Genomic DNA, 144,179 nt, shown 5'->3' with positions numbered 1-144,179 from the left:
GATTCTAGTTCTGTCTGTCTCTTCCTGGTTATGGATTCTAGTTCTGTCTGTCTCTTCCTGGTTATGGATTCTAGTTCTGTCTGTCTCTTCCTGGTTATGGATTCTAGTTCTGTCTGTCTCTTCCTGGTTATGGATTCTAGTTCTGTCTGTCTCTTCCTGGTTATGGATTCTAGTTCTGTCTGTCTCTTCCTGGTTATGGATTCTAGTTCTGTCTGTCTCTTCCTGGTTATGGATTCTAGTTCTGTCTGTCTCTTCCTGGTTATGGATTCTAGTTCTGTCTGTCTCTTCCTGGTTATGGATTCTAGTTCTGTCTGTCTCTTCCTGGTTATGGATTCTAGTTCTGTCTGTCTCTTCCTGGTTATGGATTCTAGTTCTGTCTGTCTCTTCCTGGTTAGGTTAGGGATTCTAGTTCTGTCTCTTCCTGGTTAGGGATTCTAGTTCTGTCTGTCTCTTCCTGGTTATGGATTCTAGTTCTGTCTGTCTCTTCCTGGTTATGGATTCTAGTTCTGTCTGTCTCTTCCTGGTTATGGATTCTAGTTCTGTCTGTCTCTTCCTGGTTAGGGATTCTAGTTCTGTCTGTCTCTTCCTGGTTATGGATTCTAGTTCTGTCTGTCTCTTCCTGGTTATGGATTCTAGTTCTGTCTGTCTCTTCCTGGTTATGGATTCTAGTTCTGTCTCGGTTTGAAGAATTATGCCGTCAGTTATTGAAAAAAGAAAGAGAAAGCATGTCTTGTGTTTAAAATGTAAGAGTCTGGTCTGATTAATTTATATCAGGGCAAGCCGTAGATATACATAACAGAGTTCTGCAAACTATCCTCCATTTTAGCTCCAAATTTCCAATCCCAATCTCTATGGATAACTCTATTTCTGGGTAAATCTTTGAGTCTTTTTGGTTTTGCCCTCTCCCACGCCCTGAGTTTATTTGCACAGTGACAGTGGACCAGGCCAGTCCCGTCTTAGAGATGAAGTGCAGTGAGGAAAAAAATAATGTCGAAAAATTTGTCCAAGTCAACGTGGATTTCCTTGTTGTTATTACTGTCATTGTCCAATTTGTGCTTCACTACAAAGTCTGAGATTTGGATTGAATCCAAGATGGTGTGCTGTATGTTGCTTCTAGCCTGTGTGGTTGTCAGATGTGTTTCAGCTTTTGCCCACTTTAGTAAGTAAACTGCTTTTGTTGACTCAAACATTGGTTGGTTGTAGTGACAGTGCCATTGTGTCAATAACGAGGAAAGCCAAAATGACAAAGGTTGGGCCTTTTGGCAATTTGAAGAGATCATAAAAAAAATTTTCTAGGACTCTTCTGTTGACGATGTATAAAATGTATGTTGGTCTGATGTGTATGAGGAAGGGAATCCTGGTGTGTATGAGGAAGGGAATCCAGGTGTGTATGAGGAAGGGAATCCAGGTGTGTATGAGGAAGGGAATCCAGGTGTGTATGAGGAAGGGGATCCAGGTGTGTATGAGGAAGGGAATCCAGGTGTGTATGAGGAAGGGAATCCAGGTGTGTATGAGGAAGGGGATCCAGGTGTGTATGAGGAAGGGGATCCAGGTGTGTATGAGGAAGGGAATCCAGGTGTGTATGAGGAAGGGAATCCAGGTGTGTATGAGGAAGGGAATCCAGGTGTGTATGAGGAAGGGAATCCAGGTGTGTATGAGGAAGGGGAGGTGAATGAGGAAGGGGATCCAGGTGTGTATGAGGAGGGAATCCAGGTGGGAATGTATGTAGGAGGAAGGGGATCCAGGTGTGTATGAGGAAGGGAATCCAGGTGTGTATGAGAAGGGAATCCAGGTGTGTATGAGGAAGGGAATCCAGGTGTGCATGAGGAAGGAATCCAGGTGTGTGTATGAGGAAGGGAATCCAGGTGTGTATGAGGTGTGTATGAGGAAGGGAATCCAGGTGTGTATGAGGAAGGGAATCCAGGTGTGTGAGGAAGGGAATCCAGGTGTGGAGGAAGGGAATCCAGGTGTGTATGAGGAAGGGGATCCAGGTGTGTATGAGGAAGGGAATCCAGGTGTGTATGAGGAAGGGGATCCAGGTGTGTATGAGGAAGGGAATCCAGGTGTGTATGAGGAAGGGAATCCAGGTGTGTATGAGGAAGGGAATCGAGATGCAGTACTGGAAGTATTTGTAGAAATATTCCTGCCAGTTGTTGCCCAGCACCTGTTAGTATATATAACTGTAAGAACTGTTAGGGCTCCTGGATTGATGATGAATTTAAGAATTGTTTGGTTCAAAGACACAATGAAAAAGAGGTGACATACAAGTCAGGCTGCTCAGCTGATTGGTTGACATTCTGTAACTTGAGACTTTTTGTGACTAAACTTAACAAAAATCAATAAATAAAAATGATATTTCCAAACCAAGATAAATGACATAAAACACAATGGAAAAGGCTTTGGAGCACCTTAAATTATATCATGGGCCCAATTCAACCCAATTCATTTCCATCGTTCATTGAAGTTTATGGATAATTTATAACAAAACCTTTTGATATTAACCAATCATTTCAATGAGTATTTCACTAGTAAAGTGGAAAAACTCAGAGGTGAAATTAAAACATTGAACAAGTGAACCATTATATGTTTATATAAAATATCTAATAATGAAAAAGGTGTTGCTGTTTTCAATTTGGTCAAGTTAGTGTTGGAGAGGTGGAGAAACCATTGTTATCTATCAATAATGATAAGCCTATAGGTACAGACAACCATGATGGGGAACTATAGAGAATACTAGCAGACTGTATTACCACCAGATATATACAGCCATGATGGGAACCTATAGAGAATGGTAGCAGACTGTATTACCACCAGATATATACAGCCATGATGGGAACCTATAGAGAATGGTAGCAGACTGTATTACCACCAGATATAGACAGCCATTATGGGAACCTATAGAGAATACTAGCAGACTGTATTACCACCAGATATATACAGCCATGATGGGAACCTATAGAGAATGGTAGCAGACTGTATTACCACCAGATATAGACAGCCATTATGGGAACCTATAGAGAATGGTAGCAGACTGTATTACCACCAGGTATAGACAACCATGATGGGTAAACTATAGAGAATGGTAGCAGACTGTATTACCACCAGATATAGACAACCTATATGGGTAAACTATAGAGAACGGTAGCAGACTGTATTACCACCAGGTATAGACAACCTAGATGGTAAACTATAGAGAACGGTAGCAGACTGTATTACCACCAGGTACAGACAACCTAGATGGTAAACTATAGAGAATGGTAGCAGACTGTATTACCACCAGGTACAGACAACCTAGATGGTAAACTATAGAGAACGGTAGCAGACTGTATTACCACCAGGTATAGACAACCTAGATGGGTAAACTATAGAGAACGGTAGCAGACTGTATTACCACCAGGTATAGACAACCTAGATGGGTAAACTATAGAGAACGGTAGCAGACTGTATTACCACCAGGTATAGACAACCTAGATGGGTAAACTATAGAGAATACTAGCAGACTGTATTACCACCAGGTATAGACAACCTAGATGGTAAACTATAGAGAATGGTAGCAGACTGTATTACCACCAGGTACAGACAACCTAGATGGTAAACTATAGAGAACGGTAGCAGACTGTATCGCCACCCCTATTTGCTCTGTCTTTAACCAAAGCCTAAAGGAGTGGGTGTGTCCACAGGCGTGGAAGGAAGTTAAACCAATTCCACTGCCTAAAAATAGTAAAGCACCCTTTGCTGGCTCTAACAACCGACCAATCAGTTTGCTGCCTGTTCTTATTAAACTGATGAAGGCAATTGTGTTTGACCAAATACAATGCAATTTTTCAGAGAACAAGTTAACTCCTGACTTTCAGCATGCCTATAGAGAAGGGCACTCAACTTGTACGGCACTGACTCAGATGACTGATGATTGGTTAAAAGAAATGGATAGCAAGATAATAGTCGGAGCTGAAATGTTAGATTTCATTGTATCCTTTGATGTTTATTGAAGAAACTCACTCGCTATGTTTTTACATCACCTGCCATTGGACTGGGTTAGAATGTTGGATAAAAACATTCCACTGGGTTAGAATGTTGGATAAAAACATTCCATTGGGTTAGAATGTTGGATAAATAACATTCCATTGGGTTAGAATGTTGGATAAATAACATTCCATTGGGTTGGAATGTTATTTATCCAATAGGACCCAGAGAGTGTTCTTCAATGGAAGCTTCTCTAACATCAGATATGTACAGTGCGGTGTCCCTCAGGGCAGTTGACTTGGGCCCTTCCTCTTCTCTATTATTACAAATGAGTTGCCACGGGTCTTACACAAAGCTACAATGACTAATGCTGATGATTCCACAGTCTACATGTCAGCACCCAAAGCCAGTGAGCTCACTGAAATTCTAGTTACAGTTAGTATCAGAATGGGTCGTTAATAAGGAACTGGGTTTTAATAAATATAGAACTAAAAGCATTGTGTTTGGTTCAAAAACATTCTCTAAGACCTAAACCTAAACTGGAATTGTACATAAAGGGTGAGGAAGACGTGGATGTCGATTAAGGCAGCCCCCTGCACCTATCTGATTCAGAGGGGGTTGGGTTAAATGAGGAAGACGTGGATGTGGATTAAGGCAGCCCCCTGCACCACTCTGACTCAGAGGGGTTGGGTTAAATGAGGAAGACGTGGATGTGGATTAAGGCAGCCCCCCTGCACCTCTCTGATTCAGAGGGGTTGGGTTAAATGAGGAAGACGTGGATGTGGATTAAGGCAGCCCCCCTGCACCTCTCTGATTCAGAGGGGTTGGGTTAAATGAGGAAGACGTGGATGTGGATTAAGGCAGCCCCCCTGCACCTCTCTGATTCAGAGGGGTTGGGTTAAATGCGGAAGACACATTTCAGTTTAATACATTCAGTTGGACAACTGACTAGGTATCCCCCCTTTTCCCCATTGAGCAAGTTGAGGAAGCTAAACTCTTAGCTTGTTATAAAAACTCCTATGTTTGTTATAAAAACATGTTCAGTATTTTTGACACAAAGATCAACTGAACTAGTTGTTCAGGCTCTGATCTTGTCTGACCTTGATAACCGTCCGCCAATATGGTCAAGTGTATCAAAGAAAGACCAAGCAAAAGCTGTAGCTCAAAACAGAGCATCACCTTTAAAGGCCCATGTACAACTAACATCAACATCAACTAACATCAACTTTCCTGGTTGAGGATTAACGAGAAATTAACTACTTTTCTTCTAGTTTTTATGAGAAAAAAAATTACTGTGATGAAAACTGCAGATTGTCTGCATCATCAAATAACATTCAGCTCAGACACCCCATACATACCCAACAAGACATGCCACCAGGGGTCTCTTCAGACACCCTATACATACCCAACAAGACATGCCACCAGGGGTCTCTTCAGACACCCCATACATACCCAACAAGACATGCCACCAGGGGTCTCTTCAGACACCCTATACATACCCAACAAGACATGCCACCAGGGGTCTCTTCAGACACCCCATACATACCCAACAAGACATGCCACCAGGGGTCTCTTCAGACACCCTATACATACCCAACAAGACATGCCACCAGGGGTCTCTTCAGACACCCCATACATACCCAACAAGACATGCCACTAGGGGTCTCTTCAGACACCCCATACATACCCAACAAGACATGCCACCAGGGGTCTCTTCAGACACCCCATACATACCCAACAAGACATGCCACCAGGGGTCTCTTCAGACACCCTATACATACCCAACAAGACATGCCACCAGGGGTCTCTTCAGACACCCCATACATACCCAACAAGACATGCCACCAGGGGTCTCTTCAGACACCCTATACATACCCAACAAGACATGCCACCAGGGGTCTCTTCAGACACCCCATACATACCCAACAAGACATGCCACCAGGGTCTCTTCAGACACCCTATACATACCCAACAAGACATGCCACCAGGGGTCTCTTCAGACACCCCATACATACCCAACAAGACATGCCACCAGGGGTCTCCTCAGACACCCCATACATACCCAACAAGACATGCCACCAGGGGTCTCTTCAGACACCCCATACATACCCAACAAGACATGCCACCAGGGGTCTCTTCAGACACCCCATACATACCCAACAAGACATGCCACTAGGGGTCTCTTCAGACACCCCATACATACCCAACAAGACATGCCACCAGGGGTCTCTTCAGACACCCCATACATACCCAACAAGACATGCCACCAGGGGTCTCTTCAGACACCCTATACATACCCAACAAGACATGCTACCAGGGGTCTCTTCAGACACCCCATACATACCCAACAAGACATGCCACCAGGGGTCTCCTCAGACACCCCATACATACCCAACAAGACATGCCACCAGGGGTCTCTTCAGACACCCCATACATACCCAACAAGACATGCCACCAGGGGTCTCTTCAGACACCCCATACATACCCAACAAGACATGCCACTAGGGGTCTCTTCAGACACCCCATACATACCCAACAAGACATGCCAGCAGGGGTCTCTTCAGACACCCCATACATACCCAACAAGACATGCCACCAGGGGTCTCTTCAGACACCCCATACATACCCAACAAGACATGCCACCAGGGGTCTCTTCAGACACCCCATACATACCCAACAAGACATGCCACCAGGGGTCTCTTCAGACACCCCATACATACCCAACAAGACATGCTACTAGGGGTCTCTTCAGACACCCCATACATACCCAACAAGACATGCCAGCAGGGGTCTCTTCAGACACCCCATACATACCCAACAAGACATGCCACCAGGGGTCTCTTCAGACACCCCATACATACCCAACAAGACATGCCACCAGGGGTCTCTTCAGACACCCCATACATACCCAACAAGACATGCCACCAGGGGTCTCTTCAGACACCCCATACATACCCAACAAGACATGCCAGCAGGGGTCTCTTCAGACACCCCATACATACCCAACAAGACATGCCAGCAGGGGTCTCTTCAGACACCCCATACATACCCAACAAGACATGCCACCAGGGGTCTCTTCAGACACCCCATACATACCCAACAAGACATGCCACCAGGGGTCTCTTCAGACACCCCATACATACCCAACAAGACATGCCACCAGGGGTCTCTTCAGACACCCCATACATACCCAACAAGACATGCCACTAGGGGTCTCTTCAGACACCCCATACATACCCAACAAGACATGCCACCAGGGGTCTCTTCAGACACCCCATACATACCCAACAAGACATGCCACCAGGGGTCTCTTCAGACACCCCATACATACCCAACAAGACATGCCACCAGGGGTCTCTTCAGACACCCCATACATACCCAACAAGACATGCCACCAGGGGTCTCTTCAGACACCCCATACATACCCAACAAGACATGCCACCATGTCCCAAAGTCCAAAAGGAATTCACAGCAACTCACAGTATTATTAAACAGAGACACGATCACATAGAACTCCCTTCCATCTTCTGTTAGGCAGCAAACAGCAGAATGACCTTTAAACACTGATTAAACAACAACTCATAGAACAGACTGTGAGGACACAGACACACACACTCTAATACACACAGACACACACACTCTAATACACACAGACACACACACACTAATACACACAGACACACACACTCTAATACACACACACACACACTCTAATACACACAGACACACACACACTAATACACACAGACACACACACTCTAATACACACAGACACACACACTCTAATACACACAGACACACACACTAATACACACAGACACACACACTCTAATACACTTTAATACACACAGACACACACACACTCTAATACACACAGACACACACACACTAATAGACACAGACACACACACACTAATAGACACAGACACACACACACTAATACACACAGACACACACACACTAATAGACACAGACACACACACACTAATACACACAGACACACACACTCTAATACACACACACACACTCTAATACACACAGACACACACACTCTAATACACACAGACACACACACTCTAATACACACACACACTCTAATACACACAGACACACACACACACTAATACACACAGACACACACACACACACACTCTAATACACACACACACTAATACACACAGACACACACACACTCTAATACACACATATACACACACAGACACACAGACACACACACACTCTAATACACATAGACACACACACACACACTCTAATACACACAGACACACACACACTCTAATACACACACACACACACCCACTCTAATACACACAGACACACACACACACTCTAATACACACAGACACACACACACACTCTAATACACACAGACACACACACACACTCTAACACACACACACACTCTAACACACACACACCCTAACACACACACACACTACATGTATTTACATGCGTCTCGATGCACTGAATTGCACAAGCTTGTGAGAGGTAGAGGTAGAGGTAGCTTTTTGAGAACCAGAACCAGGTTCTTTTGCTTTATGGTCCACAAAAAAAGCTACATCTCCACGTAAATTTGCTGTAATGTAAAGGTTGCCATAACATCGCTGTAATGTAAAGGTTGCCATGACATCGCTGTAATGTAAAGGTTGCCATAACATTGCTGTAATGTAAAGGTTGCCATGACATCGCTGTAGTGTAAAGGTTGCCATGACATCGCTGTAATGTAAAGGTTGCCATGACATCGCTGTAATGTAAAGGTTGCCATAACATCGCTGTAATGTAAAGGTTGCCATGACATCGCTGTAATGTAAAGGTTGCCATGACATCGCTGTAGTGTAAAGGTTGCCGTAACATCGCTGTAATGTAAAGGTTGCCATAACATCGCTGTAGTGTAAAGGTTGCCATGACATCGCTGTAATGTAAAGGTTGCCGTAACATCGCTGTAATGTAAAGGTTGCCATAACATCGCAACACTAACATTTCTGCAACGTTTAGGCAACATTTGCTTACAGATAGTCTACCTTCAAAGCCCCACACAGCTCTTTGTAGGTTGGCAATCTGCCAGACTTGAAAGAATGATGCATTACTACAAACGTTGAGGAAATAATCTTTCCATAACTTAAATGTAACATTTGAATAGTTCTGCTGACACAACGTTAGGCTCTTTATCCTGTCTGTGTAGACAGGAGATGTCAGACTTAACGTTATCAGAGGTAATGCAAAGTGGATGTAAGACAGTACAAACAAGGCTACTTTACCAGGAGTCGGCAACAGACGGCCCGCGGGCCAAAACCGGTCGGCAACAGACGGCGGCCCACGGGCCAAAACCGGTCGGCAACAGACGGCCCGCGGGCAAAAACCGGTCGGCAACAGACGGCGGCCCACGGGCCAAAACCGGTCGGCAACAGACGGCGGGGCCAAAACCGTCGGCAACAGACGGCCAAAACCGGTCGAAGGAGATTGTAAAATCACCAGAAATTCAGCCCCAGTAAATCTGTTCCCAAGTTTTCCCACGAATAAATAAAGAGACGTAGGTAATGGTGCCTCGGTAAAGTCAAGGTTTGAAATGATTGTATTTGAAAAATACAATCTCTTTTTGAGCTTAGCTGTGGTCAATTTGCAGATGATTAGAATTATGTTCTGGCCCCCGGACCACAAAAATCATTTTGTGGCTGAGTCTAGTTGCCGTACAGTATGGCTTTCAGAGGTAAAGGTTGATTATGATATATGCATTTAAATAGTATATATATATATATATATATATATAATGACGATTAGCAGATCATATTGATTTCATCCTAATTATAATCATTATTAATTTGAAAAGTACATTTTTCTGTCTTTTGTGCTACCGTTGAATTAATTGAATGAACTGAATATAAAATAATAAAATGTAGACCCGTTATCTATGAGTACTCAGTGTTGTTCTGTACATCTATTTCCTGTCTTGTAATTACAGCACAGGTGTGTTGAGGTAGCATAGTTCTGCTTTGAATAACTTTGAATAATCCGAGATTCAAATGTTTGATGCAAATGGGTTTGGAGAACACAGCCTTATTCTAAAATGGATTAAATAGTTGTTTTCCCCTCATCAATCTACACACAATACGCCATAATGACATCACAATACGCCATAATGACATCACAATACCCCATAATGACATCACAATACCCCATAATGACAAATAAAAAAATATCAAAAAATTCTGCAGCACTCCACCAATCAGGCCTTTATGGTAGAGTGGCCAGACGGAAGCCACTCCTCAGTAAAAGGCACATGACAGTCCGCTTGGAGTTTGCCAAACAGAACCTAAAGACTCTCAGACCATGAGAAACAAGATTCTCTGGTCTGATGAAACCAAGAATGAATGCCAAGCGTCACATCTGAAGGAAACCTGGCACCATCCCTACAGTGAAGCATGGTGGTGGCAGCATCATGCTGTGGGGGTGCTTTTCAGCGGCAGGGACTGGGAGACTAGTCAGGATCGAGGGAAAGATGAACAGAGTAAAGTACAGGGAGATCCTTGATGAAAACCTAAGGCAGAGCAATTAAGGCTTCAGACCAGGGTGAAGGTTCACCTTCCAACAGGACAACGACCCTAAGCACACAGCCAAGATAACGCCGGAGTGGCTTCGGGACAAGTCGTCGAATGTCCGTGAGTAACCCACCCAGAGCCCAGACTTGAACCCGATCGAACATCTCTGGAGAGACCTGAAAATAGCTGTGCATTGACACTGCCCATCCAACCTGACAGAGCTTGAGAGGATCTGCAGAGAAGAATGTGAGAAATTCCCCAAATACAGGTGTGCCAAGCTTTGTAGCGTCATACCCAAGAAGACTTCATGCTGTAAACGCTGCAGAAGGTGCTTCAGCAATGTACTGAGTAAAGGGTCTGAATACTTATATACATGTCATATTCCAGGTTTTTAGCTTTTATAAATTAGCTAAAATGTCTAAAACAAAACGTTTTTTCTTTGTCATAATGGGGTATTGTGATGTCATAATGGGCTATTGTGTGTAGATTGATGAGGCAAAAAACTGTAACTGTAACGTTGGAAAAGTAAAGGGGTCTGAATAGTTTGGAAAGGCTCTGAATGCTGCTGCTATTCTATAGACAGAGTGTGTCAAGCTGTCCTGTGTGTGTTTCAGTGTTTTCTGCTGTGTCAGTGCTGTGTGGAGGAGCATGAGCAGCTGGCAATTACATGGTTATGTCTCTCTCACTCACTCACATTGAATTCTCCACCCCCACACAGACTCTTTCCATTCCTCTCTCCCCTCCCTCCATTCCTCTCTTTCTCCCTCCCTCCCTCCCTCCCTCCGTCTCTCTATATGCCCTGTAACGCCCAGCGTTCAATAGATCACTGAAATAGGAGATGGGTAGACAAAGAGGAGCGATGGAGGAGAGAGAGAGGTACAACAGAGGAGAGTTGGCAGCAGTTCAAGCTCTCTTTGTATGCCCTCCCTCTCCCTCTCTCTCTCCCCCTCCCTCCTCCTCCCTCCCTCCCTCCCTCCCTCCCTCCCTCCCCTCCCTCCCCTTCCCTCCCTCACTCCCTCCCTCTCCCTCCCTCTCTCCCTCTCTCCCTCCCTCCCTCCCACAGTGTCACCTTCCCTCCCTCCACCAGTGAGGTACTGTGAGAGAGTGAGAATGAGGAGAAGGAGAGATGAGAGAGAGAGACAGAGGCAGATGGTCTAAAAGCAGCAGAGTTTGAAATACAGGATGAGAGAGAACGTAATACCTCAATAGACCACCGGGGGGCGACACACACCGTCTCTGAGCCATGTGTCCCCATGACTACACATCTTTGTCCTGAAGGTGACCACAGGTTACTTATCAAGGCCATTATGTAACACTTTATAACACGTGATGATTCTGATGAACAGAGTTTAACATTGATACAGACCATTACATAGGAAGGAATAGATCCCAAATAGGACACTGCTGTTTCCCTCGTTGATAATATACAGTTGATATTAATTATAAAAGTCAATATAAAATTCGATGTTCCAAAATAACCATAACAAAATAAAAGGCCATTTCAAATCAGTTCCTTTGTTATTTTGAGGTGGTGAAAATTCAATATCATACATGAACCTCATTAGGTGTGATTGCTTAACCACAAACTACCAGCAGGTGCAGCCATTGATTTGTAAATAGCCGAGTATGTCCCATTGAGACCAGATGGGGAAAGTGGAGATACCTAGTCAGTTGTCCAACTGAATGTATTCAACTGAAACGTGTCTTCCGGGTGGCAGAAAGACAGATTTTTTTTTTACCTCAGAGATTCGATCCAGCAACCTTTCAGTTAGTGACCCAACGCTCTAACCACAAGGCTACCTGCCGCCCCTACACTCTAACCACTAGGCTACCTGCCGCCCCTCCACTCTAACCACTAGGCTACCTGCCGCCCCTCCACTCTAACCACTAGGCTACCTGTCGCCCCTCCACTCTAACCACTAGGCTACCTGCCGCCCCTCCACTCTAACCACTAGGCTACCTGCCGCCCCTACACTCTAACCACTAGGCTACCTGCCTCCCCTACACTCTAACCACTAGGCTACCTGCCGTCCCTCCACTCTAACCACTAGGCTACCTGCCGCCCCTCCACTCTAACCACTAGGCTACCTGATGGTGAAAGTACTGCTGCTGATGAGGCTACCTGCCACCCCTCCTCTCTAACCACTAGGCTACCTGCCGCCCCTCCACTCTAACCACTAGGCTACCTGATGGTGAAAGTACTGCTGCTGATGAGGCTACCTGCCACCCCTCCTCTCTAACCACGAGGCTACCTGCCGCCCCTCCACTCTAACCACTAGGCTACCTGATGGTGAAAGTACTGCTGCTGATGAGGCTACCTGCCGCCCCTCCACTCTAACCACTAGGCTACCTGTCGCCCCTCCACTCTAACCACTAGGCTACCTGATGGTGAAAGTACTGCTGCTGATGAGGCTACCTGCCACCCCTCCTCTCTAACCACTAGGCTACCTGCCGCCCCTCCACTCTAACCACTAGGCTACCTGTCCCCCTCCACTCTAACCACTAGGCTACCTGCTGCCCCCCTCCACTCTAACCACTGAGGCTACCTGTCGCCCCTCCACTCTAACCACTAGGCTACCTGCCGCCCCTCCACTCTAACCACTAGGCTACCTGACACTCTAACCACTAGGCTGACTCTAACCACTAGTACTGCCACCCTCCACTGAACCACTAGGCTACCTGCCGCCCCTACACTCTAACCACTAGGCTACCTGCCGCCCCTACACTCTAACCACTAGGCTACCTGCCGTCCCTCCACTCTAACCACTAGGCTACCTGCCGTCCCTCCACTCTAACCTCTAGGCTACCTGCCGCCCCTCCACTCTAACCACTAGGCTACCTGATGGTGAAAGTACTGCTGCTGATGAGGCTACCTGCCACCCCTCCTCTCTAACCACTAGGCTACCTGCCGCCCCTCCACTCTAACCACTAGGCTACCTGATGGTGAAAGTACTGCTGCTGATGAGGCTACCTGCCACCCCTCCTCTCTAACCACTAGGCTACCTGCCGCCCCTCCACTCTAACCACTAGGCTACCTGATGGTGAAAGTACTGCTGCTGATGAGGCTACCTGCCGCCCCTCCACTCTAACCACTAGGCTACCTGCCGCCCCTCCACTCTAACCACTAGGCTACCTGCCGCCCCTCCACTCTAACCACTAGGCTACCTGATGGTGAAAGTACTGCTGCTGATGAGGCTACCTGCCACCCCTCCCCTCTAACCACTAGGCTACCTGTCGCCCCTCCACTCTAACCACTAGGCTACCTGTCGCCCCTCCTCTCTAACCACTAGGCTACCTGTCGCCCCTCCACTCTAACCACTAGGCTACCTGCCGCCCCTCCACTCTAACCACTAGGCTACCTGATGGTGAAAGTACTGCTGCTGATGAGGTCGTTTACCGATGTTTTAGTTTAAGAAAATTCAACTTGACGTAACACACAAAATAATCTAATCTTTTGCGATATACATCCTTTATTCACAGAAGTATCACAATTTACATACAAATACAAAGAAGTATATCTGAGTGTATAAAAATACGAAATAGCAATACGACAACATAAAAAGAGCCCCTAATCTTACGGAAACCATCTTTGGTCTTTGGTCCTCATTTTGAATCATTTTGAATCATCGCTCGTTTAGAATTAGTTTTCATATTTGAACAGTTGTTGCAGGTTGGTAGTGGTACAGTAGGAGGAATGGCAAGTTTTCCAACTCTGTGATTGGTGGACTGGGCTGTAAGATCAGCATGATTGGCGGGCGAGATTGGCCAGTGCTTTGGCGTGGACCGCCTTGTACAGGAGAGCGAAGCTGGAGGGGTTGAGAAGGCCACGCCCCTGCACATCCACCTTGCCCATCAGCACGTAGTTCGCTCCTGAATGAATGAATGAATCAATTAATGAATGAATGGATGGATGAATGAATCAATTAATAAATTAATGAATTGATCGATAGATGAATGAATTAAGGAATTAATAAATTAATGGGATGGATGGATAGATGAATGAATTAACAAATTAATGAATTATCCAATTTACTAATCAGTCAATTAGTGGTTTCACAAACTTGGTCCTCGGTCCCCCCCCCCCCGAACTACACAGCTTATTCAAATAAACAACTGATCATCAAGCTGATTATTTGAATCAGCCGTGTCGTGCGGACAGAAACCAGAAGGTGCACCCAGGTGGGGCCCCGGGACCGAGTTTGAGAAACCCTGAATTAGTCCATCCATACAAACCAGACAGTTACAGGAAGAGGCTAATGTTCTACTCAGTTGTGCGTGTGTGTGTGTGTGTGTGTGTGTGTGTGTGTGTGCGTGCGTGCGTGCGTGCGTGCGTGCGTGTGTGTGCCAGATGAACACTGAGTGTACAAAACATTATGAACACCTGCTCTTTCCATGACAGACTAACCAGGTGAAAACTATGATCCCTTATTGATGTCACTTGTTAAATCCACTTCAATCAGTGTAGATGAAGGAGAGGAGACGGGTTAAAGAAGGATGTTAAAGCCTTGAAGGATTGTGATGTGTGCCATTCAAAGGGTGAACGGGACTAAATATTTAAGTGCCTTTGAACGGGGTATGGTAGTAGGTGCCAGGCGCACTGGTTTGTGTCAAGAACTGCAAAGCTGCTGGGTTTTTCCACTCTCAACAGTTTGAGTGTGTATCAAGAATGGTCCACCACCCAAAGGACACCCAGCCAACTTGACACAACTGTGGGAAGCATTGGAGTCAACATGAGCCAGCATCCCTGTGGAACGCTTTCGACACCTTGTAGAGTCCATGCCCTGATGAACTGAGGCTGTTCTGGGGGCAAAAATGATGGGGGGGGTGCAACTCAATGTTAGGAAGGTGTTCCTAATGTTTGGTATAGTCAGTGTATGTGAGACGGCACATACCTTTGCGTAGGCTGGGGCAATTCCTGCAGTTGGAGGTGAGTTTGACAGACATGGCTGGCCCTGATTTGGTGATGGCCATGCGGCCACTCTTATAGGACTTGATGAGAGACACATCCACAGTCACACTGCCCCTAGGGCCTGGGACCAAGGATGTCACCTTCCCTGTGATCACTGGGAGTTGGGAGAGAGGATAGGAGAGGGGGGGGTTGATGGAGTAAGATACCGAGTGGGAGGGGTTGAAACAGGATACCAGGATTCTATTTCTGTGGTTTGTAGTTTCTGACTCACTCATCCCACTTCCTTCTCTGTGAGGGATTAAGATATTATTGTCATATCGAGGCTTGTGACAAACATTTTCCAATGGCTATTATTTGGTGTTTGTTTGTTAAAATCTGAGAATGGCAGGGAGAGAGAGAGAGAGACAGGGAGGGAGGGAGAGAGAGAGAGAGAGACAGGGAGGGAGAGAGAGCGAGACAGGGAGGGAGAGAGAGAGACAGGGAGGGAGAGACAGGGAGAGAGAGAGAGAGAGGGAGAGAGAGAGAGAGAGAGAGGTTTCCCCACAGGACCTTGTTATGAGTGATTTAGAATAATTGTTCTAAGTGCTGTGTCTTCTTCCTGTCTACCATTAAACTGTGCCCATGCAGGTCACCTACCAATCTACTAGCACAAATACTGTAGCTATGACAACCAATATAACAACTTAAAACCATGCCAACGAATGAGGGAGAGAGAGAGAGAGAGACAGAGAGAGAGAGAGAGAGACAGACAGGAAGACAGGGAGAGAGAGAGACACACAGAAAGAGAGAGAGAGAGACAGGGAGAGAGAGAGAGAGAGAGAGAGAGAGAGAGAGGGAGAGAGAGGGAGAGAGAGACAGGGAGAGAGAGGGGGAGAGAGACAGGGAGAGAGAGAAACAGGGAGAGAGAGAGAGACAGGGAGAGAGAGAGAGAGAGAGAGAGAGACAGGGAGACAGGAAGACCCAAAGAGATAAGAAGAGGAGTAGAGAGTGTGACTCACCGAAATCATTAGGGCAGAAGTTGGATTGAAGTGTTCCTGTCCTCTTACAAGCCACGGTACACAGCTGATTCATCGGTAGGGCTAGAAAATACACACACACCACCACGCATGCACACACACACACACACACACACACACACACACTGTTATTTCTAAACAAAATGTCTGAAAAGCAGCAGTAACAATCACAGTGTAGTATCAAACGGTTGTTCCCTCATCAGACTGTAACTCACGTTTCTTGCTCACGGCAGGTTTCTTAGTCACAGTCTTCGGTCCATGCTTAGCTGTGGTTTTAGGCTTAGTCCCTGGTTCAGGTGTGGGCTTGGCTCCAGGCTTAGAGAAAGGTTTCTTAGTTGGTTTCACTGTTTTGGCCCCTGGTTTTGGTGTGGGCTTGGATTTCACCTTGGTACCAGGTTTAAGGATTGGTTTAGCCTTGGTACCAGGTTTAGGGGTTGGTTTAGCCTTGGTACCAGGTTTAGGGGTTGGTTTAGCCTTGGTACCAGGTTTAGGGGTTGGTTTAGCCTTGGTACCAGGCTTAGGAGTTGGTTTAGCCTTGGTACCAGGTTTAGGTATGGGTCTGACTCCAGGCTTGGCTGTAGGCTTACGTGGTGGAGGCTTCACTGGTATCCTCACTGGTATCCTCACCCCCGGTCTGGTGGCTGGTTTTGGGGTGGGCTTGGCCCTGATGGCTGGCTTGGGTTTAGGAGTGTTCCGGGCTGGTTTGGTCGGCTTGGAGGTAGGTTTCTGGGGTATTGCGGCGACCCGAGACCCATGGATACTGTCTTCCCCGGAGGAGGGCGTCCGGGACCCCCGGGGCACGCTGGAGTAGTGGGCCATGAAGCCGTTGGAGGTCACACTGAGGTCAGACACAAACTGCACCAGGAGCTCGTTCCCTTTGGTCACTAGGGTCCTGTATGAGGGGTGGAGGGAATGGAGGAGAGGAGAGGAGAAAGAGAGAGAGGAGAGGAAGAGGATGAGAGAGGAGAGGAAGAGAGATGGGGGGAAGTGGAGGGGAAAGAGAGAGGGACAAGAGAGAGGAGAGGAAGAGGAGGGGAGAGAGGAGAGGAAGAGGAGTGGAAAGAAAGGAGAGGAAGAAGATGGGAAAGAGAGAGGAGGGGAAGAGAAGCGAGGAAGAGGAGGGGAAAGAGAAAGGAGAGGAAGAGAAGGGGCAGAGAGAGGAGAGGAAGATGAGGGGAGGAGAGAAAGAGGAAGAGAGAGGAGGAAGAGGAGTGCAAAGAGAGAGGAGGAATAGGAGGGGAAAGAGAGAGGAGGAAGAGGAGGGAAAGCGATAGGAGAGGAAGAGAGAGGAGGGGAAAGAGAGAGGAAGAAGAGGAGGGTATGAGAGAGAGGAGGAAGAGGAAGGCAAATATGAGGGGAAAGAGAGAGGAGAGGAAAGAGAGATGAAGAAGAGGAGGGGAAAGAAAGGAGGAAGAGGAGGGGAAAGAGAAGCGAGGAAGAGGAAGGGAAAGAGGAGAGGAAGAGGAGGGGAAAGAGAGAAGAGAGGAAAGAGAGAGGAAGAAGAGAAGAAAGAGAGAGGAGAGGAAGAGCAGGGGAAAGAGAGAGGAGAGGAAGAGGGGAAAGAGAGGAATAAGAGGAGGGGAAATAGAGGAGGAAGAGGAGGGGAAAGAGAGAGGAGAGGAAGAGGGGAAAGAGAGAGGAAGAAGAGGAGGGGAAAGATAGGAGGAAGAGAGAGGAGGGGAAAGAGAGAGGAAGAAGAGGAGGGGAAAGAGAGGAGGAAGAGAGAGGAGGGGAAAGAGAGGAGAGGAAGAAGAGGGGAAATAGAGAGGAGGGGAAGAGAGAGGCGAGGAAGAGGAGGGGAAAGAGAAAGGAGAGGAAGAGAAGGGGCAGAGAGAGGAGAGGAACATGAGGGGAGGAGAGAAAGAGGAAGAGGGGAAGAGAGGAGGAAGAGGAGTGGAAAGAGAGAGGAGGAAGAGGAGGGTATGAGAGAGAGGAGGAAGAGGAAGGCAAATATGAGGGGAAAGAGAGAGGAGGGTATGAGAGAGAGGAGGAAGAGGAAGGCAAATATGAGGGGAAAGAGAGAGGAGAGGAAAGAGAGAGGAAGAAGAGGAGGGGAAAGAGAGGAGGAAGAGGAGGGGAAAGAGAAGCGAGGAAGAGGAAGGCAAAGAGGAGAGGAAGAGAAGGGGAAAGAGAGAAGAGAGGAAAGAGAGAGGAGGGGAATGAGAGAGGAAGAAGAGGAGGGGATGAGAGAGGAGGAAGAGGAGAGGAAAGAGAGAGGAGAGGAAGAGCAGGGGAAAGAGAGAGGAGAGGAAGAGGAGGAAACGAAGAGGGGAAAGAGAGGAATAAGAGGAGGGGAAATAGAGGAGGAAGAGGAGGGGAAAGAGAGAGGAGAGGAAGAGGAGGAGTAGAAGAGGGGAAAGAGAGAGGAAGAAAAGGAGGGGAAAGAGAGGAGGAAGAGAGAGGAGGGGAAAGAAAGAGGAAGAAGAGGAGGGGAAAGAGAGAGGAAGAGGAGGGGAAAGAGAGAGAGGAGGAAGAGGAAGTCAAAGAGAGAAGAGAGGAAGAGGAGGGGAAGAGGGAAGAGTCAATAGCGACGGGAATGAGAGTGACGAGAGAGAGCCGTGGTAGATTTTGAAAAATCCTTTTGATAGTAGTGAAAAGTTTTACAAATCTAAGTGAAAATGTGACAACATTTGATAAACATTTCAGTAACATCGTAAGAACATTTTCTGACCCTGGTACCCTGTCACCACAGTACTTCCCGATGCGACGTGAGTCGTCCCTCTCACCCCCATTAAAGAATGCCACGTAGTCATAGCGACAGTACGTATCAGCCTCTATATCCAACTTCACAAACTTGATCTCGATCACCTAGGAAACATAACCAGTCACAATGTCAGAACAGACTTTCATAAGATGACAGAAACACATTCATAACCCAAACCATGTTGGTCACACCATTCAAACCATGTTGGTCACACCATTCAAACCATGTTGGTCACACCATTCAAACCATGTTGGTCACACCATTCAAACCATGTTGGTCACACCATTCAAACCATGTTGGTCACACCATTCAAACCATGTTGGTCACACCATTCAAACCAATGAGTGTTGGAACTTCAAAGCCATTTATCTCAGAATGATCTTTTGACAGATATGAGCTCAGAACTCTACATTCTTGCACTGTAATGTAGAGTGAAGGGAGCTGGTCGGCGCTGACATTTAGAATACAGAGGGGCATTTACTCTGTCTGTCTCTGTCTCTCTCTCTCTCTCTCTCTCTGTCTCTCTCTCTGTCTCTCTCTGTCTCTCTCTCTCTCTCTCTCTCTCTCTCTCTCTCTCTCTCTCTCTCTGTCTCTCTCTCTCTCTCTCTCTCTCTGTCTCTCTCTCTCTCTCTCTCTCTCTCTCTCTCTCGGCAAACATGTACACGCCCTTCTCCTTCAATGAAGCCTTTCATTTGCACACGTCACAGGACCGCAGTCAGGAGGCACACACACACACACACACACACACACATATCTACTCCCATAACTTAAGCTTCCAGAGCAGTCTCTAACGATGGCCGTTAAGTGCAACTTTTCAGAACCTCAAATAAAGTGAAAAGATATGCTGTTGATGCTGTGTTGTGATTGGTGGAGGTGTGCTGCAGATGCTGTGTTGTGATTGGTGGAGGTGTGCTGCTGATGCTGTGTTGTGATTGGTGGAGGTGTGCTGCTGATGCTGTGTTGTGATTGGTGGAGGTGTGCTGCTGATGCTGTGTTGTGATTGGTGGAGGTGTGCTGCTGATGCTGTGTTGTGATTGGTGGAGGTGTGCTGCTGATGCTGTGTTGTGATTGGTGGAGGTGTGCTGCTGATGCTGTGTTGTGATTGGTGGAGGTGTGCTGCTGATGCTGTGTTGTGATTGGTGGAGGTGTGCTGCTGATGCTGTGTTGTGATTGGTGGAGGTGTGCTGCTGATGCTGTGTTGTGATTGGTGGAGGTGTGCTGCTGATGCTGTGTTGTGATTGGTGGAGGTGTGCTGTTGATGCTGTGTTGTGATTGGTGGAGGTGTGCTGCTGATGTTGTGATTGGTGGAGGTGTGCTGCTGATGCTGTATTGTGAATGGTGGAGGTGTGCTGCTGATGCTGTGTCGGGATTGGTTGAGGCCTGACATTGCTGGGCTCCACGGAGATGTGCCAGGAGCAGCTGATGCCTGCTGGGTAATCTGAGTTGGGCCAGTTGGGTGTCTTGACTGAACCCTGAGCCTTCGTTAGTCTACCACCACAGAACTGATTCTCTGAGGAGAGACAGACAGAGTGACAGAGGCAGAGAGAGAGAACACTTTAAATAGAGACAGGCTGAAGTACGGTATCACTAATCACATCTCACTGTCTATGAGTCCATAGTATCAATAATCACCCCTCACTGTCTATGAGTCCATAGTATCAATAATCACATCTCACTGTCTATGAGTCCATAGTATCAATAATCACCCCTCACTGTCTATGAGTCCATAGTATCAATAATCACATCTCACTGTCTATGAGTCCATAGTATCAATAATCACCCCTCACCCTCCACGTGCGGTTTCCCTCCATAGTATAAATAATCACCCCTCACCCTCCACGTGCGGTTTCCCTCCATAGTATCAATAATCACCCCTCACCCTCCACGTGCGGTTTCCCTCCATAGTATCAATAATCACCCCTCACCCTCCACGTGCGGTTTCCCTCCTTGGTAGTGAGCCGCGAACCCCCGTCCTCCTGTACTACTGTCAGACACCATCTCCAGCATCATGGTGTTGGAGGTAGAGATGAGAGCCCCGGGCCGGAACGTCCCGCAGAACCTGCCCAGCTTCTGCATGGTGTGGGAGTGGCCGTTGTACACGTCCAGGTAGTCATAGCGACAGGTGGGGTCGGCCTCCAGGTCAAACATGCGGAAGGAAAGCATGACAACGTGGCCCTCGGGGACCTGGGTATTATGGGATGTAGACGTGAGGGGGCTAAAAGTCAGGGGTTATGTTATACCATTTAACTGGGGTTTGAGTTTATTTTATTTTTACAGAGACAGTGCACATTAACAACGTTTCAGTAAAAGTGTCGGTTTTAGCCAGTCGGCTAATTTACAACCTCAGTCCCTGGGCAGGTTATTAAAAACTATTACAATATAGACAATCAATGAGCAGTGAGCACAAGCAGAACAACATAGGACAAGCAAGACGTAGCATACAGACAGAGCAACATAGGACAAACAAGACGTAGCATACAGACAGAGCAACATAGGACAAACAAGACATAGCATACAGACAGAGCAACATAGGACAAACAAGACATAGCATACAGACAGAGCAACATAGGACAAACAAGACGTAGCATACAGACAGAGCAACATAGGACAAGCAAGACGTAGCATACAGACAGAGCAACATAGGACAAACAAGACGTAGCATACACACAGAGCAACATAGGACAAACAAGACGTAGCATACAGACAGAGCAACATAGGACAAACAAGACATAGCATACAGACAGAGCAACATAGGACAAACAAGACGTAGCATACAGACAGAGCAACATAGGACAAGCAAGACGTAGCATACAGACAGAGCAACATAGGACAAACAAGACATAGCATACAGACAGAGCAACATAGGACAAACAAGACATAGCATACAGACAGAGCAACATAGGACAAACAAGACGTAGCATACAGACAGAGCAACATAGGACAAGCAAGACGTAGCATACAGACAGAGCAACATAGGACAAGCAACATAGGACAAACAAGACGTAGCATACAGACAGAGCAACATAGGACAAACAAGACATAGCATACAGACAGAGCAACATAGGACAAACAAGACGTAGCATACAGACAGAGCAACATAGGACAAACAAGACGTAGCATACAGACAGAGCAACATAGGACAAACAAGACGTAGCATACAGACAGAGCAACATAGGACAAACAAGACATAGCATACAGACAGAGCAACATAGGACAAACAAGACGTAGCATACAGACAGAGCAACATAGGACAAACAAGACGTAGCATACAGACAGAGCAACATAGGACAAACAAGACGTAGCATACAAACAGAGCAACATAGGACAAACAAGACGTAGCATACAGACAGAGCAACATAGGACAAACAAGACGTAGCATACAGACAGAGCAACATAGGACAAACAAGACGTAGCATACAGACAGAGCAACATAGGACAAGCAAGACGTAGCATACAGACAGAGCAACATAGGACAAGCAACATAGGACAAACAAGACGTAGCATACAGACAGAGCAACATAGGACAAACAAGACGTAGCATACAGACAGAGCAACATAGGACAAGCAAGACGTAGCATACAGACAGAGCAACATAGGACAAGCAACATAGGACAAACAAGACGTAGCATACAGACAGAGCAACATAGGACAAACAAGACGTAGCATACAGACAGAGCAACATAGGACAAACAAGACGTAGCATACAGACAGAGCAACATAGGACAAGCAAGACATAGCATACAGACAGAGCAACATAGGACAAACAAGACGTAGCATACAGACAGAGCAACATAGGACAAGCAAGACATAGCATACAGACAGAGCAACATAGGACAAACAAGACGTAGCATACAGACAGAGCAACATAAAACAAAAAGCAACAAGACAAAATCCATAAAAGCAACAAAGTGTTTCCACACCTCACAAGCTGCAGACAACAGACAACATGGAATGCGAAAATTCACAACTAGGGATTATGTTCACAAATCTGATTGACCTTTAGCCATGTCTTCATGTTTTTTGTGAATGTGTGATAGGTGGTGCAGTTATGTGTGTCTGATGGCAGTGTATTCCAGACATGGGAAGCTCTCACAGAGAAAGTGGATTTACTAAAGGTGATTTTCCTTAAGGGAACTATACAGTCACCTCTCATGGCAGACCTTGAGGATCTGCTGTCATATGTTTGGGTTTTCTGTTTAACAGAAGTACTGAGTGGAGGGGGAGGAGCCAGGCCATTTAGGATCTTGAATACAAGACATGCGTCGGTGTATTGCACAAGATTTTCCCAACACAGGAGCTCATGCTTTCTGAGGATGTAACAGTGATGATGGCTATTGAGCTTCCTATCAAGCACTTTGAGAGCCTGTTTGTAGACAGACTGAATAGGTTTTAATGTTGTACAGCAAGCTTGGGCCCAACTAGTCAAGCAGTATGTTAAGTGGGGGAGTATCATAGATTTGAAGTACAGTTTTGCTACCTCTGTAGTCAAACAATTTAGTATAAATCAGAAATTAGCTATGTTGAATTTGGTTATTTGAGTTACCTTTTTCACCTTCTTTTTAAAAGAGAGGTTGGAATCAAGTATGATGCCAAGGTACTTAAAATCAGATACCAACTGGAGCTTCTCCCCTGACACATATACGTCTGGCTCAGTAGCATCAGTTTGCCTCTTTGTGAAGAACATAAAGACTGTTCTTTCACATTGGGATGCACACATGAGTCACTGAGCCACTATGTAACCTGGACCATTACAGTAGTGAGTTCTTGTGCAGCTTGTTGTTTGCTCTTTGCATGCACATATATCACTGTATCATCTGCATACATTTGAACTTCAGACCCAGTACAGACAGAAGGCAGAACATTAATGTGCAGGCTGAACAGGAGGGGCCCCAGTATTGACCCTTGGGGCACGCCTACATCATAGCTAAGATTGGGCGACAGCTCATTGCTCACTCTGACACACTGAGTTCTGCCTTCAAGGTATGATTTCATCCATCTAAAGGCATCGGGGGAAAAGTTGAACTTGGACAATTTTGTGATGAGAATCTCATGGTTAACAGTATCAAAAGCCTTCTTTAGGTCCAGAAACACAGCCCCAACAATGCCCCCTTTGTCCACATTTTCCAGAAGAAAGCAGTTTGGTCGTTTCTGTGGAGTGTTTCGCCCTGAAGCCAAACTGCATGGAGTGTAATGTGAAGGGGCTGTTGTTGAGGTGGGCAATCAGTTGTTCTGCTACACACTTTTCAACAACCTTTGACACCACAGGTAGTATACTAATGGGCCTGTAGTTACTCACGTCAGCAGGGTCACACGATTTAAAGATGGCCGTTACTATGGCTGACTTACATACCCTTGGAAACACCCCGAGACCAATAGATGTGTTGGTGACCTTAGTAATGGGACCAATGAGTGACTCCAATAGATGTGTTGGTGACCTTTAGTAATGGGGCCAATGATTGACTCCAATAGATGTGTTGGTGACCTTAGTAATGGGGCCAATGAGTGACTCCAATAGATGTGTTGGTGACTTTAGTAATGGTGCCAATGAGTGACTCCAATAGATGTGTTGGTGACCTTAGTAATGGGGCCAATGAGTGACTCCAATAGATGTGTTGGTGACCTTAGTAATGGGGCCAATTAGTGACTCTTTCCAATGAGTCCAGCCCAAACACATCTTTGGCTTGAAAGTTCTTTAGTGAGCTAATCACCTTGTTCACCTTTGACTCAGAAACCTCCCTTATGATGAAGACAGGTTGAGCATCATTTACTAGCACTGAGCCCAAGAAACCAGTGTCAGTACCCTGACAGAGTCAATAAAGTAGGAATTGAAGGCTGTTGCTATTTCAACTGCATCCTCTGTTAGATTGTTATTCACCATGATTTCTCGTCTTTTTGCAGTGTTACTATGGTCTTTCCCTGTTAACTTTTTTACATTCTCCCAGGTCAAGTTAGAATTTCTCTTTGCTTCACCAGTTACGTTAATAAAAACGTTTGCCTAGGCCTGTCTGATTTCTTTCATCACCTTATTTCTCAACATGGTAAACCTATATCTGTCATGCTCTAATTTGGACTTTAAGGCTGTTTTTAGAGCATAATCCCGTTCTTTCATCAGTTTCCAGATTTCTCCATTTAGGAAGAGTGCTCTTTAGGCCAGGTTTGGATCGGATTTTCTTTAGGAATGCTGTTTATTGTAGTCTGGATTGTGGATAGAAAAACCTGACTATCAGCTTCCACGTCTGTATAGGACAAGAGATCATTCCAGTTAATTCCCTTAATTGCGTTTTCAAAATAATTTAATTCACTCTTAGGTATTCTTAGTTGATCCGGCTTTCTAACAGTAGAGAAGTTAAACCGGTTCAGTAGAGAGGTTAAACCGGTTCAGTAGAGAAGTTAAACCTGTTCGGTAGAGAAGTTAAACCTGTTCAGTAGAGAAGTTAAACCTGTTCAGTAGAGAGGTTAAACCTGTTCAGTAGAGAGGTTAAACCTGTTCGGTAGAGAAGTTAAACCTGTTCAGTAGAGAAGTTAAACCTGTTCGGTAGAGAGGTTAAACCTGTTCAGTAGAGAAGTTAAACCTGTTCAGTAGATAAGTTAAACCTGTTCAGTAGAGAGGTTAAACCTGTTCAGTAGAGGTTAAACCTGTTCAGTAGAGAGGTTAAACCTGTTCAGTCTAGAGGTTAAACCTGTTCAGTAGAGAAGTTAAACCTGTTCAGTAGAGAGGTTAAACCTGTTAGAGAAGTTAAACCGGTTCAGTAGAGAGGTTAAACCGGTTCAGTAGAGAAGTTAAACCGGTTCAGTAGAGAAGTTAAACCTGTTCAGTAGAGAAGTTAAACCTGTTCAGTAGAGAGGTTAAACCTGTTCAGTAGAGAAGTTAAACCTGTTCAGTAGAGAAGTTAAACCTGTTCAGTCTAGAGGTTAAACCTGTTCAGTAGAGAAGTTAAACCTGTTCAGTAGAGAGGTTAAACCTGTTCAGTAGAGAAGTTAAACCTCTTCTGTCTAGAGGTTAAACCTGTTCAGTCTAGAGGTTAAACCTGTTCAGTAGAGAAGTTAAACCGGTTCAGTAGAGAGGTTAAACCTGTTCAGTAGAGAAGTTAAACCTGTTCAGTAGAGAAGTTAAACCTGTTCAGTAGAGAGGTTAAACCTGTTAGAGAAGTTAAACCGGTTCAGTAGAGAGGTTAAACCGGTTCAGTAGAGAAGTTAAACCTGTTCAGTAGAGAAGTTAAACCTGTTCAGTCTAGAGGTTAAACCTGTTCAGTAGAGAAGTTAAACCTGTTCAGTAGAGAGGTTAAACCTGTTCAGTCTAGAGGTTAAACCTGTTCAGTAGAGAAGTTAAACCTGTTCAGTAGAGAGGTTAAACCTGTTAGAGAAGTTAAACCGGTTCAGTAGAGAGGTTAAACCGGTTCAGTAGAGAAGTTAAACCTGTTCAGTAGAGAAGTTAAACCTGTTCAGTCTAGAGGTTAAACCTGTTCAGTAGAGAAGTTAAACCTGTTCAGTAGAGAGGTTAAACCTGTTCAGTCTAGAGGTTAAACCTATTCAGTAGAGAAGTTAAACCTGTTCAGTAGAGAGGTTAAACCTGTTAGAGAAGTTAAACCGGTTCAGTAGAGAGGTTAAACCGGTTCAGTAGAGAAGTTAAACCTGTTCAGTAGAGAAGTTAAACCTGTTCAGTAGAGAGGTTAAACCTGTTCAGTAGAGAAGTTAAACCTCTTCTGTCTAGAGGTTAAACCTGTTCAGTCTAGAGGTTAACCCTGTTCAGTAGAGAAGTTAAACCGGTTCAGTAGAGAGGTTAAACCTGTTCAGTAGAGAAGTTAAACCTGTTCAGTAGAGAAGTTAAACCTGTTCAGTAGAGAAGTTAAACCGGTTCAGTAGAGAGGTTAAACCGGTTCAGTAGAGAAGTTAAACCTGTTCAGTAGAGAAGTTAAACCTGTTCAGTCTAGAGGTTAAACCTGTTCAGTAGAGAAGTTAAACCTGTTCAGTAGAGAGGTTAAACCTGTTCAGTAGAGAAGTTAAACCTGTTCAGTAGAGAAGTTAAACCTGTTCAGTAGAGAGGTTAAACCTGTTCAGTAGAGAAGTTAAACCTGTTCAGTAGAGAGGTTAAACCTGTTCAGTAGAGAAGTTAAACCTGTTCGGTAGAGAAGTTAAACCTGTTCAGTAGAGAAGTTAAACCTGTTCAGTCTAGAGGTTAAACCTGTTCAGTCTAGAGGTTAAACCTGTTCAGTAGAGAAGTTAAACCTGTTCAGTAGAGAGGTTAAACCTGTTCAGTAGAGAAGTTAAACCTGTTCAGTAGAGAAGTTAAACCTGTTCAGTAGAGAGGTTAAACCTGTTCAGTAGAGAAGTTAAACCTGTTCAGTAGAGAGGTTAAACCTGTTCAGTAGAGAAACCTGTTCGGTTAAACCTGTTCAGGTAGAGAAAGTTAAACCTGTTCAGTAGAGAAGTTAAACCTGTTCAGTAGAGAAGTTAAACCTGTTCGGTAGAGAAGTTAAACCTGTTCAGTAGAGAGGTTAAACCTGTTCAGTAGAGAAGTTAAACCTGTTCAGTAGAGAAGTTAAACCTGTTCGGTAGAGAAGTTAAACCTGTTCAGTAGAGAAGTTAAACCTGTTCAGTAGAGGTTAAACCTGTTCAGTAGAGAGGTTAAACCTGTTCAGTCTAGAGGTTGAACCTGTTCAGTAGAGAGGTTAAACCTGTTCAGTAGAGAAGTTAAACCTGCTCTTAGACAGCTTTCTGGCTATAAGTGTCAGATTATGATCAGATAGCCCAGTAACCATATTGAATGATTTAGTCACTCTCTCTGGTTTATTACTGAACATCAAATCAATCAGTGTTTTAGAGCAACAAGTCACCCTGGTTGGCCCTTTAACTAGCTGTGTAAGGTCAAAGGTATTAGTGATCCGATTGAATGTTTTCCTACAAGACTTGTCTTCATAATTCATGTTGAAATCTCCCATTAAGATGAACTCTTTCCCAAAATCACCTTCCCTAAGCATGTTATTAAACTGATCAAAAAACACACTTTTGGTGGAAGGTGGTCTGTACATTCCAATAAGGGTAAAAATAAATTTGGGGAGACAGTGTAACGTTCAGGCCAATACATTCTAGTTCATTATCACATGACCACTCAATGTGTTTGCATCGGATATGTTCTTTAATGTAAATCATCACACCCCCTCCCTCCTCTTCCTCCAATCCCGTCTCTCCTGAAAACATTGTAGCCAATCACAATCAAAGCAGCAGATAGAGAGTTTTTATGGAGCCGTGTCTCTGAGAGGCAGAGGAAGTCAAGGTTGGAGTCTGTGAGTAGATGTTGAATTTGATCACTTTTTGGAATGACACTATAAATGTTCAAGTGCCCCTCCCACCCCCACCCCCCACATACAGATGGTTAGCAGATGTTATTGGTCACATACACAGGGTTAGCAGATGTTATTGGTCACATACACATGGTTAGCAGATGTTATTGGTCACATACAGATGGTTAGCAGATGTTATTGGTCACATACACATGGTTAGCATATGTTATTGATCACATACAGATGGTTAGCAGATGTTATTGGTCACATACAGATGGCTAGCAGCTGTTATTGGTCACATACAGATGGTTAGCAGATGTTATTGGTCACATACAGATGGCTAGCAGCTGTTATTGGTCACATACAGATGGTTAGCAGATGTTATCGGTCACATACAGATGGTTAGCAGATGTTATCGGTCACATACAGATGGTTAGCAGATGTTATTGGTCACATACACATGTTTAGCAGATGTTATTGGTCACATACAGATGGTTAGCAGATGTTATTGGTCACATACAGATGGTTAGCAGATGTTATTGGTCACATACAGATGGTTAGCAGATGTTATTGGTCACATACACATGGTTAGCATATGTTAATGATCACATACAGATGGTTAGCAGATGTTATTGGTCACATACAGATGGCTAGCAGCTGTTATTGGTCACATACAGATGGTTAGCAGATGTTATCGGTCACATACAGATGGTTAGCAGATGTTATCGGTCACATACAGATGGTTAGCAGATGTTATTGGTCACATACACATGTTTAGCAGATGTTATTGGTCACATACAGATGGTTAGCAGATGTTATTGGTCACATACAGATGGTTAGCAGATGTTATTGGTCACATACAGATGGTTAGCAGATGTTATTGGTCACATACAGATGGTTAGCAGATGTTATTGGTCACATACAGATGGTTAGCAGATGTTATTGGTCACATACAGATGGTTAGCAGATGTTATTGGTCACATACAAATGGTTAGCAGATGTTATTGGTCACATACACATGGTTAGCAGATGTTATTGGTCACATACAGATGGTTAGCAGATGTTATTGGTCACATACACATGGTTAGCAGATGTTATTGGTCATATACAGATGGTTAGCAGATGTTATTGGTCACAAACAGATGGTTAGCAGATGTTATTGGTCACATACAAATGGTTAGCAGATGTTATTGGTCACATACACATGTTTAGCAGATGTTATTGGTCACATGGTTAGCAGATGTTATTGGTCACATACAGATGGTTAGCAGATGTTATTGGTCACATACAGATGGTTAGCAGATGTTATTGGTCACATACAGATGGTTAGCAGATGTTATTGGTCACGTATAGATGTTAATGCGAGTGTAGCGAAGTGCTTGTGCTTCTAGTTACGACCAATTTCACAACAACTACCTTATATACACAAGTCTAAAGGAATGAATACGAATATGTACATGTAAATACACGGAAGAGCGTTGGACAGGCGGCATAGGCAAGATGTCGGGCTGCATCCTGTCGGGCTGCATCCTGTCGGGCTGTATCACTGCCTGATACGGCAACTGCTCCGCCCACAACCGTAAGGCTCTCCAGAGGGTAGTGAGGTCTGCACAACGCATCACCAGGGGCAAACTACCTGCCCTCCAGGACACCTACACCACCCGATGTCACAGGTAGGCCAAAAAGATCATCAAGGACAACAACCACCCGAGCCACTGCCTGTTCACCCCGCTATCATCCAGAAGACGAGGTCAGTACAGGTGCATCAAAGCTGGGACCGAGAGACTGAAAAACAGCTTCTATCTCAAGGCCATCAGACTGTTAAACAGCCACCACTAACATTGAGTGGCTGCTGCCAACACACAGACTCAACTCCAGCCACTTTAATAATGGGAATAGATGGAAATTGATGAAAAATATATCACTAGCCACTTTAAACAATGCTACTTAATATAATGTTTACATACCCTACATTACTCATCTCATATGTATATACTGTACTCTATACCATCTACTGCATCTTGCCTATGCCGCTCTGTACCATCACTCATTCATATATCTTTATGTACATATTCTTTATCCCTTTACACTGTGATTTGTCTTCCAACAAGACAATGATCCAAAACATAAATCAAAATCTACAATGGAATGGTTCAAAAATAAACATATCCAGGTGTTAGAATGGCCAAGTCAAAGTCCAGACCTGAATCCAACCGAGAATCTGTGGAAAGAACTGAAAACTGCTGTTCACAAATGCTCTCCATCCAACCTCACTGAGCTCGAGCTGTTTTGCAAGGAGGAATGGGAAAAAATTTCAGTCTCTCGATGTGCAAAACTGATAGAGACATACCCCAAGCGACTTACAGCTGTAATCGCAGCAAAAGGTGGCGCTACAAAGTATTAACTTAAGGGGGCTGAATAATTTTGCACGCCCAATTTTTCAGTTTTTGATTTGTTAAAAAAGTTTGAAATATCCAATAAATGTCGTTCCACTTCATGATTGTGTCCCACTTGTTGTTGATTCTTCACAAAAAAATACAGTTTTATATCTTTATGTTTGAAGCCTGAAATGTGGCAAAAGGTCGCAAAGTTCAAGGGGGCCGAATACTTTCGCAAGGCACTGTATTCTGTTGGGTGCCTACAGTGATGTACCAGGTGTTGTGGTATATATTCTGTTGGGTACTTACAGTGATGTACCAGGTGTTGTGGTGTTATATTCTGTTGGGTGCCTACAGTGATGTACCAGGTGTTGTGGTATATATTCTGTTGGGTACTTACAGTGATGTACCAGGTGTTGTGGTATATATTCTGTTGGGTACCTACAGTGATGTACCAGGTGTTGTGGTGTTATACTCTGTTGGGTACCTACAGTGATGTACCAGGTGTTGTAGTATATACTCTGTTGGGTACCTACAGTGATGTACCAGGTGTTGTGGTATATATTCTGTTGGGTACCTACAGTAATGTACCAGGTGTTGTAGTATATACTCTGTTGGGTACCTACAGTAATGTACCAGGTGCTGTGGTATATATTCTGTTGGGTACTTACAGTGATGTACCAGGTGTTGTGGTGTTATACTCTGTTGGATACCTACAGTAATGTACCAGGTGTTGTGGTATATATTCTGTTGGGTACCTACAGTGATGTACCAGGTGCTGTGGTATATATTCTGTTGGGTACCTACAGTGATGTACCAGGTGTTGTGGTATATATTCTGTTGGGTGCCTACAGTGATGTACCAGGTGTTGTGGTATATATTCTGTTGGGTGCCTACAGTGATGTACCAGGTGTTGTAGTATATATTCTGTTGGGTACTTACAGTGATGTACCAGGTGTTGTGGTATATATTCTGTTGGGTACCTACAGTGATGTACCAGGTGTTGTGGTATATACTCTGTTGGGTACCTACAGTGATGTACCAGGTGCTGTGGTATATATTCTGTTGGGTACCTACAGTGATGTACCAGGTGTTGTGGTATATATTCTGTTGGGTGCCTACAGTGATGTACCAGGTGTTGTGGTATATATTCTGTTGGGTGCCTACAGTGATGTACCAGGTGTTGTGGTATATATTCTGTTGGGTGCCTACAGTGATGTACCAGGTGTTGTGGTGTTATACTCTGTTGGGTGCCTACAGTGATGTACCAGGTGTTGTGGTATATATTCTGTTGGGTGCCTACAGTGATGTACCAGGTGTTGTGGTATATATTCTGTTGGGTACTTACAGTGATGTACCAGGTGCATTTGCTGTTGGGTTTGTAGTGGCTGGGGAAACCTTCACTGCCCACGAAGCCTGATTCAGTCACCAAGTGACCTCCACAGTGGAAGATAGGCCTGAGAGAGAGGGAGCAAGAGGGAGAGAGGGAGGGAGGGAGGGAGAGGGAGAGAGAGAGGGAGCAGGAGGGAGGGAGGGAGGGAGGGAGGGGGAGAGAGAGAGGGAGCAGGAGGGAGGGAGGGAGGGAGGGAGGGAGGGAGGGAGGGAGAGAGAGAGAGAGAGAGAGAGAGAGATAGAGAGGGGGGAGAGAGAGAGAGGAGCAAGAGGGAGGGAGGGAGGGAGGGAGGGAGGGAGGGAGGGAGAGAGAGAGGGGAGCAGGAGGGAGGGAGGGAGGGAGGGAGAGAGAGAGAGGGAGCAAGAGGGAGGGAGGGAGGGGGGAGGGAGGGAGGGAGGGAGGGAGGGAGGGAGGGAGAGAGAGGGAGCAGGAGGGAGGGAGGGAGGGAGGGAGAGAGAAAGAGAGAGAGGGAGAGAGAGAGAGGGGGGGAGCAGGAGAGAGAGAGAGAGAGAAGGAGAGAGAGAGAGAGCAGGAGAGATCGTGGGAGGAGACAGAGAGAGACGTTAAATTCTACAACCACCTAAAAGGAAGTGATTCCCAAACCATCCATAACAAAGCCATCACCTACAGAGAGATGAAACTGGAGAAGAGTCCCCTAAGCAAGCTGGTCCTGGGGCTCTGTTCACAAACACAAACACACCCCACAGAGCCTCAGGACAGCAACACAATTGACTGACCCAAACTTAAGGAAAGTTTTGACAATGTACAGACTCAGTGAGCATAGCCTTGCTATTGAGAAAGGCCGCCGTAGGCAGACCTGGCTCTCAAGAGAAGACAGGTCTATGTGCTCACTACCCACAAAATGAGGTGGAAACTGAGCTGCACTTCCTAACCTCCTGTCCAACGTATGACCATATTAGAGACATATTTCCCTCAGATTACACAGATCCACAAAGAATTCGAAAACAAACACATTTTTGATAAACTCCCATATCTACTGGGTGAAATTCCACAGTGTGCCATCACAGCAGCAAGATGTGTGACCTGTAGCCACAAGAAGAGGGCAACCAGTGAAGAACACACACCATTGTAAAAACAACCCATATTTATGTTTATTTATTTTCCCTTTTTGTACTTTAACTATTTGCACATAATTTAACATTTGAAACGTCTTTATTCTTTTGGAACTTTTGTGAGTGTAATGTTTAGAGTACATTTTTTAAAATTGATTATTTAACTTTTGTTTATTATATATTTGACTTGAATTGAATTTGAGATCCATTATATTATTTCTCTTTTCTGTGAGTAAAAATGAACCGATCCATATGGCATGTTTTTACCATTTTAGAGAAAACGATTTCAGAAGTCACTACTAATACTACTAATACTACTACTAAGGTAACTCCTTTCAGCATCAACATTCTGGGGCCAGAACCCCTCTCTAAACACACTGAAACCCCCGGCAACACAGACCCACTCTGTTCTCAGACGCTGGGAAGGGCCTGTGAACCCACATAGGGGAGTGTTTTTATAATGGTAGGCCCAAACCTGAGCAGTAAAGACTGATAATATGTATGTTGGAGCATAGTCAAGCATAGGGCGGCAGGGTAGCCTAGTGGTTAGAGGGGAGGGGTGGCAGGTAGCCTAGTGGTTAGAGGGGAGGGGCGGCAGGGTAGCCTAGTGGTTAGAGCGTTGGACTAGTAACCGAATCCCCGAGCTGACAAGGTACAAATCTGTCGTTCTGCCCCTGAACAGGCAGTTAACCCACTGTTCCTAGGCCGTCATTGAAAATAAGAATTTGTTCTTAACTGACTTGCCTGGTTAAATAAAGGTTAAAAAATAAACACACACGTATACGCAAGTTTTGAGTTTTGTTATTTGTATGTATGGTATACATCATCCAGCAAAATGCTAACTTGCAGGTTCCTTCTCAACAATATAACAACAATAATAAATAATAAAATATCAGAATACCAACATAAAGTAAATGGCTCAGTGGAATAGAAGAAACATTTTAGCATCAGTATAATACAGGAAGTGACAATTTATCGTGTAATATTTAAACGTGTACTGGGGAAGGAGGATGGGGGACAGTGTATAAACTGAGCAGTATAATAAGAGTCTGGTACAAGCAGTTGTGACGTGTGTGTGTGTGTGTGTGTGTGTGTGTGTGTGTGTGTGTGTGTGTGTGTGTGTGTGTGTGTGTGTGTGTGTGTGTGTGTGTGTGTGTGTGTGTGTGTGTGTGTGTGTGTGTGTGTGTGTGTGAGTGAGTGAGTGAGTGAGTGAGAGAGAGAGAGATGTGGCACCGTTTTAACACGAGAGTGTGTGTTGACCAGCTGGCGGACAGCGTCAACCTGTCCCAGGTTGTAGTCCCCACCTGCTTCAAGGAGATCGCCGTCATCCCAGTGCCCATGAAAAACAAGATGACCTCCGTCGTGTTCATCATGAAGCGCTTCGAGAGGCTGGACAAGACCCACATCAAGGCCAGACACACTGGACCCACTACAATTAGTCTACAGATCCACCGAAGATGCCATTTCCATCGCTATTCACACGGCTGCTACACATCTGGACAAGAGGAACACCTATGTGAGAATGCTGTTCATTGACTACAGTTCAGCAATCAACACTATTGTTCCCTCCAAGCTCGTCACCAAGCTCAGAGCCCTGCGTCTGGACACCAAGCTCAGAGCCCTGGGTCTGGACACCAAGCTCAGAGCCCTGGGTCTGGACACCAAGCTCAGAGCCCTGGGTCTGGACACCAAGCTCAGAGCCCTGCGTCTGGACACCAAGCTCAGAGCCCTGAGCCTGGACACCAAGCTCAGAGCCCTGGGTCTGGACACCAAGCTCAGAGCCTTGGGTCTGGACACCAAGCTCAGAGCCCTGCGTCTGGACACCAAGCTCAGAGCCCTGGGTCTGGACACCAAGCTCAGAGCCCTGGGTCTGGACACCAAGCTCAGAGCCTTGGGTCTGGACACCAAGCTCAGAGCCCTGGGTCTGGACACCAAGCTCAGAGCCCTGCGTCTGGACACTAAGCTCAGAGCCCTGCGTATGGACACCAAGCTCAGAGCCCTGCGTATGGACACCAAGCTCAGAGCCCTGGGTCTGGACACCAAGCTCAGAGCCCTGGGTCTGGACACCAAGCTCAGAGCCCTGCGTCTGGACACCAAGCTCAGAGCCCTGCGTTTGGACACCACGCTCAGAGCCCTGCGTCTGGACACCACGCTCAGAGCCCTGCGTCTGGACACCACGCTCAGAGCCCTGCGTCTGGACACCACGCTCTGCAACTGGACTTCCTGGACTTCCAGACGGGTAGACCGCAGGCTGTGAGGATTGGCAACAACACCTCCTCCACACTGACTCTCAACACAAACACAGGAGCCCCCCCCAGGGATGTTTCCTCAGCCCTCTGCTGTAGTCCTTGTTTACCCACGACTGTGTGGCTTTTTGCATGACACCAACCCTATCATCTAGTTTGCTGAGGACACCACGGTTTGTTAGGCCTGATAACAGACAACGACAAGTCAGCATATAGGGAGGGGGGTTCAGTTCCTCTGAGTCCATGGACCGACAACACCACCCACTGTTGTCAAGAGGGCGCAACAGCACTTCCTGCCATGAGCTGTCCTCTTCCTTACCGTCGGGTCGAAGGTCGGATGCCAACAGGCTCAGAGACCGTTTCTATCTACAAGCCATCAGACTGGTGAACACTTGAACTGGACTGGACTCTCTGCACCTTAGCACACACACACACACACACACACACACACACACACACACACACACACACACACACACACACACACACACACACACACACACACACACACACAGAGGTATATTTTACAGCAAGCCCTCAGGCTTATTCTACATTAATATTTAATTCAAACAACTTGAATGCATCTGATCTGTTGTAAAAGACATCAGTGTGTTCCAACATACTGTGCTGTTTACACAAAATCATATCCCAGTCAACACTTCTTTTTATTTTATCCCAACCCCCAGAGCTTCAGTTTATAGTTCAGAAATGTTGTGTTTCCCTCCCTGACCCGCGTCCCTCCTCCAACCAGGTTCCACTTCCAGAGGCAGGCTCTGACAGGGCTGCTTTGTGTTCAAAGCCACACTGAGTGGTCCAATGTCCTAAATATCTCAAGTGGTCAGGTCACTCCCTTCTGCCGTGCCAAGCTAAATAAAACAGTCCACAAGCATCTGTTTGTCAAACCTGCGCTAACGTTCCACTGCTCTGTATCTCGTGTGGTGGTTTTAGTGAAGTGGGTAGCGAGAAGCGGCCGTCACAAATTCGGCGGAGAGTCAAAGTTCTGATGATAAAGATCCAAAATCCCATAGTTCCGTCTGGACCATTGAGGCTGAAAGGGATCGGATGAAAAGTGGTGCACTAGGAAGCAGGGGGGCCACAGACACACAGCAGAGACTAGCCAGTCTCTATATGAACCTCACCTCCTCCTGTGGGTCCTGCCGAACCGCCAACATGCTATTTCTAACTACACTAAGGGAAAGAATCGAGTTTTAGGGGAAAACAACTGTGCAGAGAGACAGGAAAAGATGGAAACAGTGCAGAGAGACAGGAACAGATTAAAACAGGGCAGAGAGACAGGAACAGATTAAAACTGTGCAGAGAGACAGGGACAGATTAAAACAGGGCAGAGAGACAGGAACAGATTAAAACTGTGCAGAGAGACAGGAACAGATTAAAACTGTGCAGAGAGACAGGAACAGATTAAAACTGTGCAGAGAGACAGGGACAGAATAAAACTGTGCAGAGAGACAGGAACAGATTAAAACAGTGCAGAGAGACAGGAACAGATTAAAACAGTGCAGAGAGACAGGAACAGATTAAAACTGTGCAGAGAGACAGGAACAGATTAAAACTGTGCAGAGAGACAGGAACAGATGGAAACAGTGCAGAGAGACAGGAACAAATGAAAAATGCAAATGTTTACAGACAAACAGGCAAGCCAACTGGTTACTGTGTTCAAATCTACCCGTGTTAATATGCACACACATGAAACGTTGACACAAACACACACATGCACACTGGGTACACACTGACCAAAGACACGTTGACACTAACACACACACATTCTTTAAACACACAAATGCACCCTCAAGGGAACGCACACACCTTTTTTTTTTACTCACCTTGTAAAGTTAGTGGTCTGGCTTTGAGCCTGGGTCCATCCCAGTGTCATCGACAGGAGGACGGACACACTCCACACACACACCCTGCCCTGCATCCTGCTCTGATGCCCACCCAGACCAAGAGAGAGGGAACAGACCAGAGAGAGAGGGCGAGTAGAGGAAGACAGAAAGGAGGGAGAGAGGGAGGGAGAGGCAGAGTAGAGGAGTGGAGAAAGAGAGGAGGATGTAGAAAGGGGAGAGAGAGAGGGATACAGGAGGAATGGGTACGGGGAGGGGAGGAACGAGGGGAGGAACGAGAGGAGGAACGAGAGGGGCGAGAGAAGGAGAGTTTAGTATGTCCCAGATGGGGATGCCATGTTTTATTTGGTCGTGTGGCTGGGGTGTCATGTGAACATATGACGTATTGTATTGTTGGAAAACAGGTAGCTACACAAATGAAATATATTGGAATATAAGGTGTGTGTCACAGACAGAATTCCAGTGTTACTGTAGATGTATATATCAAATTACTGCTTCACTACTGCCACAGCACACAATCCTGAACAACTAACTCTAACCTTAACTCTAGCTCTAGCTCTAACCTTAACTCCAACTCTAGCTCTAACCTTAACTCTAACTCTAGCTCTAGCTCTAACCTTAACTCTAACTCAAACCTTAACTCTAACTCTAGCTCTAACTAACTCTAGCTCTAACCTTAACTCTAACTCTAGCTCTAACTCTAGCTCTAGCCTTAACTCTAGCTCTAGCTCTAACCTTAATTATAGCTCTAACTCTAACCTTAACTCTAGCTCTAACTCTAATTCTAACCTTAGCTCTAGCTCTAACTCTAACCTTAACTCTAGCTCTAACTCTAATTCTAACCTTAGCTCTAGCTCTAACTGTAACTGTAACTCTAGCTCTAATTCTAACCTAACTCTAGCTAACTCTAACTCTAGCTCTAGCTCTACTAACCTAACTCTAACTCTAGCTCTAACTAACCTTAACTCTAGCTCTAGCTCTAACTAACCTTAACTCTAACTCTAAAACCTTAACTCTAACTCTAGCTCTAACTAACTCTCTAGCTCTAACTCTAACTAACTCTAACTCTAGCTCTAACTCCTTAACTCTAGCTCTAGCCTTAACTAGCCTAGCTCTAGCTCTAACCTAACTCTAATTCTAACCTAACTCTAACTGTAACTCTAACTCTTAGCTCTAAACTCTAATAACTCTAACTGTAACCTTAACTCTAGCTCTAACTTAACTCTACTCTAACTCTAATTCTAACCTTAGCTCTAGCTCTAACTCTAACCTTAACTCTAGCTCTAACTCTAATTCTAACCTTAGCTCTAGCTCTAACTCTAACTGTAACTCTAGCTCTAACTGTAACTCTAACCTTAACTCTAGCTCTAGCTCTAATTCTAACCTTAACTCTAGCTCTAGCTCTAATTCTAACCTTAACTCTAGCTCTAACTCTAATTCTAACCTTAACTCTAGCTCTAGCTCTAATTCTAACCTTAACTCTAGCTCTAATTCTAACCTTAGCTCTAACTCTAATTCTAACCTTAACTCTAGCTCTAGCTCTAATTCTAACCTTAACTCTAACTCTAACCTTAACTCTAGCTCTAACTTCTAACTCTAACTAACTCTAACTCTAATTAACCTAACTCTAACTCTAATTCTAACCTTAACTCTAGCTCTAGCTCTAATTCTAACCTTAACTCTAGCTCTAATTCTAGCCTTAACTCTAGCTCTAGCTCTAACTCTAACTCTAATTCTAACCTTAACTCTAACTGTAACTCTAATTCTAACCTTAGCTCTAGCTCTAACTCTAATTCTAACTCTAGCTCTAACTGTAACTCTAGCTCTAACTCTAGCTCTAACTCTAGCTCTAACTCTAACCTTAACTCTAGCTCTAACTCTATCTCTAATCTTAACTCTAGCTCTAACTCTAACCTTAACTCTAGCTCTAACTCTAATTCTAACCTTAACTCTAGCTCTAACTCTATCTCTAGCTCTAACTGTAACTCTAGCTCTAACTGTAACTCTAACCTTAACTCTAGCTCTAACTCTAACCTTAACTCTAATTCTAACCTTAACTCTAGCTCTAGCTCTAATTCTAACCTTAACTCTAGCTCTAGCTCTAATTCTAACCTTAACTCTAGCTCTAGCTCTAATTCTAACCTTAACTCTAGCTCTAATTGTAACTCTAATTCTAACCTTAACTCTAACCTTAGCTCTAGCTCTAATTCTAACCTTAGCTCTAGCTCTAGCTCTAATTCTAGCCTTAACTCTAGCTCTAACTGTAACTCTAATTCTAACCTTAACTCTAGCTCTAACTCTAACCTTAACTCTAGCTCTAACTCTAACCTTAACTCTAACTCTAACTCTAACCTTAACTCTAGCTCTAACTCTAACCTTAACTCTAACTCTAATTCTAACCTTAACTCTAGCTCTAGCTCTAATTCTAACCTTAACTCTAGCTCTAACTGTAACTCTAACCTTAACTCTAACTCTAACCTTAACCCTAACTCTAACTGTAACTCTAACCTTAACTCTAGCTCTAACTCTAACCTTAACTCTAATTCTAACCTAAACTCTAGCTCTAGCTCTAATTCTAACCTTAACTGTAGCTCTAATTCTAACCTTAACTCTAGCTCTAGCTCTAATTCTAACCTTAACTCTAGCTCTAGCTCTAATTCTAACCTTAACTCTAACTCTAGCTCTAGCTCTAATTCTAACCTTAACTCTAGCTCTAATTGTAACTCTAATTCTAACCTTAACTCTAACCTTAACTCTAACCTTAGCTCTAGCTCTAACTCTAACTCTAGCTCTAATTCTAACCTTAACTCTAGCTCTAGCTCTAGCTCTAATTCTAGCCTTAACTCTAGCTCTAGCTCTAACTCTAGCCTTAACTCTAGCTCTAGCTCTAACTGTAACTCTAATTCTAACCTTAACTCTAACCTTAGCTCTAGCTCTAACTCTAACTCTAGCTCTAACCTTAACTCTAACTCTAGCTCTAACTCTAATTCTAACCTTAACTCTAGCTCTAACTCTAGCTCTAACTCTAGCTCTAACTGTAACTCTAGCTCTAACTCTAGCTCTAACTCTAACTCTAACCATAACTCTAGCTCTAACTCTAATTCTAACCTTAACTCTAGCTCTAACTCTATCTCTAGCTCTAACTGTAACTCTAGCTCTAACTGTAACTCTAACCTTAACTCTAGCTCTAACTCTAACCTTAACTCTAATTCTAACCTTAACTCTAGCTCTAGCTCTAATTCTAACCTTAACTCTAGCTCTAGCTCTAATTCTAACCTTAACTCTAGCTCTAACTGTAACTCTAATTCTAACCTTAACTCTAGCTCTAACTGTAACTCTAATTCTAACCTTAACTCTAACCTTAACTCTAACCTTAGCTCTAGCTCTAACTCTAACCTTAACTCTAACTCTAGCTCTAATTCTAACCTTAACTCTAGCTCTAGCTCTAGCTCTAATTCTAGCCTTAACTCTAGCTCTAGCTCTAACTGTAACTCTAATTCTAACCTTAACTCTAACTGTAACTCTAATTCTAACCTTAGCTCTAGCTCTAACTCTAATTCTAACTCTAATTCTAACCTTAACTCTAACCTTAGCTCTAGCTCTAACTCTAACTCTAGCTCTAACCTTAACTCTAACTCTAGCTCTAACTCTAATTCTAACCTTAACTCTAGCTCTAACTCTAGCTCTAACTCTAGCTCTAACTGTAACTCTAGCTCTAACTCTAGCTCTAACTCTAGCTCTAACTCTAACCGTAACTCTAGCTCTAACTCTAATTCTAACCTTAACTCTAGCTCTAACTCTATCTCTATCTCTAACCTTAACTCTAGCTCTAACTCTAGCTCTAGCTCTAACTCTAACCTTAACTCTAGCTCTAACTCTAATTCTAACCTTAACTCTAGCTCTAACTATCTCTAGCTCTAACTGTAACTCTAGCTCTAACTGTAACTCTAACCTTAACTCTAGCTCTAACTCTAACCTTAACTCTAACTCTAACCTTAACTCTAGCTCTAATTATAACCTTAACTCTAGCTCTATCCTTAACTCTAGCTCTAACTCTAATTCTAACCTTAACTCTAGCTCTAACTCTAGCTCTAACTCTAGCTCTAACTGTAACTCTAGCTCTAACTCTAGCTCTAACTCTAGCTCTAACTCTAACCGTAACTCTAGCTCTAACTCTAATTCTAACCTTAACTCTAGCTCTAACTCTATCTCTATCTCTAACCTTAACTCTAGCTCTAACTCTAGCTCTAGCTCTAACTCTAACCTTAACTCTAGCTCTAACTCTAATTCTAACCTTAACTCTAGCTCTAACTATCTCTAGCTCTAACTGTAACTCTAGCTCTAACTGTAACTCTAACCTTAACTCTAGCTCTAACTCTAACCTTAACTCTAACTCTAACCTTAACTCTAGCTCTAATTATAACCTTAACTCTAGCTCTAGCTCTAATTCTAACCTTAACTCTAGCTCTAATTGTAACTCTAATTCTAACCTTAACTCTAACCTTTACGCTAACCTTAGCTCTAGCTCTAACTCTAACCTTAACTCTAACTCTAGCTCTAATTCTAACCTTAACTCTAGCTCTAGCTCTAGCTCTAATTCTAGCCTTAACTCTAGCTCTAGCTCTAACTGTAACTCTAATTCTAACCTTAACTCTAACTGTAACTCTAATTCTAACTTTAGCTCTAACTCTAATTCTAACTCTAATTCTAACCTTAACTCTAACCTTAGCTCTAGCTCTAACTCTAACTCTAGCTCTAACCTTAACTCTAACTCTAGCTCTAACTCTAATTCTAACCTTAACTCTAGCTCTAACTCTAGCTCTAACTCTAGCTCTAACTGTAACCCTAGCTCTAACTCTAGCTCTAACTCTAGCTCTAGCTCTAACTCTAACCATAACTCTAGCTCTAACTCTAATTCTAACCTTAACTCTAGCTCTAACTCTATCTCTAGCTCTAACTGTAACTCTAGCTCTAACTGTAACTCTAACCTTAACTCTAGCTCTAACTCTAACCTTAACTCTAATTCTAACCTTAACTCTAGCTCTAGCTCTAATTCTAACCTTAACTCTAGCTCTAGCTCTAATTCTAACCTTAACTCTAGCTCTAACTGTAACTCTAATTCTAACCTTAACTCTAACTCTAACTCTAACTCTAACCTAACTCTAGCTCTAACTCTAACCTTAACTCTAGCTCTAACTCTAACCTTAACTCTAATTCTAAACTTAACTCTAGCTCTAGCTCTAATTCTAACCTTAACTCTAGCTCTAGCTCTAATTCTAACCTTAACTCTAGCTCTAGCTCTAATTCTAACCTTAACTCTAACTCTAGCTCTAGCTCTAATTCTAACCTTAACTCTAGCTCTAACTGTAACTCTAATTCTAACCTTAACTCTAACCTTAACTCTAACCTTAGCTCTAGCTCTAACTCTAACCTTAACTCTAACTCTAGCTCTAATTCTAACCTTAACTCTAGCTCTAGCTCTAATTCTAGCCTTAACTCTAGCTCTAGCTCTAACTGTAACTCTAATTCTAACCTTAACTCTAACTGTAACTCTAATTCTAACCTTAGCTCTAGCTCTAACTCTAATTCTAACTCTAATTCTAACCTTAACTCTAACCTTAGCTCTAGCTCTAACTCTAACTCTAGCTCTAACCTTAACTCTAACTCTAGCTCTAACTCTAATTCTAACCTTAACTCTAACTCTATCTCTAACCTTAACTCTAGCTCTATCCTTAACTCTAGCTCTAACTCTAATTCTAACCTTAACTCTAGCTCTAACTCTAGCTCTAACTCTAGCTCTAACTGTAACTCTAGCTCTAACTCTAGCTCTAACTCTAGCTCTAACTCTAACCGTAACTCTAGCTCTAACTCTAATTCTAACCTTAACTCTAGCTCTAACTCTATCTCTATCTCTAACCTTAACTCTAGCTCTAACTCTAGCTCTAACTCTAACCTTAACTCTAGCTCTAACTCTAATTCTAACCTTAACTCTAGCTCTAACTATCTCTAGCTCTAACTGTAACTCTAGCTCTAACTGTAACTCTAACCTTAACTCTAGCTCTAACTCCTTAACTCTAACTCTAACCTTAACTCTAGCTCTAATTCTAACCTTAACTCTAGCTCTAGCTCTAATTCTAACCTTAACTCTAGCTCTAATTGTAACTCTAATTCTAACCTTAACTCTAACCTTTACGCTAACCTCTAAGCTTAACTCTAACCTTAACTCTAGCTCTAACTCTAACTCTAACCTTCTAGCTCTAACTCTATCTCTACCTTAACTCTAGCTCTAACTCTTCTAGCTCTAACTCTAACCTTAACTCTAGCTCTAACTCTAACTAACCTTAACTCTAGCTCTAACTATCTCTAACTCTAACTGTAACTCTAGCTCTAACTGTAACTCTAACCTTAACTCTAGCTCTAACCTTAACTCTAACCTTAACTAACTAAACCTAACTCTAGCTCTAGCTCTAATTCTAACCTAACTCTAACTCTAATTCTAACTCTAATTCTAACCTAACTCTAGCTCTAACTCTAATCTAGCTAACTAACTCTAACCTTAACTCTAACTCTAGCTCTAATTCTAACCTTAACTCTAGCTCTAGCTCTAGCTCTAACTGTAACTCTAACTCTAGCTCTAGCTCTAACTCTAATTCTAACTCTAACTCTAACTCTCTAGCTCTAACTTTAGCTCTAACTCTAATTCTAACTCTAACTCTCTAACCTTAGCTCTAAACTCTAACTTCTCTAACCTTAACTCTAACTCTAGCTCTAACTCTAATTCTAACTAACTCTAGCTCTAACTCTAGCTCTAACTCTAGCTCTAACTGTAACCCTAGCTCTAACTCTAACTCTAACTCTAGCTCTAGCTCTAACTCTAGCTCTAACTCTAATTCTAACCTTAACTCTAGCTCTAACTCTATCTCTAGCTCTAACTGTAACTCTAGCTCTAACTGTAACTCTAACCTTAACTCTAGCTCTAACTCTAACCTTAACTCTAACTCTAACCTTAACTCTAGCTCTAGCTCTAATTAACCTTAACTCTAGCTCTAGCTCTAATTCTAACCTTAACTCTAGCTCTAACTGTAACTCTAATTCTCTAACCTTAACTAACTCTAACTCTAACTCTAACTTAACTCTAGCTCTAACCTTAACTCTAGCTCTAACTCTAACCTTAACTCTAACTAAACTAACTCTAGCTCTAGCTCTAATTCTAACCTTAACTCTAGCTCTAGCTCTAATCTAACTGTAACTCTAATTAGCTCTAATTCAACCTTAACTCTAACTCTAGCTCTAGCTCTAATTCTAACCTTAACTCTAGCTCTAACTGTAACTCTAATTCTAACCTTAACTCTAACCTTAACTCTAACCTTAGCTCTAGCTCTAACTCTAACCTTAACTCTAACTCTAGCTCTAATTCTAACCTTAACTCTAGCTCTAGCTCTAATTCTAGCCTTAACTCTAGCTCTAGCTCTAACTGTAACTCTAATTCTAACCTTAACTCTAACTGTAACTCTAATTCTAACCTTAGCTCTAACTCTAACTCTAGCTCTAACTCTAACTCTAACTCTAACCTAACTCTAGCTCTAACTCTAACTCTAGCTCTAACTCTTAACTCTAACTCTAGCTCTAACTCTAATTCTAACTTAACTCTAACTCTAGCTCTAACCTAACTCTAGCTCTAATCCTTAACTCTAGCTCTAACTCTAATTCTAACCTTAACTCTAGCTCTAACTCTAGCTCTAACTCTAGCTCTAACTGTAACTCTAGCTCTAACTCTAGCTCTAACTCTAGCTCTAACTCTAGCTCTAACTCTAACCGTAACTCTAGCTCTAACTCTAATTCTAACCTTAACTCTAGCTCTAACTCTATCTCTATCTCTAACCTTAACTCTAGCTCTAACTCTAGCTCTAACTCTAACCTTAACTCTAGCTCTAACTCTAATTCTAACCTTAACTCTAGCTCTAACTATCTCTAGCTCTAACTGTAACTCTAGCTCTAACTGTAACTCTAACCTTAACTCTAGCTCTAACTCTAACCTTAACTCTAACTCTAACCTTAACTCTAGCTCTAATTCTAACCTTAACTCTAGCTCTAGCTCTAATTCTAACCTTAACTCTAGCTCTAATTGTAACTCTAATTCTAACCTTAACTCTAACCTTTACGCTAACCTTAGCTCTAGCTCTAACTCTAACCTTAACTCTAACTCTAGCTCTAATTCTAACCTTAACTCTAGCTCTAGCTCTAACTGTAACTCTAATTCTAACATTAACTCTAACTGTAACTCTAATTCTAACTTTAGCTCTAGCTCTAACTCTAATTCTAACTCTAATTCTAACCTTAACTCTAACCTTAGCTCTAGCTCTAACTCTAACTCTAGCTCTAACCTTAACTCTAACTCTAGCTCTAACTCTAATTCTAACCTTAACTCTAGCTCTAACTCTAGCTCTAACTCTAGCTCTAACTGTAACTCTAGCTCTAACTCTAGCTCTAACTCTAGCTCTAGCTCTAACTCTAACCATAACTCTAGCTCTAACTCTATCTCTAGCTCTAACTGTAACTCTAGCTCTAACTGTAACTCTAACCTTAACTCTAGCTCTAGCTCTAATTCTAACCTTAACTCTAGCTCTAGCTCTAATTCTAACCTTAACTCTAGCTCTAACTGTAACTCTAATTCTAACCTTAACTCTAACTCTAACTCTAACTCTAACCTTAACTCTAGCTCTAACTCTAACCTTAACTCTAGCTCTAACTCTAACCTTAACTCTAATTCTAAACTTAACTCTAGCTCTAGCTCTAATTCTAACCTTAACTCTAGCTCTAGCTCTAATTCTAACCTTAACTCTAGCTCTAGCTCTAATTCTAACCTTAACTCTAACTCTAGCTCTAGCTCTAATTCTAACCTTAACTCTAGCTCTAACTGTAACTCTAATTCTAACCTTAACTCTAACCTTAACTCTAACCTTAGCTCTAGCTCTAACTCTAACCTTAACTCTAACTCTAGCTCTAATTCTAACCTTAACTCTAGCTCTAGCTCTAATTCTAGCCTTAACTCTAGCTCTAGCTCTAACTGTAACTCTAATTCTAACCTTAACTCTAACTGTAACTCTAATTCTAACCTTAGCTCTAGCTCTAACTCTAATTCTAACTCTAATTCTAACCTTAACTCTAACCTTAGCTCTAGCTCTAACTCTAACTCTAGCTCTAACCTTAACTCTAACTCTAGCTCTAACTCTAATTCTAACCTTAACTCTAACTCTATCTCTAACCTTAACTCTAGCTCTATCCTTAACTCTAGCTCTAACTCTAATTCTAACCTTAACTCTAGCTCTAACTCTAGCTCTAACTCTAGCTCTAACTGTAACTCTAGCTCTAACTCTAGCTCTAACTCTAGCTCTAGCTCTAACTCTAACCGTAACTCTAGCTCTAACTCTAATTCTAACCTTAACTCTAGCTCTAACTCTATCTCTATCTCTAACCTTAACTCTAGCTCTAACTCTAGCTCTAGCTCTAACTCTAACCTTAACTCTAGCTCTAACTCTAATTCTAACCTTAACTCTAGCTCTAACTATCTCTAGCTCTAACTGTAACTCTAGCTCTAACTGTAACTCTAACCTTAACTCTAGCTCTAACTCTAACCTTAACTCTAACTCTAACCTTAACTCTAGCTCTAATTCTAACCTTAACTCTAGCTCTAGCTCTAATTCTAACCTTAACTCTAGCTCTAATTGTAACTCTAATTCTAACCTTAACTCTAACCTTTACGCTAACCTTAGCTCTAGCTCTAACTCTAACCTTAACTCTAACTCTAGCTCTAATTCTAACCTTAACTCTAGCTCTAGCTCTAGCTCTAATTCTAGCCTTAACTCTAGCTCTAACTGTAACTCTAATTCTAACCTTAACTCTAACCTTAGCTCTAGCTCTAACTCTAATTCTAACTCTAATTCTAACCTTAACTCTAGCTCTAGCTCTAATTCTAGCCTTAACTCTAGCTCTAACTGTAACTCTAATTCTAACCTTAACTCTAACCTTAGCTCTAGCTCTAACTCTAATTCTAACTCTAATTCTAACCTTAACTCTAGCTCTAGCTCTAACTGTAACTCTAATTCTAACCTTAACTCTAACCTTAGCTCTAGCTCTAGCTCTAATTCTAACCTTAACTCTAGCTCTAACTCTAACCTTAACTCTAGCTCTAACTCTAACCTTAACTCTAGCTCTAACTCTAACCTTAACTCTAGCTCTAGCTCTAATTCTAACCTTAACTCTAGCTCTAACTGTAACTCTAACCTTAACTCTAACTCTAACCTTAACCCTAACTCTAACTGTAACTCTAACCTTAACTCTAGCTCTAACTCTAATTCGAACCTTAACTCTAGCTCTAGCTCTAAATCTAACCTTAACTCTATCTCTAGCTCTAATTCTAACCTTAACTCTAGCTCTAGCTCTAGCTCTAATTCTAACCTTAACTCTAGCTCTAGCTCTAATTCTAACCTTAACTCTATCTCTATCTCTAGCTCTAATTCTAACCTTAACTCTAGCTCTAGCTCTAATTCTAACCTTAACTCCAACCTTAGCTCTAGCTCTAATTCTAACCTTAACTCTAGCTCTAGCTCTAATTCTAACCTTAACTCTAGCTCTAATTCTAACCTTAACTCTAGCTCTAGCTCTAATTCTAACCTTAACTCTAGCTCTAATTCTAACCTTAACTCTAGCTCTAGCTCTAATTCTAACCTTAACTCTAGCTCTAGCTCTAATTCTAACCTTAACTCTAGCTCTAGCTCTAATTCTAACCTTAACTCTAGCTCTAGCTCTAATTCTAACCTTAACTCTAGCTCTAACCTTAACTCTAACTCTAACCTTAACTCTAGCTCTAACCTTAACTCTAACTCTAACCTTAACTCTAGCTCTAGCTCTAATTCTAACCTTTACTCTAGCTCTAACCTTAACTCTAGCTCTAACTGTAACTCTAACCTTAACTCTAGCTCTAACCTTAACTCTAGCTCTAACTCTAACTCTAATTCTAACCTTAGCTCTAGGTCTAACTGTAACTCTAACCTTAACTCTAGCTCTAACTGTAACTCTAACCTGCTTGAACCACGCACACCATTTCTTTCTACAGTGTGAGAGCCAATGTCATTGAGCATTATTTTGGGATATGATGGTAGGAGACCTGTTTTCATTGGCAACCCGAGGGCACTGTGGTCAAAAAGATAGGGCAGAGAAGAGTTCCATGTCAAGAAGCTGGTCGTTAAAACTGTATTTCGTCTAAAAGTATTTGATGTGTGTATCTGAAAATAGATTGGCTTGAAATAGATTTTGAAGGAAAGGAAATGACTGCATATGACCTGCCTTAACAGTATCAACATGTGCAGCCATATGACCTGCCTTAACAGTATCAACATGTGCAGCCATATGACCTGCCTAAACAGTATCAACATGTGTACCCTTTGTGTAGGTAAACCTCTGACCAGGCTTTGGACTGGAAAGCCCTGTCATTACGACCCATGGGGAGAAACACGCTGCTTTGTGATCGTCATCACCATTGTGTTTGGAGTGTGTCAGAGTTCTGTTTTTAAGGGGGTAGATCCGTTTTAATATTGCAGATAGATTGTGGGTTCCATCAATGTAATTGTCTGCATCATTTCCAATCCCCCTCGTATGTAATTTCTTCCTACTTTATTATTGTCACCTAACCTTACCACCTCTCCCCTAATTGGAGTAAACTAATGAACAACAATACTTAGGCTTCTTCTTCCAGTTTATTCATACTATATACATTTTAAAGGCAGCATATTTTACACTAGTTATCTTTTTGTGTGTGTTTGTGTGTGTTTGTGTGTGTTTGTGTGTGTTTGTGTGTGTTTGTGTGTGTTTGTGTGTGTTTGTGTGTGGGCACCTTAAATGGGGAGGACCGCCTCGTGGTAACGGCTGGAGTGGTATGGTATCAAATACATTAAAACACATGGTTTCCAGACATCATTATGAGCCGTCCTCCCTTCACCATCCTTGTCTGGTGTGTGTGTGTGTTTGTGTGTGTTTGTGCGTGGGAGTGTTTGTGTGTTTGTGTGTGTGTGTGTGTGTTTGTGCGTGGGAGTGTTTGTGTGTTCACATCAATAAGAGCAGAACCACAACGCAGGCATTCCTTGTTCTTTTTTTAGGCTGTGGTGGCCACTGGGCAGAAACCACGTTGAATGTAGAATATGAAGAGACTATGGTTAGTATACAAACAGCAGCCTCCACAAACTCATCTTACTCAGACTCTGGACAGACTCTTCAGCGAGATCAACTCCTCACTCCATCTACAGGTCAAATATGCATGTGTGGAGAAATACACTCAAAGGTATCTATCAAGGCACGAGGCGAAACCCAGATGCAGATGTTTGGAGTCTTACAATGTTTATTAATCCAAAGGGGTAGGCAAGAGAATGGTCCTGGACAGGTCAAAGGTCAAAACCAGATCAGAGTCCAGGAGGTACAGAGTGGCAGACAGGCTCATGATCAAGGCAGGCAGAATGGTCAGGCAGGTACAGAGTCCAGAAACAGGCAAAGGTCAAAACCGGGAGGACTAGAAAAAGGAGAATAGCAAAATGATTACGGGGAAATACACGCTGGTTGACTTGACTAAACATACAGTATAAGACAAACTGGCACAGAGAGACAGGAAACACAGGGATAAATACACTGGGGATAACAAGCGACACCTGGAGGGTTGAGGAGACAATCACAGGAACAGGTGAAACAGATCAGGGCGTGACACTATCATGTCTTTTCCCAGTACTCATAATATCCTACAGTAAATATAGGAAAAGCATTCTTCACTTCATCTCTATTGAATTTTTTTTAACATTCATTTCGACATTAGCAGTTAGACGTAAACTCTAGTACACAGTAATATAAATTCATTAAGTAATATATTTTGATGATTTATTGATTAACGCTCAGCTTCAATATTTATACAATACCTAAATTTGTCATAGCTCACAAAATTAGACAAGTAGGGTGTATTTAAAAAAAAAATGGTTCACTGTCCTGTATGCTTGATAACTTACGGTATATTGATAACTGCAAATTAAAAAACATATAGATAACTGCATATCATACTGTAAGCTACAGTCTCTGTCGATTCAACTTCCAGCGCCGACAGAGAAACCACGCAGTATTTTGTTTTTTTTTATGGATTATTTCTTACATTGTTTCCCCAGGACATCTTAAGTCTTATTACATACAGCCGGGAAGAACTATTGGATATAAGAGCACCGTCAACTCACCAACATTACGACCAGAAACATTACTTTCTCAAAGCGGATCTTCTGTTTGGACCACCACCCAGGACAATGGATCGGATCCCAGCCGGCGACCCAGAACAACGGTGCCGTAGAAGGGGCAGACGGAGCGGTCTTCTGGTCAGGCTCCGTAGACGGGCACATCACCCACCGCTCCCTAGTATACTACTCGCCAATGTCCAGTCTCTTGACAACAAGGTAGACGAAATCCGAGCAAGGGTTGCCTTCCAGAGAGACATCAGAGACTGTAACGTTCTTTGTTTCACGGAAACATGGCTCACTCGAGACACGCTATCGGAGTGGGTACAACCACCTGGTTTCTTCACTACAAAAGAAAAACCAGCCCCGTCGCTTACCACGTTGTCTTGCTCCCAGACAGACTTAACAACTTCTTTGCTCGCTTTGAGGACAATACAATACAATACGGCCCGCTATCAAAACCTGTGGACTCTCCTTCACTGCAACCTACATGAGTAGAACATTTAAACGTGTTAAACCTCGCAATGCTGCAGGCCCAGACGGCATCCCCAGCCGCGTCCTCAGAGCATGCGCAGACCAGCTGCCTGGTGTGTTTACGGACATATTCAATCAATCCTTATCCCAGTCTGCTGTTCCCACATGCTTCAAGAGGGCCACCATTGTTCCTGTTCCCAAGAAAGCTAAGGTAACTGAGCTAAATGACTACTAAGTGCTTTGAGAGACTAGTCAAGGACCATATCACTGCCACCTGTCACCCTAGACTCACTCCAAATTTGCTTACCTCCCCAATAGGTCCACAGATGATGCAATCACACTGCCCACTGCCCTATCCCATCTGGACAAGAGGAATACCTATGTAAGAATGCTGTTTATCGCTCAGCATTTAACACCATAGTACCTTCCAAACTCGTCATTATGCTCGAGATCCTGGGGCTCGACCCCACCCTGTGAAACTGGGTCCTGGACTTCCTGATGGGCCGCCCCGAGGTGGTGAGGGTAGGTAACAACATCTCCACCCCGCTGATCATCAACACTGGGGCCCCACAAGGGTGTGTTCTCAGCCCTCTCCTCTACTCCCTTTTCCCCCACGACTGCGTGGCCATGCACGCCTCCAACTCAATCATCAAGTTTGCAGACGACACTACAGTGGTAGGCTTGATTACCAACAACGACAAGATGGCCTACAGGGAGGAGGTGAGGGCCCTCGGAGTGTGGTGTCAGGACAATAACCTCACACTCAATGTCAACAAAACAAAGGAGATGATTGTGGACTTTAGGAAACAGCAGAGGGAGCAGCCCCCTATCCACATTGACGGGACAGTAGTGGAGAAGGTGGAGAGTTTTAAGTTCCTCGGCGTACACATCACAGACAAACTGAAATGGTCCACCCACACAGACAGCGTGGTGAAGAAGGCACCGCAGCGCCTCTTCAACCTCAGGAGGCTGAAGAAATTTGGCTTGTCACCAAAAACACTCACAAACTTCTACAGATGAACAATTGAGAGCATCCTGTCGGGCTGTATCACCGCCTGGTACGGCCCATAACCGTAAGGCTCTCCAGAGGGTAGTGAGGTCTGCACGGCGCATCACCAGGGGAAAACTACTTGCCCTCCAGGACACCTACACCAACAGATGTCACAGGAAGGCCAGCCAAAAAGATCATCAAGGACAACAACCACCCGAGCCACTGCCTGTTCACCCTGCTATCATCCAGAAGGCGAGGTCAGTACAGGTGCATCAAAGCAGGAACCGAGAGACTGAAAAACAGCTTCTATCTCAAGGCTACCAGACTGTTAAACAGCCATCACTAGCATTGAGTGGCTGTTGCCATGCCCTACATTACTCATCTCAAATGTATATACTGTACTCTATATCATCTACTGCATCTTTATGTAATACATGTATCACTAGCCACTTTAAACTATGCCACTTTGTTTACATACCCTACATTACTCATCTCATATGTATATACTGTACTCTATACCATCTACTGCATCTTGCCTTTGCCGTTCTGTACCATCACTCATTCATATATTTTTTTCATGTACATATTCTGATTCATTCCTTTACACTAGTGTGTTTTAAGGTAGTTTTGAAATTGTTAGGTTAGATTACTTGTTGGATATTACTGCATGGTCGGAACTAGAAGCACAAGCATTTCGCTACACTCGCATTAACTGATTAATTAATCTGCTATCCATGTGTATGTGACAAATACAATTGGATTTGATCTCTTTGTCCTGCCTGTGACATTGTCACAAAAATTCCTATCAACCATTGTTGATTAACAACACAGTATTCATTTCTACACATCTTTATACAAAACTGATCTCCGCTATAAAAAGCATCTAGACATAGACATCTAGACTAACATTTAGTTTTCAACAGAGGTGATTTGTATAAACCTTGTTGTCTGTCTCTCTGACATTTGCAGCATTGTTTAATTATTTTAATTCGATCTCCAGCTGTCCCATAGTAATGAACATGTCGGGAGGAGACAGATAGATAGGCAGCTTTTCTCAGCCAGTCATAATCATGAATCAGCTAGCATCATTTTATAGATATATACCAAGACATGTCAATTGAAAAAAGGTCAAACGAACCTAAGTGTCGCTAGTTTGCAGTCAGAAGACTCGATGCTGTAATCGCTGCCAAAGGTGCTTCAACAAAGTAGAGTAAAAGGGTTGAACTATTTATGTAAACGTGATATTTCAGTTTTTCATTTTTTGTAAATTTGCAAGAATGTCTAAAAACCTGGTTTTGCTTTGTCATTATGTGGTATTATGTGGTATTGTGATGTCATTATGTGGTATTGTGATGTCATTATGTGGTATTATGTGGTATTGTGATGTCATTATGTGGTATTGTGTGTAGATTGATGAGGGGGAAAAAAAACAATTTAATACATTTTAGAATAAGGCTGTAAGGCTGTAAACATGTGGAAAAAGTCAAGGCGTCTGAATACTTTCCAAATGCACTGTATATCTTGTGGAAGGATGAAATAATATGAATAAATTCATCAAAGTAATGTTTTTAATTAAAATATGTAAATCATTATCTGAATATGTTGGTAACCCGTTGTATAAAAGTGATAATGCCCTTGAAGCCGGTGTTTGGAGGACATATTGGCAGTTTGCTGACCCTCAACGCTGTGCCAATATATCCCCCCAAACACCGGCTTCGAGGGCATTCTCATTTAAATATCACACAGCTGTTTTTTAATAGGAATGTCTCAAGTGTTCCACGTGGATGCTCTGTCTTACGTTAAGTCAGTGTTACGTAAAAACACCACGTGGACACAGCTAGCTAATCTATGGGACAGAGTTATCAAAACCCCAGAAAAAAAGTCTGGCTAGACAGGCTCAGTGAATGTGTATGGGGTGAATGGGTTTGAGGAGACACTATAGTGGGACAGCAGGCCAGATAAACCCCTACTAGAGGGGGGCTCAACTAAACACCATCCTACTAAAGTCTCCCTACCAGTAGCAGCGCTGCACACCCCAGGAAGCTGGTGGCCCCTTAATTGGGGAGAGCGGGCTCGCGTTAATGACAGGAGTGGAATAGGTGGAACGGTATCATTCCATTTGGGCCCTTCCTGGTCATCGTTATGAATCTTTCTCCCCTCAGCAGCCTCCTGTGGTCCTCTCAGGAAATGGCTGCCCCTGGTCCTCTCAGGAAATGGCTGCCCCTGGTCCTCTCAGGAAATGGCTGCCCCTGGTCCTCTCAGGAAATGGCTGCCCCTGGTCCTCTCAGGAAATGGCTGCCTCTCAGGAAATGGCTGCCCCTGGTCCTCTCAGGAAATGGCTGCCCCTGGTCCTCTCGGGAAATGGCTTCCCCTGGCCTTGAACATGTGGTCCTCTCAGGAAATGGCTGCCCCTGGTCCTCTCAGGAAATGGCTGCCCCTGGCCTTGAGCATGTGGTCCTCTCAGGAAATGGCTGCCCCTGGCCTTGAGCATGTGGTCCTCTCAGGAAATGGCTGCCCCTGGCCTTGAGCATGTGGTCCTCAGGCAACCTCCATAACGATGAGCAAAACAAACTGTATAAAAAAAAACGATACAAATACATACGTATATTTATATTGTACTAGCTTGTTGCTGTCTGAGATGTTGAAACTGGGTTTATAATACCTTGTCTAAAGGAACTGTACATACAGTAGGGGTTAACAGGTTAGTCAGGTGCAGTACAGAAGAAGACAAGTCGTGAGTCATTGGATATCATTTCATTTATTTACTTTTTTTTAATACAAAATAATAATTAGGAAAGTAAGCCGAATATCACAATCACTAGTACAGTGCCAAAGAGAGGAGAGACAAGTCAAACAACGATATTCTCTAAAAACCTCTTAGGAGCTGACCAATGTTCTGCTGTGTTGTTCAAACTCCTTTCAAACCAACCAATCAGAGCATTGCCGATCTGGTTTTCCGTATTTCCGAATCCTTGTGATGGATGCCTCCAATCAAACGTCTGTTCTCTTTGTTGCTATGGAAGCTTTTTTTTTTTTTACCTTGTTCAGTATCCTGGACTGTTTTCATAGGATAAGATGTCTGCAGCAAAGTTTCATGGACCATAATGCCCAGCAAATCAGGAAGCGGTCCCACATGTTCAACTGTCACTCCGTTGTTGTTCAGAGTGACACCTCATTCAATTGTGTTACCACAGAAACATCCACGTCTACTCCCCTGAGATCAGAGGGTACTTTGATTTTCTAAATGTTTTGTTTTTGACCAAACACAGACCATTTTGATTTCTTCTCGGAAACAGAATTCACAGTGATATAAAATATACATACTGCTTAAAAAAATTAAGTAAACCTGCCCGTGTAAATGTTGTCTTAATAACTGACTTATATAACAAGCATTTGTTTTAAGTGAAAAAAATATATGCAGAAAACAAAACAATTTACAACAGTCCCTGGTTAATCAGAGAAAACCTCCCAACAGAGAAAAATAACCAAGGGGTCCCTCTCTCCCTGTGAAATGAATCCTCCCAACAGGAACTAGAACTGTACAGGAGAAACCATTCTATCCAAAAACGGGAGTAGACTTGGTGTGAAATAAAGTGGCCATTTTGTTAACACATTCACACTTTTAACTTTAGTGTTTCTTATTAAATTAACATGTTCAATAAATACACAAGGAAAAATATATATTGGTGTGTACAATCCAACGGTACACTGATTTCAACAGTGTGCCGTGTCCCCCGTGCTTTCAAGGCTTTCTGTCATGACGACGGTCTCTCTCACAACCACTGGTGATGGAACACACAAAGCGGACCGACTGATTGGACCCAGAGTCCCAATTGATTTGACCGCCAGCCAATGGGGACACTGACATGGCAGCAGTCCCAGCTAATATAAAAAGAATGCATTTCGATGACCCACAACCGCCTGAGAACAAAATGTCTTGAGTCTCTCAGATTAGCGTTGGACATTTGGGCCTGGAATTTTGCATCTCTTAAGCATGGAGTCTGTCGACTGGAAGAAACATCCACAATAACTTAAGTGTTCTTGATCCCTCCTCAACCTTTCAGTGGGTCATGTAGGTTTCACCAGCCCTTGCTTTCTTCTCCCCCGTTGGCCAGGTCACTTCCTGCTCCTCTGTTGTCATTTCCTGGTCGTGCCCCTCCTCTTCTCTGCGGGCCTCTCCTCCCTGGTCCACGGTGCTCTCTGGTAAGGGGGAAGACTTGCACCCCATACATGCCTGAGAGGGAGGTGTAGAGGAGGGTTAGCTGACAGCCAAAACACTTCCTGTATGATCACATGTGGATGAAACAGGTCATATGGCTGTAGGTCTAAGTTCACATAAAACAAAACAAATAAAGTTACGTTTGTACGAGAGGGGAGGGTGCTTACCGAGATGTTGATGGCGCGGGGCAGGCGCCCGGTACGTATCCAGGGGTGGACCTGGCTCAGTTCTCTCTTCTGGTCCTCAGTGAAGCGGGGCTGGTGTTTGTGCATGGCCCTTAGGGCCTCGCGGTCCTGCCGCAACACCGTCTCCCTGTCCTTGGTCGGCAGCTGGTACGTCATCATCACCTTGTGGTCGGTGTTGGCCATGAGGAGCCAGATGGGATCCTGCAGGACACACTTAATCATTTGCTCCTCCCCGTCTCCTCCTGCTCTGCTGCCACCTGCTGGCTGCTTGCGGGAGTGGTCGTTCTCTGACGAGTCGATGCTGCCAAAGTACTTGCTGGTGCGGCTACTCCGACTGCGACCTGGGAGAAGACGATAGAATAAGTTGTTAATAGGTCAGACCTGAACCCGCTGGAGTTTTTAGTGTGAACAGTATTTCCTAGTGATTGGGGTATTCCCACTTTATGTTTGAGTGACTGTTAAAAGATCTGACATTTCAAACATTCTAGGTGACATTTACCTAGCGATGTCGGCAATAATAAAATGCCATGTGAATGTCACCGTGTTCTGTTCCATTTGCCAGGTCAGGCAGTATTGAGGGGGGTTACTCACTAGTTCCACTGCCTGAGGAGCTGCAGCCGTTGGACACAGTGCCCAAGGAGTCAGAACCCGACCCAGAGGACGCGGAGCCTGAGCGGGAGTCCTCTTGCAGGAGCAGGTCCAGTAGGTCACTGGGGGTGGATTCACCATCCTGGTTGGAATCATTGGCCTAAAGAGAGAAAGGAGAGAGAGAGATATGAGTTATAATACCTTAGCTGGAAGTATTAAGTTCAAACTATAATAAATTCAATGTACATTCAGAGATGACATCTTTTCAACTCACGTTCTCCTTGGAGTCATCTGGCGATCTCCCCCGAGTCCCTTGTGAGGGGATCGTGGCCTGTTGCGTGGAAGCAGCCAGCGCCGTGGCGACCTCCAGCCGGTTGCTAGGCAACTCCTCCACAAGCTGCAGCAGGTTGAGCGGGGAGGAGCAGCGAGAGTGGAAGAGGGGCGACTCTGCACCCTCCTGGTGGACTGGTACTTGACTACATGACTGAGGGGTGCTGGACCCAGAGGCTGGCCGTTGGGTCTGGATAGGCATGGCAGTTTGCATGAGCGAGGGCATCGTAGGCATGGGGCATGGCATGACGTTGGTACCGGGGAAGGGGAAACCAGCGCCGGGGTTGAAGAATTGCTGCGGGCCGGGGGTAACCATGGCGGCTCCCGGCTGGGGCGTGAGGCTTCCCATTGTGTTCATGGCTGTGGTCATCTGGGGGAGGTTGGGGTGAAGTTGTGGGAACATGTAGTTGGGCAGCACCAGGGCCATCATAGGAGGCACCATCTGGTTCTGTATGGGCTGGGAGAGAGGAGGGTAGATGGGGTACAGGGGGAGCGTACCCGAGGGGTAGGGCACAGAGGGCAGGTTGGCCTGGGATCCTACGGAGACGGGCCAGGAGGATGTGGTGGGAGGCCCCAGGGGCATCACTGGGAGGGTGTAGGTGGAGCTGGGGGGGGAATTCATGGGGACGACGTTGGGGCTCCGGAGGGGTCCGGTCAGAGGGCCCCTCTGTTCTGAGGACTCCTGCTGCTTCAGCCTCTTGGCTCCACGGCGACCACTGCTGCCTCCAGCTGCAGGGTAGTCAGGGGAACACGCTCCTGAGAGAGACAGAGACAGAGAGAGAGACAGAGAGAGAGAGACAGAGAGAGACAGAGAGAGAGAGAGAGAGACAGAGAGAGATAGAGAGAGACATAAGTTAAAGTTTCAGTGCTGTTGGCCCGAGTTAAAAAATAATAATCTAGTTGATGAAAAGAGTGTTGTTGAGAAATGCATTTTTACTTCTGCGGCGGGGGTTGGTGTTGGGGAGTGGGCAACGCAGGGCTGAGGATGGAGCAATCACCCTCAGCTGGCTCAGGTCACTGAAGCGACAGAGGAAGGCTTGCTCCTCCTGCTGCGTGTGAGCAGAGAGCACCTCCTTGGTCAGGCCACCTCCTCTCCGGCTGGGTGGAGAGGTTGTTTTGGGCGGTGGAGGGTTAATGATGGCGGTGGGTGGAGACCTGGTCGTGGTGGGAGTGGCTGGCGTAGGAGTGGGAGGAGCATTTTCCATGACAACATCTGTGTAGGAGAAAGAGAGGAGAAAGAGAAGGAGGAGACGTTATAGACAGTTTCAGAAAAACACTTGACAAGAGGAAAGGCTGGACTCGGCGGCTTGAGAGAGCGAGAGAGAGAAACAAAGAGGTCATGGAGAAAGAAACAAACAAGCTATAAAAAACTAGATGGGGGAGAGACAGATGGAAACAAAATAACCACAAAAGACAAGACAGAGCGACGACAAGCAACTACGAGTTACTATCAAGTAACTGTGAGAGATTCCACGGACAGACACTGGTGGCAGAGAGAGACTCCCGTGACAGACCACTAGTGTGATAGGAGTGGTATAGTAGACAGACCACTACTACAGTCCAGGCCAGGAGACAAGCGTGTCTTTCCCACCTGACTCGGGGGGCTTCTTGTCTCCCACGTGGACGATGGTACTGCTGAAGCTGCACTGAGAGGTGACTGAGGCTACACTCCTCGCCTTGTGGCTGTGCATGGCCAGGGGGGGTACCCCCGCTGAGTCCCCAACCGGGGTGACTGAGGTAGCTGGACCACCTGTAGCACCACACACACACACACACAGACGAACGGACAGGCCTAGGTGAGTCAATCGTACGGATTGCTCTCGTGGTAAAACCCCGCCCCCTCCCCAGTTCAGCGTGTCACAAGAAAGCAGGCCTTTATAGAATAGACAAAGTTATCATTAAGAGTCCCCTCGCTCTCGCTCACTCTCTCTTTCACACTCGCGTGTCCGTTTCTCCCGTGGACTGCAGTGACCAGAGGTCTAGTCCAAATCTAATATACCTGTAGGGTAACCTGGTGAACAGCATCTATCTATCTAATATACCTGTAGGGTAACCTGGTGAACAGCATCTATCTATCTAATATACCTGTAGGGTAACCTGGTGAACAGCATCTATCTATCTAATATACCTGTAGGGTAACCTGGTGAACAGCATCTATCTATCTAATATACCTGTATGGTAACCTTGTGAACAGCATCTATCTAATATACCTGTAGGGTAACCTGGTGAACAGCATCTATCTAATATACCTGTAGGGTAACCTGGTGAACAGCATCTATCTATCTAATATACCTGTAGGGTAACCTGGTGAACAGCATCTATCTATCTAATATACCTGTAGGGTAACCTGGTGAACAGCATCTATCTATCTAATATACCTGTAGGGTAACCTGGTGAACAGCATCTATCTATCTAATATACCTGTAGGGTAACCTGGTGAACAGCATCTATCTATCTAATATACCTGTAGGGTAACCTGGTGAACAGCATCTATCTAATATACCTGTAGGGTAACCTGGTGAACAGCATCTATCTAATATACCTGTATGGTAACCTTGTGAACAGCATCTATCTAATATACCTGTAGGGTAACCTGGTGAACAGCATCTATCTATCTAATATACCTGTAGGGTAACCTGGTGAACAGCATCTATCTATCTAATATACCTGTAGGGTAACCTGGTGAACAGCATCTATCTATCTAATATACCTGTAGGGTAACCTGGTGAACAGCATCTATCTATCTAATATACCTGTAGGGTAACCTGGTGAACAGCATCTATCTATCTAATATACCTGTAGGGTAACCTGGTGAACAGCATCTATCTATCTAATATACCTGTAGGGTAACCTGGTGAACAGCATCTATCTATCTAATATACCTGTAGGGTAACCTGGTGAACAGCATCTATCTAATATACCTGTAGGGTAACCTGGTGAACAGCATCTATCTATCTAATATACCTGTAGGGTAACCTGGTGAACAGCATCTATCTATCTAATATACCTGTAGGGTAACCTGGTGAACAGCATCTATCTAATATACCTGTAGGGTAACCTGGTGAACAGCATCTATCTAATATACCTGTAGGGTAACCTGGTGAACAGCATCTATCTAATATACCTGTAGGGTAACCTGGTGAACAGCATCTATCTAAAGGGTAAATGTACCTTTTCCATTCCCAGCGGTTTCCTGTTGTTTCTCTTCGTCCGATGCGGACGTGGCAGACGAGCCAAACTTCCTCTTAACGTTACAGCCGTCCAAGAACCTGGGAGGGGAAGAGGAAGTGACAACATAAGTTCACTTTATGAAGTGCACTTGATTTCAATTTAGGATTCAAACTATGAATAAAATCACTATTAAAACCATCCCTATTCCCAGTAAAATCACTATTAAAACCACCCCTATTCCCAGTAAAATCACTATTAAAACCACCCCTATTCCCAGTAAAATCACTATTAAAACCACCACTATTCCCAGTAAAATCACTATTAAAACCACCCCTATTCCCAGTAGAATCACTATTAAAACTCCCACTATTCCAGTAAAATCACTATTAAAACCACCCCTATTCCCAGTAAAATCACTATTAAAACCACCCCTATTCCCAGTAAAATCACTATTAAAACCACCCCTATTCCCAGTAAAATCACTATTAAAACCACCCCTATTCCCAGTAAAATCACTATTAAAACCCCCACTATATACCTAATGATGCTGTCCAGACAGTTAATCTGTTGGTAGCTGTAGGCACTGGGGGGCTCCTCCTTCATCAGCTGCTGGGTGTTGAACACCAGGGGTTTGGATGGACACACCACCTCCGGGATCAGACTCTTGATGGGCTCCACTTCTCCAGTGGCCCGGAGCGCTGTGACAGCGTGTCGCCGGGACAGGGCTCGGTTGTGAGAGTTGATAAAGACCTGCTGCCCGCTGGTCTTGACCATGTACACGTCCTTACAGATCTGCTGGAACGTCATCTGAGTGAACAACGACGCTCAGAAGTCAGTGTGTGAATATATGGGGTGGTCGGTAGCCTATCGGTTAAGAGCATTGGGCCAGTAACCAAAAGGTTGCTGATTTGAATCCCAGAGCCAACTAGGTGAAAAATCTTTCAATGTACCCTTGGGCAAGGCACTCAACTATAATTAAGTCTGTAAGTCACTCTGAAGAAGAGTCTGCTAAATGACTAACATGATAAATATGAAGACCTCTGTGTGCGTGTGTGTATAGGCTTTTGGAGTGTCTTCATTCCACTCACCGGTTTGTGCAGCGCGACCACAGCTGCCTCCATGGCCTCCATGGCGTTGGTGGACTTGCTGTCGGAGGCGGAGGAGGCCGTGCGTCGGTACTGCTGCTCGTGGGAGCAGGATCCATTTGAGGCCAGGCTGCTGTAGCCCTGCGACCCTCCACTGTGGACAGGCTTCACCAGGAGACGGTGGATCTGCTCGCTCAGCTGCACGATCTCTGGGGCCACGGGGCGGCCCTCACAGCCCCGCAGAGGGGTGAACACGTCCTCGTTCAAAGGGCTGGTTCGGACTTTGTGGCGGCCCACGATGAAGGCCACCTTCCTGCTCCAGGGGTTGATGAAGGAGGACCAGCTAGTGTCGATGGTCACGTACTCCCCACTGCGGGCACACATCCTCATGGGAGAACTGTCAAAGGGCTGGCCTGCAGACTGGAGGACTGGAAGATGGAAGGAAAAGAGGTTAGAATGGAAGACCACGAAGCTTTACAGACAGAGAGAGAGAGAGAGAGAGAGAGAGTGAGAGAGAGTGAGAAAGAGAGTGAGAAAGAGAGAGAGAGTGAGAGAAAGAGAGAAAGAGAGTGAGAAAGAGAGAGAGAGTGAGAGAAAGAGAGAGAGAGTGAGAGAGAGAGAGAGTGAGAAAGAGAAAGAGAGAGAGTGAGAAAGAGAGAGAGAGTGAGAGAAAGAGAGAGAGAGTGAGAGAGAGAGTGAGAAAGAGAGTGAGAAAGAGAGTGAGAAAGAGAGAGAGAGAGAGAAAGAGAGAGAGAGAGAGTGAGAAAGAGAGAGAGAGAGTGAGAAAGAGAGAGAGTGAGAGAGAAAGAGAGAGAGAAAGAGAGGACAGAATTCAGACAGAATGAGACTAAAATAGTAAAATAAGATTGAAAGATGTGGAGGAAGACAGACAATAAAAGGTGTACTTACTCTTCCTATGTATGGCCACCATGATCGGTCTGTCCTCTGGGTGGAGGTAGAGAAGTACAGGGCTTCCCACCAGGTCCTGGGGGAGGTAGCCCAACAACGGCACAGCCCTTTCATCTACTTCCTGGAAGAGACAGCTGGGAGTGTGACTGGTGGAAAAGATCCGCTTGTCAGCAGGGATCCTGGGAGCTTCGTATCCGGACTGTACCCTCTCAGCGATGAGCAGGCAGCAGGGCTGGGGGTCTGACGTGTCCAAGTCCCTCAGGGTTAGCTGATAGGGGGTCATGCGGAAGGGGTAGTATTTGATCTCGCCTCCCTGCGCCCGGTCTGCACTGATGCGACAGAACATGGACTTCCCCTGGGTGCAGTCTGTCGGTGGGGACACAGAGCCCATGCAGGTGGCCCAGGAGGGCAGGCGGCAGGGGGCGGTGCTGCTGTAGAAGGTGCTGACGTCTTGGGGAGCCAGCAGTTCGGAGAAGATGGCCCCCTGGAGCCTCTCTGGCTTGCAGCGCAGCAGGGACGAGCCCTGGGGGGAGATGTACACCACTTTGCCTGTCAGGAAGGACACCGCCATGGAAAAGGTGTCCTGGAGGGAGGAGGAGAAGAGAAGGGAGAGGAAGAGTGTGAGTCAGGAATGATTGCTTGCGTACTGTACTGTGTGAGTCGACTGGATTACAAAACGTAACTTTCAAAAACAAAGTGAAATACGTGTGTGAAATGCTTAGTCATTGTTTGGAGGATGTCGACGTACTGTATTTTTGAGGGTGTACTCTGAGGCGATGTTGTCCAGCTCCTCTGTGCTATATACAGACAGATCCAGGCTGCAGCCGTGACACTCCTCCACGCCCCACTGGTGGTAGTACTCCTGGTTGGCTCGCACCTGCTTCACACAGTTCAGGGCGTACTGGAGGGCGTCCAGGGTGCTGGAGCGACCTTTGCCCTTGCACTCGGCCGGCAGGCGAACCTTGAGCTCCTTCAGGGCTTTCAGCATCTCCTTCTGGGTCTGGACGCGGGCCGTCTGGTGCTGCTCGTTGCTGCTGCAGCCGGAGGTGGAAGGAGGGTCCTGCTCTGAGCTGGCTGACAGCAGGCTGTAGGCCAGAGAACTGCTAGGGGGAGACGGGCTCTGGGACTGAGAGCTCTTGTTGCTCTCTGTGTTCTCCAGCATCATGCCCGAGTCCTTCTGGCTGGAGGAACAGTGGGAACTTCTGGACTGGTGTCCCCTGGACCTGCCCCCTCTCTCACTCGACTCCCTCTCCCCGTCATCTGAGCTGGGACCCCTCTGGTCCCCCCCAGACGAGCCACCGGAGCCGGATCCACTTGGAGAGGATCCTCGCACCCGATTGGCCAAGTCCGAAGTTCCCGATTGGCTGCCGTGGTTGTTGTTGCTGCCGGGGGAGCTCAATCCTGTTCCCGCCTCCTCCTCTTCTTCATTGGTGCTTCCCACTCGCCCCCAAGTGTCATCGCCAGGGGCGGAGTTTGAGTCGTCGTAACTCATAATAGGTTAGGATGAGGCTGGTTAGGCTTGGTTGAGACAAAGCTCTCTCACACCAAGTGTAATGTAAGATAATTCTAGAAAAACTATTTTCCAGTTGATTAGGTGGGACTAGCGTGACTGCAGTTGTGTATCGTGGTTGGTTTATTGGTTGATAAAACACTAAGGAGAGAAAACATTGTTTCTCCTGAAAATGTTGAGAAAATTTTTTTTTAATATTAGTTTGCGCTGAAACCCTCCGGTCAAGTGCTAAAGGGCGAGGGACCCACCCGCTGTTTTCCACCCGCAGAAGGGAGAGATAATATTCCGCAAACAAAGTAGACCAACGTGACTCTCCCAGATGGACTGATCGAGAGATGCTGCTGCTTTTCGCTCAAGAAAAGAGTGGGAAACAGAGAAAAGAACAGGTCGCTACTTCTCCCTTGGCGTCTCCCCTGCTCTGTGTCGTGTTGTTGTTACTCTCTGTGCTACAGGCCACCTGGTGAGGAGAAGGAGAAAAGAACCAGGTTAGACTTCATAGTGTGGTCTTCTTTTCTCTCAAGATAGGATTAGTCTGATGTATTGAAGATGGTCTATGCATTCTGTCAACCTTAGACTGCTTTGTACCAGTACAATATTATCTTGCCTTGTCCAAACTGCAGTACAGTGGGCTTTGTGGGAGGTTTGGCCTGCAGAGAGATATATATATATAAATATATAAAATAGTGAGGGGGTCTCCTAGTCAATACTTACAGTGACAACTCCATAAATCTTTGATAGTGTCTATAAAAAACTATATACCCAAGCTCCTTTGGTGTACCAGGGGGCTCTGAAGAGGCTTCAAGAACTCAAATGGAGGCCACCTTTTCAGTTGAAAGCCAAAGGGAATATCAAATAAACCTATGAGAGGACACCACTGCGGACAGCTGACTTGTACCTCTGTGTGTATGTGTGTGTGTCCACATCTGTCAATACCTTTCTATTAAATGTTATGGTCATTTTGTGCATCCTTCTGTCTATCTCCCCATTTGTCCATCTGTGTGGGTACAACAGTCCCCGACTACCCCGGAGTCTCTGTCAGCTGGTCTGTCTTTGACTAAGAACAGCATGCAGTTTAAGCTGGTTCCTAGCTGCCCAGCATGGATGAGTGTGGCTGTGTGTGATTGTGTGTGGCTGTGTGTGATTGCGTGTGGCTGTGTGTGATTGCGTGTGGCTGTGTGTGATTGCGTGTGGCTGCGTGTGATTGCGTGTGGCTGCGTGTGATTGCGTGTGATTGTGTGTGGCTGTGTGTGATTGCGTGTGATTGCGTGTGGCTGTGTGTGATTGCGTGTGGCTGCGTGTGATTGCGTGTGGCTGCGTGTGATTGCGTGTGATTGCGTGTGGCTGTGTGTGATTGCGTGTGGCTGTGTGTGATTGCGTGTGGCTGTGTGTGATTGCGTGTGGCTGTGTGTGATTGCGTGTGGCTGTGTGTGATTGCGTGTGGCTGTGTGTGATTGCGTGTGGCTGCGTGTGATTGCGTGTGGCTGTGTGTGATTGCGTGTGTGGCTGTGTGTGATTGCGTGTGGCTGTGTGTGATTGTGTGTGGCTGTGTGTGATTGGCTGTGTGCACACATGTGACCAGCACCCAACTGTCAGTCCATGTCCCAGACAACCGGTGCCAAACCAGGCCTCCCTCTAGCTTACAATAGAAAGACCCCCATCTGCAGTCCATCTGCACACCGGGGAACAGATCTCAATTGCTGCCAGCCAACTTGTAATTTCATCTATCGTCATTGGTAACCTAATTCTCTTGCAGGACAGGTTAAAGTCTTAGTCTGTTCAACTAAGATCATCACTCTCCCGGGGTCGGTGCCATAAAGATCGGCGGTTATTCCTAAATGGTCCTTCCCCCGGGAGCATTGGCAGGCCGGTCCCCTACGCAGGGAATGTTCCTTCCCTAGTTATTCTCCAGAAACCTCTCCCTTAAATCCCAGAAATCCTCAGAACTAGAAGCCCAATGCTGATACACATTTGCCATTCCTTCTCTCTCACTTTCTCTTTCCGGCCAACATCAAGTGGCCTATAATTGGTGTGACGCAGGTAGTGTCGACAGCAGCCAGGTTTAAACCAAGCAGAGCACGGTCACCGAAGAGCCGTCTTAGGTCTCGGGAGTCTGAGTGAAGGGGCTCAGAAAGAAGCTGATGACTCGGGAAGGATAAGCCTAAATTAGTAAATGCGTGTGTTGAGTGACAAGGCCGGACGTGATTAAAAACTTGAAAAACAACAACAAGAAAAGAACATCACCTTGGATTACCGGTACATGGTAAAACACATCATCTTATAAAAGTGAATGGAAGGAGATTGAATGAGTCAACTCATACCAACTTGATGGTGTCAACAATAGTCATGTTGGACCAAACCCTGGGTCACCATATGGGGAGGCAGGTAGCCTAGTGGTTAGAGTGTAGGGGAGGCAGGTAGCCTAGTGGTTAGAGTGTAGGGGCGGCAGGTAGCCTAGTGGTTAGAGTGTGGAGGGAGCAGGTAGCCTAGTGGTTAGAGTGTAGGGGCGGCAGGTAGCCTAGTGGTTAGAGTGTGGAGGGAGCAGGTAGCCTAGTGGTTAGAGCATTGGGCCAGTAACCGAAAGGTTGCTAGATCAAATCCCCGCGCTGACAAGGTAAAAAATATGTAATTCTTCCCCTGAACAAGGCAGTTAACCCACTGTTCCTAGGCTGTAAATGAGAATTTGTTCTTAACCGACTTGCCTAGTTAAAATGTAAACCGTAAAAAGCTGTTGGTCTGGTTGGCAGACAGAACCTTTGTATGACACAACACATCCTGTGCCTCAAATGGGAGATGGATAGAGCCATGCATACTTCCCAGGCTGGCTAACTGTTCTCAGGCTACAGTGGGAAGGCCCAACCGCTCATGTCTGAAGATAGAGCCATGCATACGTCCCAGGCTGGCTAACTGTTCTCAGGCTACAGTGGGAAGGCCCAACCGCTCATGTCTGAAGATAGAGCCATGCATACGTCCCAGGCTGGCTAACTGTTCTCAGGCTACAGTGGGAAGGCCCAACCGCTCATGTCTGAAGATAGAGCCATGCATACTTCCCAGGCTGGCTAACTGTTCTCAGGCTACAGTGGGAAGGCCCAACCGCTCATGTCTGAAGATAGAGCCATGCATACTTCCCAGGCTGGCTAACTGTTCTCAGGCTACAGTGGGCAGGCCCAACCGCTCATGTCTGAAGCAGCCACAGCCAGTCGTCCCAATACCCCACTCACCTACCCTAACCCCTACAGGGTCATAATAACTCCGTATCATTAGGCTGATATGATCTATGTGCCCTAACGGTGCCTGGCATTTTCCATGGAGTTAGGGTGTGGTCTATCCAAGCTAAAAAAAAAAAAACTTTTTCTCTGAATGAAGAAATATTGGCGGAAAATATATTGCCTGTTCAAAGCTGTGTAATAATGACAGGAAGTCCGAGAAGGAGTGCGTCAGAGTGGGGAACTGGGAAAACGTTGGCATTGTGCCACTCTAATAAAACAACATTGCAGTATTGTGTCCACAAATACAATTTCTCAAAATAAGTGGCAAGTTCCTGCTTACACATGAAGGCAACTACATAGTAGTTCAACACACATGCTTTGTGTTCAAATAACTGTCCCCTTCCCTACAGACCCAGTTTTATAGTTGTAGCCTGACAAAACCACTTACAACTGTGGTCTATTCCAGTTATGTAATAAACCATTAGGAACTGAAGTCTATGTGCCCACCAGCCGCCCTGACATGTTTGGTTTTAATTACCCAAATATTCTTCTGATTCTAAATCAATATTTTTTTGGTTACTTTTACCACTCGTTTTTTTTTTTTTTTTTTACATTAACAGCAGTAAAACAGCCTAGATTCTTGTACAGAATCTGAAAGATAGGAAACATAGTCCCATATTGAGAAATGCATGCATTACAGAGCATCACTCTACCTATAATACATCTAGAGATTGCAAATAAATATAATTCCTACCGCAATGTGCAGATGGGTTACAGAGACGTCGATGAATCAGAAACGTGTGTACAGTTATCTTCTACTAATGTTGCTAAGATGTAGCATAGAAGACGATTAAGTTTGGCATGATCACGTGAGCAATAAATAAGGACAAATATTCACGGTTGTAGTAGGTTGAGGCGGGCGGGTCCGTTGGTGTCTCTATGAGCGCCTGTAAATTCTGTTCCTTGCATATAACTCCCAGAGAGTGGAGTGAGTTATTAAGTGGCACGTCAGCGCTCCCTTCTGCTGCTCCGTTTAAAACACATGATGCACGTGTACTCGGCTGTGCTTTACCCGAGCCTCGCAGGCTGCTCATTGGACAGAGCGCCCAGCCAATGACAGATAACTTTAGTACTGTGCATGTTTCTCACAGTCACCGCGCCACTCTGATGAAAACCCAAATGTCCTGCTAAGAGTCCATTTTTTTTTAAATGACTGATTTAAAATTGTCTTTCCAACAGTAGTGATAAACATATTTATTGAGAAAAAAAACAAACATGAATTATGCATTAAAAATGAGTGAGTTTTGTTTGTTTATTTTCGACAGGGCCTCAAATAAAAAAATAAAAATGGAGCTCCCACATGGAAACATCCTGATATTACATCAAAATTGTCACAACAGGTTACCTACCCCTCCCTCACAAACGTTAGGAGACGAACCTCGTCAATGGAACAGATGCAACCCCAGGAGAAGACGTCACATACAACGCATAGGCTATTAAGTCAGGGCTGAGCCGACCAGTCTCAGTCTGAGCCATATTTAGTAGGCCAACCTATAAGACTGAATGACCCAGTACTGACGAGTACGTCAAATCTATATATTTCAGCAGGGATAGTAATTTTGTGTGCCATCACACTAATTACAGGAGCCATAGATATTATGGCATTATCATTCAAGCTATACCTGAGTGTTGCTGCTTTCGTAGACTCTGCATCACAACCGCGAGTCATCAAATACTACAACTAAATAATGGATTAACAAACAGCCACCAAAACAGATGAGCCTAAGACATTACTGTACATTTCAAATCACTGAATCAATACGTTTCAAGCAACAGGAGGAGTCGAAGCTGACAGAGACATAGGCTCATCAGCACCGACACTTCATGTAAATGAAATATGCCCAAGCAAACTAAAGCCATCCATCCAATGACCATTAGAGAACAGTGCTCAATAGAAACTGTAAATGTCCCAAAATGTTCAAGCTCATGAGAAAACTGTCAAATCCATTTCCAAAAGATGATTTATTTTCAAAACATTTGCATATTAGATGGATTGGCCGACTTTTCCCACTTGAGCCATTATCACGCATCAAATGCTTTACTTGAGAGCCACCGTGAAGCTGTTAGTTACCTTAGAAACGGTCATAGTTACCCTAGAAACGGTCATAGTTACCCTAGAAACGGTCATAGTTACCCTTAGAAACGGTCTCTTACAGTGTGACCCGACAGCAAAATTGGTGGACTTACTCGACTATTGTGATAAGACATGATCCGTAAAAGGATATTGCATAGTGGCCTTACAGTTGTGAAACAGTTGAATGAGCTGGTTATGACCCCCATAACCCTGGAGAAACTGTGAACGCAACAAGTACAAGAAATGTACATTTTTACAATCTAGAAAGTTTTCCTCGACCTCTACACCAGTCAGTCACTTCACTGATATGCAACCTACCTACTAAACTTTCAAATTAATCTCCCAGCATGCTTTGTTAGCCAGGTGGCTAACTGTCTACCAGTGACTTGTTGATGCCATGCAAGAAACAACCACAGGGCGCAATGCAGTAATGGATGTGAACCAACTGGTTTGGTGTAAAATATCACGTGAGAAAACAGGTACACTGGGAAGGACCATTGTTGTTTACGCCCAATGAATTACACACCTCTCTGAGGTAAACCAAACATATTCCTCTAGGATAACATGCCGTTTCTTAGAAGAGGCCACCAATAGTGACCTGTCTAGAAAACACATCCAAAGCTCTAATGAAATCTTCAGCCCAGCTCCATCCACACATTCACTGTCTAACCACTAGGTAGCCTAGTGGTTAAGAGTGTTGGACTAGTAACCGAGATGTTGCTAGATCGAATCCCCCGAGCTGACAAGGTACAAATCTGTCGTTCTGCCCCTGAAAAAGACAGTTAACCCACTGTTCCCCTTAGGCTGTCATTGAAAATAAGAATCTTAACTAATTTACCTAGTTATTTTTTTTTTTTTAAATAGCTGACTCCCGAGTCACAGCAGTGTACGAGTCCTTGGCTCTCTCCCTATCGCCCCCTCTCCCTCTAGCGATCTGCTGTGTCTAGTCTTGTTTTGGGGTGTCCTCTTTTGGCCAAGTCAGGCCAGTACATTTCGGGTTAGGCTAACGATCGTTTGTTTCAAAGTGCTGAGTGTTATTTTTAATCTAATGTGTTCTGATGTGTCTTTATGGCCACAATTAGAGTATTTTTCTATTTTTAATCCCAGGCACCGTCCCTGCAGGAGGCCTTTTGGTAGACCGTCATTGTAAATAAGAATTTGTCCCTAACTGATTTACCAAAAATAAAATCAACAGGGCACAGCCCCTATTCTGCATCTGATATTCCACCTCTCCCTTTGTAATTCCTTGTCTCTCTTCCCAAACCTGATTGGCTGGCATGTTCCCGAATAGCTACAGTAAACTATCTTACAAGGGAAAATGTAATACAGTAACAAGATAAAGTTAACGTTATAATAAAGTTATACATCACATTCGAATAGATCCTATCACCATAACTAGTTAGAACATTCCTATTATTTTGCGTCAGTCGAAGTCAGTCAACGAACCAACAAAAGCAACAAAGCCTTCATTGCTCAGTGGATGTATTTGAGCCAGCGTGGTCATGTTAGCTGCCAGGTGATCTTTTTTTACCATACAACTAAGTAATCAACATGTCTTTGTCACATGCTTGTTAAACAGCTGGTGTTGACTAACAGTTGAATGCGTTTACTGGCCCTTCTCATCAATGCAGACAGAAAAACAGAGAAATTATAGAAAAATAATAACACGAGGAATAGATACACATTGTGCGACTAACACATATATATATGGAAAGGTATCAATTATCTACAAAAACTGTAAATAAACCAGAAAAATGCGACATAGTTAGTTGGCTAACGTTCTATTCACACACCACTCCCAAAGCGCAAATACTGTTATTGTAAAAATAAAAATATTCTCACCTTTAATTTCTCTTGTTTCGATACTGTTCTCGAATAGTCCTTGTAAATAAGTAATGTCTTAATTCAAAAGGTATGGACCATAGAGATACTGGACTTCTCTCCCCTTCTTCGTTTCAGTTCTGTCGTACCACACACACAAGTCGCTTCGCCCATTTCAGTCTACACGCATTGGTACACGTGCCCTGTATCCGTCCCACGGTTTTTTCTATTGAACAAACTCATTGGCTCCCCGTTAGCAAATACCCTGCCCAGTTACACCCAAGGAATGCTCCCATTGGTCGAGGAGAGCGGCGCTTGCCACACGGGACTCTGCTATGCTCAACTCGCACGTTGCATCGTGCATGCTCTCCGAAACTCAAAACAGACTTGTAGATAAAAAAAATAAAAACAAATGTAACCATTATTAACTAGCCAAGTCGGTTTAAGAACAAATTATTATTTACAATGGCTGCCCAGTGCTTTCACTGTACTTCTAGGGACCAAACTGTCAGTGTACACAACATCATCAACAAAGAAAATACAACTGTTATTAATCCTGTTGAATGCAATCCTGTAATAAATCATTTACTGATAAAGCTTCGTATACTGAGTAGTAAACTGGGACCGTAAAAACAGTGGCATTGTAATTTGTTAACCTCTATTTTCTTTTTGCACGTGCGCCACTATACAATTATTTGCAGCTGCTGGAAAGATTTCCATGCACAAAGCAACGTGCCTCTCTCTGCAAGACTAGCACGGTGACGATGAATGTTCTCCCAACCCAACTCGAAAATCACGCGGCTGGCTGGGTGGTTGAGAGAGACATGGTATTTCTGGTAAACAGTCTTCAAAACTAGGGCAGTGCGAAATGTGCCCGTGAATTAGAACTCTACAGAATAGCCCCAATGCCCTGATCGGGGCACTGATATGAGGTCATCAAATACTTTTCAATGATTTTGTAGACTATTATAAATTATTACTAGATCTTTGCGCATAGGTTCGATACATACAAGTCACATATAGGCTAGTGGTCAATCCTCAAAAAGGTATTTATTTTTTAAATACCCCTACCCGAGGTAGAACGAAACAGAACCATGTTTTTTCACATCTCTAATGTCTCCCATTTATGAAATGGGATGGCTGTGTAAACATATTTTACTGCAAAAGTGGTTGAATTGAAAGATATGATGACACACCCCCTAAACTCAAACAGTGCAGAATATCTGGCTGAGGGCGATGAGTCGCATGTAAACCCATTGCGATCTCTGATATGGCTCAAATGTGGAATACATGTAGTTAAATTGTCTACCCAACATACATACACAAACGAACAGCATTAGGATATCTTAATGCATTTCGGAAATATAGACTTATGAATAGTTATGATGAATGTAAGCTTTACTTTGTGTTAGCTGATTATTAATAGAAAACTTGCCAAGTCAAAATGTCCTCTCATTCAGTGCTGTATGGTGCTATGTGAAGAAAAAAATGGATAGCTACAAGTCTTTTGATGTTGTGACTATTTTAAATTGGCTCTATGGAAAACAAGTTGGGCCACCCTGGATTTAGCCTGAAATCCAAGATGGCGTCCAAAATCCAATATGGCTGCTATAATACCATTTGATGGAGGTTAAATGATGTGTAAAACATCTTTATTTTGTATTTTATTTTGTGTACAACACTCATGCCCATAACGACTGTTTGGGTGTGAATACATTTAATTCTGAATCCAATATGACCAACACTTTAGCCTGCATATTCATGTGTAACAGTATAACTTTAGACCGTCCCCTCGCCCATACCCGGGCGCGAACCAGGGACCCTCTGCACACATCAACAACAGTCACCCACGAAGCATCGTTACCCATCACTCCACAAAAGCCGCAGCCTTTGCAGAGCAATGGGAACCACTACTTCAAGGTCTCAGAGCAAGTGACGTCACCGATTGAAACGCTATTTAGCGCGCACCACCGCTAACTAGCTAGCCATTTCACATCCGTTATACATGCATCTCTTGGTATAACCTGTACTACGAGTGGCACTGCAATGCCTCTGTTGTGTTAGAACAGCTGAAGCCAACTCGCTTTTCAATGTGTGTTTTAAGTTTTTCACGGCACAAACACACAGTAGCATAACCAAGTTGCAGGAAAGCAACCTGTATCTCAACAGATCAGCCAGCTCTAATATCCCCCCCCCCCCCCCCACTGAAACTAAGTGTACAAGGTTGATTCAAAGTCTCTAAGGTGAGCAGGACATGATTGGTTGCAACCTGTTCACCCACGACTGCGTGACCAAACATGACTCCCAACACCATTAAGTTTGCTGACGACACAACAGTGGTAGGCCTGATCACCGACAATGATGAGACAGCCTATAGGGAGGAGGTCAGAGACCTGGCATTGTGGTGCCAGGACAACAACCTCTCCCTCAATGTGAGCAAGAGAAAGGAGCTGATCGTGGACTACAGGAAAAGGCGGGCCGAACAGGCCCCCATTAACATCGACGGGGTTGTAGTGGAGCGGGTCGAGGGTTTCAAGTTCCTTGGTATCCACATCACCAAGGAAGTATCATGGTCCAAACACACCAAGACAGTCGTGAAAAGGGCATGACAACACCTTTTCCCCCTCAGGAGACTGAAAAGATTTGTCATGGGTCCCCAGATCCTCAAAATGTCCTACAGCTGCACCATCGAGAGCATCCTGACAGGTTGCATCACCGCCTGGTATGGCAACTGCTCGGAATCTGACCGTACGGTGCTACACAGAGCGTAGTGCGTACGGCCCAGTACATCACTGGAGCCAAGCTTCCTGCCATCCAGGACCTATATACTAGGCGGTGTCAGAGGAAGGCCCAAAAAATTGTCAAAGACTCCAGTCACTCAAGTCATAGACTGTTCTTTCTGCTATCGCAAGGCAAGCGGTATCGGAGCACCAACTCTAGGACCAAAATGCTCCTCAACACCTTCTACCCCCAAGCCAAAAGACTGCTGAGCAATTAGTCAAATGGATACCAGGACTATTTACATTGACATGCCCCCCCCCCTTTGTTTTTAAACTGCTGCTACTCACTGTTTATTATCTATACATAGTCACTTCACCCCTACCTACATGTACAAATAACTTGACTAACCTGTACCCCTGCACATTGACACGGTACCGGTATCCCCTTGTATATAGCCTCGTTATTGTTATTGTATTACTCTTTAGTTTAATTAGTAAATATGTTCTTAACTCTTTCATGAACTGCATTGCTGGTTAAGAGCTTGTACGTAAGCATTTCACGGTAAGGTTTACACCTGTTGTATTCGGAGCATATGACAAATACAATTTGATTTGACATCTACTGTAATTGACATGTGTCTGGAGTTTATTTTTATTTTTACGTTGAGTGTGTCAAAAAGTCCTGCAGGTCACAGCCTACTTATTTCTTTGGAAGTTTGGTAGGATAATTAGTTGGCTGTGATATTTACTGTGGGTAGTTGGCTGCGATATTTACTGTGGGTAGTTGGCTGTGATATTTACTGTGGGTAGTTGTCTGTGATATTTACTGTGGGTAGTTGTCTGTGATATTTACTGTGGGTAGTTGTCTGTGATATTTACTGTGGGTAGTTGTCTGTGATATTTACTGTGGGTAGTTGTCTGCGATATTTACTGTGGGTAGTTGTCTGTGATATTTACTGTGGGTAGTTGTCTGTGATATTTACTGTGGGTAGTTGTCTGTGATATTTACTGTGGGTAGTTGTCTGTGATATTTACTGTGGGTAGTTGTCTGTGATATTTACTGTGGGTAGTTGTCTGTGATATTTACTGTGGGTAGTTGTCTGTGATATTTACTGTGGGTAGTTGTCTGTGATATTTACTGTGGGTAGTTGTCTGTGATATTTACTGTGGGTAGTTGCCTGTGATATTTACTGTGGGTAGTTGTCTGTGATATTTACTGTGGGTAGTTGTCTGTGATATTTACTGTGGGTAGTTGTCTGTGATATTTACTGTGGGTAGTTGTCTGTGATATTTACTGTGGGTAGTTGTCTGTGATATTTACTGTGGGTAGTTGTCTGTGATATTTACTGTGGGTAGTTGTCTGTGATATTTACTGTGGGTAGTTGCCTGTGATATTTACTGTGGGTAGTTGGCTGTGATATTTACTGTGGGTAGTTGGCTGTGATATTTACTGTGGGTAGTTGTCTGTGATATTTACTGTGGGTAGTTGCCTGTGATATTTACTGTGGGTAGTTGGCTGTGATATTTACTGTGGGTAGTTGTCTGTGATATTTACTGTGGGTAGTTGGCTGTGATATTTACTGTGGGTAGTTGGCTGTGATATTTACTGTGGGTAGTTGTCTGTGATATTTACTGTGGGTAGTTGGCTGTGATATTTACTGTGGGTAGTTGGCTGTGATATTTACTGTGGGTAGTTGGCTGTGATTATGGTCTGGGGTAGTTGGCTGTGATTATGGTCTGGGGTAGTTGGCTGTGATTATGGTCTGGGGTAGTTGGCTGTGATTATGGTCTGGGGTAGTTGGCTGTGATTATGGTCTGGGGTAGTTGGCTGTGATTATGGTCTGGGGTAGTTGGCTGTGATTATGGTCTGGGGTAGTTGGCTGTGATTATGGTCTGGGGTAGTTGGCTGTGATTATGGTCTGGGGTAGGGCCAGGTAGGAGATGAGGAGAGTGACAGAACCTGTGACGGTGACCTCAGGTTACCTAGCGCCGCAAAAGGCTAGCGGTTATTTAGCATGTGGAGATCATCTTTGTGAGAAAATCAACACAGACGCCATGTTGAGAGCATCAATTCTGCTTTTATCGCCGAACGACGATTTTGCACAGCGACTGATCACACTGACCTAGAAAACCCATAATGAGTAGTTGTATTTATAGATCAATCTGTTCGCTTAGTCGGTGATAAGCAACAGAGCAGAACTGATGTTCTGGAACAGAGGCTAGCTTCACCTTGTACTGAATGTGATCGAACAGTTCTGACATACCCACGTACGGTAACACATACCCACGTACGGTAACACATACCCACGTACGGTAACAGGCAGAGCTTGTGCATTATTAATCAATTCAATATAATTAACTGTAGAGGTTTAGGTGTAAAGGGCTCCGCAACGCATTATAACAGCATCATAATGCATTATATTTGTGGGTTTTTAGGTCAAATGTGTTCCTAGAATATTAATTAAAGTGGCAATTGGTACATGTACAGAGGTAGTTTTCCTGTGTGAATACACATGTATTCATGTATAACAGAGCCGTAGCCTCGTGATGATGATGAGTGGCCTTTGACCTAGAAAGTCAACTGTGGCCCCCTAACCTAAAGCAAGATCTTCTGGTTAAGTGTCGTCTGTTGACTTTGGACCAAGAAGTGCAAGCCACCCAGGTTGACACATACTTGACCAAGTCACACACAGGTAATCCTGGTATACATTCATGCCAGTTTGTATACTATCATACTGCCAACAAACAACGTGATGAGGTAACTGCGTGTGTGGGGGGGAGTTATCGTACCTTTTTATCATTAATAGAAAATGGATGGTAACAGCAACTTGTGTATTCTTCACTTCACTGACAACATGATCCAAAAGAGCGCGGGACTATGAGGCTATGATCAGTGCTTGAAGTGGATGGGAAAACAGGTGGTGGGAAACGCCGTAATTAAGCCATTATTCTAGAAGAGGTACATTACCAGTATTCAAGACGTAGAATGTTTTATTTCAGGTGCTCGTAGTTACTACTCAGTACCAGCGTGTTCTGGCCCAAGCCAAGCACTGGCTATGAGCACATAGGCCGGATCAACATACAGTTGTGGTCAGAAGTTTACATCCACTTATTTATTTTTTATTTATTTCACCTTTATTTAATTAACCAGGTAGGTAAGTTGAGAACAAGCTCTCATTTACAATTGCGACCTGGCCAAGATAAAGCAAAGCAGTTCGACACATACAACGACACAGAGTTACACATGGAATAAAACAAACATACAGTCAATAATACAGTAGAAAAATAAGTCTATATACAATGTGAGCAAATGAGGTGAGATAAGGGAGGTAAAGGCAAAAAAAGGCCATGGTGGCAAAGTAAATACAATATAGCAAGTAAAACACTGGAATGGTAGATTTGCAGTGGAAGAATGTGCAAAGTAGAAATAAAAATAATGGGGTGCAAAGGAGCAAAATAAATAAATAAATAAAATAAATACAGTAGGGAAAGAGGTAGTTGTTTGGGCTAAATTATAGGTGGGCTATGTACAGGTGCAGTAATCTGTGAGCTGCTCTGTGAGCTGCACTTAGGTTGGAGTCATTAAAACTTGTTTTTCAACCACTCCACAAATGTATTGTTAAACAAACTATAGTTTTGGCAAGTTGGTTAGGACATCTACTTTGTGCATGACACAAGTAATTTTTCCAACAATGTCAGGAATTGTGAAAAAATGAGTTTAAATGTATTTGGCTAAGGTGTATGTAAACTTCCAACTTCAACTGTATGTAAATATAATGTTACTTCACATGGACAGTATGGTAAAAAAGTGTTATCAAAATTGTTTAGTAATTATTCATGACAAAATTAAATTAATGTTCATTTCCTCACTATCAAGTCTCCATGACAACAGGTGTGACAACAGTTAGACCCCTATGCCAAAGCCCACAACAGTGTCTCAGGGTGTCTTCCCTACACGGTCATTTTAAAAGGTGGACTCAGAGATATGACGTAGACGAAGAAAGCAAACAGCATAGTGGGTCAATTTCCGCAAACAACTAAGAGCGTTGACGTGTGACGCTCAACTTCTCCTCTTTTTTTGTAGTGCCCTGGCTACCAGGCTGTGAACAGAGTGAAGCTAACCCGTGCACATGTACAGACACTGTGTGAAAGCAAAGTGTTTGCATCTCACACATTCCAATATCTCCGGTGCTGCTCGTGTCAAAGTCATGTCGCGGAGTCTACCTTTTTAAAAATGTATACAACTTGATTAGGTCACTTTTCATTCTGATAATTGAACTCTAAGCCGTGCTTGACTTGGGAAGGAGCTCACCGGAACCGAGTACATGCATAGGCCGTCATTGAAAATAAGAATTTGTTCTTAACTGACTTAGTTAAACTGCCTAGTTAAATAAAAGGTCAAATAAATACAAAAAAATGTCTGTACCGGTATTCAGCTCCTGTACCTCTTATTGAACACAATGAGAGACAATAAGGTCAGGGTTCAACGCAGGCAAACATTGTGGAACTTTGTAGATAGAACTATTAAGAATAAAACTGACCTCATTCTGCATGTCACGGGTGCATGTTTGTTCTACTAAATATATTTATATCTGAATGTTCTGCAACATTGTGCCCTAATTGAGATGCTGTGCCCCAACAACCCCAGGTGACCCAATTCCCCTTGCCTCATTTCTTTTAATACCCACATAAAAAGGTGAAATGGTTGGAAAGCTTTCTGCTGTATATTGTCTAAACCTATCAACCCCTCTCAGATCAGTGACCATGAAGGAAATTATGTAAAGAAAGGAAACAAGGAAAGGAGGATAGTAAGGACTTGGCGTCAATCTAGCCACAAGAGGGCAGAAACCCATCAGAATTGTCACATACGTAAACTGAACAAAAATATAAATGCAACATGTAAAGTGTTGGTCCCATGTTTCACTAGCTGAAATAAAAGATCCCAGAAATGTTCCATACGCACAAAACTGTATTTCTCTCAAATGTTGTGCACAGATTTGTTTCCATCCCTGTTAGTGAGCATTTATCCTCTGCCAAGATAATCCATCCACCTGATAGGTGTGGTATATAAAGAATCTGATTAAACAGCATGATCATTACACAGGTGCACCTTGTGCTGGGGACAATAAAAGGCCACTCTAAATTGTGCAGTTTTATCACACAACACAATGCCACAGATGTGTCAAGTTTTGAGGGAGTGTTCAATTGCCATGCTGACTGCAGGAAAGTCCACCAGAACTGTTGCCAGAGAATTGAATGTTCATTTCTCTACCATTTGCAGCCTCCAACATGGTTTTAGAGAATTTGGCAGTACATCCAACTGGCCTCACAACCGCAGACCACGTGTATGGCGTTGTGTGGGCGAGCGGTTTGCTGATGTCAACATTGTGAACAGAGGGCCCCATGGTGGCGGTGGGGTTATGGTATGGGCAGGCATAAACTACGCACAACACAATTGCATTTTAATCCATGGCAATTTGAATGCTGAGGTCCATTTTTTTTAAGGGTATCTGTGACCAACAGATGCCTATTTGTATTCCCAGTCATGTGAAATCCATAGATTAGGGCCTACATGAATTTATTTCAATTGACTGATTCACTCATATGAACTGTAACTTAGTAAAATCAATCATATATTGTCGCATTTCTATTTTTGTTCAGTATACAGCACCATAACTTACAGCAGTCTGTGCATGTGCAGACTGATCGACAACGCCTGTCTGCTTGTTAGAAAAGGATATGGCTCCACCTAGGGGTAGTTTGATGTATTGATCTTTATTTTTGTATTTCTTTTTTAATAAGGCGCACGCATGGGGATGTCCACTTCACCCAGAGATATGACCATGCTGTAGATACACCTAGCGGACTGAAACGTCACTGCTATCTAGTCTTAATTAAAATGGCAAACAAATTCATTACCAGCAGTTATTTCAAAGTATTTGACCCTGCTGGTCATCTATGAACATCGTGGCCATGTTCTTTTATAATCTCCACCCAGCACAGCCAGAAGAGGACTGGCCACCCCTCATAGCCTGGTTCCTCTCTAGGTTTCTAGGGAGTTTTTCCTAGCCACGGTGCTTCTACACCTGCGTTGCTTGCTGTTTGGGGTTTTAGGCTGGGTTTCTGTACAGCACTTTGAGAAGGACTTTAGAAATACATTTGATTACATTAGCTACCTAAATATTAAATAAACTCATCAGGAGTAATAGAGAATTTTAAATTGAAAACATGCAGGATACCCCTTTCCGTTTTATACAGAGTTACGCTTGTTCGAGTAGCACCCCTCACAGACGTTGTGTTTTTTTTGTTGGTGAGATGAAACTGCCAAAACTCTGAAAGGTATTATTGTAAAACAAGATTAGTTGAAGCATAAAATGTTAGTCTGTAATCAGTAACAAGGCGTTGGTATGTTCACAGATTAAATGCCACGTTTACGTTCATGGTTCACGCATGGCTTTTCTTACGATTTTATGGATTTTCTTAATTAAGATCCTAACAATTTACGTATGGATTTTCTTACGGTCCCGACATTCGACCTTTTGGCAGGTATCTGGCTCCATAGCCAAACGCTGAAATTACGGATACAACTTTCTCTGCGCACATATAATTATCATAGTTCATATACACGCCACTAAAAATCCATCCATTTGCATGTTTCTGTTAGTTCGATACATCCTGACAAATTACACCATATTACTGGCCTGCTAATGTGCCTGGACCTTGTACGCTAAACTGCAGAGGAAAAACCCCATTACTCATCCAAATGGTTACCCAATCAGACAGGCGACGGAGCAGTTATTACGAAGTGAACCACGCCTTTGAGTCGTTTTTCAAACGACATAGGCTATTCACTGCAGTTTGACTTGAAAACAAGAACATGCTTCATTACATTGTGTTGTTGTTTGCCTAAGTACGATACATTTATTGTCCCTAAAAAAACCTGAAACAATAAGCTTTTTTTCCTTTCAAGTTAAGGTGTTTTAAGGCGGCAGCATGCTTGGAAGTCGAAACAGTTGGGTAAAATATATGAATTTATTTCATGACGAAAGTTTTGGACTTCAGCGAGGGATTTTATGGAGGAAGGCGGAAGTTCGGAGCTGAAGTCTACGCCCCTTCGTCGGTGATTGGTAGGGATTATTTCATTAAGTTTTGTTGTCATTCAATGAGAGGCGATTCGTTTTCATGCACTTTTTTCCCCCATTGAAAAATACAGCACCAAACGTTTTAATTAGATGTACAATTATGCGAGTAAGATCTCTTCGGCACAAACGTAGAAATTAATGACATCTTTTTTATTAATGACATCTTTTTTTAGTTATCTTAGTCAGAATTGATCTACTTTAAGGAAGCATATCCTGGTCATGTCGTCTCAAAAGGGGCAAACAGTACTATTGTCGCCATTTTTATTGTTTTTCAAGTCCACCACAGTGGATGTGTCCTTTTTTAAATAAATACAAATATTTAACTAGGCAAGTGAGTTAAGAACAAATTATTATTTACAATGATGCATACACCGGATGACACTGGGACAATTGTGCACCAACCTATGTGACTCCCAATCACAGCCAGTTGTGATACAGCCTGGATTTGAACCAGGGTGTCTGTAGTGACACCTCAAGCACTAAGATGCAGTGCCTTAGACCACTGTGCCACCCCATAAATGCCCATAAAAACACGGAAATGGTTCCAATGGTTTTTCAGCCATTAATTTTTCACATTGTCAAAGCTCCTGCACCATGGAGTGAAACCACTGCTACACCTGGCTATCAGCGGGGCCTTGTCTGGCATCGAAACAGTTCATTCACCATGGAGTGAAACCACTGCTACACCTGGCTATCAGCGGGGCCTTGTCTGGCATCGAAACAGTTCATTCACCATGGAGTGAAACCACTGCTACACCTGGCTATCAGCGGGGCCTTGTCTGGCATCGAAACAGTTCATTCACCATGGAGTGAAACCACTGCTACACCTGGCTATCAGCGGGGCCTTGTCTGGCATCGAAACAGTTCATTCACCATGGAGTGAAACCACTGCTACACCTGGCTATCAGCGGGGCCTTGTCTGGCATCGAAACAGTTCATTCACCATGGAGTGAAACCACTGCTACACCTGGCTATCAGCGGGGCCTTGTCTGGCAGCGAAACAGTTCATTCACCATGGAGTGAAACCACTGCTACACCTGGCTATCAGCGGGGCCTTGTCTGGCATCGAAACAGTTCATTCACCATGGAGTGAAACCACTGCTACACCTGGCTATCAGCGGGGCCTTGTCTGGCATCGAAACAGTTCATTCACCATGGAGTGAAACCACTGCTACACCTGGCTATCAGCGGGGCCTTGTCTGGCATCGAAACAGTTCATTCACCATGGAGTGAAACCACTGCTACACCTGGCTATCAGCGGGGCCTTGTCTGGCATCGAAACAGTTCATTCACCATGGAGTGAAACCACTGCTACACCTGGCTATCAGCGGGGCCTTGTCTGGCATCGAAACAGTTCATTCAGCCTCATTTATTCCCCTTAAAAAAAACATAGCTGATATGGCTGACTTGCTTAAACAAATGTGGTTTCTACTGAAAATTGAGATGTATAAACTATGGTATAAGGGGACAACGAGCAGAAGAGAGGCAGTCCGTAATTTAGATGAATACATTAATGAGTGAGCTAGGGCCGACGTAGTCTAACTATTTGTTCAGAACTTTTGAAATGTACAGCGACAGAATTCAGAACATGGGCTGTTCTTACAGTATTCTCCCTGTACACCAAGTCAGAACTGTAGGATAAATAAAGGGGTAATATAAGCAGACGATGAAAGCTCTTACAATATTCGATGATGGCATTTCTCTAAAACAGGTTATAGGCTACATGTGCACCACCAAGTCAGAACAGTAGGAGGGGGAAAGGGATCAAATGATTATGGTGAGGCACATGAGCTACTAACAGCTTACTACACAACATACACTTAGTATTACTTTCATAGCTACAGTATACATATCTCTCTGGCATATTACATCATTTATGCAGCAGCATACAATACATTTTTGAACTCCCCTTGTTGTGCTCACCTGAACAGGAAGGTGGCGCGGCGGTCCTTCTTGTGGGTAAATCTTGTCATCGAACTTTGTCATCAAAGTCTGGCATTCTCTTGCTTTATGGTACTTTCAAGACAACTGGGAACTCTGAAAAAAACAAGGTTGAATCATGACGGCAGTGATCTTCAGGTCGTAGCTCTAGAAAGAGGCCCGAATTCCCGACTTGGAAATCTGAGTTGGATGACCATTCAAAACCATATTTTCCCAGTTGGAGCTCATTTTTTTTTCCAGAGTTCGCAGTTGTCTTGAACTCTCTGAAGTCTGAGATTTCCGAGTTTCCAGTTGTTTTGAATGTGGCAGAGGTCATGCTGTCGTGACAGGAAAGAGACCCTTAAACCCAGACTTGGGACCACACACCCACTCCACTGAATAGCAGGCTAGTGATTGCTTTGCAACGGTTCCAGTTAGCCACTGTTTCCTTCCCAACCACTCATTGTTGAATTTGCCATCTCAAACTTGTTGTGTAATCATTTCTCTTCATATGACAAGAAATTAAAAGCATTTGGCCGTAGATTGTCAACTTGATTCAAGGTGACTGCTTGCTAGCTAAGATTTTGAAAGTATGACGTTGCCATGATCAGTCCAATCAAATCTACCGTATAGATAACGTGATTACATAATGTTATCTGTGGCAAAATGACCTTGAGCCTTCTTGGATGGGCACGTCTAATGTAACTCTATGGCAGCACCCAATGGGCTTGAATTTTCGAGCTCTCCTTGAAGATTTTGCGGTGAAGTAGTGACCCCTGAATGACAGAAAACTGAGCCAATCACGACGCAACTAGAGAACATTGCCAACCCCTAAACTCCGCTGGCTGCCCCCCCACCACCACCATCACCACCACCACCCCCCTCACCACCACCACCACAGAAAGCACTAAATTAGGCTGAAACACCTGCATTTTGGAGCTGCCTTACTCAAGATAGCAAAAAAGAGACCATGTTTGTATGCAGCTTAATTAAAGCAATATTTTTTTGTACATTATTTGCAAACTGATATGTCACACATATTAATGCCAAAATAACATGCAAAACAGGCAACAGCAAAAACAGGTGGGTCTCAAAACAGGTGGGACTGAAAACAGGTGGGGCTCAAAACAGGTGGGACTGAAAACAGGTGGGGCTCAAAACAGGTGGGTCTCAAAACAGGTGGGTCTCAAAACAGGTGGGGCTCAAAACAGGTGGGTCTCAAAACAGGTGGGGCTCAAAACAGGTGGGTCTCAAAACAGGTGGGACTGAAAACAGGTGGGGCTCAAAACAGGTGGGTCTCAAAACAGGTGGGACTGAAAACAGGTGGGGCTCAAAACAGGTGGGACTCAAAACAGGTGGGTCTCAAAACAGGTGGGGCTCAAAACAGGTGGGACTCAAAACAGGTGGGACTCAAAACAGGTGGGTCTCAAAACAGGTGGGGCTCAAAACAGGTGGGTCTCAAAACAGGTGGGACTCTGCACTTGCCCTGAAAGATGGGTTTCCCTTGAAGGGGAATACATTAAGAGGCATAAAAACAATACACACGATTAAGATAATATAAAACCTTTTAAACGTTTTCACTGTGGGAAATATATGGTAGCCTAACAAGCTAATATACCACAGTATATTACATTGGTCAATTCTATTTGGACGTAGGCCTACCACTATATTATCCAAAAGAATGAATATAAACTTTTTTTTAATATATATATATATTTTTAATGAAGCTGGAATTTATACCCATTTTATTTCTGATTACAGATCAGTTTTTTCGCACAGACGTAGCGCTCGTTAAAGAAAGTATGGTACAGCTTTAAGAAAAGGGTGTTCCTCCCGAACTCGGATACGAATGAGGAAATACAAACTCGATTCAGGGCAAAAAGTCCAAATGAACGCGCCTCCCTCGGTTTCCACTAATTACCACAGCCAAAGTAAAAAATTACAGTATCGCAAAAATGAATGAAAACAACAAATAGCTTTTTGATCTTAATTGAAGGTTATGTTTAAAATCACATTGTGAGAGAATTGAAGAAATAGGCGGGGTTTGTGACTGTAGTGACCACCATATCCCTCCCTCCACAGACAGTCCTCCTTGGTCGTAGGTGCCAGCGTCCAAACTAGACTGCCACACGCCGAAAACATCGCCACACAGCCGGGCAGTAGTAGTTTTGAGCATGGCTAATTCAACTGGGATCAGTGTTGTACCACGTAAGTTATCAACTTATTTATCTCGTGTTTTGGACCAATTCTCTCATCCGCCTCCTTAAATGAAATCAATGCAGACTCAGTTGAACTTGTGATTTTGACATCTTCATTTCTCTACAAGTTGCACCATGAGATACAGATCAATGTCATGTGTATGTACCGTGGTTACTTATAATTGATTCATAGTCGAGGTTTCTGTAAGGTGCGGCTGGGTGGACACCACGACCTTTCAAAATCCTAACATCGCTGAGCCTTTCAAATTAAACGACCGTCTCTCCGGTAATATTTGTTTTGTGTGGCGCGCGCACTAAACGATGTTACACTACAAGAGTCTTCACTGACGATTCTCGATACCATGTTGTCTGACGAAAACAATGATTTGATTAGATTTTAACGTAGTTACGAGCTGTGGCTCAAAGCAAGTCTCACAAAGTCAGACATTCACGCATACCATACAGTTCAAAATCTAGCAAACATTTTGAATTGAATAACGTTGTTTGTGAATTTCAGAGCTGTTTTTGTTTTGCTTTTTTGTTGTTGCTTTGGTTCAAAGCAAGTCCAAAACTTCTACTGGAAGGCATCGCTCCAGGATGGAGCGTCAACACATTCTGCCTGAACAGCGTCATCTCACTGGCGACTTCTCCTATTGGCTATTGCAGATCACCGTTCTCAAAACTTTTCGTGCCACATTTTACGCTACAAAGAGCATTATATATTGTTTTTGTGATGATTCAAATCAAACCTGTTTGAAAATGTCGGGACGTCTAGGACTGCTCAAAGACGAGATCGGTAGCCCTCCGATTGCGTCTTTTACCCGCTCACGTTGAACGAGCGTCGGTACACACTACACAAAATCGTGTAGTGTATACCCGGTTTAGTTGCAACAGAGTAGCCTTACATAACCTGCTATTGAATAGCCAACAGCAACTTGGACTTAGGTTAACATAGTAAAGGAACATCCGGGACATACAAATAACTGATATACACTAACATGATCAAATGTTCAGCAAGCAGGTGTCCACATACATCTCATTCCAAAATCATGGGAATTAGTATGGAGTTGGTCCCTCTTTTTGCTGCTATAACAGCCTCCACTCTTCTGGGAAGGCTTTCCACTAGATGTTGGAACATTGCTATGGGTACTTGCTTCCATTCAGCCACGAGCGTTAGTGAGGTCGAGCACTGAAGTCAGGCGATTAGGTCTGGCACGCAGTCGGCATTCCAATTCATCCCAAAGGTGCTTGTGGGGTTGAGGTCAGGGCTCTGTGCAGGCCAGTCAAGTTATTCCACACCGATCTCAGCAAACCATTTCTGTATGGACCTCGCTTTGTGCATGGGGGCATTGTCGTGCTGAAACAGGCAAGGGCCTTCCTCAAAACTGTTGCCCAAAAGTTGGAAGCACAGAATCTAGAATGTCATTGTATGCTGTAGTGTTAAGATTTCTATTCACTGAAACTAAGGGGCTGAGCCCGAACCCTGAAAAACAGCCCCAGACTGTTATACCTCCTCCGCCAAACTTTACAGTTGGCACTATGAATTGGGGGCACATAGCCTTCTCCTGGCATCTGCCAAATCCAGATTTGTCCGTCAGACTGCCAGATGGTGTCGTGTGATTCATCACTCCAGACAAAGCGTTTCCACTGCTCCAATGGCAGTGAGCTTTACACCACTCAAGCTGACTCTTTGCATTGCGCATGGTGATCTTAGGCTGGTGTACAGCTGCTCGGGCCGTAGAAACCCATTTCCTTCAGCACCTGACAAACATTGTGCTGACGCTGCTTCCAGAGGCAGTTTAGAACTCTGTGCTGAGTGTTGCAACTGAGGACAGACTATTTTTATGCGTTTCGGGACACTCGTTGGTCCGGTTCTGTGAGCTTGTGTGGTCTACCACTTAGCGGCTGAGCCGTTGTTGCTCCTAGACATTTCCACTTCTCAATAACCGCACTTACAGTTGACCGAGGCAGCTCTAGCAGGGAAGAAATATGACAAACTGACTTGTTGGAAAAGGTGGCATCCTATGACGGTGCCACATTGAAAGTCACTGAGCTCTTCAGTAAGGCCATTCTACTGCCAGTGTTTGACTATGGAGATTGCATGGCTGTGTGCTTGATTTTTACACATGAAATGTGTACTGTCCACATACTTTTGTGTGTGTATGTAGTTTTAGTTTACGTTTGTGTTAATTAATGGATGTCCATGTTACAAATTGCAGTTTGTACAATATGTTAGGGTAAGGGTTAGCTAACAGTATTTCATTTTTGGATAAAAAGACGTGCCCGTTTTAAGCGCAATATTTTGTCACGAAAAGATGCTCGAATATGCTTGGAATTGATAGCTTTGGAAAGAAGACAGTCTTACGTTTCCAGAAATGCAAAGATTTTCACTGTGAGTCCCTTAGAACAAATGTTTCGGGCAAAACCAAGATGTATGACCGACCAGGAAATGCACAGGATTTCAGTTAATGATCTAAAATGGTGAAGTTGTCCATGATGAGATGTGTGTTTGAATCTTTTGGTTTGTTATAGATATACCCTGACCAACCAAGTAACCTTTAGTCTTATGGTACGATTGGTACGGTAACATATCATATTAATTTAATCTCCCTGGGTTTTTCGTCTACAATGTTACGTCTAGTCTGAGACCAGCCTGCCTACAGTGATACAAAATTTCATCACCAAAGTGGATACATTTGCCAAGGGCTATGCTTTTGAATTTCCTGTGAGGCACGTTGCATAGGCTGTCCAACCTAGTCCTGTGTTTCTGTTGTCACCTTGTGCAAAATATAAAACTGCAGCTATAATAGGCCAATCCTGACCTATTGCACTCTTTTTAATGTAAATGTGTACTGTTCTAATTGTAAGGCGGTATGGGCAGTAAAGAGTAGTGTGGGTATAAACATGTGGCGTCCTGTATGAAGATGAGGCATCCACAGGAAGAATGACTTCTGCTGTCTGGTTAAAGAATTTTAAATTTAATGCCCAAACCGGTATAAACGCTCTCATCATTTACAATGTGAAACGACAAGCATTAATTCCATTTGAGTGGAGGAAGACCAGAGTTATTATTGCCATTGACATGCCAAGAACAAGTCCTCAAACACACATGACTTTAAGTTCCTGCTTTGGCTCTAAGCTTTCAGACCCTCCTGTACAATAACATAGGATATGACCTTTGAGGATATGGGGGTTCTGCTTCGTCCTCCTTCGTGACCAACACAGCTTTGTGACCATGCAGCTGTTGTCTGTCGCTCACAAAAGGCCCAAAACGTAATCCTCAGCCTTGGGTTTGATTAAACACAAAAGTTCAACACGTGGTTTAAGCACGGGAGTGTAGACCTGCACGTGGTTGTAAGATGTGTGTCCCCGGTCTGTCCGTTCCTCTGCCGGGTGCGTAGGCCGGAGCAAGGAGGGAATCCGAGACAGCAGCCGAGTCTTGTTCCTAATGGGCAGGACACTCCTAACTTCGTTTTGTTTATCAGTGGCTGTTACAGGGAGAGAGTTTTGACATGCATAAAATTCAGGGAATTCTCTGGACAATTAGGCATAAATTTCACCTAAAAGTAGGTACTTTTTCTTACGTTCTTTTGTGACATCAGACTAGCCTGATTATGCTCCAATGGTATTTGTATGATTCCGGTTCAGTGATTTATAGCCATGTTAATACATTCTTTAACTCGTTATCTTTGTCTAAAATGTAATACAAGTAGTTGGACAGCCTCATGGGGGAAAAAAGACAACCACATCCTCTCATCTGTCCTCAGTGGAACCATTCCACTTGACACGTAGCAGGAAGCTCCCCTTTTTTTAGCCTTCTTCTAGGTCCCGTTGAACAGTAAACTTACCCAGAGACCTGTGTTGACATAAACCTCTGGTCCTACCAATGAAAATAGTTCCGTACACCTACAACACGTCTGGGAAGTTACTGCTTCAGTGAATGTCAACCACTGGACAATAATAACTGGCATTATGTGGTCCTTTTGACATAAACCTTCTTTAGGAAGGGGATGACTGTGCCATTATGAGTTCCCCCGTCTCCTCGTCTCTTTAATTAACCAATCGACTTTTGATATAGTCTGGTATTGTTCAAATGGATGAGGATACTATTGGTTTCCTCAATGGCTGAATTCGCCTACAACATAGTTTCAGACGTGTGTGTGTGTGTGTGTGTGTGTGTGTGTGTGTGTGGCATAGTGCCACTGCTAAGGAATATGTAGAGACCAGGGCCTATGATATTAAACTAGTTTAATCCAAACAGGCGTTTTATGTGTAAAGTGAGGGATGAGGCAGGAGAAATGTAACCATTCTCAAATGAATTTAATTTTTTATTTTTACCTTTTTATTTTACTAGGCAAGTCAGTTAAGAACAAATTCTTATTTTCAATGACTGCCTAGGAACAGTGGGTTAACTGCCTTGTTCAGGAGCAGAACGACAGAATACACTGAGATATGGATGCAAGGACTGACCGTCCATGATATAACAAATTATAGTTGTAACTAGGTTGAGGCTATACAGTGTTTGTAAACAAAACATTGGAGTAAAATAGGCTCATATTTTGGGTTCTGATGTGGTACGACACACACATCCATATCTTGACCCCCCCACCAAACATTGGATCTGTTGGCAGGTAACTGGGATGGATACACTAAGGTTCCGTGACCCGGTTCGTAGCCCGTAACAAAGAAGGAGACGACGCGGAGATGGAAAAATAACTTCATTTAATAAATATATTTGTTAACCATATCCAGGTCACAGTGTAGTGTGAGTGCCAAAACAAATACAATGCAAAGAAGCCCCCAAAAGGCCACAACCCCAAAAAAACAACAGTATGCCTGTGTGGAGAGAGTCTCCTCTACGTATTGGGGGGGGGAGGGGGAAGAGGTGTGTCCCATTTCACGGACGACCCTCGTAGCTCCGCCCACTGACATCCTATAAGGGAAAACGAGAACAGAGAGAAAGAACTCGTCAGACAGTGTTCGGAGTAGACCACAGTCAGATGCTTCAGGGGGAGAGGGACAATGGGGGAACAAAGACACACACACACACCCACCGAGAGTGGTATGTTTGTACATCGTACAGTCACATGTAGACACCATCACATAGAACACACAGTCACTAGACACGCTCTCACTCCCTCGCACACAGACGGGATGCACACCGGAGGAAAACACAATGACCCGATTGTCTGCTTCATGTGGCACTGGATGGGAATGTCTCACGTGGGAAATGTCAGGAGAAGACGGGGGAAGATACGCACTGTGATCTTTGACCCCCCCCCCTCATACCTTTCCCTCCTGTGAGCCAGATTCAGTCAGGAATATCTAAGACAGTCTTGTCTGAAATGATTGACACCCTTGATTTAAGGGTATGATCTTTAACCCTCTAACTTTCTCACTCATTATTTACGATTCATTCAGGATTATCTGTAACCATGGTAACATCCACATTTAATGTAGAAGTGTTTAGAAACATATATTCTTATTTACAATAAAAGTGACTCCAAAATGACACATGATTTACCATTAATTTATATTGGGCACAAAATAATCTGAAACGCAACCATCGCGCACTAGGATTGTGGGACCAAACCATCACCAGTTATCTCAGCTCTGTGAACATGGATGAACAACACGGAACCAGGCTAAAGGTTTTTGTGTGTGTGTGGGGGGCACCTTGTGGTTTTGGCCTCAGTCAGTCACAGAGGAAGTGGAAAGATTTTCCCCAAACTAAAGAGACCTTGTGGTGTGTGTGTCACTCCATTCCTGATGGCACATGGATGGCCGGCCCCCGTCCAAGCAATGGCCCTTAGAGTCCTGATAAACAAGTCTGCCAACTGGCCTGATAAACAAGCCTGCCAACTGGCCTGATAAACAGGCCTGCCAACTGTCCTGATAAACAGGCCCGCCAACTGTCCTGATAAACAGGCCCGCCAACTGTCCTGATAAACAGGCCCGCCAACTGGCCTGATAAACAGGCCCGCCAACTGGCCTGATAAACAGGCCCGCCAACTGTCCTGATAAACAAGCCCGCCAACTGTCCTGATAAACAGGCCCGCCAACTGTCCTGATAAACAAGTCTGCCAACTGGCCTGATAAACAAGCCTGCCAACTGGCCTGATAAACAGGCCTGCCAACTGTCCTGATAAACAGGCCCGCCAACTGTCCTGATAAACAGGCCCGCCAACTGGCCTGATAAACAGGCCCGCCAACTGGCCTGATAAACAGGCCCGCCAACTGTCCTGATAAACAAGCCCGCCAACTGTCCTGATAAACAGGCCCGCCAACTGTCCTGATAAACAAGCCCGCCAACTGGCCTGATAAACAAGCCCGCCAACTGGCCTGATAAACAAGCCCGCCAACTGGCCTGATAAACAAGCCCGCCAACTGGCTTGATAAACAAGCCCGCCAACTGGCCTGATAAACAAGCCCGCCAACTGGCCTGATAAACAGGCCCGCCAACTGGCCTGATAAACAAGCCTGATAAACAAGCCCGCCAACTGGCCTGATAAACAAGCCTGCCAACTGGCCTGATAAACAAGCCCGCCAACTGGCCTGATAAACAGGCCCGCCAACTGTCCTGATAAACAAGCCTGATAAACAGGCCCGCCAACTGTCCTGATAAACAAGCCTGATAAACAAGCCTGCCAACTGTCCTGATAAACACTGCTTTCACCACAGTCCTGCTCTGTCTTGCAGATCTCTCTCTTTCTGCTTCTCTCTTTCTGCTTCCGTCTTTCTCTCCAATAAACTTTCCCAGAGAGCGTATGTTGAGGGAAAACAACGGCGCGAGAGACGAGGAGGGGAGAGCTGGAAAGTTACAGGGATTACAGTCTCCCTGGAGTCAGCAGTCTCCCTGGTGATACTGACATTCTGTCTTTCTCTCTCTCCTCTCTTGGCCATTTTCTAAAGGGCTGTCGGCGGACATGACAGCCCGCAGCGCTGGGGAGAGAAATATGGGACAGCACTTTTTATCCAGCGAGCGAGGAAACATGAAAGCACTGTCGACATTCATTATCACCTGAATGAGTGTTGAGTTCAGTTGCGACGAGCGCTTAAATCCTCCCTCTGCTGACTAGTAGGAATATCTGGTGCCACTCAGCATATGAGTCAAAATGTGACATGTCAGTGGTGACTAGGTCGTAAATTGAATTATGACTAATGGAGTGTCTTGTGGTTACCACACATGCATTATCCATTTAGTTCATCTCTTGACAATATGTAATGGTCTTATTTTTTTCCATCTTCCTTTCCTTCTCTCATCCCCCTTTTCGCTCTCCTTCTCATCTGGTATGGTTTTACATTGTTACTGTCATTTTGACATCAACCTACTGTAGGAAGGGTATTCTCTGTGCCATTTTGACATCAACCTACTGTAGGAAGGGTATTCTCTGTGCCATTTTGACATCAACCTACTGTAGGAAGGGTATTCTCTGTGCCATTTTGACATCAACCTACTGTAGGAAGGGTATTCTCTGTGCCATTTTGACATCAACCTACTGTAGGAAGGGTATTCTCTGTGCCATTTTGACATCAACCTACTGTAGGAAGGGTATTCTCTGTGCCATTTTGAGTTCCCCCCCTTCCACACTTTTCAGTAACTGATCAACTTTGATATCTGATATTGTTACTGAACGGCAAAACTGACAAATTGAAGAGGACACTATGGGTTGGCTTTATTTACCAATACATACACTCACACTCACAGGGCCCACATTGAACCATCATAAAATCCTCATCTTTCTCTCATCCTGCCCTTTTTCTCTCTCTCTCCTCATCACCTCTATCCATATCCCCTTTTTCTCTCTCTCCCTTCCACCTATCCTCCACCGGTCTGCTTTCTAGCGGGTCAGACAGCGGGGGGAGGTAGCAGCGCAGGAGACGACCATGTAAACCCAGAGTACATAGCCTTCGTCCTGGTGCCGGTCTTCTTCCTCCTGGGTCTCCTGGGGGTCTTGGTGTGTCACGTCCTGAAGAGGAAGGGTTACCGCTGCACCACCGAGGCTGAGGATGAGGAGGAGGCGGCTCGGGTAGCAGAGGCAGAAAAGAAGGATCTGGAGATGTGTACAGGTGAGAGATTTAATATTTTCTCATTTAGGGGTTCCTATGCCAACCGGGATTTGAAACTTAATGGTTCACGATCCTCTGTACACTAACGCTTCAAATTTGGTTCTCTATGCTATTGTTCTGGTTGTTGCTGTAGTCAGTCATGACTTGAGTAGAAAGTTATGCATTGAGACTGGGTGCCTTTAAAAAAAATAATTAAAACATCTTAGGTCTATTGGGAGAAACCTTGGTTAAGACTATTCGGTTGGGTTTAGTATTGGATGTTCCCTGTAAACACTTTTACTATTGCAACATAGAAGCTTATTGTTTAGTGTTTTTAGATTGCCTGAGTGACCAAGATGCGTTACAGAGTGTTTCGTTTGTCTCGAAAGATAATCAAGATGTCGCAATAGTTTCTCAACAATTGTGAACGTTGTCATTCTGTTTAACTGGCAATGTTTTCTGCCACTGGTTTAATCTTCACTTCTCTGGTCAATACCATTTAGGTGGAGGGGGGGATTTTATCATTAGTGTCATAGAACTATGAGTCAGAGCATGGAAGTGAGGTCAGGGTCATCAAGCCAAATATCCCCACCTACTCCAATAGTAATGGACCATTCCGTGTTATTACTGTATGACTGTATATGGGAAGGAGATGGTACTTTGTTTAACCAAGTGCAACGTTTACATGTTTTTATTGAACGAGGCAAAGTCGGTTAATTAAGAACCAGTTCTTGTATTACGATGACGCCCAAACCCTCCCGTAACCCGGACGACGCTGGGCCAAACCCTCCCGTAACCCGGACGACGCTGGGTCCAATTGTGACGCCGCCGTGCGGGACTCCCGATCACGGCCAGTTGTGACACGGCCCTGGATCGAACCAAGGTCTGTAGTACTGAGATGAAAGTGAGGGAACATGTATGATGCGCCATCGCCGCCACCTCAAATTTAGACTTTTTAAAGGCCTCTGCAACTGTTCCCGAGTTCCAACACAACCACCACGTTGGAGGGGAAATGCACCTGATACACCTGGGCTCCATGAAAGACCATCTAATGTTATGGGTCACGTACACGTGTTTAGCAGGTGTTATTGCGTGTGTAGAGAAATTGCTTGTGTGTTTCTAGCTTCAACAGTGCAGTAATATCTAACAATGCACACAATCTAAAGGAATGGAATTAAGAATCTATAAATATTTGGACTAGAAATGTCAGAGCGGCATAGACTAAGATACAGTAGAATACAGCATATGAGATGAGTAATACAAGATATGTCACCACTAAAAGTGACTAGTGTTCCATTTATTAAAGTGGGCAGTGATTTAAAGTCTATGTATATAGGCAGCAGACTCTAGTGATGGCTATTTAACAGTCTGATGGTCTTGAGATAGAAGCTGTTTTTCAGTCTCTCGGTCCCAGCTTTGATGCACTTGTACTGACCTCGCCTTCTGGATGGCAGCGGGAGAACAGACAGTGGCTCACATGGTTGTTGTCCTTGATGATCTTTTTAGCCTTCCTGTGATATCAGGTGTAGCAGCCTCTGCTAGTATGAAAGAATGCATGTTCTCTCTCTCTCTCTCTCTCTCTCTCTCTCACACCTGTTCTTTCTGTCTCTACCACTTATTAAAGCCATTGACATAGAGCTGCATGCCTGGTCTTTCCTAAAGGAAGGTTGAGACTTCAGTCTTTTGTAAAGGGTTAAGGGAATTTTCTTTCCTCTCTCACCTTTCACCTACAGAATAGGGAGGTTCTTTCGAACAGGACTATGGCATTCCCATTAGAGGTTGGGCCTTTTAGTGTGCCTTCTGCAGGGCATAACATTAACACCCGCTGTTTGCGGGTAGATTTGGGTATTGGCGGGTAAGAATGTCCATTAGACCAGCCACGTTGGCGGGTGGTCAATTTGCATGGTATTACATTCGCGAATGAAGAAAAAAACAGTCAAGTATGAGAACATGTGCGAGTTTGGGTTAGAATCATGCAGCTGTTATTAAAGTATTTCTGCTGTTTTGTTCCATAGCTGCTAATTGCACAAAGAAAGACGGAATTATACAACCCACCCTACGCAGCGGTACTGCTTGGCAGGGGGATCTGTGCGCACTGAGTGACGCGCGATATACATTCGTTTTCGGAGGCGCTGCGCACAGGCATACACGTTGATCAAGTTTACTCGAACGTCTACAAAGTGAGACTTTCGCCAAGTGTTTCTTGTCAATTTACATTGCTTTGTTCACAAGCTCGGGTTTTTCAACGTTAGTGTGCTGCTTCCACTGATAGTGACGGGACGCCCTAGTCTGATCCTAAATCTCTCACACACACGTGACAGAACTCGAGTGGCCCTGTTACCGCGGTAACCTCCCGCCCTTAAAGGGGCAGCTGAACATTTAGTCTCGTCTCTATTATGGTTAAAATACTCGAGTTACAATTTTTTTTAATGAAATTGAGCAATATAACAATATTACTTCTTACTAATATTTCTTGCTTTAGAAACACTACCAAGCATGTTCATCTTTTTTTGTTGTTGATGCAATTATGGTGAAACAATATTTTGGTTGGTAAACCATCTGAGTGGCATGTAGATAATAAAAAAATCTACCTGCTACAGTGGCTGGTGGAACAAAATGTACATTTTAGCCACGGACTGTCTGAAACCTCTAGTCTCTCCAGGCCCAACCCCTCTTCTTTCCACATTGTTTAGAGACAAAAGAGTTGGAAAGAACCTTGTTTATTTTACACTCCACTTCCTGGTTCAATTCTGAGTCAACCAGGGTTAGAGAAGGAAAGGGGGCGGTTTACTGTAGATGGGTTGGGGGTTACTGTAGATGGGTTGGGGGGGTTACTGTAAATGGGTTGGGGGTTTACTGTAGATTGGTTGGGGGGTTTACCGTAGATGGGTTGGGGGTTTTACTGTAGATGGGGTTGGGGGGTTTTACTGTAGATGGGTTAGGGGGGTTACTGTAGATGGGTTGGGGGGTTACTGTAAATGGGTTGGGGGGGTTTACTGTAGATTGGTTGGGGGGTTTACTGTAGATTGGTTGGGGGTTTTATTGTAGATGGGTTGGGGGGTTACTGTAGATGGGTTGGGGGGGTTACTGTAGATGGGTGGGGGGTTTACTGTAGATGGGTTGGGGGTTTTACTGTAGATGGGTTGGGGGTTTTACTGTAGATGGGGTTGGGGGTTTTACTGTAGATGGGGTTGGGGGGTTTACTGTAGATGGGTTAGGGGGATTACTGTAGATGGGTTAGGGGGGGTTACTGTAGATGGGTTAGGGGGGGAGCAAAGGCCATTTTTTGAAGAATGTTTCACAATGTGATATATTGATATACGTTAATCATTTAATCTAAGGGACAGGTTTTGTTCAGTTGCGCACACCGTGGCAAAACCTTTTGCAATGGGAAGTAAATATCTGCCTTCTTCCAATTGGACAAGTTCAGCAACTACCTCTCTGTTTCAAAACACTTTCTTGGTTTCAACAGATCCCGACCACAGCTACAGTGAGGCAAAAAAGTATTTAGTCAGCCACCAATTGTGCAAGTTCTCCCACTTAAAAAGACGAGAGGCCTGTAATTTTCATCATAGGTACACTTCAACTATGACAGACAAAATGAGAAAAAAAAATCCAGAAAATCACATTGTAGGATTTTTAATGAATTTATTTGCAAATTATGGTGGAAAATAAGTATTTGGTCAATAACAAAAGTTTCTCAATACTTTGTTATATACCCTTTGTTGGCAATGACAGAGGTCAGGGTAGCCTAGTGGTTAGTGTTGGGCTAGTAACCGGAAGGTTGCAAGTTCAAACCCCCGAGCTGACAAGGTACAAATCTGTCGTTCTGCTCCTGAACAGGCAGTTAACCCACTGTTCCTAGGCCGTCATTGAAAATAAGAATTTGTTCTTAACTGACTTGCCTAGTTAAATAAAGGTAAAATAAAAAATGTTTTCTGTAAGTCTTCACAAGGTTTTCACACACTTGCTGGTATTTCTGCCCATCCCTCCATGCAGATCTCCTCTAGAGCAGTAATGTTTTGGGGCACTGTATGTGTACTGTTTAATGATGTAGCAGGTGTCCATATACTATACACCATGAGTGTCTCATCTTGAACACAGGAAGTATAGCTCATTCCCCCTAAACTTCAGACACAGACAATCTCTAGCGGTTGGAGGATTAAATCACATTTAAATCAACATTTTAAATGGAAAATAACGTTTTGAGACTGAAGACGCCGATTTTCATTGTAGTTTATGTAAGTTTGGTTTTGAGAGTAAAAAATAAAAAAGTTATTTTTTAAAATTTTTATAGGTTTTGAAAACTCTATTTAACTTACATAAACTGCAATGAATGAAATATATATATACACACAGTTGAAGTTGGAAGTTTACATATCAAATCAAATCAAATTTTATTTGTCACATACACATGGTTAGCAGATGTTAATGCGAGTGTAGCGAAATGCTTGTGCTTCTAGTTCCGACAATGCAGTGATAACCAACAAGTAATCTAACTAGCAATTCCAAAACTACTGTCTTATACACAGTGTAAGGGGATAAAGAATATGTACATAAGGATATATGAATGAGTGATGGTACAGAGCAGCATACAGTAGATGGTATCGAGTACAGTATATACATATGAGATGAGTATGTAGACAAAGTGGCATAGTTAAAGTGGCTAGTGATACATGTATTACATAAGGATGCAGTCGATGATGTAGAGTACAGTATATACGTACGCATATGAGATGAATAATGTAGGGTAAGTAACATTATATAAGGTAGCATTGTTTAAAGAGGCTAGTGATATATTTTTCATCAATTTCCATCAATTCCCATTATTAAAGTGGCTGGAGTTGAGTCTGTGTGTTGGCAGCAGCCACTCAATGTTAGTGGTGGCTGTTTAACAGTCTGATGGCCTTGAGATAGAAGCTGTTTTTCAGTCTCTCGGTCCCAGCTTTGATGCACCTGTACTGACCTCGCCTTCTGGATGATAGCGGGGTAAACAGGCAGTGGTTCGGGTGGTTGATGTCCTTGATGATCTTTATGGCCTTCCTGTAACATCGGGTGGTGTAGGTGTCCTGGAGGGCAGGTAGTTTGCCCCCGGTGATGCGTTGTGCAGACCTCACTACCCTCTGGAGAGCCTTACGGTTGAGGGCGGAGCAGTTGCCGTACCAGGCGGTGATACAGCCCGCCAGGATGCTCTCGATTGTGCATCTGTAGAAGTTTGTGAGTGCTTTTGGTGACAAGCCAAATTTCTTCAGCCTCCTGAGGTTGAAGAGGCGCTGCTGCGCCTTCTTCACGACGCTGTCAGTGTGAGTGGACCAATTCAGTTTGTCTGTGATGTGTATGCCGAGGAACTTAAAACTTGCTACCCTCTCCACTACTGTTCCATCGATGTGGATAGGGGGGTGTTCCCTCTGCTGTTTCCTGAAGTCCACAATCATCTCCTTAGTTTTGTTGGCATTGAGTGTGAGGTTATTTTCCTGACACCACACTCCGAGGGCCCTTTGACAAATGCATTTAAACTCAGTTTTTCCACAATTCCTGACATTTAATCCTGGTAAATTCCCTGTCTTTAGGATCAGTTAGGATCTCTACTTTATTTTAAGAATGTGAAATGTCAGAATAATAGAGTGATTTATTTCAGCTTTTATTTATTTCATCACATTCACAGTGGGTCAGAAGTTTACATACTCAATTAGTATTTTGTAGCATTGCTTTTTAAAAATGGTTTAACTTGGGTCAAACGTTTCGGGTACCCTTCCACAAGCTTCCCACAATAAGTTGGGTGAGTTTTGGCCCATTCCTCCTGAGAGAGCTGGTGTAACTGAGTCAGGTTTGTAGGCCTCCTTGCTCGCACATGCTTTTTCAGTTCTGCCCACAAATGTTCTATGGGATTGAGGTCAAGGCTTTGTGATGGCCACTCCAATACCTTGACTTTGTTGTCCTTAAGCCAGTTTGCCACAACTTTGGAAGTATGCTTGGGGTCATTGTTCATTTGGAAGACCCATTTGCAACCAAGCTTTAACTTCCTGACTGATGTCTTGAGATGTTGCTTCAATATATCCACATAATGTTCCTCCGTAATGATGCCATCTATTTTGTGAAGTACACCAGTCCCTCCTGCAGCAAAGGTCCCCCACAACATGATGCTGCCACCCCCATGCTTCACGGTTGGAATGGTGTTCGGCTTGCAAGCCTCCCCCTTTTTCCTCCAAACGTAATGATGGTCATTATGGCCAAACAGTTCTATTTTTGTTTTATCAGACCAGAGGACATTTCTCCAAAAAGTACGATCTTTGTCCCCATGTGCAGTTGCAAACCGTAGTCTGGCTTTTTTATGGCAGTTTTGTAGCAGTGGCTTCTTCCTTGCTGAGCGGACTTTCAGGTTATGTCGATATAGGACTTGTTTTACTGTGGGTATAGATACTTTTGTACCTGTTTCCTCCAGCATCTTCACAAGGACCTTTGCTGTTGTTCTGGGATTGATTTGCACTTTTCGCACCAAAGTACATTAATCTCTAGGAGACAGAACGCATCTCCTTCCTGAGCAGTATGACGGCTGCCTGGTCCCATGGTGTTTATACTTACGTACTATTGTTTGTACAGATGAACGTGGTACCTTCAGGCGTTTGGAAATTGCTCCCAAGGACGAACCAGACTTGTGGAGGTCTCCATTTTTTTTTTCTGAGATCTTCACTGATATTCCCATGATGTCAAGCAGAGGCACTGAGTTTGAAGGTAGGCCTTGAAATACATCCACAGGTACACCTTCAATTGACTCAAATGATGTCAATTAGCCTATCAGAAGCTTCTAAAGCCATGTTGTTAGATGACACTACAGTGGTAGGCTTGATTACCAATAACGACGAGATGGCCTACAGAGAGGAGGTGAGGGCCCTCGGAGTGTGGTGTCATGAAAATAACCTCACACTCAACGTCAACAAAACAAAGGAGATGATCGTGGACTTCATGAAACAGCAGAGGGAGCACCTCCCTATCCACATCGACGGGACAGTAGTAGAGAAGGTGGAAAGTTTTAAGTTCCTCAGCCTACACATCACGGACAAACTGAAATGGTCCACCCACAGACAGCGTTGTGAAGGAGGCGCAACAGCGCCTCTTCAACCTCAGGAGGCTGAAGAAATTCGGTTTGTCACCAAAAGCACTCTCAAACCTTTACAGATGCATCCTGTCGGGCTGTATCACCGCCTGGTACGGCAACTGCTCCGCCCACAACCGTAAGGCTCTCCAGAGGGTAGTGAGGTCTACACAACGCATCACCGGGGGCAAAGTACCTGCCCTACAGGACACCTACACCACCCGATGTCACAGGAAAGCCATAAACTGCCTGTTCACCCCGCTATCATCCAGAAGGCGAGGTCAGTACAGGTGCATCAAAGCAGGGGCCGAGAGACTGAAATCAGCTTCTATCTCAAGGCCATCAGACTGTTAAACAGCCACCACTAACATTGAGTGGCTGCTGCCAACACACTGACTCAACTCCAGCCAGTTTAATAATGGAAATTGATGTAAAAATATATCACTAGCCACTTTAAACAATGCTACTTAATATAATGTTTACATACCCTACATTACTCATCTCATATGTATATTCTGTAGTCTATACCATCTGCTGCATCTTGCCTATGCCGCACAGCCATCGCTCATTCATATATTTATAGGTACATTTTCTTATTCATTCCTTTACACTTGTGTGTATAAGGTAGTTGTTGTGAAATTGTTAGATTACTTGTTAGATATTCCTGCACGGTCTGAACAAGAAGCACAAGCATTTCGCTACACTCACATTAACGTCTGCTAACCATGTATAGGCGACCAATAACATTTGATTAAAGCCATGACATCATTTTCTGGAATGTTCCAAGCTGTTTAAAGGCAAAGTCAACTTAGTGCATGTAAACTTCTGACCCACTGGAATTGTGATACAGTGAAATAAACTATTGTTGGAAAGATTACTTAGGGCATCTACTTTGTGCATGACACAACTGACTTGCCAAAACTATAGTTTGTTAACAAGACATTTGTGGCGTGGTTGAAACACTTAGGTTGGAGTATTTAAAACGTGTTTATGTAAACTTCTGACTTCAACTGTATATATACACACACACACGCACACACACACACACTGTGGGACACGCTGTATATTGTACAATTAGACTGGCCGACAGACCACATATCATCCATCTTGTAACCTACATTTTTCACACTCAATTGTATTTTAGTATTAAACTTATCTACTTTCCCACAACATAAGATTTATCACTCTCATATTTTTACAACTGCAATAATCACAAAACATTGATGGCTTGATAACAACACTGTTGAAGGTAATATATTACTTAAACGCTGTTGAATATGCCGATAATGCGTGGTGCTACATTACCTTCCTCTGGGTCACCCAGGCAACAGACCTTCCACTGGGTCACCCAGGCAACAGACCTTCCACTGGGTCACCCAGGCAACAGACCTTCCACTGGGTCACCCAGGCAACAGACCTTCCACTGGGTCACCCAGGCAACAGACTTTCCACTGGGTCACCCAGGCAACAGACTTTCCACTGGGTCACCCAGGCAACTGACTTTCCACTGGGTCACCCAGGCAACTGACTTCCCACTGGGTCACCCAGGCAACTGACTTCCCACTGGGTCACCCAGGCAACTGACTTCCCACTGGGTCACCCAGGCAACTGACTTCCCACTGGGTCACCCAGGCAACTGACTTCCCACTGGGTCACCCAGGCAACTGACTTCCCACTGGGTCACCCAGGCAACTGACTTCCCACTGGGTCACCCAGGCAACTGACTTCCCCACTGGGTCACCCAGGCAACTGACTTCCCACTGGGTCACCCAGGCAACTGACTTCCACTGGGTCACCCAGGCAACTGACTTCCACTGGGTCACCCAGGCAACTGACTTCCACTGGGTCACCCAGGCAACTGACTTCCACTGGGTCACCCAGGCAACTGACTTTCCACTGGGTCACCCAGGCAACTGACTTTCCACTGGGTCACCCAGGCAACTGGGTCACCCAGGCAACTGACTTTCCACTGGGTCACCCAGGCAACTGACTTTCCACTGGGTCACCCAGGCTTTCCCACTGGGTCACCCAGGCAACTGACTTTCCACTGGGTCACCCAGGCAACTGACTTTCCACTGGGTCACCCAGGCAACTGACTTTCCACTGGGTCACCCAGGCAACTGACTTTCCACTGGGTCACCCAGGCACTGGGTCACTGACTTTCCACTGGGTCACCCAGGCAACTGACTTTCCACTGGGTCACCCAGGCAACTGACTTTCCACTGGGTCACCCAGGCAACTGACTTTCCACTGGGTCACCCAGGCAACTGACTTTCCACTGGGTCACCCAGGCAACTGACTTTCCACTGGGTCACCCAGGCAACTGACTTTCCACTGGGTCACCCAGGCAACTGACTTTCCACTGGGTCACCCAGGCAACTGACTTTCCACTGGGTCACCCAGGCAACTGACTTTCCACTGGGTCACCCAGGCAACTGACTTTCCACTGGGTCACCCAGGCAACTGACTTTCCACTGGGTCACCCAGGCAACTGACTTTCCACTGGGTCACCCAGGCAACTGACTTTCCACTGGGTCACCCAGGCAACTGACTTTCCACTGGGTCACCCAGGCAACTGACTTTCCACTGGGTCACCCAGGCAACTGACTTTCCACTGGGTCACCCAGGCAACTGACTTTCACTGGGTCACCCAGGCAACTGACTTTCCACTGGGTCACCCAGGCAACTGACTTTCCACTGGGTCACCCAGGCACCCAGGCTGACTTTCACTGGGTCACCCAGGCAACTGACTTTCCACTGGGTCACCCAGGCAACTGACTTTCCACTGGGTCACCCAGGCAACTGACTGGGTCTTTCCACTGGGTCACCCAGGCAACTGACTTTCCACTGGGTCACCCAGGGGTCACCCAGGCAACTGACTTTCCACTGGGTCACCCAGGCAACTGACTTTCCACTGGGTCACCCAGGCAACTGACTTTCCACTGGGTCACCCAGGCAACTGACTTTCCACTGGGTCACCCAGGCAACTGACTTTCCACTGGGTCACCCAGGCAACTGACTTTCCACTGGGTCACCCAGGCAACTGACTTTCCACTGGGTCACCCAGGCAACTGACTTTCCACTGGGTCACCCAGGCAACTGACTTTCACGCAAAACAAAGACTGGCTACTAGCCATTCTACCAGAGTGTCATTCATCATTTAAGCCCCATTCAATCCTAAAGCTTATCCTCAGGTTTCAGATGATACTGTATGTATATCTCACTGACTCATGGAACAGTTGGACAGGCAGGTTTGGCTCCTGAGAGGGGGCTGTGTGTATGCATAGGTGGTACAGTGTGTGTCTACTGTGTAGGTGTGTGTGTGTACACTGTTTGCGCTGTGTAGACAGCCCTCATCTGTTACTTCTGCTCCAGTTTACTACAACAATACCAATAGGCCTTGCTATGGTGTTATACGGAATGTCCTAAATATGAGGAACTTAATATACTGTGTGTAGGGATGGTCGGTATACCGCATTTTACGATATACCGGTATTGATGCACGGACCGGTTTGGGTTTTTACTTTACTTTCTATACCGGTATTTGAATGTTTTTTAAATTTTTAATGTGATACGCAGTGTGTAACGTTTAATTTGCTACTTGAGCTCTCTTTCTTTTTATTTATCTATATATCACTTTCCACACCGACCTAGCCCCGCCCCCAGTCACTCAAGGAGTGCATTTGATGTTCCGCAACCACGACAACCACGAGACCCTTGTGTTCCGTCTACATGGTCAATGCAGCACATGCTACAATGTTGATGACAACGATGCTGTTTTCACTTTATCTTCTTAATGTAAATCCACTATCTTTCTATAATTACACTATTCGTTTGGAAATAGCTAGTTTCTTTTCTTAGCAAGTTGGGCCTAAATCTTGTTGGCTGCTAATGCTAATCGCTAGCTAATAAATGTATTGAGTCAGAGCAAATGTAATTAACTTATACAGCCTTGTAATACCAAGGATGGTGTAGACCTAAAATCTGCATGTTTGTTCCACAGTATCTTCTAAATCAAAGAGGAGTACACAAAGCGAAATTGGTTTGCTACTTCATTTAGCTATGATAATTAAATGTAGTCAAAGATTATAGGGTCCACAAGAAAACACTTATCAACACTTTGGTTCCTACCCTGCCACAATAACTCGTCCCTGGGATTTTCATTCCTTGTCATGTCAAGCACTGTATTCAAAGTGCACACTTTAAAATTAGAATATATATTTTTAGAAAACTCATTATATTCCATGATTCCAACAGTTCACCCAAGTGTTTTTCTCTAAATCGCAATTGCAACATTTGGTTAAAAATACGTCGTAGATTATTTGCCCATGTTATGCAGCCCTATGTGGCAGTGTGGAAATAATCTCCAAATGAGTGTCGGAAATGCAGAAATGGTTGATTTGAACAGTATAAAACTATCGAAATAAAGACTCATTAAAACCACCTAATGTATGTGTTGCCATCCTAGGGATCACTCACTACTCATAAAGCAAATTTAGAACTTTTATTATTAAAAAAAACATAAATTACAGTCCAATTTTCATATCCAATTATGGTATTTTGGGCATATCGCCCAGCCCTAACTGTGTACCTAACTGCCTTTCTGATGAATGTTAGGGAAAGCCTTTTCATGTCGACGATGACTAATGTGTTTTAGTGTTTGAGCTCTTTTTGTAATTGTGTGTTTCTCTGCAGAGCTGAACGACACCTACAGCGAGAGCAACGATGACACCGTGGGACAGATCGTTCATTACATCATGAAGAATGAAGGTAACTAGGCAACAATACAGTAACCACTGAGTGTTTATGGATAGTGAATAACTCTGTCTCCTACTGAAAACATTACTATAACTAGTGTCTATGACAACTCTACTGTCCTACTGACAACAATACTATAACTAGTGTCTATGACAACTCTACTGTCCTACTGACAACAATACTATAACTAGTGTCTATGACAACTCTACTGTCCTACTGACAACAATACTATAGCTAGTGTCAATGACCACTCTACTGACAACAATACTATAACTAGTGTCTATGACCACTCTACTATCTCCTACTGACAACAATACTATAACTAGTGTCTGACCACTCTACTGTCTCCTCCTGACAACAATACTATAACTAGTGTCTATGACCACTCTACTGTCTCCTCCTGACAACAATACTATAACTAGTGTCTATGACCACTCTACTGTCTCCTCCTGACAACAATACTATAACTAGTGTCTATGACCACTCTACTGTCTCCTCCTGACAACAATACTATAACTAGTGTCTATGACCACTCTACTGTCTCCTCCTGACAACAATACTATAACTAGTGTCTATGACCACTCTACTGTCTCCTCCTGACAACAATACTATAACTAGTGTCTATGACCACTCTACTGTCTCCTCCTGACAACAATACTATAACTAGTGTCTATGACCACTCTACTGTCTCCTATTGACAACAATACTATAACTAGTGTCTATGACCACTCTACTGTCTCCTATTGACAACAATACTATAACTAGTGTCTATGACCACTACTGTCTCCTATTGACAACAATACTATAACTAGTGTCTATGACCACTCTACTGTCTCCTATTGACAACAATACTATAACTAGTGTCTGACCACTCTATTGACAACAATACTATAACTAGTGTCTATGACCACTCTACTGTCTCCTCCTGACAACAATACTATAACTAGTGTCTATGACCACTCTACTGTCTCCTCCTGACAACAATACTATAACTAGTGTCTATGACCACTCTACTGTTTCCTACTGACAACAATACTATAACTAGTGTCTATGACCACTCTACTCTCTCCTACTGACAACAATACTATAACTAGTGTCTATGACCACTCTACTATCTCCTACCGACAACAATACTATAACTAGTGTCTATGAACACTCTACTGACAACAATACTATAACTAGTGTCTATGACCACTCTACTGTCTCCTACTGACAACAATCCTATAACTAGTGTCTATGAACACTCTACTGACAACAATACTATAACTAGTGTCTATGACCACTCCACTGTCTCCTCCTGACAACAATACTATAACTAGTGTCTATGACCACTCTACTGTCTCCTACTGACAACAATCCTATAACTAGTGTCTATGAACACTCTATTGACAACAATACTATAACTAGTGTCTATGACCACTCTACTGACAACAATACTATAACTAGTGTCTATGACCACTCCACTGTCTCCTCCTGACAACAATACTATAACTAGTGTCTATGACCACTACTGTCTCCTCCTGACAACAATACTATAACTAGTGTCTATGACCACTCTACTGACAACAATACTATAACTAGTGTCTATTACCACTCTACTATCTCCTACCGACAACAATACTATAACTAGTGTCTATGAACACTCTACTGACAACAATACTATAACTAGTGTCTATGACCACTACTGTCTCCTGACAACAATACTATAACTAGTGTCTATGACCACTCTACTGTCTCCTACTGACAACATTACTATAACTAGTGTCTATGACCACTCTACTGACAACAATACTATAACTAGTGTCTATGACCACTCTACTGTCTCCTACTGACAACAATACTATAACTAGTGTCTATTACCACTCTACTGTCTCCTATTGACAACAATACTATAACTAGTGTCTATGACCAGTCTATTGACAACAATACTATATCTAGTGTCTGACCACTCTATTGACAACAATACTATAACTAGTGTCTATGACCAGTCTACTGTCTCCTACTGACAACAATACTATAACTAGTGTCTATGACCACTCTACTATCTCGTACTGACAAAATTACTATAACTAGTGTCTATGACCACTCTACTGTCTCCTCCTGACAACATTACTATAACTAGTGTCTATGACCACTCTACTGTCTCCTCCTGACAACAATACTATAACTAGTGTCTATGACCACTCTACTGACAACAATACTATAACTAGTGTCTATGACCACTCTACTGACAACAATACTATAACTAGTGTCTATGACCACTCTACTATCTCCTACTGACAACAATACTATAACTAGTGTCTATGACCACTCTACTATCTCCTACCGACAACAATACTATAACTAGTGTCTATGAACACTCTACTGACAACAATACTATAACTAGTGTCTATGACCACTCTACTGTCTCCTACTGACAACAATACTATAGCTCGTGTCTATGACCACTCTACTATCTCCTATTGACAACAATACTATAACTAGTGTCTATGACCAGTCATTTGACAACAATACTATAACTAGTGTCTATGACCACTCTACTGTCTCCTACCGACAACAATACTATAACTAGTGTCTATGACCACTCTACTGTCTCCTACTGACAACAATACTATAACTCGTGTCTATGACCACTACTGTCTCCTATTGACAACAATACTATAACTAGTGTCTATGACCAGTCTATTGACAACAATACTATAACTAGTGTCTATGACCACTCTACTGTCTCCTCCTGGCAACAATACTATAACTAGTGTCTATGACTACTCTACTGTCTCCTCCTGACAACAATACTATAACTAGTGTCTATGACCACTCTACTGTCTCCTACTGACAACAATACTATAACTAGTGTCTATGACCACTCTACTGTCTCCTCCTGACAACAATACTATGTCTATGACCACTCTAATGTCTCCTCCTGACAACAATACTATAACTAGTGTCTATGACCACTCTACTATCTCCTACTGACAACAATACTGTAACTAGTGTCTATGACCACTCTACTGTCTCCTACTGACAACAATACTATAACTAGTGTCTATGACCAGTCTATTGACAACAATACTATAACTAGTGTCTATGACCACTCTACTGTCTCCTCCTGGCAACAATACTATAACTAGTGTCTATGACTACTCTACTGTCTCCTCCTGACAACAATACTATAACTAGTGTCTATGACCACTCTACTATCTCCTACTGACAACAATACTATAACTAGTGTCTATGACCACTCTACTATCTCCTACTGACAACAATACTATAACTAGTGTCTATGACAACTCTCCTGACAACAATACTATAACTAGTGTCTATGACCACTACTGTCTCCTATTGACAACAATACTATAACTAGTGTCTATGACCACTCTACTATCTCCTACTGACAACAATACTATAACTAGTGTCTATGACAACTCTACTGTCTCCTATTGACAACAATACTATAACTAGTGTCTATGACCAGTCTATTGACAACAATACTATAACTAGTGTCTATGACCACTCTACTGTCTCCTACTGACAACAATCCTATAACTAGTGTCTATGACCACTCTACTGTCTCCTCCTGACAACAATACTATAACTAGTGTCTATGACCACTCTACTGTCTCCTCCTGACAACAATACTATAACTAGTGTCTATGACCACTCTACTGACAATACTATAACTAGTGTCTATGACCACTCTGTCTCCTCTACTGACAACAATACTATAACTAGTGTCTATGACCACTCTACTGTCTCCTACTGACAACAATACTATAACTAGTGTCTATGACCACTCTACTGTCTCCTACTGACAACAATACTATAACCAGTGTCTATGACCACTCTACTGTCTCCTACTGACAACAATACTATAACTAGTGTCTGACAACTCTACTGTCTCCTACTGACAACAATACTATAACTAGTGTCTATGACCACTCTACTGTCTCCTCCTGACAACAATACTATGTCTATGACCACTCTAATGTCTCCTCCTGACAACAATACTATAACTAGTGTCTATGACCACTCTACTATCTCCTACTGACAACAATACTGTAACTAGTGTCTATGACCACTCTACTGTCTCCTACTGACAACAATACTATAATGACCACTACTGTCTCTATTGACAACAATACTATAACTAGTGTATGACCACTCTACTCTATGACAACACTACTGTCTCCTATTGACAACAATACTATAACTAGTGTCTATGACCAGTCTATTGACAACAATACTATAACTAGTGTCTATGACCACTCTACTATGACCACTCTACTATCTCCTACTGACAACAATACTCCTATGACCACTCTACTGACAACAATACTATAACTAGTGTCTCTCCTGACCAACAATACTATAACTAGTCTATTGACAACAATTGACTATAACTAGTGTCTATGACCAGTCTATTGACAACAATACTATAACTAGTGTCTATGACCACTCTACTGTCTCCTACTGACAACAATCCTATAACTAGTGTCTATGACCACTCTGTCTCCTCCTGACAACAATACTATAACTAGTGTCTATGACCACTCTACTGACAATACTATAACTAGTGTCTATGACCACTCTACTGTCTCCTACTGACAACCATACTATAACTAGTGTCTATGACCACTCTACTGTCTCCTACTGACAACAATCCTATAACTAGTGTCTATGACCAGTCATTTGACAACAATACTATAACCAGTGTCTATGACCACTCTACTGTCTCCTACTGACAACAATACTATAACTAGTGTCTGACAACTCTACTGTCTCCTACTGACAACAATACTATAACTAGTGTCTATGACCAGTCTATTGACAACAATACTATAACTAGTGTCTATGACTACTCTACTGTCTCCTCCTGACAACAATACTATAACTAGTGTCTATGACCACTCTATTGACAACAATACTATAACTAGTGTCTATGACCACTCTACTATCTCCTACTGACAACAATACTATAACTAGTGTCTATGACCTCTACTGTCTCCTCTCTCCTGACAACAATACTATAACTAGTGTCTATGACCACTCTACTGTCTCCTCTCTCCTGACAACAATACTATAACCAGTGTCTATGACCACTCTACTGTCTCCTACTGACAACAATACTATAACTAGTGTCTGACAACTCTACTGTCTCCTACTGACAACAATACTATAACTAGTGTCTATGACCAGTCTATTGACAACAATACTATAACTAGTGTCTATGACTACTCTACTGTCTCCTCCTGACAACAATACTATAACTAGTGTCTATGACCACTCTACTATCTCCTATTGGCAACAATACTATAACTAGTGTCTATGACCACTCTGTCTCCTACTGACAACCATACTATAACTAGTGTCTATGAACACTCTACTGACAACAATACTATAACTAGTGTCTATGACCACTACTGTCTCCTACTGACAACAATACTATAACTAGTGTCTATGACCACTCTACTGTCTCCTCTCTCCTGACAACAATACTATAACTAGTGTCTATGAACACTCTACTGGCAACAATACTATAACTAGCGTCTATGCCCACTCTACTATCTCCTATTGACAACAATACTATAACTAGTGTCTATGACCACTCTACTATCTCCTATTGACAACAATACTATAACTAGTGTCTATGACCAGTCATTTGACAACAATACTATAACTAGTGTCTATGACCACTCTACTGTCTCCTCCTGACAACATTACTATAACTAGTGTCTATGACCACTCTACTGTCTCCTCCTGACAACAATACTATAACTAGTGTCTATGACCACTCTACTGACAACAATACTATAACTAGTGTCTATGACCACTCTACTATCTCCTACTGACAACAATACTATAACTAGTGTCTATGAACACTCTACTGACAACAATACTATAACTAGTGTCTATGACCACTCTACTGTCTCCTACTGACAACAATACTATAGCTCGTGTCTATGACCAGTCATTTGACAACAATACTATAACTAGTGTCTATGACCACTCTACTGTCTCCTATTGACAACAATACTATAACTAGTGTCTATGACCACTCTACTATCTCCTACTGACAACAATACTATAACTAGTGTCTATGACCACTCTACTGTCTCCTACTGACAACAATACTATAACTCGTGTCTATGACCACTACTGTCTCCTATTGACAACAATACTATAACTAGTGTCTATGACCAGTCTATTGACAACAATACTATAACTAGTGTCTATGACCACTCTACTGTCTCCTCCTGGCAACAATACTATAACTAGTGTCTATGACTACTCTACTGTCTCCTCCTGACAACAATACTATAACTAGTGTCTATGACCACTCTACTGTCTCTATGACCCTACTATCTCCTACTGACAACAATACTATAACTAGTGTCTATGACCACTCTACTATCTCTATGACCACTCTACTGTCTCCTCCTGACAACAATACTATAACTAGTGTCTATGACCACTCTACTATCTCCTACTGACAACAATACTATAACTAGTGTCTATGACCACTCTACTGTCTCCTATTGACAACAATACTATAACTAGTGTCTATGACCACTCTACTATCTCCTACTGACAACAATACTATAACTAGTGTCTATGACCACTCTACTGTCTCCTCCTGACAACAATACTATAACTAGTGTCTATGACCACTCTACTGACAATACTATAACTAGTGTCTATGACCACTCTGTCTCTTCTACTGACAACAATACTATAACTAGTGTCTATGACCACTCTACTGTCTCCTACTGACAACAATACTATAACCAGTGTCTATGACCACTCTACTGTCTCCTACTGACAACAATACTATAACTAGTGTCTGACAACTCTACTGTCTCCTACTGACAACAATACTATAACTAGTGTCTATGACCACTCTACTATCTCCTACCGACAACAATACTATAACTAGTGTCTATGACCACTCTATTGGCAACAATACTATAACTAGTGTCTATGACCACTCTGTCTCCTCTACTGACAACAATACTATAACTAGTGTCTATGACCACTCTGTCTCCTACTGACAACAATACTATAACTAGTGTCTATGACCACTCTACTGTCTCCTACTGACAACCATACTATAACTAGTGTCTATGAACACTCTACTGACAACAATACTATAACTAGTGTCTATGACCACTACTGTCTCCTCTCTCCTGACAACAATACTATAACTAGTGTCTATGACCACTCTACTATCTCCTACCGACAACAATACTATAACTAGTGTCTATGAACACTCTACTATCTCCTACCGACAACAATACTATAACTAGTGTCTATGAACACTCTACTGACAACAATACTATAACTAGTGTCTATGACCACTCTACTGTCTCCTACTGACAACAATACTATAACTAGTGTCTATGACCACTCTACTGACAACAATACTATAACTAGTGTCTATGACCACTCTACTATCTCCTACCGACAACAATACTATAACTAGTGTCTATGAACACTCTCCTGACAACAATACTATAACTAGTGTCTATGACCAGTCTATTGACAACAATACTATAACTAGTGTCTATGACCACTCTACTGTCTCCCACTGACAACAATACTATAACTAGTGTCTATGACCACTCTACTGTCTCCTACTGACAACAATACTATAACTAGTGTCTATGACCACTCTACTGTCTCCTACTGACAACAATCCTATAACTAGTGTCTATGACCACTCTACTGTCTCCTACTGACAACAATACTATAACTAGTGTCTATTACCACTCTACTGACAACAATACTATAACTAGTGTCTATGACAACTCTACTGTCTCCTACTGACAACAATACTATAACTAGTGTCTATGACCACTCTACTGTCTCCTACTGACAACCATACTATAACTAGTGTCTATGACCACTCTGTCTCCTCTACTGACAACAATACTATAACTAGTGTCTATGACCACTACTGTCTCCTCTACTGACAACAATACTATAACTAGTGTCTATGACCACTCTATTGACAACAATACTATAACTAGTGTCTATGACCACTCTACTGACAACAATACTATAACTAGTGTCTATGACCACTCTATTGACAACAATACTATAACTAGTGTCTATGACCACTCTACTGTCTCCTACTGACAACAATACTATAACTAGTGTCTATGACCACTCTACTGTCTCCTACTGACAACAATACTATAACTAGTGTCTATGACCACTCTACTGTCTCCTCTACTGACAACAATACTATAACTAGTGTCTATGACCACTACTGTCTCCTCTACTGACAACAATACTATAACTAGTGTCTATGACCACTCTATTGACAACAATACTATAACTAGTGTCTATGACCACTCTGTCTCCTCTACTGACAACAATACTATAACTAGTGTCTATGACCACTCTACTGTCTCCTCTACTGACAACAATACTATAACTAGTGTCTATGACCACTCTACTGTCTCCTCTCCTGACAACAATACTATAACTAGTGTCTATGACCACTCTGTCTCCTCTACTGACAACAATACTATAACTAGTGTCTATGACCACTCTATTGACAACAATACTATAACTAGTGTCTATGACCACTCTACTGTCTCCTACTGACAACAACACTATAACTAGTGTCTATGACCACTCTGTCTCCTCTACTGACAACAATACTATAACTAGTGTCTATGACCACTCTATTGACAACAATACTATAACTAGTGTCTATGACCACTCTACTGTCTCCTACTGACAACAATACTATAACTCGTGTCTTTGACCACTCTACTGTCTCCTACTGGCAACAATACTATAACTAGTGTCTATGACCAGTCTATTGACAACAATACTATAACTAGTGTCTATGACCACTCTGTCTCCTACTGACAACAATACTATAACTAGTGTCTATGACCACTCTACTGTCTCCTACTGACAACCATACTATAACTAGTGTCTATGACCACTCTATTGACAACAATACTATAACTAGTGTCTATGACCACTCTACTGTCTCCTACTGACAACAATACTATAACTAGTGTCTATGACCACTCTGTCTCCTCTACTGACAACAATACCATAACTAGTGTCTATGACCACTCTACTGTCTCTATTGACAACAATACTATAACTAGTGTCTATGACCACTCTACTGACAACAATACTATAACTAGTGTCTATGACCACTCTACTGTCTCCTACTGACAACAATACTATAACTAGTGTATATGACCACTCTATTGACAACAATACTGTAACTAGTGTCTATGACCACTCTACTGTCTCCTCCTGACAACAATACTATAACTAGTGTATATGACCACTCTATTGACAACAATACTATAACTAGTGTCTATGACCAGTCTACTGTCTCCTACTGACAACAATACTATAACTAGTGTCTATGACCACTCTACGGTCTCCTACTGACAACAATACTATAACTAGTGTCTATGACCACTCTACTGTCTCCTCTACTGACAACAATACTATAACTAGAGTCTATGACCACTACTGTCTCCTCTACTGACAACAATACTATAACTAGTGTCTATGACCACTCTGTCTCCTCTACTGACAACAACACTATAACTAGTGTCTATGACCACTCTATTGACAACAATACTATAACTAGTGTCTATGACCAGTCTATTGACAACAATACTATAACTAGTGTCTATGACCACTCTACTGTCTCCTACTGGCAACAATACTATAACTAGTGTCTATGACCACTCTACTGTCTCCTACTGACAACAATACTATAACTAGCGTCTATGACCACTCTACTATCTCCTATTGACAACAATACTATAACTAGTGTCTATGACCAGTCATTTGACAACAATACTATAACTAGTGTCTATGACCACTCTACTGTCTCCTACTGACAACAATACTATAACTAGTGTCTATGACCACTCTACTATCTCCTACCGACAACAATACTATAACTAGTGTCTATGAACACTCTACTGACAACAATACTATAACTAGTGTCTATGACCACTCTACTGTCTCCTACTGACAACAATACTATAACTAGTGTCTATGACCACTCTACTGACAACAATACTATAACTAGTGTCTATGACCACTCTACTATCTCCTACCGACAACAATACTATAACTAGTGTCTATGAACACTCTCCTGACAACAATACTATAACTAGTGTCTATGACCAGTCTATTGACAACAATACTATAACTAGTGTCTATGACCACTCTACTGTCTCCTACTGACAACAATACTATAACTAGTGTCTATGACCACTCTACTGTCTCCTACTGACAACAATACTATAACTAGTGTCTATGACCACTCTACTGTCTCCTACTGACAACAATACTATAACTAGTGTCTATTACCACTCTACTGACAACAATACTATAACTAGTGTCTATGACCACTCTACTGTCTCCTACTGACAACCATACTATAACTAGTGTCTATGACCACTCTGTCTCCTCTACTGACAACAATACTATAACTAGTGTCTATGACCACTACTGTCTCCTCTACTGACAACAATACTATAACTAGTGTCTATGACCACTCTATTGACAACAATACTATAACTAGTGTCTATGACCACTCTACTGACAACAATACTATAACTAGTGTCTATGACCACTCTATTGACAACAATACTATAACTAGTGTCTATGACCACTCTACTGTCTCCTACTGACAACAATACTATAACTAGTGTCTATGACCACTCTACTGTCTCCTACTGACAACAATACTATAACTAGTGTCTATGACCACTCTACTGTCTCCTCTACTGACAACAATACTATAACTAGTGTCTATGACCACTACTGTCTCCTCTACTGACAACAATACTATAACTAGTGTCTATGACCACTCTATTGACAACAATACTATAACTAGTGTCTATGACCAGTCTACTGTCTATAACTAGTGTCTGACCAACAATACAACCATAACTAGTGTCTATGACCACTCTGTCTCCTCTACTGACAACAATACTATAACTAGTGTCTATGACCACTCTACTGTCTCCTCTACTGACAACAATACTATAACTAGTGTCTATGACCACTCTACTGTCTCCTACTGACAACAATACTATAACTAGTGTCTATGACCACTCTCCTGACAACAATACTATAACTAGTGTCTATGACCACTACTGTCTCCTCTACTGACAACAATACTATAACTAGTGTCTATGACCACTCTATTGACAACAATACTATAACTAGTGTCTATGACCAGTCTACTGTCTCCTACTGACAACAATACTATAACTAGTGTCTATGACCACTCTGTCTCCTCTACTGACAACAATACTATAACTAGTGTCTATGACCACTCTATTGACAACAATACTATAACTAGTGTCTATGACCACTCTACTGTCTCCTACTGACAACAATACTATAACTCGTGTCTTTGACCACTCTACTGTCTCCTACTGGCAACAATACTATAACTAGTGTCTATGACCAGTCTATTGACAACAATACTATAACTAGTGTCTATGACCACTCTGTCTCCTACTGACAACAATACTATAACTAGTGTCTGACCACTCTACTGTCTCCTACTGACAACCATACTATAACTAGTGTCTATGACCACTCTGTCTCCTCTACTGACAACAATACTATAACTAGTGTCTATGACCACTCTACTGTCTCCTCTCCTGACAACAATACTATAACTAGTGTCTATGACCACTCTATTGACAACAATACTATAACTAGTGTCTATGACCACTCTACTGTCTCCTACTGACAACAATACTATAACTAGTGTCTATGACCACTCTGTCTCCTCTACTGACAACAATACCATAACTAGTGTCTATGACCACTCTACTGTCTCTATTGACAACAATACTATAACTAGTGTCTATGACCACTCTACTGACAACAATACTATAACTAGTGTCTATGACCACTCTACTGTCTCCTACTGACAACAATACTATAACTAGTGTATATGACCACTCTATTGACAACAATACTATAACTAGTGTCTATGACCACTCTATTGACAACAATACTATAACTAGTGTCTATGACCAGTCTACTGTCTCCTACTGACAACAATACTATAACTAGTGTCTATGACCACTCTACGGTCTCCTACTGACAACAATACTATAACTAGTGTTTATGACCACTCTACTGTCTCCTCTACTGACAACAATACTATAACTAGAGTCTATGACCACTACTGTCTCCTCTACTGACAACAATACTATAACTAGTGTCTATGACCACTCTGTCTCCTCTACTGACAACAACACTATAACTAGTGTCTATGACCACTCTATTGACAACAATACTATAACTAGTGTCTATGACCAGTCTATTGACAACAATACTATAACTAGTGTCTATGACCACTCTACTGTCTCCTACTGGCAACAATACTATAACTAGTGTCTATGACCACTCTACTGTCTCCTATTGACAACAATACTATAACTAGTGTCTATGACCACTCTATTGACAACAATACTATAACTAGTGTCTATGACCACTCTATTGACAACAATACTATAACTAGTGTCTATGACCACTCTACTGACAACAATACTATAACTAGTGTCTATGACCACTCTATTGACAACAATACTATAACTAGTGTCTATGACCACTCTACCACTCTCCTCCTCTACTGACAACAATACTATAACTAGTGTCTATGACCACTCTACTGTCTCCTCTACTGACAACAATACTATAACTAGAGTCTATGACCACTACTGTCTCCTCTACTGACAACAATACTATAACTAGTGTCTATGACCACTCTACTGTCTCCTCTACTGACAACAATACTATAACTAGTGTCTATGACCACTCTACTGTCTCCTCTACTGACAACAATACTATAACTAGTGTCTATGACCACTCTACTGTCTCCTCTACTGACAACAATACTATAACTAGTGTCTACTGACCACAACAATACTATAACTAGTGTCTATGACCACTCTACTGACAATACTATAACTAGTGTCTATGACCACTCTATTGACAACAATACTATAACTAGTGTCTATGACCAGTCTACTGTCTCCTCTCCTGACAACAATACTATAACTAGTGTCTATGACCACTCTACTGACAATACTATAACTAGTGTCTATGACCACTCTATTGACAACAATACTATAACTAGTGTCTATGACCACTCTACTGTCTCCTCTCCTGACAACAATACTATAACTAGTGTCTATGACCACTCTACTGTCTCCTACTGACAACAATACTATAACTAGTGTCTATGACCACTCTATTGACAACAATACTATAACTAGTGTCTATGACCACTCTACTGTCTCCTACTGACAACAATACTATAACTAGTGTCTATGACCACTCTGTCTCCTCTACTGACAACAATACTATAACTAGTGTCTATGACCACTCTATTGACAACAATACTATAACTAGTGTCTATGACCAGTCTATTGACAACAATACTATAACTAGTGTCTATGACCACTCTACTGTCTCCTACTGGCAACAATACTATAACTAGTGTCTATGACCACTCTACTGTCTCCTATTGACAACAATACTATAACTAGTGTCTATGACCAGTCGATTGACAACAATACTATAACTAGTGTCTATGACCACTCTATTGACAACAATACTATAACTAGTGTCTATGACCACTACTGTCTCCTCTACTGACAACAATACTATAACTAGTGTCTCTCTCTACTGACCACTACTATAACTGTCTATGACCCTCTATTGACAACAATACTATAACTAGTGTCTATGACCACTCTACTGTCTCCTCTAACAATACTGACAACAATACTCCTCTACTGATAACTAGTGTCTATGACCACTCTATTGACAACAATACTATAACTAGTGTCTATGACCACTCTACTGTCTCCTACTGACAACAATACTATAACTAGTGTCTATGACCACTCTATTGACAACAATACTATAACTAGTGTCTATGACCAGTCTACTGTCTCCTCTACTGTCTCTACTGACAAATACTATAACTAGTGTCTATGACCACTCTATTGACAACAATACTATAACTAGTGTCTATGACCAGTCTACTGTCTCCTACTGACAACAATACTATAACTAGTGTCTATGACCACTCTACGGTCTCCTACTGACAACAATACTATAACTAGTGTCTATGACCACTCTACTGTCTCCTCTACTGACAACAATACTATAACTAGTGTCTAGTCTATGACCAATACTAACTGTCTCCTCTACTGACAACAATACTATAACTAGTGTCTATGACCACTCTACTGTCTCCTCTACTGACAATACTATAACTAGTGTCTATGACCACTCTATTGACAACAATACTATAACTAGTGTCTATGACCAGTCTACTGTCTCCTCTCCTGACAACAATACTATAACTAGTGTCTATGACCACTCAACAATACTGTGTCTACAATACTATAACTAGTGTCTATGACCACTCTATTGACAACAATACTATAACTAGTGTCTATGACCACTCTACTGTCTCCTCTCCTGACAACAATACTATAACTAGTGTCTATGACCACTCTACTGTCTCCTACTGACAACAATACTATAACTAGTGTCTATGACCACTCTATTGACAACAATACTATAACTAGTGTCTATGACCACTCTACTGTCTCCTCTACTGACAACAATACTATAACTAGTGTCTATGACCACTCTGTCTCTAGTGTCTATGACTACTGACAACAATACTATAACTAGTGTCTATGACCACTCTATTGACAACAATACTATAACTAGTGTCTATGACCAGTCTATTGACAACAATACTATAACTAGTGTCTATGACCACTCTACTGTCTCCTACTGACAACAATACTATAACTAGTGTCTATGACCACTCTACTGTCTCCTATTGACAACAATACTATAACTAGTGTCTATGACCACTCTGTCTCCTCTACTGACAACAATACTGACAACAAATACTATAACTAGTGTCTATGACCACTCTATTGACAACAATACTATAACTAGTGTCTATGACCACTCTACTGTCTCCTCTACTGACAACAATACAATACTATAACTAGTGTCTATGACCAGTCTATTGACTCTAACTAGTGTCTATGACCTCTACTGACAACAATACTATAACTAGTGTCTATGACCACTCTACTGTCTCCTCTACTGACAACAATACTATAACTAGTGTCTATGACCACTCTACTGTCTCCTCTACTGACAACAATACTATAACTAGTGTCTATGACCACTCTACTGTCTCCTCTACTGACAACAATACTATAACTAGTGTCTATGACCAGTCTATTGACAACAATACTATAACTAGTGTCTATGACCACTCTACTGTCTCCTACTGGCAACAATACTATAACTAGTGTCTATGACCACTCTACTGTCTCCTATTGACAACAATACTATAACTAGTGTCTATGACCACTCTATTGACAACAATACTATAACTAGTGTCTATGACCACTCTATTGACAACAATACTATAACTAGTGTCTATGACCACTCTACTGACAACAATACTATAACTAGTGTCTATGACCACTCTATTGACAACAATACTATAACTAGAGTCTATGACCACTACTGTCTCCTCTACTGACAACAATACTATAACTAGTGTCTATGACCACTCTATTGACAACAATACTATAACTAGTGTCTATGACCACTCTACTGTCTCCTCTCCTGACAACAATACTATAACTAGTGTCTATGACCACTCTGTCTCCTCTACTGACAACAATACTATAACTAGTGTCTATGACCACTCTACTGTCTCCTACTGACAACAATACTATAACTAGTGTCTATGACCACTCTATTGACAACAATACTATAACTAGTGTCTATGACCACTCTACTGTCTCCTACTGACAACAATACTATAACTAGTGTCTATGACCACTCTGTCTCCTCTACTGACAACAATACTATAACTAGTGTCTATGACCACTCTATTGACAACAATACTATAACTAGTGTCTATGACCAGTCTATTGACAACAATACTATAACTAGTGTCTATGACCACTCTACTGTCTCCTACTGGCAACAATACTATAACTAGTGTCTATGACCACTCTACTGTCTCCTATTGACAACAATACTATAACTAGTGTCTATGACCAGTCGATTGACAACAATACTATAACTAGTGTCTATGACCACTCTATTGACAACAATACTATAACTAGTGTCTATGACCACTCTACTGTCTCCTCTACTGACAACAATACTATAACTAGTGTCTATGACCACTCTACTGTCTCCTCTACTGACAACAATACTATAACTAGTGTCTATGACCACTCTACTGTCTCCTCTACTGACAACAATACTATAACTAGTGTCTATGACCACTCTATTGACAACAATACTATAACTAGTGTCTATGACCACTCTACTGTCTCCTCTACTGACAACAATACTATAACTAGTGTCTATGACCACTCTATTGACAACAATACTATAACTAGTGTCTATGACCAGTCTACTGTCTCCTACTGACAACAATACTATAACTAGTGTCTATGACCACTCTACTGTCTCCTCTACTGACAACAATACTATAACTAGTGTCTATGTACCACTGAACAGTTGCCATGGTTATGTCAGACCACTGAACAGTTGCCATGGTTATGTCAGACCACTGAACAGTTGCCATGGTTATGTCAGACCACTGAACAGTTGTCATGGTTATGTCAGACCACTGAACAGTTGTCATGGTTATGTCAGACCACTGAATAGTTGTCATGGTTATGTCAGACCACTTGGTGCTGAGCTGACTCCCTCTCCTATCGCACTGTCTTTCACACTCTGAAGCTACAGGAGGAGGTGTGTGTGTGTGTGTGTGTGTGTGTGTGTGTGTGTGTGTGTGTGTGTGTTTAACATCCGGTGAGAGGTGAGTAGTTCTGTCGTTCTACATGGTACACTAATTACTGAAGCTACAGGAGGAGGTGTGTGTGTGTTTAACATCCGGTGAGAGGTGAGTAGGTCTGTCGTTCTACATGGTACACTAATTACTGAAGCTACAGGAGGAGGTGTGTGTGTGTGTTTAACATCCGGTGAGAGGTGAGTAGGTCTGTCGTTCTACATGGTACACTAATTACTGAAGCTGCTGTGTGGTTACAATAGATTGTAAACACAGGAGCTTCCTACAATGTTGGAATTTCCTATCATCCTATTGTATTACAAGGTTATCACAAGTGTATTGACGGCAACCGTGCCATTGACTCACCCTCATTAGTTGACGTTGTGTGAGTCAGTCTCGATAGTATAGGATTGCCAGTCAGGATCGAGTATAGTATTGTCAGTCTCGATAGTATTGCCTGATTATGACGAAACAGGAAGTCTCCAAGTCAAAGCCTTTTCCTGCTCACGTTGGCATGCTGCACAAAGCCTTAGGGACTCGATACTGATTTATACTCTCCTTCCTTCCAGGTGGTCACAAAGGTGTGTTGAAATGCCCTCTGGTCAGACATGATAAGTGATTTAATATGATGCTAGGCTTCTAGTGTAGTACACAGTCTTAGTTTGTGGGGAAATCAGGCTTCGGGTTTGACCGACGAGAGGAAACAGGATGTTCACATGGTCATGTGAAGTCGGACGTGACTCCGATGTTTCCACAGGTCTTTCCTCATCTTTAGTTATTCTGGGATATATATATATATATAGTTATTATATTTTCTCCACTGAAGTGTTGGCCAACACAGTGCCTTCAGAAAGTAGAAACCCCTTGACCTTTTTCCACATTTTTGTTACGTTACAGCCTCATTCTAAAAATGATTACATTTGGGGGGTTTTCCGCTCATCACATCACAATACCCCCATAATGCTAAATGACTTAAATGTAAATGATAATGACATCACAATACCCCCATAATGACATCACAATACCCCCATAATGACAGTGAAAACAGTGTTTTTTTAAAAATTGGTTTAAAATAAACTTATCACATTCACATAAGTATTCAGACCCTTTACTCAGTTCTTTGTTGAAGCACCTTTGGCAGCAATTACAGCCTTGACTCTTCTTGGGTATGACACTACAAGCTTGGCACACCTGTATTTGGGGAGTTTCTCCCATTCTTCTCTGCAGATCCGTCGGGTTGGATGGGGAGCATCGCTGCACAGCTTTTTCCAGTCTCTCCAGAGATGTTAGATTGGGTTCAAGTCAGGGCTCTGGCTGGGCCACTCAAGGCCATTCAGAGACTTGTCCCGAAGCCACTCCTGCTCTGTCTTGGCTGTGTGCTTAGGGTCGTTGGACTGGAGCGAAGGTTCACGTTCTGAGGTCCTCAGTGCTCTGGAACAGATTTTCATCAAGGATCTCTCTGTACTTTGCTCCGTTCATCTTTGCCTCGATCCTGACTAGTCTCCTAGTCACTGAAAAACATCCCCACAGCATGATGCTGCCACCACCATGCTTCACTGTAGGGATGGTGCCACGTTTCTTCCAGACATGATGATGCCACCACCATGCTTCACTGTAGGGATGGTGTCAGGTTTCTTCCAGACATGATGCTGCCACCACCATGCTTCACTGTAGGGATGGTGCCAGGTTTCTTCCAGACATGATGCTGCCACCACCATGCTTCACTGTAGGTATGGTGTCAGGTTTCTTCCAGACATGACACTTGGCATTCAGGCCAAGGAGTTGAATCTTGGTTTCATCAGACCAGAGAAACTTGTTTATCATGTTCTGAGAGTCTTTAGGTGCCTTTTTGTAAACTCCAAGTGGGTGTCATGTGCATTTTACTGAAGAGTGGCTTCCGTCTGGCCACTCTACCAAGTCCTGATTGGTGGAGTGCTGCAGAGATGGGAGAACCTTCTGGAAGTTTCTCCCATCTCCACAGAGGAACTCTAGAGTTTTGTCAGAGTAACCATCAGGTTCTCGGTCACCTCCCTGACCAAGGCCTTTCTCCCCCGATTGCTCTGTTCTAGGAAGAGTCTTGGTGGTTCCAAACTTCTTCCATTTAAGAATCATGGAGGCCTCTGTGTTCTTGGGGACAATTCCTTGGACCTCATGGCTTGGTTTTGCTCTGACATGCACTGTCAACTGTGGGACCTTTTATATAGACAGGTGTGTGCCTTTCCAAATCATGTCCAATCAATCTAATTTACCACAGGTGGACTCCAATCAATTTGTAGAAACATCTCAAGGATGATCAATGTGAAAGAGGATGCACCTGAGCTCAATTTTGAGTCTCATAGCAAAGGGTCTGAATAATTATGTAAATAAGGTATTTCTGTTTTTAAATTTGAATCAATTGACAATTATTTCTCAAACTGTTTTTGCTTTGTCATTATGGGGTATTGTGTGTAGATTGCTGAAGGGGTTAATCGTGTGTCTCTGGACTGCTAATCGTGTGTCTCTGGACTGCTAATCGTGTGTCTCTGGACTGCTAATCGTGTGTCTCTGGACTGCTAATCGTGTGTCTCTGGACTGCTAATCGTGTGTCTCTGGACTGCTAATCGTGTGTCTCTGGACTGCTAATCGTGTGTCTCTGGACTGCTAATCGTGTGTCTCTGGACTGCCAATCGTGTGTCTCTGGACTGCCAATCGTGTGTCTCTGGACTGCCAATCGTGTGTCTCTGGACTGCCAATCGTGTGTCTCTGGACTGCCAATCGTGTGTCCTTGAAGCACATTGACATGTGCCCTCGTTTCTTCTAGGTTATTAATGATGTAATTTACATGTGTAACACTTTGTCTTAGAAAGTCCTGTTGATAAGTACAATAAAAAAAATAAAAAACCCTGTCCACAGTTATGCTCTTGTGCCATACTTCCTGTCTTCATACTTAGTAATGGCTTATTAATTATAGCACTAATGTGTCCTACATTTCAGGAAGACGCTGTTGTTTACATAATGCATTGTTTCCTGTGCACACAGCCTACACCCAGAGGTTATATTCTGAGGACTGAACGTGCTCCTGTTTTAATTGAATGCAGTGCACCATTTTAATTGTGTTTTGGGGCTTATCGGCCGCGACCATATTCCAATAAATGTTTCTCCTTCTGATGTCACTTGCTCGTTCTCCTCGCTAATTCCCCTCCGCCATATTTTTCTCTGTCTACACAGCGAACTCCGATGCCCTCCAAGCCATGGTTCCTGAAAACAGCATAGACTCAGAAGGGTAAGTATCCTGTCATGGCTTCTGTATTAAAACCCTGGCTGCTGCTGCTGGCTACCCGAAGTCCAACTTTATCAGCACTTTTTAAATATACATCAAATCTGAAAGGGAACATTTTTTAAGTAGCTCACAACCTCCTCTTAATGTTGTCTGATGTCTTTAACATTGAAGCCAATTTGGGGCGGCAGGTAGCCTAGTGGTTAGAGCGTTGGGCCAGTAACCGAAAGGTTGCTGGATCGAATCCCCCGAGCTGACAAGGTAAAAATCTGTCATTCTTGTAGACTGTTTACATTGTTAATAAGATTTTGTTCTTAACTGACTTGCCTTGTTCAATTTCAAAATAAAGTAAATATGAGCATTGTCAGAAATTCCACCAAAAGGACTGGTATCCAAGGATACAGTACCACTTGGGTGTGATTACTTTCCAAGCCTCTAGATGGCAATGGTGTCCCTTTCTTTTTAATGGTGCTGAAGTGGCTGTCGTTAGGTGGAAGTCAAGCTGGTCTCTCAGACATTGTTTATGGCTTGGTGAGTTTGGATGAAGGCCAGGACTTTTTACGACTCAGAATATCAATATGATCCTAACATTTTATATGGTCATTCTGATTGTGCAATCGGGACCAGTCATCTCATAGAAACTGGAAATGAAACTACGGCTCCCTGCATTATACGACCATTCACTTACTAAACAGCTCAGGAATAGACCGACAGGAGCCTGATTCACAATCGTGACCTCTGACGGTTTCATTGAGAACGTCTTTGTTGCTGTGAATGGTAAGTAGGTCTGACTTTACAGTTCATAGTCAGGGCCTTGTCCATCAAAGAATACACATACACACACATATATATATATACACACACACACACACACGCCTGCCTGCCTACATACCTGCCTACCTACATACATACCAACCGAAGAGACAGAGAGTGCTGGCACTCACAACCATAAATGGTGTCCAAGGAGGGATGACTGCAGAGAGAGAAGAGAAAGGGAGAGGGATGACTGCAGAGAGAAGAGAAAGGGAGAGGGATGACTGCAGAGAGAAGAGAAAGGGAGAGGGATGACTGCAGAGAGAAGAGAAAGGGAGAGGGATGACTGCAGAGAGAAGAGAAAGGGAGAGGGATGACTGCAGAGAGAAGAGAAAGGGAGAGGAGGGATGACTGCAGAGAGAAGAGAAAGGGAGAGGAGGGATGACTGCAGAGAGAAGAGAAAGGGAGAGGGATGACTGCAGACAGAGATAATAGAAAGGGAGAGGGATGACTGCAGACAGAGAGAGAAGAGAAAGGGAGAGGGATGACTGCAGACAGAGAGAGAAGAGAAAGGGAGAGGGATGACTGCAGACAGAGAGAGAAGAGAAAGGGAGAGGGATGACTGCAGACAGAGAGAGAAGAGAAAGGGAGAGGGATGACTGCAGACAGAGAGAGAAGAGAAAGGGAGAGGGATGACTGCAGACAGAGAGAGAAGAGAAAGGGAGAGGGATGACTGCAGACAGAGAGAGAAGAGAAAGGGAGAGGGATGACTGCAGAGAGAGAGAGAAGAGAAAGGGAGAGGGATGACTGCAGGCAGAGAGAAAAGAGAAAGGGAGAGGGATGACTGCAGAGAGAGAAGAGAAAGGGAGAGGGATGACTGCAGACAGAGAGAGAAGAGAAAGGGAGAGGGATGACTGCAGAGAGAGAGAGAGAAGAGAAAGTGAGCGGAGGGATGACTGCAGACAGAGAGAGAAGAGAAAGGGAGAGGAGGGATGACTGCAGACAGAGAGAGAAGAGAAAGGGAGAGGGATGACTGCAGACAGAGATAATAGAAAGGGAGAGGGATGACTGCAGACAGAGAGAGAAGAGAAAGGGAGAGGGATGACTGCAGACAGAGAGAGAAGAGAAAGGGAGAGGGATGACTGCAGACAGAGAGAGAAGAGAAAGGGAGAGGGATGACTGCAGACAGAGAGAGAAGAGAAAGGGAGAGGGATGACTGCAGACAGAGAGAGAAGAGAAAGGGAGAGGGATGACTGCAGACAGAGAGAGAAGAGAAAGGGAGAGGGATGACTGCAGACAGAGAGAGAAGAGAAAGGGAGAGGGATGACTGCAGACAGAGAGAGAAGAGAAAGGGAGAGGGATGACTGCAGAGAGAGAGAGAGAAGAGAAAGGGAGAGGGATGACTGCAGAGAGAGAGAGAGAAGAGAAAGGGAGAGGGATGACTGCAGACAGAGAGAGAGAGAAAGAGAAAGGGAGAGGGATGACTGCAGACAGAGAGAGAGAAGAGAAAGGGAGAGGGATGACTGCAGACAGAGAGAAGAGAAAGGGAGAGGGATGACTGCAGACAGAGAGAGAAGAGAAAGGGAGAGGGATGACTGCAGACAGAGAGAGAAGAGAAAGGGAGAGGGATGACTGCAGACAGAGAGAGAAAAGAAAGGGAGAGGGATGACTGCAGACAGAGAGAGAAGAGAAAGGGAGAGGGATGACTGCAGACAGAGAGAGAGAGAAGAGAAAGGGAGGAGGGATGACTGCAGAGAGAGAGAGAGAAGAGAAAGTGAGCGGAGGGATGACTGCAGACAGAGAGAGAGAAGAGAAAGGGAGAGGGATGACTGCAGAGAGAAAGGGAGAGGGATGACTGCAGAGAGAGAGAGAGAAGAGAAAGTGAGCGGAGGGATGACTGCAGACAGAGAGAGAGAAGAGAAAGGGAGAGGGATGACTGCAGACAGAGAGAGAGAAGAGAAAGGGAGAGGGATGACTGCAGAGAGAAAGGGAGAGGGATGACTGCAGAGAGCGAGAAGAGAAAGGGAGAGGAGGGATGACTGCAGAGAGAGAGAAGAGAAAGGGAGAGGAGGGATGACTGCAGACAGAGAGAGAAGAGAAAGGGAGAGAAGGTATTTTTATGTGTGGGGTGACGTTCAGGATGAATAAATCATAGCGTGGCGAGTCAGGATGAGGTATGGCCAAGACATTGGGTGTTCCGGCACAGTCCGCGGGACAGGACACCACACTGTGTGGGTCTCTCTGTCTCTCAATGTGCTTTATTGCCACGACGTAACAATGTACACATTGCCAAAGCTTATTTGGGATATTTACAATATGAAACTAATAATAATGAACATTGTCAACAGTAACAACAGTAACAACAATAACCAACGGTCAAAATAACCATGGAATAATAACGATATAGAGGACATGTGCAGGTTGATTTGTCTGTCAGACACTGTCCCTCATCTTATGGCAGGCAGCAATGTAGTGCCCTACCAACCCACAGCTCTCTGTGTCCTCCCGCAACAGGACGGGTAGCCTACTCTCATCAGAGAGGTCTTCAATGTAGTGCGCTGCCAACCCACAGCTCTCTGCGTCCTCCCGCAACAGGACAGGTAGCCTACTCTCATCAGAGAGGTCTTCAATGTAGTGCCCTACCAACCCACAGCTCTCTGCGTCCTCCCCCAACGGGACAGGTAGCCTACTCTCATCAGAGAGGTCTTCAATGTAGTGCCCTACCAACCCACAGCTCTCTGCGTCCTCCCCCAACAGGACGGGTAGCCTACTCTCATCAGAGAGGTCTTCAATGTAGTGCGCTGCCAACCCACAGCTCTCTGCGTCCTCCCCCAACAGGACGGGTAGCCTACTCTCATCAGAGAGATCTTCAATGTAGTGCGCTGCCAACCCACAGCTCTCTGCGTCCTCCCCCAACAGGACGGGTAGCCTACTCTCATCAGAGAGGTCTTCAATGTAGTGCGCTGCCAACCCACAGCTCTCTGCGTCCTCCCCCAACAGGACGGGTAGCCTACTCTCATCAGAGAGGTCTTTGAAACATGGAATAAGGGTTTCAAATTTGGGGAAATGACACTCTATAATGGTTTTATATTTTTAACATTTTGTCAGGAAATGCAGCTCTGTCTCAGGTTCTGCTGTGGTGCAGTGGTTGCATAGCCTTTCCTTTACAGGGAGCCAGGTTTTCCTGTGTCTACCCTTCTCAATGGCAAGGCTGTGCTCACTGAGCCTGTACTTTGTCAAGGTATTTCTAAGGTTTTGATCAGTAACCATGGTCAAATATTTAGCCACAGTGTACTGCTGATTTAGGGCCAGATAGCACTGCATTTAGCTTTGTGTTTGTGTTTCCCAATAAGCAAAATAGTTTTGTTTTGACTGTTGCAATTTGGTTTATCCTGATTGGATGTTCTGGTCCTGAGGCTTCAGTGTGTTAGTGGAGCAGGTTTGTGAACTCAGCCCGAGGACCAGCTGGATGAGGGGACTGAGGCTTCAGTGTGTTAGTAGAACAGGTTTGTGAACTCAGCCCGAGGACCAGCTGGATGAGGGGACTGAGGCTTCAGTGTGTTAGTAGAACAGGTTTGTGAACTCAGCCCCAGGACCAGCTGGATGAGGGACTGAGGCTTCAGTGTGTTAGTAGAACAGGTTTGTGAACTCAGCCCCAGGACCAGCTGGATGAGGGGACTGAGGCTTCAGTGTGTTAGTAGAACAGGTTTGTGAACTCAGCCCCAGGACCAGCTGGATGAGGGACTGAGGCTTCAGTGTGTTAGTAGAACAGGTTTGTGAACTCAGGACCAGCTGGATGAGGGACTGAGGCTTCAGTGTGTTAGTAGAACAGGTTTGTGAACTCAGCCCCAGGACCAGCTGGATGAGGGACTGAGGCTTCAGTGTGTTAGTAGAACAGGTTTGTGAACTCAGCCCCAGGACCAGCTGGATGAGGGGACTGAGGCTTCAGTGTGTTAGTAGAACAGGTTTGTGAACTCAGCCCCAGGACCAGCTGGATGAGGGACTGAGGCTTCAGTGTGTTAGTAGAACAGGTTTGTGAACTCAGCCCCAGGACCAGCTGGATGAGGGACTGAGGCTTCAGTGTGTTAGTAGAACAGGTTTGTGAACTCAGCCCGAGGACCAGCTGGATGAGGGACTGAGGCTTCAGTGTGTTAGTAGAACAGGTTTGTGAACTCAGCCCCAGGACCAGCTGGATGAGGGGACTCTTTTCTTTGCTCAACTCTTGGCATTGCAGGGCTTGGTAGTGATATAGAGGGGGGCATTATTTTTTACATGTTTCTAAAATGTAATTGCTCTTTTTTGAGTTATTATTAGTGGATATTGGCCTAATTCTGCCCTGCATGCTTTGTTTGTAGTTTTCCTCTGGACATGTAGGAGAATCTTACAGAACTCAGCATGGAGGGTTTCAATGGGGTTTTAGCCAAAAACATTTTTATTTTTAAACCTAAGTAATTGTAGTGTCTGCAGTATTCTATATATTTTGTACCAATTGAGAACTTTGGTCTAATTCTCTGAGATCTGGATCTTCTCTGGAAAATCATTATTTTAGGGGTTAACTGCCAGGGACCAGGTCTCTGTCGCTCTCTCTCTCTGTCGCTCTCTCTCTCTGTCGCTCTCTCGCTCTGTCTCTCTCTGTCTCTCTCTGTCTCTCTCTCTATTTGTCTCTTTGTCTCTGTCGCTCTCTCTCTCTCTGTCGCTCTCTCTCTCTCTGTCGCTCTCTCTCTCTCTGTCGCTCTCTCTCTCTCTGTCGCTCTCTCTCTCTGTCGCGCTCTGTCTCTCTCTCTATTTGTCTCTTTGTCGCTCTCTCTCTGTCTCTCTCTCTCTGTCGCTCTCTCTCTCTCTGTCGCTCTCTGTCTCTCTCTATTTGTCTCTTTGTCGCTCTCTCTCTGTCTCTCTCTGTCGCTCTCTCTCTGTCGCTGTCGCTCTCTCTGTCGCTCTCTCTCCATCTCTGGATGCGGTATTTAACTTCCTGTCCTCGACTTGCTGCAGTGCTCTCTCTCTCGCCCTCTCATCATTAATCCACACACTCAGTCTTGTTACTGTACACCATCCTTTATGCCTAGTGGTTAGAGGGTTGGACTAGTCTGTCTCTCTCTCTGTCGCTCTCTTTTCCCCCTCTGTCGCTCTCTCTCTCCCTCGTCCTCCTCTTTTCCTCTCTTTCCCTCTCGCTTTCCCCTTCATCAGCCAAAGCTTCCAGGACAATTTCCAAATGCTATGGTAATGGAGACAAATAAAAGTGTGGTGCTCTGATTCCCGCAGGCGTAAACAGCCGTCTCTGACACCACTTAAGTCCTTACACTCTACAGTCCACAGAGTGATGGACAGTCCAGTCCTCTCTACACCAGGAGAACACACATTGGGTTAGTGATGTACAGTCCTCTCTACACCAGGAGAACACACATTGGGTTAGTGATGTACAGTCCTCTCTACACCAGGAGAACACACATTGGGTTAGTGATGTACAGTCCTCTCTACACCAGGAGAACACACATTGGGTTAGTGATGTACAGTCCTCTCTACACCAGGAGAACACACATTGGGTTAGTGATGTACAGTCCTCTCTACACCAGGAGAACACAGACTCCTCCACTTTACAAAACATTATGAACACCTTCTTTCCATGACAGACTGTAGACTGACCAGGTGAACGCTATGGTCCCTTATTGATGTTAAATCCTAATGGTTGGTATAATTTAGTGTATACACACACACACACTCCCCCACTTTACACAGATGCGTGTTCACATACCAGTCCCCTTCAGGTTGCCTAAGGATGGGCCAAAACCACAGTGTAGCCAGCAGAAAGGGTACAGTACTTTGAGTTCTAGACATGTAGTGTCAACAGGGAGGTCATCACGTTATGAAGTCTGGACATGTAGTGTCAACAGGGAGGTCATCACGTTATGAAGTCTAGACATGTAGTGTCAACAGGGAGGTCATCACGTTATGAAGTCTAGACATGTAGTGTCAACAAGGAGGTCATCACGTTATGAAGTCTAGACATGTAGTGTCAACAGGGAGGTCATCACGTTATGAAGTCTAGACATGTAGTGTCAACAGGGAGGTCATCACGTTATGAAGTCTAGACATGTAGTGTCAACAGGGAGGTCATCACGTTATGAAGTCTAGACATGTAGTGTCAACAGGGAGGTCCTCACGTTATGAAGTCTAGACATGTAGTGTCAACAGGGAGACATGGAGAGCAGAAGTCTAGACATGTAGTGTCAACAGGGAGGTCATCACGTTATGAAGTCTAGACATGTAGTGTCAACAGGGAGGTCATCACGTTATGAAGTCTAGACATGTAGTGTCAACAGGGAGGTCATCACGTTATGAAGTCTAGACATGTAGTGTCAACAGGGAGGTCATCACGTTATGAAGTCTAGACATGTAGTGTCAACAGGGAGGTCATCACGTTATGAACAGCAGAAGTCTAGACAGGGTTTATGTTTTTTGGGTCACCGCTCTGCATTGAATCTCATATTTTCATATTGGACTAGACTTGTTTTAGTGGACTCAGATGTGTTTACTACTGGGCTGTAGCTAAAACCTGCACACCATGTATCCTTCAGGACCAGGGTTCACCATGTCTACTAGTGTCTTCTACTGTCTGAGGTTAAGAAAACATTTGTAAAAAATGAAGACGTCTTGATTTGCGTTACGTCGCAAGCCCAGAGTTGCTACTTGGTGGAAGAGACCATTACAGTTGGGAATTTTTGGGAATAAGAGCCTTCCAACTTTGCACAACTCTCAGCAAAATGTAAAGACTGTGGGATGTGTAAAGACTGGGATGTGTAGACTTTCGCTAGTGTAAAGACTGGGATGTGTAGACTAGTGTAAAGACTGTGGGATGTGTAAAGACTGTGGGATGTGTAGACTTTCGCTAGTGTAAAGACTGTGGGATGTGTAAAGACTGGGGGATGTGTAGACTTTCGCTAGTGTAAAGACTGTGGGATGTGTAAAGACTGGGGGATGTGTAGACTTTCGCTAGTGTAAAGACTGCGCTAGGGATGTGTAGACTAGTGTAAAGACTGTGGGATGTGTAGACTTTCGCTAAATGTAAAGACTGCGCTAGGGATGTGTAGACTAGTGTAAAGACTGTGGGATGTGTAGACTAGTGTAAAGACTGGGATGTGTAGACTAGTGTAAAGACTGGGATGTGTAGACTAGTGTAAAGACTGTGGGATGTGTAGACTAGTGTAAAGACTGGGATGTGTAGACTAGTGTAAAGACTGGGATGTGTAGACTAGTGTAAAGACTGGGATGTGTAGACTTTCGCTAAATGTAAAGACTGCGCTAGGGATGTGTAGACTAGTGTAAAGACTGTGGGATGTGTAAAGACTGTGGGATGTGTAAAGACTGTGGGATGTGTAAAGACTGTAAAGACTGTGGGATGTGTAAAGACTGTGGGATGTGTAAAGACTGTGGGATGTGTAAAGACTGTGGGATGTGTAAAGACTGTGGGATGTGTAGACTAGTGTAAAGACTGTGGGATGTGTAAAGACTGTGGGATGTGTAAAGACTGGGATGTGTAAAGACTGGGATGTGTAAAGACTGTGGGATGTGTAGACTAGTGTAAAGACTGTGGGATGTGTAGACTAGTGTAAAGACTGTGGGATGTGTAAAGACTGTGGGATGTGTAAAGACTGGGGGATGTGTAAAGACTGTGGGATGTGTAGACTAGTGTAAAGACTGTGGGATGTGTAAAGACTGTGGGATGTGTAAAGACTGTGGGATGTGTAAAGACTGTGGGATGTGTAAAGACTGTGGGATGTGTAAAGACTGTGGGATGTGTAAAGACTGTGGGATGTGTAAAGACTGGGGGATGTGTAAAGACTGGGGGATGTGTAAAGACTGGGGGATGTGTAAAGACTGGGGGATGTGTAGACTAGTGTAAAGACTGGGGGATGTGTAGACTAGTGTAAAGCCTGGGGGATGTGTAGACTAAAGACTGGGGGATGTGTAGACTAGTGTAAAGACTGGGGGATGTGTAGACTAGTGTAAAGCCTGGGGGATGTGTAGACTAGTGTAAAGACTGGGGATGTGTAGACTAGTGTAAAGACTGGGGGATGTGTAGACTAGTGTAAAGACTGGGGGATGTGTAGACTAGTGTAAAGACTGGGGGATGTGTAGACTAGTGTAAAGACTGGGGGATGTGTAGACTAGTGTAAAGACTGGGGGATGTGTAGACTAGTGTAAAGACTGGGGATGTGTAGACTAGTGTAAAGACTGGGGGATGTGTAGACTAGTGTAAAGACTGGGGGATGTGTAGACTAGTGTAAAGACTGGGGGATGTGTAGACTAGTGTAAAGACTGTGGGATGTGTAGACTAGTGTCTGTATCACCAGTTTGCTTGAGTTTCTTCCTCCTTTTCCTCCACAGCCCACCGCTGACTCCCACCTCCCCCACCCTCCCAGTGACCCCCGTCTCGCCTCGTGTCCCGGCGGGACTTGCCAGACACACCTGCAACCACCTGCACACCATCGGAGGCATGGGGGGCCTCAGCAGCGTCTGCAACCGCTGCAATCACAAAAAGTGGCCCCTGATGAGGCGCGTGTCCACCAAGAGGATAGTAGACAGGAGGAGCCACGGAGAGGTCACTGTGTTGGCTGTGGGGAGGTGAGAGATCACAAGTGGTTTCCATGTATTTGATACCATTCCCCTCCCAACCATTACCACGAGCCCATCCTTCCAAATGAAGGTGCCACCAACCTCCTGTGGTCTATAGAGAAGTCTTGTCTGTGTGAGCGCGCGTGTGTGAATGATTTTCTCTCAGAGAGCCAGTTGAAGTGAAGTGTATCAAGCCATCCTCCCTGCCTGCTTCCGGTCCTGTAGAGGAGCTGATCTGAATGCAGAGGGACCTGGTGCTTTTTCATTAGCTCATCCAGATAAATGGAAGTGTATGTACGGGGCCACACTGAGCAGGGAGGGAATAGCCATCACCTGATTTTAATTGAATCTGTGTAGTGCCGTGCCAGAGTGATGTCTCGTGATGAGCTCCTCAGTGAGAATCATAACATAGGCCCTGGTCCAAGAGGTCCTATAGCGCCCGATAACAGCACACTATACTGTATTTTATAATCTACTGGTACTGATTCATGGACCGGTTTGGGTTTTTACTTCTACATCCTGTTAAATCCACGTCAATCAGTGTAGATGAAGGTGGAGGAGACGTGCTAAAGAAGGATTGTTAGGGGCCTCCCGAGTGGTGCAGTGGTCTAAGGCCCTGCATCGCAGTGCTAGCTTAGACACTAGACATTCTGGTTCGAGTCCAGGCTCTGTCGCAGCCGACCGGGAGACCCATGGGGGTGGCGCACAGTTGGCTCAGCGTCGTCCGGGTTAGGGGAGGGTTTGGCTGTCCCATTGCGGGTTTCCCTGTCCCATTGCGCACCAGCGACTCCTGTGGCGGGCCGAGCGTAGTGCACGCTGACACGGTCAGCAGGTGTACGGTGTCTCCTCAGAAGCGTATGTGCGCCTGGCTTCAGAAGAGATGGATATAGATATTCTAATAGTTGTCTGAGTAGTTGATTTCTCCAGTTATTGTCAGTTGCATGTTGATTCCCATGGTGTCATGTCCTCTTTATCACCAGTGTTATGTCCTCTTTATCACCAGTGTTATGTCCTCTTTATCACCAGTGTTATGTCCTCTTTATCACCAGTGTTATGTCCTCTTTATCACCAGTGTTATGTCCTCTTTATCACCAGTGTTATGTCCTCTTTATCACCAGTGTTATGTCCTCTTTATCACCAGTGTTATGTCCTCTTTATCACCCGTGTTATGCTATGATCTATCCCTGTCAGGTTCCGGGTTACAAAGTGTGACAAGGAGAGGCCCGTCAGAGAAAGGAGGACCATGCTCAGCACGGACTCCAACGGGAGTATGCCCGCGTCGCCCACGGAGAAGGAACCCTTTGAGGGCAGGACCATCTCTGAGTCACATCAGGTCTGTCTGAGAGTGACGTTCAGTCCGATTCACCCGGGTACACACAGGTTTTCATCCAATAGGGTCTGTCTATAGTGACATGGACCAAACTCCAAGGCATTTCTGTATTTGAATAGAGTATTTGAGGCATTTGTCATTGTAACTTCCCGCATTGACTAGGTACCGGCACCCCCTGTAATATAGCCTTGCAATTGTTACCTTTAAAAAAAACATTTTTGACTTTAGTTTATTTGGTAAAGATTTTCTTAACCAACAGTGCAGTTCAAGAAGAGTTAAGGGCTTGTAAATCAGCTTTACACGGTAAAGTCTACTACACGTGTTGTATTCGGCGCATGTGACAAAGTTTGATTTAAAATGAGAATTTCCTGAAGTGTGATTTCCTCTTCCTCCCCAGAAGGAAGACGGGGCTGATCCAAAGTGACAGGAACCAAGGTGGCTTTCTATTGGGCTCCGAAGTTCTGTCCAAGCCGGTTTATCTGGGCCTCCTTAAGTAACATGTTCCTCCTTTTGATAAAACGTCCTCATTTCCTCTACAGAGCAGCGCATGGCTTCCTGAAGAGAGCCAGGGGGGGGGGGGATATGATCATTTGCACCACTTTTTAAACCCAGAATGGGACCGTAGAGAAGCATCGGCGCGAGAAGAGCAGCAGAGGCGTTCCAGGGGTAAATCTGTCCCCCGTCTCCTTTGATGGTCAGACGAGACAAGACAGAGGTGTTGATGGTGAATTAGAGGATAAAGATGAGACCGGTTACTCTCTCTCTCTATCAAACTTGGCCCTCTGTCTCGGGCAGGGTAGCGGAGAGGGTGTCAGGTATGACGTGTTAGAAAGAGCCATTGTGCCGTTCATCAGACAGTGAGTCACTGGTAGTGCCACCCCCCCACACCCTCTCGTCACCAAAGATGTGGAAACCACCACCAAACGTTAATCATTTATATTTTTTCTTCCCGATTCTGCTGCCAAGGAGGAAAACCACAAACGCTCACCTGACCAGGAAGTTGAGATTGCATTGGGGGTTGTGTGAGCCAAGAGCCAATAAACTGTGCAGTGTGTTGGCGCCAAATACACAATCTCTGCCTAGCCTTCACGTCCACTTCTGAGCCCCTGGGCAAAGACTGGTTGAATCCAAGTTGTTTCCACCTCATTTAAACCCCCAGAATCAACGTGAAAAACTAGTTGGATTTGCAAAAAGTCATCAACGTAAGTGAATTTATAAAAAAAACATTTTAAAAAATCACCCAACTTTGAACCTAAATCCAGTGACATAGTGATTTATTTTGTATTGTTTTTTTTTTACGTTAGTTGACAACTCAACCAATAATAATGTTGAACTGACCGCTTCCAATTGGTTCATTTTCCCCCCTCCCCTGTAACTATTCCCCAGGTTGTTGCTGTAAATGAGGTGTTCTCAGGACTATCTAGTCCCCCCTCCTTCTAGAACTCCAATGGAGTACATTAACTAGGTTTATATGGTGAGGAGAAATTTCCTGATCACCTTTAAAAAAAAAAAAAAAAAATGTAAAAAAAAATGTTGGTTGTCACGGTGACGCATGGAACCGCTTCTGATTCCACCCCAGTGAAACTACCTATTTTAATTGGCCATCGACTCGTCTCTTTGCCAATACTACGTATGGTTTCTATTCAAAAGAGCTGAACAAATCCATTTTAAACTTCAGTAGGAGGCCTTTAAAATGCACATCTTTTTCCTTGATCGATGCACAGACGGTCTTCGTCGGAACAGCTAGTAGCAGCTGTCTTGTGTGTCTCACTGAGTTTGCGTACGGTGGTATGTGGTGGGGGATGTAGACTTCGTGTGAGAGAATTCTTTTTTTGTGTGTGTGTGTATTTTTCAACGTGAATCATGAGGTCAAATGTTTTGTTTTCTATGGTGAATAAGTTTTTTTTTTTTTTGTCCAGGACTTAGATACATGAACATTACCTTTAGGAACAAAAAAAAACCTATTTAAAAAAAATCTAGAACAGGAGCTGAACCAAAATTATTATACAATGCAAAAAAATATATATATATTTCTCAGTGAGGAGAAGTAATGTCTTGTGATCAAATGTGTTAAAATGTCATTTATACTGTAACAATTAATCTATTGACTCCCATTTGCCATGAATTGTAAACAAATGTCAAAGTATGTTAAAAACGGACAGTGTTTCAAATGAACCCATACCAAAGCCAACACTATTTTCTGGGCGGGATTACTTTTTAAGCTTTCCATTCGTCAACGAGTAGGCCTACATTGAGCAAACCTGAACAACGTACAACGAACGGCACTCCAATCCAAATCTACCGTCAGGCACAAAACAAACGAAAAGGGTTTCAACCGTCTCAAAGTATTCCCAGTGAACGTCTCCTCTCCTCGCGGATGAAGGAAGAGGAGACCAATCCACTTTAGGCTTTTGAGGATTGTCGGACCTTTTTTGGCGAATTTTAAAACTGGAATGGCTTTCATCTAAGAGCTTTAATATCAATTAAAAAAATAAATGTTTTGAGGATTTTCTCCAAAAAGCATCTGTTTATGTGAAATAGGAATTGACCTATTCAGTATCATTCAATGTGTTTTGTTATTTGCTCTGTTTGCTTTGGAGACTGTATCGTCTTATCACAACCTTTTAAAACTGTTGTATGAAAATGTATTTAAAAAATAAAGCAAACTGACTGAAAAAAAACATTTAATGTTTTTGCCATTTTATGTTGACAGTTGACACTAATAAAAAAAAAAAAAATACTATAGAATTTAATGAGAATGTTTTTTAAGGAGAGAGATATGACGTGTTTTTAACTAATTTAAATTGATTAAACCACCTTTTATGTTTTGTAGTCTTCTCTTCAGTCATGTTTTCTATTCTTCCTCATCCCCTCTATCACATTGTCTATTTTCAGTATTCAATAACCTGTCATTTCTCTTTCTCTCTCTCTCTCTCCATATCTTGCCCTCCTCGTGATTACTTATCGTGGTCGTTTTTAATAGATGTTCTTTCCTTTGTCTTGATGTCATAGTGTTGCCAGATGGAGGTAACGAGATGTTTGTTCTTTCGGACTGGATCAGGTGCTCCTGACTGTGTCAGTCACTATCAAATTCATTACCTACACACACACACACACACACACACACACTGTTTCCATGGAGTTTGTGTGACTGTTGTATCTGTCCTTTTCGTTGTTGTTGAGAGAGTGGAACAATATCCGTAGGCGAGTTATTAGTTCTGTAACAGTACTCCCCACACCACTACGCACCACACTACAGGACATGGGATAGCATCGAGAGGACCTTCAGCAAATATTGACTCTGGTCTTGTTTGCCCTCGCTCTTACCTTGGACAAACTGGTGACACCCATCTCTCTCTCTCTCTCTCTCTCCCGTTCAATAGTCTTTGTTCACATGATGTCATAATCGTACATGATAATCTTTGTTCACATGATGTGTCATTACTGTACATAATGCAATTGAAATATTAAGAGGACACTTTAAATCAATAACCCGGATATCATCCCACTAGGACCGTCTCCTCTCTGCTTTACGGAGCCGGTTGCTCAGTGCTGCAGGGCTGTATTCATAAGGTCACTACAGTACCAATGTGACTCATGTTGACATGCCATTTTGTATAGTGTATCATTAGTAACAATTAAACATTGGATTTATCAGTGGAGGCTGGTGGGAGTTGCCATAGGAGGACGGGCTCATTGTATTGGCTGGAATGGAGTCTTTGGTTTCCATACAAACCTGTGTTTTGATACCGCTCCAGTCATTCCGTTCCAGCCAATACAATGATCCCGTTCTCCTATAGCTCCTCCCACCAGCCTCCACTGGTATTTATCTAGGACCCAAAGTCAGAGCTCAGCCTCTGTTTCTGGGTGTTGGCCAAGAGGAAGAAGCTGTCAGCCCCCGGGGGAAAACTTTAAACCTTGGTGAAACATTAAGTGAGCGTGGGCAGTAGGTCTGTCTATTCAATGATTAACTCCTCACTAAAACTTTGTGACAACAGCAATGACCTTACAGTGGTTCACACTCACTGAGTAACACCTCACCTGAGATCTGAAGGCACTGAGTAAAACCTCACCTGAGATCTGAAGGCACTGAGTAAAACCTCACCTGAGATCTGAAGGCACTGAGTAAAACCTCACCTGAGATCTGAAGGCACTGAGTAAAACCTCACCTGAGATCTGAAGGCACTGAGTAAAACCTCACCTGAGATCTGAAGGCACTGAGTAAAACCTCACCTGAGATCTGAAGGCACTGAGTAACCTCACCTGAGATCTGAAGGCACTGAGTAAAACCTCACCTGAGATCTGAAGGCACTGAGTAACCTCACCTGAGATCTGAAGGCACTGAGTAACCTCACCTGAGATAACCTCACCTGAGATCTGAAGGCACTGAGTAACCTCACCTGAGATCTGAAGGCACTGAGTAACCTCACCTGAGATCTGAAGGCACTGAGTAACCTCACCTGAGATCTGAAGGCACTGAGTAACCTCACCTGAGATCTGAAGGCACTGAGTAACCTCACCTGAGATCTGAAGGCACTGAGTAAAACCTCACCTGAGATCTGAAGGCACTGAGTAACCTCACCTGAGATCTGAAGGCACTGAGTAAACCTCACCTGAGATCTGAAGGCACTGAGTAAAACCTCACCTGAGATCTGAAGGCACTGAGTAACCTCACCTGAGATCTGAAGGCACTGAGTAAAACCTCACCTGAGATCTGAAGGCACTGAGTAAAACCTCACCTGAGATCTGAAGGCACTGAGTAAACCTCACCTGAGATCTGAAGGCACTGAGTAACCTCACCTGAGATCTGAAGGCACTGAGTAACCTCACCTGAGATCTGAAGGCACTGAGTAACCTCACCTGAGATCTGAAGGCACTGAGTAAAACCTCACCTGAGATCTGAAGGCACTGAGTAACCTCACCTGAGATCTGAAGGCACTGAGTAACCTCACCTGAGATCTGAAGGCACTGAGTAACCTCACCTGAGATCTGAAGGCACTGAGTAACCTCACCTGAGATCTGAAGGCACTGAGTAACCTCACCTGAGATCTGAAGGCACTGAGTAACCTCACCTGAGATCTGAAGGCACTGAGTAACCTCACCTGAGATCTGAAGGCACTGAGTAACCTCACCTGAGATCTGAAGTCACTGAGTAACCTCACCTAGATCTGAAGGCACCGAGTTATACTGCCTAGTAACCTCACCTGAGATCTGAAGGCACCGAGTTATGAGATCTGAAGGCACTGAGTAACCTCACCTGAGATCTGAAGGCACCGAGTTATACTGAGATCTGAAGGCACTAGTAACCTCACCTGAGATCTGAAGGCACTGAGTAACCTCACCTGAGATCTGAAGGCACCGAGTTATACTGCCTAGTAACCTCACCTAGATCTGAAGGCACCGAGTTATACTGCCTAGTAACCTCACCTGAGAGCTGAAGGCACTGAGTTATACTGCCTAGTAACCTCACCTAGATCTGAAGGCACCGAGTTATACTGCCTAGTAACCTCACCTGAGAGCTCAAGGCACTGAGTAACCTCACCTGAGAGCTGAAGGCACCGAGTTATACTGCCTAGTAACCTCACCTAGATCTGAAGGCACCGAGTTATACTGCCTAGTAACCTCACCTGAGAGCTCAAGGCACTGAGTAACCTCACCTGAGAGCTGAAGGCACCGAGTTATACTGCCTAGTAACCTCACCTAGATCTGAAGGCACCGAGTTATACTGCCTAGTAACCTCATCTGAGAGCTCAAGGCTTGTTCCACACAGTGCCTAGTAACCTCACCTGAGAGCTGAAGGCACTGAGTAATACTGCCTAGTAACCTCACCTGAAAGCTGAATGCTTGTTCCACACAGTTCCTAGTAACCTGACCTGAAGCCTTGTTCCATACTGCCTAGTAACCTGACCTGAAGCCTTGTTCCATACTGCCTAGTAACCTGACCTGAAGCCTTGTTCCATACTGCCTAGTAACCTCACCTGAGACCTGAAGCCTTGTTCCATACTGCCTAGTAACCTCACCTGAGACCTGAAGCCTTGTTCCATACTGCCTAGTAACCTCACCTGAGAGCTCAAGCCTTGTTCCATACTGCCTAGTAACCTCACCTGAGACCTGAAGCCTTGTTCCACGCTGCCTAGTAACCTCACCTGAGACCTGTAGCCTTGTTCCACGCTGCCTAGTAACCTCACCTGAGACCTGTAGCCTTGTTCCACGCTCACTAAGCCTGCAGCACATACAGATCTGGGACCAGGCTAACACCTCTGTACCCTATGACTTTCATTTTCTATGAATCCCAAACATAGACATACACTTTTCATAGAATCATAGTTGACAGGTTATGGGAACTCATTATACTGGGCTTATTTTAGGCACGGGACAGTATTAACTGATTCTCTCCTCTAAGTGTTTTGTATTTAACTGTGGTGTGAAACATTAACAGAATCTCTTACAAAAGAAACACTATTCCTGCTTCCCCGTGTGCTGTTCACACTACATCTCCCAGAGGGCAGTTCACTGGGGATGTCATGCAAGTCACATGGTTAGAGAAGTGTGACTCATCCTTTTAAATAGCTTCAATGTTAACAGTGGTCACTTTCTGGTAAAAACAGATTTCTCTCCCTAAACCAGGCCCCTCCTGGCCAATAGGCTACCTTTAGTGTAATTATTTAAATCAGTTCCCTCCTGGCCAATAGACTACCTTTTAGGGTAATTATTTAAATCAGTTCCCTCCTGGCCAATAGACTACCTTTTAGGGTAATTATTTAAATCAGTTCCCTCCTGGCCAATAGACTACCTTTTAGGGTAATTATTTAAATCAGTTCCCTCCTGGCCAATAGACTACCTTTTAGGGTAATTATTTAAATCAGTTCCCTCCTGGCCAATAGACTACCTTTTAGGGTAATTATTTAAATCAGTTCCCTCCTGGCCAATAGACTACCTTTTAGGGTAATTATTTAAGTTATGTGAGCTATCCCTTTACGTATCTTGATCGTAAGTATTGATCACATCACTCCCAACCCAAAAGCCTTGAGGAAAAATGAATTTGAAATGTACACCCCATTCCTTTCTAACGCAATGTACACTGGGAACTAATGAAAACGTCCGTCTAAGACTGTAATCATACATCATCGGTGCAAGCAACTTATTTTCATGGTTATTTTATTTATGAGAATTTTTTACAGAAATCATACAATACATTTCTGAGCCACTGTAGTCTGTGCTGCTTCACAAGGATACTGTGCTGTTCTGTTATATAATGGAAAATAGACCATCTACCGTACAGGTTGGGCAGACAAAGCGCCATTAACTCTTCAACATATAGATTTCTACCTGACCGTCAACCCCAGATGTCAGTGTTGAAACTGTGACCCTCTGTGTATTGTTAATACACATACACACACACACACACAAAAGTAGACCCCAAGACGGCTGAAGGGGTAGTAGTTCATTTAACCTGCTCTGTGACATCACAGACCATGAAACCCCCTACCGTCAGTCAGTCCCTCAGGCAGTCAGTCCCTCAGGCAATCAGTCACTCACGCAGTCAGTCACTCAGTTAGTCCCTCAGGCAGTCAGTCACTCACGCAGTCAGTCACTCAGTTAGTCCCTCAGGCAGTCAGTCACTCACGCAGTCAGTCACTCATGCAGTCAGTCACTCAGGCAGGCAGGCAGTCAGTCAGTCATTCACTCACTCAGTCAGTCCCTCAGGCAGTCAGTCACTCAGTCAGTCACTCACTCAGGGAGTCAGGCAGGCAGTCAGTCACTCAGGCAGTCAGTCACTCACTCAGGGAGTCACTCAGGCAGGCAGTCACTCACGCAGTCAGTCCCTCAGGCAGTCAGTCACCCACGCAGTCAGTCACTCAGTCAGTCACTCACTCACTCAGGGAGTCAGGCAGGCAGTCAGTCACTCAGGCAGGCAGTCACTCAGTCAGTCACTCAGGCAGTCAGGCAGACAGTCAGTCACTCAGGCAGGCAGTCAGTCACTCAGGCAGGCAGTCACTCACGCAGTCAGTCACTCAGGCAGGCAGTCACTCACGCAGTCAGTCACTCAGGCAGGCAGTCACTCACGCAGTCAGTCAATCACTCAGGCAGTTAGTCAGTCAGTCAGGGTTAGGGTCGTAAGATTAACTGTGGTGCTGCTGAGTGAGCTGTTATTACATCATGTAACCTCTCTGGGAGAGTTTAGTGGCTGAGTCAGACGGGCA

At 43.8% G+C, this 144,179-nt stretch overlaps 3 protein-coding genes and 1 long non-coding RNA gene across 10 annotated transcripts; 2 read left to right on the top strand and 2 right to left on the bottom strand.

Annotated features, from left to right (window-relative positions):
- The first annotated feature begins 1,881 nt into the window (after nucleotides 1–1,881).
- On the top strand, nucleotides 1,882–3,040 carry LOC135572969 (uncharacterized). The gene is made up of 2 exons (XR_010464602.1): nucleotides 1,882–1,924; nucleotides 1,968–3,040. It is a non-coding gene; the product is annotated as an uncharacterized LOC135572969 (long non-coding RNA).
- A 10,930-nt stretch (nucleotides 3,041–13,970) lies between these two features.
- On the bottom strand, nucleotides 13,971–37,598 carry LOC115121149 (procollagen C-endopeptidase enhancer 2-like). The gene is made up of 9 exons (XM_065021974.1): nucleotides 37,362–37,598; nucleotides 32,157–32,265; nucleotides 21,075–21,333; nucleotides 20,535–20,659; nucleotides 19,117–19,253; nucleotides 16,661–17,337; nucleotides 16,428–16,508; nucleotides 15,413–15,583; nucleotides 13,971–14,390 (listed from the first exon to the last, which is right to left on the bottom strand). Exons 1-9 carry the CDS (start codon nucleotides 37,454–37,456, stop codon nucleotides 14,260–14,262), a joined length of 1,785 nt encoding a protein of 594 aa, XP_064878046.1. The 5' UTR covers nucleotides 37,457–37,598; the 3' UTR covers nucleotides 13,971–14,259.
- A 17,244-nt stretch (nucleotides 37,599–54,842) lies between these two features.
- per1b (period circadian clock 1b) lies at nucleotides 54,843–71,445 on the bottom strand. 4 transcript variants are annotated; one of them, XM_029650172.2, is made up of 12 exons: nucleotides 71,283–71,445; nucleotides 63,339–64,557; nucleotides 62,591–63,173; nucleotides 61,685–62,109; nucleotides 61,135–61,388; nucleotides 60,597–60,694; nucleotides 59,017–59,175; nucleotides 58,363–58,638; nucleotides 57,370–58,181; nucleotides 57,099–57,255; nucleotides 56,490–56,848; nucleotides 54,843–56,337 (listed from the first exon to the last, which is right to left on the bottom strand). In XM_029650172.2, exons 2-12 carry the CDS (start codon nucleotides 64,080–64,082, stop codon nucleotides 56,164–56,166), a joined length of 4,041 nt encoding a protein of 1,346 aa, XP_029506032.1. In that variant the 5' UTR covers nucleotides 64,083–64,557; nucleotides 71,283–71,445; the 3' UTR covers nucleotides 54,843–56,163. The 4 variants fall into 4 exon arrangements, with proteins under 4 accessions (XP_029506032.1, XP_029506030.1, XP_029506031.1 ...); XM_029650170.2 differs by having other exon boundaries at nucleotides 61,135–61,403; nucleotides 71,283–71,444; XM_029650171.2 differs by lacking the exon at nucleotides 71,283–71,445 and adding an exon at nucleotides 68,061–68,486 and having other exon boundaries at nucleotides 61,135–61,403.
- A 9,389-nt stretch (nucleotides 71,446–80,834) lies between these two features.
- Nucleotides 80,835–138,658, top strand: rell1 (RELT like 1). Of its 4 annotated transcripts, none has more exons than XM_065021972.1 (8): nucleotides 81,020–81,108; nucleotides 85,126–85,251; nucleotides 93,087–93,311; nucleotides 105,079–105,153; nucleotides 125,234–125,288; nucleotides 134,418–134,654; nucleotides 135,837–135,978; nucleotides 136,373–138,658. In XM_065021972.1, the coding sequence occupies exons 2-8, from the start codon at nucleotides 85,218–85,220 to the stop codon at nucleotides 136,397–136,399; spliced, it is 795 nt and encodes a 264-aa protein (XP_064878044.1). In that variant the 5' UTR covers nucleotides 81,020–81,108; nucleotides 85,126–85,217; the 3' UTR covers nucleotides 136,400–138,658. The 4 variants fall into 4 exon arrangements, with proteins under 4 accessions (XP_064878042.1, XP_064878044.1, XP_064878045.1 ...); XM_065021973.1 differs by lacking the exon at nucleotides 81,020–81,108 and adding an exon at nucleotides 84,905–84,974; XM_065021970.1 differs by lacking the exon at nucleotides 85,126–85,251 and having other exon boundaries at nucleotides 80,835–81,108.
- Nucleotides 138,659–144,179: the final 5,521 nt, after the last annotated feature.

The sequence above is a fragment of the Oncorhynchus nerka genome, linkage group LG8 (genome assembly GCF_034236695.1).
Source record: "Oncorhynchus nerka isolate Pitt River linkage group LG8, Oner_Uvic_2.0, whole genome shotgun sequence".
Taxonomy (NCBI): domain Eukaryota; kingdom Metazoa; phylum Chordata; class Actinopteri; order Salmoniformes; family Salmonidae; genus Oncorhynchus; species Oncorhynchus nerka.
Note: the sequence above shows the minus strand (reverse complement) of the source record. Positions and strands in the feature narration are given on the sequence as shown.

What these genes read in the sequence shown, in the direction of transcription:
- rell1 (XM_065021970.1), top strand. Translation starts at nt 81,021, where the DNA reads ATGACGAAAGTTTTGGACTTCAGCGAGGGATTTTATGGAGGAAGGCGG. An exon ending in GGATCTGGAGATGTGTACAG is followed by an intron (nt 93,312 to 105,078) that starts GTGAGAGATTTA and finishes GTTTCTCTGCAG; the next exon opens with AGCTGAACGACACCTACAGC. An exon ending in TTACATCATGAAGAATGAAG is followed by an intron (nt 105,154 to 125,233) that starts GTAACTAGGCAA and finishes CTGTCTACACAG; the next exon opens with CGAACTCCGATGCCCTCCAA.
- LOC115121149 (XM_065021974.1), bottom strand. Translation starts at nt 37,456, where the DNA reads ATGCAGGGCAGGGTGTGTGTGTGGAGTGTGTCCGTCCTCCTGTCGATG. An exon ending in TCTCCGTGGAGCCCAGCAAT is followed by an intron (nt 19,254 to 20,534) that starts GTCAGGCCTCAA and finishes TATGTTTCCTAG; the next exon opens with GTGATCGAGATCAAGTTTGT. An exon ending in TGTGGTGACAGGGTACCAGG is followed by an intron (nt 17,338 to 19,116) that starts GTCAGAAAATGT and finishes CCCCTCATACAG; the next exon opens with GACCCTAGTGACCAAAGGGA.
- per1b (XM_029650170.2), bottom strand. Translation starts at nt 64,082, where the DNA reads ATGAGTTACGACGACTCAAACTCCGCCCCTGGCGATGACACTTGGGGG. An exon ending in CACCAACCCCCGCCGCAGAA is followed by an intron (nt 58,182 to 58,362) that starts GTAAAAATGCAT and finishes TGTCTCTCTCAG; the next exon opens with GAGCGTGTTCCCCTGACTAC. An exon ending in CTCCTCAGGCAGTGGAACTA is followed by an intron (nt 56,849 to 57,098) that starts GTGAGTAACCCC and finishes GTCTTCTCCCAG; the next exon opens with GTCGCAGTCGGAGTAGCCGC.